General features: G+C 37.7%; 1 long non-coding RNA gene across 2 annotated transcripts; it reads left to right on the top strand.

Moving 5' to 3' along the window:
- The first annotated feature begins 35,076 nt into the window (after positions 1 to 35,076).
- On the top strand, positions 35,077 to 98,122 carry LOC129048312 (uncharacterized). 2 transcript variants are annotated; one of them, XR_008510544.2, is made up of 4 exons: positions 35,077 to 35,259; positions 36,637 to 36,737; positions 51,964 to 52,048; positions 97,766 to 98,122. It is a non-coding gene; the product is annotated as an uncharacterized LOC129048312 (long non-coding RNA). The 2 variants fall into 2 exon arrangements; XR_010141594.1 differs by lacking the exon at positions 36,637 to 36,737 and having other exon boundaries at positions 35,082 to 35,259.
- The last annotated feature ends 46,057 nt before the right edge of the window (positions 98,123 to 144,179 follow it).

Raw genomic sequence — 144,179 nt, 5'->3', positions numbered from 1 at the left:
ACAAAGGTACCAGAACACACAGCAGGGAATGACCATCTCTTCCACAACTGGGTATCTTCATGCAGAAGAATGAAATTAGACCCTTTTCTCACACCATATACAAAAACTGACTCAAGATGGATTAAGAACTTAACTGTAGGACCTGAAATTGTAAAACTTCTAAAAGAAAACACAGGGGAAAAGCTCCATGATGTTATTCTGGGCAATTATTTTTTGGCTATGAACTCCAAAGCACAGGCAACAAAATTGAAAATAGACAAGGAAATTACATCAAACTACAAAGAAACAATCAACAGACTGGGGAGGCAACCTACAGAATGGGAGAAGATATTTGCAAATTATACATCTGATAAGGGGTTGATATTCAAAATATATAAGAAACTCAGTCAACTCAATGGTAAGAAAACAAATAACCTGATTTAAAGATGGGTGAAAGGATCTGAATAGACATTTCTCAAAAGAAGACAAACAAGTGGCCAACCGGTATATGAAAAAATGTTCAACATCACTATTGATTAAAGGAATGCAAACTAAAACCTAAAAGATATTGATACACGAGCTAAAAAGAAATTATTTAGACAAATAGTGAGGGTAAGAAAGTCCTCAGTAAGGTTTCCCTTTTAATAAAAAGCAGCCCCCAAATCATTTGTTTTCTAACGAAGAGGAGCTTGATTTTTCTTTCCTAACAAAGAGCAGCCTGAAAAATCAAGCTGGAGACATAGAAAAGCAAGGTAGAAGCTTGCACAGGTAAATGCTGGCAGCTGTGCCAATAGGAAAAGGCTACCTGGGAGCCAGGTATGTTCAACATGGAGGCCCCATCGTCCTTTTTCTTTGTCAACCACATGCAGTAAAGGAAGAGGCAACATGGTGCCGGCCAGGTAGAGAACCCATCTGCATAATGGAAGATTAGGGTGGGGCAGCTAGCTTCTTTGCACGTTATGTAAATGGTACACCTTTTGGGCCTGGTGTAAATCAGGCACTGCCTCCTCAAGCTTGTCTATGAAACTCTGTGCATTGGCCAGGTGTGGTGGCTCACACCTGTAATCCCACCACTTTGGGAGGCCCAGGCAGGCACAGAGGTCAGGAGATAGAGACCATCCTGGCTAACATGGTGAAACCCCATCTCTACCAAAAATACAAGAAAAAATTAGCTGGGCATGGTGGCGGGTGCCTGTAGTTCCAGCTACTCCTGAGGCCGAGGCAGGAGAATGGCATGAACCTGGGAGGTGGAGCTTGCAGTGAGCCGAGATCATGCCACTGCACCCCAGCCCAGGTGACAGAGCGAGACTCCGTCTCAAAAAAAAAAACCAAAAAAAACCCCCCATAAAACAAAAAAAACTCTGTGCATTTCACCACAGAACTGGAAGACCCACTTGAGAGCTCCCCTCTCTCTGCAGGAGAGAGCTTTTCTCTTTCTTTCACATATTAAACCTCCACTCTTAGCCTCACTGTTTATGTGTCTGCATCCTTCATTTCCTTGGCTTGAGGCAACAAACCTTGGGTATTACCCCAGATGACTGATGCCGCTTCAATATCACCTCACATCTGTTAGAGAGGCTATTATCAAAAGACAAAAGAAAGTGTTGGTGAGGAAGTGGAGAAAGGGAGCCCTTGCATGCTGTTGGTGGAAATGTAAATTAGTACAGCCATTGTAGAAAGCCAAGATATGGAATCAACCTAAGTGTCCATCAACTGGTGAATTCTTAAAGAAAATGTATATATACACAATGGGATACTATTCTGCTTTAAATAAGAAGGAAATCTTATTTGTGACAACATGGATGAACCTGGAGGAAATTATGTTGAGTGAAGTAGACCAGCCACAGAAAGACAAATACTACATAATCTCACTTATTTGTGGACTCTAAAATAGCCAAACTAATAGAAACAGAGTACTATGGTGTGCCAGTGGCTCGGGGGTGGATGTTGGGGAGATGTTAGTTAAAGCATAAAACCTTCTGGTGTAAGATGAGTAAGTTCTGGGGACCTCCTGTACAGCATGGTGACTGTAGTTAATAATGTATTTTGTACTCAAAATTTGTTAAGAGAGTAGATCTAGAGTGATTTCACCATACACACACACACACACACACACACACACACACACAATGCTAACTATGTGAGGTAGTAGATATGTCAGTTGGGTTAATTGTGGTAATCATTTCACAACGTGTATGTATACAAAAACATCACACTGTATACCTTAAATTTATAGAATTTTGTTTGTCAATAATGCTTCCAAAAAGCTGGAAAAAAATACATAAAATTTAATGTAATTTTCACAGATTAAATGAATGACATGTCCTTCATGGATATCTTGACAACATTTTCTAAACATCTTTAAAATACTGTTTGGCTAGCAAAATCAGTAATTTTTCCAGAAGTCTCTCCTAAGGAAATAATAAGGGGTATACAAAAATTTATGTAAAGTTGTAATTACAATTATGTATACTAAAAAATCCCAACTTAAAAACAGGAACTAAATAATTTGTGGTATATTAACATATAGAATATATGACTGACAAAAATCCCATTTTAGGAAGCTAATACCACAGGAAATTGTTCACAGTGTATCTTTAATTGAAAAAATCAAGGTTTAAAACACATGGAGCATGATCCTTGTTTTGTGAAAACTAAAACTAAAACCCAAAAAAACTCTAATAGAAAAATATTTAAAATATGCATAATATTAATAATGTGGTTCTTTCTATGTAAAAGATTAAAGGATTACCAGTGGATTTTATTTTATTTTCTTCCTGGTGCTTTTCTGTTAATTTGCAATTTTTATAGTGAATAATGTATTTAATTTGTCACAACATGAAAGATAAAAAGACCTTAACATTCCTATTTGCAAATTTGTATCCAATCTTCTTTTTATATACCTTAAATAGCTAACCAGTCTTCTAAAGCGCTCCTAGTTATATTTGGCAATTTATGTAGAGATATTTCAAAGTGCATGTATCTTGTAGAACCAGGTATTTATTTATCTTTTTGGGTGAAGAAATTTGGTCCTTTAGGTTTTGTTTCTGCAATAATTGCATATTTCTCCCCCTTTAAATGATCTGCACTGAAATTCACTGAAAGAAAACATTTTCTAGGAGTCAATTGCAGGGAGTCCACAATAAACCTTTATGGATGTGAAACTTTAAATATAACAGAAGTCTTGATTTGCTTTCTTTTATAAAACCTACCATCAATGGGATGTTAGCAAGCACTGTGAATGGCTCAATAGGATCTATGGATAGATTTCTCTATTCATGAGATGGGAGGAATATAAAAGATGATTTCATGATGACTGATTAATTAAAGGAGTATAAAAGAGTAGCAGAATGGTGTTATGCAGGTGGGAAACCAGAAACATTTCGTTTTTATACTAACAGGCTTAGGGAAAAAAGACAGAAAATAAATACAGGCAGAGCAAACCCACTTTGTTACTCAGGAAAATGTGTTACAAAGTCAGTCTTCAATGCACAGGAATGATTCCAGAGGCCCAAGACATTTCGCTGTTTAATTCAACACTTAGTGTCGCCCATTACTGATTCATTTTTTATGTTTAGCTCTTATATTTGGGTACAGAGTGGCTTATTGATGTTAATGAGCCCACTTCTGTACACCAAAAGTTGACAGAAAAATATATTATTTACTTTGCAGAGGAACAAAGCAGTCAGAGGAAATTGTGGAGGACTAGTAACTCAAGAACAGATGTAGATTTAAACAAGTGACAAGTGCAGCAAAACTCTTTATTAGGATTTTAATAATCTTAATTTTGCAATGATCTGTCATAATTTCAACAAGAAAGCTTAAAGTCAAAAGAAGATAAATTATTAAAAATAGGCTTCTAGTAACTACTGTAAGAAAACAACAGCAATATGAAGAGATAATTATGTGCAATATAGCTGAAAAGTTGGAAGACTGTGTGTCTAGCAATAGGGCATTGGTTATATGATACATTATAATAATATAGTAGTCACTTACTGTAATATGATATAAATACTAACATGATGGTTATGAATACTGTACAATAGCATGTTAATATTTATGCTCTAATGTTACTTAAAAACCAGAATATTAGGCTGGGTGTGGTGGCTCATGCCTGTAATCCCAGCACTTTGAGAGGCTGAGGCAGGTGGATTGTCTCAGGTCAGGAGTTTGAGACGAGCCTGGCCAAAATGGTGAAACCCTGTCTCTTCTAAAAATACAAAAATTAGCCAGGTGTGGTGGCAGGTGCCTGTAATCACAGCTACTCAGGAGGCTGAGGCAGGAAAATTGCTTGAACCTGGGAGGTGGAGGTTGCAATGAGATGAGATTGAGCCACTGCACTGCAGCCTGGGCAACAGAGTGAGACTCCGTCTCAAAAAAAAATCAGAATATTAAATTACATGTATTGAAATATATGTAATCACAGCACATATAGGAAAATTAATGGAAGGAAAGACTCCATTATATATTCCATTGCACTATTTTTTTCCTGTGCATACTAATAGCATCAATTAATTAGTACAGTGGTTTTTCCCAAAATTTCCAGATAGTGATTATATGAAAAATTCAAAAAATTTACTCGTATTCATCCTCAAACTTAAAAAATTGCTCTGTCAAACACTTTCAAGTATCCTTCTCAGATGATCTCATTAATTTTCCTATTTTATAAAATATAAGCAAAGTATACAATTAATTTTTTTTACATTGGTGTGGGACTTATTGTTTCTCAAAGAGCCTAATTTTTCAAAAAGAAAATCAAGGATGTTTCTTCTACTTGGGATTAGATAAGGTAATACATTTGGAAATTATTTTAAAAATAAAAGCTTATAAAAATGCAAGCAAATTGTCATCAACATGTCTATTTTCTATGGTATAAAGTTGCACATACAATAGACATGTGCTCAACAGGTGTTTATTAAATGAATGAATAAACTCATAAAGACTAATGGTACATTAGTCAAATGATGATTTTTCATGATTGTTTAAAACCTGGGAGACCTTGGCTGGACGTAGTGGCTCACGCCTGTAATCCCAACACTTTGGGAGGCTGAGGCAGGCAGATTGCTTGAGCCCAGTAGTTTGAGACCATCCTGGGAAATATGGTGAAACCTCGTCTCTACAAAAAATACAAAAATTAACCAGGCATGGTGGTGTGTGCCTGTAGTCCTAGTTACTCCAGGGGCTGAGGTGGGAGAATCACTCGAGCCCGAGAGGTCGAGGCTGCAATGAACCATGATTACACCACTGCACTCCAGCCTGGGGGATAGAGCAAGACCCAGTCTCAGAAAAAAATCTGGGGAGACCTAAATGAAAATCAAATTACAAAATTGTCTGTAGAGAGGATTGCTTGAGCCTGGAAGTTCAAGGCTGCAATGAGCTATAATCACTCCACTGAACTCTAGCCTGGGCAGCAGAAAAAAGACTCTGTCAAAAAAAAAAAAAGGCTCATATGAACCTCAGTTCTTTATTTTTATTTAGCAACACCTGGAAAAGCAATGTCCTCCCCTACAGGCTGTATCCATGTGGAAATGTGAGGGCCTGGGCAATAGAGCAAGACCCATCACTGGAGACTTTCCCTGCTTGCTGGCAAAGGTTGCAACCAAGACTGATCTCCAAGCCCTCAGTCTGATAGAAGGAGACTTGAGGTAACCACCTGGATAAGCTGGATTTTCATTTATTGTTGTTTAGGATAAAAACTCTTTCTGCCTTGATAGGACTGACTGGACTACATAAAAACCATGTCTGTTGGGTAAGGCCTAGATAGAAGCTGGCCTGTTTGAAGCACTTAAATAATTTAATGAGTAAAAAGATACCTCATTTTATGAAACAAAAGTAGAGTTTCCAAATCTGAGTGTTACAAAAAGATATGAAACCAACCTATGTGCCCATTGATCAATGAGTGGATAAAGAAAATGGGGTATATATACATCATGGACTACTACTCAGTCATAAAAAGGAATGAAATAATGTCTTTTGCAGCAACTTGGATGGACTTGGAAACCATTATTCTAAGTGAAGTTACTCAGGAATGGAAAACCAAATATCGTGTGTTCTCACTTATAAGTGGGAGCTAAGCTAAGAGGATGCATAGGCATAAGAGTGATATAATGGACTTTGGGGAGACAGGGTAGGGGAAAGATTGGGAGGGGGTTGAGGGATAAAAGACTACATACTGGGTACAGTGTACACTGCTCAGGTGACAGATGCACTCAAATCTCAGAAATAACCACTAAAGAATTTATCCATGTAACCAAAAACCATTTGTACCTCAAAACTTTTGAAATAAAAACATAAATAAGAAGCTGGCCTGTTTGAAAAACTTAAATAGTTTAATGAGTAAAAGGATACCTCACTTTTAGCAACAAAAGTAGAAATTACAAGAATTGAGCATTTGTTACAAGAAATGATTATTCTTCAGCAGATGTGAGGTCACACTTCCCCTCAGTACCTAATTTTGTCTGCCTGTAGGAATTCCAGTGTATCCCAGCTTTCCCCACTTCAGCATTTCTGGGACCCCCAGGTAAAGGTTCACATGTTAGAGAAATTGGGAGTGGGGGGTGTTATCAGTTTAGTTATCTGGCTGCCGTCTGTGCTCTGTTTCCCCTCTCTCTTCACCCTGCAGCTGCATGCGTCTCGACCACTTTCCCCAAGATGGGCAAGCCACTTCCCTTAAACCCCCCATAATTGCTTGTTAGATAGTCCAAGGCTTTGTGAAGGCTTAGGGGTTTCAGAAGTGAATCACAACAAAGAGAATGCAAAAAGGATTCCAGACATGGCAATTTTCAAAGCTCCTCTGTGAGGCTATCTACTGGGTGTTCCTCTTTTACAACTCTCAAAACCACCTACAAACTACTCAACCACTCACCGTGGAGTGCCCTTGAGCACATCTCTCTTACCTGGAGTCTAGGCCCACAGACCCTAAAGGCCTCCAAATATCCACATTTCCTCACTCCCCTTCCTGGATGACTGGGAACAGTCATTCTCTTTTCCCTGAAAGGAAAAGGCCACAGAAATAAGGGTTTCCCTGAAGGCTTCAGAATAAATCAGAACAATATACATTTTCCCAATTCAGCCCATTCAATATTTAATAACACAAAATGTGGAATGAAGAGCTCAGGTTCAGGATGGGCTGCCTTCTCCAGGCCTGTTTTTTCTTTTCCTTTTATTTCTTTTTGTTTTCTACAGTCTCTCTTGTAGTGTAGGCTGAAGACAGAATCAGGATTCCGTCCCGGCCTCTCTCTTGCACTGGCTTCTTCACCCTGTCTCTGCAACTCCTGGGCACAAATTCCGCCAGGGCAGGAAAACGTATTTCTCTGTCACATGAATTTATATATAAGAATAGGATATTATAAATCCATGCTTAGGGAAGAAACATTTCTCTATTGACTATATAAGTAGAAACATAGTTCTGCTAAAAGATTTGCCCAATTTATATTTCTAAACAGAACATTTGGCTTCAGTTGGAACAGAATGCATCTGAGTTTGCATTGAGGTCTTCCCCAGAGCTATAGGTAAGTGTTACATAACCAGAGGACCTATTCAAATGGCTTTTCACAAAGCTCCAGCATAGTCATCCTTCAAAGCAAATGCAAACTTCCACCTTTGAAGAGAGAGTCTGCTTCTAACTTTTCCAGCTTGAAAATAAAATATACTAAAGAAGAGTTATGAGGAAAGACTAACCCTAGCAGATACTGAAATGTATAAAAAGTTACAGAATTAAATCAGTTTATAACTGAGGTAAAAATTAAAAAATCAATGAAACATATTACAGAGTCTAGAAAAAGACCTGCATATGTTTTGGCATTTGACAATTGAAATAAGTGGCGAAGTCTACGGCCGTACCACCCTGAATGCGCCCGATTTCGTCTGAAATCAGCGAGGCAAAATTAGATTAGTAATAAATTAGGTTTGGACAACTGAAAATTTTGGGAAAATATACAGGTAGATTCTTACTTCACGTCTTACACAAAAGTCATTCCAAATAATTAAAACATTTATACTTACAAAATTAAAACATGAACATACTAGAAGAAAACACCAGTGATTTTAAAAAATAATTTTGGAGTTGGTAAGCCCTTGGGGCCTGACATAAAACCCAGAAGTTATGAAGCACAAGATTGATGAATTGGGCTACTTAAAAAAGCGTAAAAACTTCAGTATTAAAACAGTACTATAAACAAAGTAAAAGCCCTCTGGTAAAAATACAGTAATTTCATATTATATATCCTTACAAATTAAGAAGAATGAATGAACAATACAAAGGAAAATGAGTAAAGGATATGAATAGGTCCTTCCTGGGAGAAATGTTTCTGTGTATATTTATGTGTCTGTAAATAGGGCATTATAAATCCATACTTAGGATTTGTAATGAGTGGGTATATACCCAGTTTTGTTCATAATTAAAGAAATGTAAATGAAAATAATAAAATACAATTTTTACCTATTAGTGAATATTGGGTATTGGCAAGGACATTGGAAAGCAAAAACTTGTAAGCAGTATTGTTGGGAGCAATCTGACGTTATCCACTAAAATTTACAATGTATATACTTCTTAAGCCTAGGATTCCAGTCTTCTAAGATATACTCTCACAGGTACACAAAGATAGATGTACAAATAACTTAACTACAACATGGCTTGTAATGCAAAGTAAGTGGAAGTTATCTAATGGTCACTTATGAGAAGACTCTCCAGTATGGTCTGCCGAAACACTATGCAGTCCTTAAAAACAGTGAATTTGGTCTGGTGTATGATCATGGAAAAATGTTCAAATACACTGAGTTAAAAAAGCAAGTGACAGAACAGTATGCTTTGCATGATTCTCATTTGAATATTTTTTACAAAAGCATTATATATAGGTGTAGTTGCATATATGAATAATTTCTCTAGGGACATAAAATAAATTGTTAAGTGTGAGTTTCTGTGGCAAGGGCACATGAGGGGAAGTCAGGTGACAGGCAAAGGAATTTTACCTTTCATCATATGCCATTTTGCATAATTGAAGATTTTACTCTGAATATGTAATATTTTTACAATAAATAATTTTGGGGTCCATTCCTGGCTTGGGCAGCATATTATATGGAGGAGGTTTAGCCATTTGCATTTGCATGGAGGTTGAGGGAGCCGAATGAGGTAAAGAGCTTGTGTGGTTATTCCAGAATGTAGGGCCCTTCCCCTCTTCCCTCATGCCACCCCAAGAAATGCAGTATCATCAAGCACCTTCCTTGTTATTTCCTACCTCCGCCTAAGGAGGGAAGGTAACCAGATTTTGCCAGAATATGTCCTCTAACTTCCTCTTTTTCCATCTTTGGTCAGCCCTGGCCTTCCCTCCTTTTTCTTCCCCCTACCTTCCCTTATCATAATTCTCCCCTGCTGTTGTGCAGTACAAAGGGAAGCGCTTCGTACAGTTCTCACTTTCTGGGACTCTATGGGGAGCCAGCTCTGCCTTGGGTTTGGTCCCAGCTTGTCATTGTACCCAGGACTCTTCTTGAAAAAAAAAAAAGGTACAAGTAACTAGCCCTTGTAAACTGAGAAGACTCAGCCAAAGCTTCCTCTACTAGGCTTCAATATTGAGGTTCTAAAATGGTAAGCAGCATCTCATGCCTAATTACTAAAATGCTCTTGTGCATTAGAAAACATGAGCTGCTTATGGCAACAGCTTGAGAATTGCTCAGGGAGTGTTAGGAAAAACTAAAAATCTTTGACATAGCCTGCATTTGTTATCACTATGGAAAGAAAGTACTGACTGAACGAATGCCAGAAGGTTACAGCTCTTGAAAACTTTTTTCTCTCCTTTCTCTTTGCCGCCCTGGGAAGCCAGACATGACCCTTTAAGTTGAGCTTTCATAAATGCCTAAGGAGGTGGCTCCTGAATATTCTTTAAGCTTTATTTCCTTTACTTCCATACCAAAAGCAGCATTTAGGCTCCAGTCAATGGTGTGGAAATGATAGGATTCTCATGAGAGGATGGGAGGCTAAGGACCTGGAAAGTTTCACTATTGATAAGTCACTGCCCTAAAGGAAAAGCAGAAGGGAGCTCTGTTCAGCTTTGCTGCTGGTGAAGAGGACTCTCCAAGCTCCACTAGGCATAGAGGGCAGCTGTCTCTTGCCTGCAGATTTTCTCATTTCAGGGATATGTCCTTGATAATTCACTCTCCACTGTTACAGTAACTTTTATTTGAGGTGCACAGTTCCCAGAGTGTGGTAAAATATAAGCTAGGTGCTGTGTGTGTGTGTGTGTGTGTGTGTGTGTCTCTGTGTGTGTGTCTGTGTGTCTGTGTGTGTGTGTGTGTGTGTGTGTGTGTGTGTGTGTGTGTGTGTGGTGTATGTGGGCTGTCAACAAGAAAAACGGACACCAATTTTATTATTTCTTTTTTGGGTCATCAAGGGAGACGCCTCGGTTCAGATGGCTTGGCTGGGAAGGAGCAGACTCTCAGTCTCTCTTAATGTGATGCTGTGATACACCTACTTGTTCACAGTATAGTGTGTGTTTGTAGGAAGAGAAACAGACAGTGAAGGAAAGAAATAGAGTTAGAGATACTCTGAGAAAGAGAGGGGTTTGGATTCTATGCAAACTAATTCAGACAAGTGAATTTTTGGTATATATTATATTTGTCAGGTAAGCTCTACATTAATCAAGTCATAAACCAATTTCTGATAAAATTGTTATTTATAGTTGTTTTTTAAAATCAAAGGAGATTCTCTAAACCAACCTATTGGTATGGTATTGTTGGTGACAGTAGGGTGTTAGAGCCAAGGGATTCAGAACATCTTCTTCCCACCCAGGCCCAGCCTCCTATCCTCCTTGGAAGGTCCTCTGGGAAGATACATGCATGTGGAACACACAGAGGGGAAATGCACAAAGCTACATGCTTGACAGTTGGGTTTGAGCTTGAGGTCTTAGTCTATAGAACTCTAGTGAAACTGATTGGACTGTATGAGGATTTTTTTTTCCTGTCAGATAGTTATATCCAATCTATCATATCTTCCAGCTGCATGGGAGTGGAACTACACAGATAGAGACAGGAGAGTGTAAGACTGTAAGAAAGAATGTAATTGTTTCCAATCCAGTTTCTAAAATGGCTAGCCTTTGAATAGTCATGGGCTCAGGCTGGCTGTTCATGGAGAGGAAGAGAGCGCAGAGCAGCATGGAAAGAAAGCTTGGGGGTCCAACTCCCAACTCCAGCTGCACGGGGGACAGTGAGCCACCCCCAAGTGCATTCCACTGCACAGCGACCCTGTCCAGTAGTATCCTGCAATCTGGAAATCAGACCAATCCCAGAAGCACCCTGCTTCCAGTGGTGTTAAGCAATGGGAAGGGGAAGAAGTGAAGGTGTGTGTATATGGGGTGGAGGAGTAGAAGGAGGCTCTAGAGATTTCCCTCTTCCCTTTAGGCTTCTCGGGGACCGTAGAAATTATCTAGCTCAATCCACATATTTTAGCGATAAGAAAATATGTTTAAATGAGGTGAATTCTACCAACTGAGACAGGATTAGAGCCAAGGTCTTTGGCCTGGAAACTATTCCAGTTTTGCTAAACCACTTCTATATGTGAAAGCCGCAAAGGTCATTATAAATCCCAAGACATAGAAGAGTTCTGCATGGGTCCACCTCCCAGTCTGGAACACATTTTAGGAACTCATTATAAAAACAAATATCCCACAAACTGACAAAATATCACATAGTTTAATAGTCATGACATTGCTTGTAGGATGCAAATCTGTATGTTTATAAGGACTTTTTTTTTTTCTGAACTCATCACAGCATCCTGAACATTGTGGAGGAAAGTTAATAAATTATAGCTACAGATGGATATCTTTTCCAAAGTCAAAGTGGTTTAAACTTTGGGATTTGAGGTCATGTCCATAGAAATGTGTAAGAAACCAAACCGGACTTTATTAAATGTGGTGGTTTTAAAATCTTACAACTGCCTTTTCAACAAACTGCTGTTCTCATTTAGCAAACCCATGGAGATGGATAAAGTAGAATCTTGCCAACATAATGACTGTTCTTCAGAATAATTTCATAAAAACAGACCTAGCACAGACCAATTATTTTCAGTCTTGTCTGAAAAGCAAGTGAAGGGTCTGAAGCATGCCTTCAGAAACTAGTCCCAGTGAGTTGAATTGGCATGAATGTGATTCTCTTTTTATTTCTGATTATGAAACCTATTTATGACAATACACAGGAAAGGTTTTGGAGAAAGAGTCATGGGCTGGGAGAAGTTGGTGAGTGAATAAAGAAAACTTATCATGTGTAACCTGTGGATCTGAAATTGGATAGTAATACAAACACAACAAAATCATGATAAGTGAAAACTCCGTAATTGCAGAGTTCAGTTAGAACCAGTTGATCTGCAGAGAGATTGAGATCTACTTTATTCCTCATTTGAGAGAGGATCCGAAGTGCATCTTCAAAACTTTGGTTCTTGAAGAGCCTGTGAAATAGTCCTCCTATATGACATTGTCTTTTGCTGTATATTAATCATAAAATTAGATCCTGTACCCCTAATCATTCCAATTATGGGGGTCAAGATTTTATCATCCTCTTAAGTCAACAGGGAACATGAAATGGTAGCATAAGAAATCTTAGACTTGGGATCCAGATTTTTGGGGTGTAAGTTCTGAACTCACCACTTCTTAAAGGATCTTGGGAAGTTACCCTTTTGTGCTACAGTTTTCTCACTTGGGATAGATTTTACACACCTCAAATAATAGGTGAGTATTAAATAAGAGCATGGGAATAAAATTACTAAGCACAGAGCTTGGCACATATTAAGCTCAGTAAATGCTGGTGGTTAAATATCCTAGCTTCTGGTACATTATATAAATTTTAAAACATTAGCTTCATTTCCCTTCCTTTCTACCTTGAATCCAACAGTCTGCTTCTCTTAGGATTCATTGCTAGTGATAACACTAATTATTGTAAGCTAATTAAATGATTTTATGCCTAATATGCATCTTTTATATTTTTTGGTTTATATCACCAAATAAACACAATTTTTTTCTGCGACTAAAAATGTCATATTTCCCCAGTACGAGCAACAGAATTCCTGACTGGGACAAGAGAGTCTAAGAGGCTCTTCCACATGTTAATATTTAAAATAATACATTATATTGAAATCTTCAGGGTATGGGACAGTCAAAGGCTCTTTTCATTAGAATTACTTGGAAATACAGCTTGACATTAATTTAAATGAGGACCCCTGGCCCTAGAAACAAGCTAGAATCTATATAATTCTTTCATTTAGTGAAACATTTTCTCATTATGAGTATGAGATTTCTCAGTGCCATGGTGATGAGATCCACTCTTGCCAAGCTCACTTAGCAAATTACTAGAAGTTATCACAATTCTTCTCTGAGACTTTCAGTGACCTACAGGAGCACAAATAGAATTTTTGAAAGAAAAATTGTGTTTTTAGTGATAAAAAGTGAAGATTTAAAAAATTACATAGAGAATGAGCCTTAGAATGAAAGAGGGTTCAGCATGTTCCCACTCCACTCTTTCCATCCACTTATTAGGTATTTCCTGTATGCCAGGCACTGTGCTAACCCTTTTGATATATTATCTAATTTAATGCTTACCATAACTCTTGTGTGCATTCTTACTGGATTTTAGAGTTGAGAAAGCTGAAGTTACAAGAGGTTCAAAATGCAGTTCGTAAGTGATGGAGTTTGAATTTAAGCTTAGGTCTGATTCGAGAGACCAAGGCCTTAACCACTATACTAGTACTTCTCACGTGAGTTTGGGGTATGTGTTTTGGGTGGGTGGAGGCCTTTATCTTCAAGCTGTTGCCAAATGCTCGTAGTATAATTGACAAGTCCTGGGACAACTGAAATAGTCTTAGATGTACAAATTTGAACAAAGATTTCTCTTGCCTACTATGTTTCAGTTTGTGAATCCTGCAGGAGTTATATAATAAATTTGAATTAAAAAGTCTTACCCGGTTACCTTAAATGAAATTAATGAAACCAGACTCAAAGATAACTCTTTTGTTCTAATTGGTCCATTCACCAATGTGTACTCAGTGCCTACTATCTGCCAGGCACACTTCTAGGCACCTGGGACACATTACTGACACATTAATGGGTAAGATAAACAAGACTTGGGCTCTTCTTATACTCTGACTTGTAATCTAGACTCTGAAATAGAGAATCATCCTGAATTCCCACAGAGGAATGAAGTTTGCTGGTTTGAAACTGCAATGGAGATGGTCCAATGACTTGATTGCTTTTGTAGCCTACAGTGAAATTTCCTCTTCATTCCTTGAGTTTAAATAAATGTCAGGAACACTGAAAAGGTTGAAACTGACATATTTCTATTAACAAATTCATAGTGGTTGGATGTAGTGAGATAAAATGGGCTCAGAAATCACCCACTCTCCAGGTATGCTGCTCTGCTTGTATCATTTGTGACCTATGTTGGTGCTTTTTGTACTCATTGGATTCTTAAAGTGTCACAGATGTAAGTACAAATGGGATGCATTAACTACTCTTCTTTTTTTTTTTTTTTTTTTTTGAGACGGAGTCTCGCTCTGTCTGCCCAGGCTGGAGTGCTGTGGTGCTATCTTGGCTCACTGCAAGGGATGGTGTCGATCTCCTGACTGCGTGATCTGCCCGCCTTGGCCTCCCAAAGTGCTGGGATTACAGGAGTGAGCCACTGCGCCCGGCCCATTAACTACATTTAATTATCCAGAGGTTCTCTGCTAGAAAAATATGAGAGTTATAAGGGGTCTTTTTATTCAGTAAATGTTTATGAGAAAGTTTCAAACCATCCCACCCTCCAAAAAAAATACAACAGGAGATTTCTGAAATTTGTCTTTTCCATAAATCTGAGTAAGGAGCTGATAAAATACTTCTTCATCTCTGAAGCCAGGAAGAGAAGGACAGTCAGCATAAAACTACTCTGAGAGGCAGCTGGAATATAATGATTAAGCTCAGGGATTCTGGAGCTGTAACGCCTGGGTTCAAATGTTTGGCTCTGCCTCCAACTAGCAGTACGATCTTAACAAGTTATTTAACTTCTCTGTGCTTCAATTTTCTCATCTGTAAAAAGTGGATGAAAAGAACAGCGCCTATGTCATAGCTTCCCTATGAAGACAAAATGAGTTAAAATGTGTAAAGCATTTAGAACTATGCATTGTACACAGTGAGTGTTCAGTTAAAGTTGGCTATTATTGATTATGGATTTGTTGTATTGTGGGTCTGCTGATCATCCTGACTTTTATCCTTAATGCATCCTCACAGACAAATAACTGTGGAATTCTACAATGAACCATGTATTTAACATTAGTTTGAGGATTCTATGACCTGCCCTAGTCCACAAGTTGCCAGGACATTGTGACGTGCTCCCACCTCTCAAGCCAAGGAGCAGATGAGGAGTAGGAGGACGGGAAACAAATGGTGTGTGTTGTTTTCTATTTGCATCACTCAATGGGCCACTGCTTTAAAAGCTTGGGAGTCTATAATTCTTAATTAAAATAGCCTCATTATTTGGGAGGCAAACTAGGTGCTGAAACACAAGCTAAGGAACTATAAATCTTCCTCGTTGTACATAGTGGAATCTGAGGCTGTTTGTTACCATGAATTTGTCTAGGATTTAAAATGCAGCAAATTTTATTTGGGGTACCCATGTTTGTATAGTTGGTTTAAGTAAAAGGCTCACTTAGGATTTACATGACATCTGTACTACTGAGGGAAGCAGCATATAACTGCATTTAAAAGCTGCTTCTCTTTCTAAATTGTGCTTTTAAATGTTCCAGGGGCCAGGCAGGCCCCAGTAAGGAATCCTCTTTGCTATGCACAGGATAACTAGAGATGGTAATGCGCTGTAGCAAGGAACTCTGTGGGGAAGGGGAGGATGGCTATTTGAAAGAACCAGTCACTTGGTTCCTTAATAAGTTTTTGAATTGGGAGACAATAATCACTAGAATGACTGCTTTGGGTGAAACTCTTGAGGATTTCAGACATCATCTTGGTTTTTCTATTTCTCATGCAGAAAGAGAAAGAGTATGGAATCACCGCAGACAACACAATCTGTATAAACAGATAGCCATTTTCTCTATGCACATGAGACCATTTAGTGAGAACTGGTATCAAACTTTGCCACCAGGAAGATGCACCATGTTTTATAACGAGGAAACTGCAAATCGCTAGGAGGGAAGTCCTCACCTAAGCCAAGGTTTTTTTTTTTTTTTTTTTTTTTCTTTTTTTGAGAAAATAAAAATTTTCATGAGCCAAGGTTTAATTAAGTGGTGATGAAAACAAAATTTAGCGACAAAGAATACTAGTTTTACCTAATAATATTGCCTTTGAATATTTTATCAATATACTTATTTTCACTGTGTGACCTTAGACTTCATCTCTTTGTGCCTAAGTTTCCTAATATGTAAGATGAGATTAATAATAACATATATTGGCCGGGTGCAGTGGCTCATGCCTGTAATCCCAGCACTTTGGGAGGCCGAGGCGGGTGGATTACCTGAGGTCAGAATTTGAGACCAGCCTGGCCAACATGTTGAAACCCTGTCTCTACTAAAAACACAAAAGTTTAGCTGGGCATGGTGGTAGATCACCTGAGGTCAGGAGTTCGAGACCAGCCTGACCAAAATGGTGAAACCCTGTCTCTACTAAAAACACAAAAAATTAGCCAGGCATGGTGGCAGGCACCTGTAATTCCAGCGACTTGGGAGGCTGAGGCAGGAGAATCACTTGAACCCAGGAGGTGGAGGTTGTAGTGAGCCGAGATCGTGCCATTGCACTCCAGCCTGGGCAACAAGAGTGAAACTTCGTCTCAAATAATAATAATAATAATAATAATAATAATAATAATAATAATAACATGTTGCATGGGGCTTTTGTAAGAATTACATTAATTAATACATGTAAAAAGCTTAGAATAGTACCTGCTCACTCACAGTAAATAACCCAGAAGTATTTGCTTTTATTGCTATTATATATTTATATTTACATATTTAGATGATCAAATACATTGTTATTCTAGTAGTTCAGTTGAAGAGAAAAATAATCAAGAAGTAAGGAAGTACACTTTATCTCATTTTCCTCAGTTACCTGCATCAAGTGGGGATCTATTTTGTCTGGTCCACACCCCCACAACAGACTGAGGCTTTTGAAAAAAGGAGCAGTCTAAGTAGGGTTTATCTTTAATTTTTTAAGTGATCAAACAATGGCAAATATCTCTCACATACAAAATAAACTCTAACTGAATGATTTGTTTTATTTATCAGTATCATTTAGCCCCATCGGATATTTTAGAAAATATCTCCAGGCTGCTATATATACTGTTCGGGATTTTAGATGTAGACCTTAACTCTAGAAATTCAGTAGCGCAATAAGGATCTATGAAAAGTGTGCTTCTCCTGTGTTTATAATAACACTCTACTTATTGTCCTGGAGAGACACACAGTTTGCACTGTTTTTTATCACATCTATTTTGAAAGAATGGTTGGCAGATTAAAGTGGTAAAATAGCCAAAAAATAGCCAGGGTGTATTCTGATTAAGCAAACTGCTGAGCCCTATTTTATTTAATGGAAACAGAAGGGAGAAGGCTATATTTTCCTTATAGTAAAAATTTGTATAAAGTGACCAAACATCCTTGTTTTCATCTTCTTGTCTCACCTGCTTTGAGATTTGAGCTCCTACCAAGAACAGCATAATACAAGAGGAGTAAGTCCTGTTTTTATCAGGAGAATGATGAATAAAAAAATAAGATGTTGAGTTATCCAGTCAATAGGCATCCATGGTATTGGAAACACCCAGTATTCCTCAATCTCTTCTTCACCTGATATTCTGGCTGTCCCTAGATTAGGTTCTATGCCGCCAGATAACAGACTTTATATAGGGCTTCTAGGTCCCTTTCCCTTCCACCTAATCTTCTAAATTCCTTGACATTGACTGTCCTCATGGCCAACTGAGAAAAATTTAAAAGCAGAATTGCTGCTTTAAGAAGGTACCAGAAGTAAGAAACTACTGCTGTGCAGAGCTCCATAATGATGTAGTAGAAAGGCTGACAGAGAGGCTTTTGACTTAAGGAAGGAAGAACTATTATCTACTAGTGGTGCATTAAACTAAGAAAGTTACAGTATAGATTCCTGCCACCAATACGAATTAAACTGGTCAAGGTTAAACAAAATAGAGGGAAGTGAAAGAAATCAGCCAAGAGTGCAATAATCTACAGTTACTCAGTACAAATGCATTTATAGAGTATGGAAGGTTTGCCAAATAGCCATAGGGGATACTCAGCCTTTCTCGAGTCACTTCCTTTTCTGAATCATAGAACACAGAAACTGATTTGGGTGACTATTTTATCAATTTTTCTATGGATGATACAGAACATTCTATATGCATATGAAAGTTAATTTATAACATACAATAGATGGCTTAGGGAATTAGAGGTTAATTCTTCCAGGTTAGGAGAAGGTTCTCACTGTGTTTGTACTGCATGTTTCAGTGATGGGGGTAGTGATATAGCTCACAGTTGGCAATGCTTGTCTGGTAAGGGAATAGGGTATGTTCTCCTCACCCTTCTGACTTCCTACGCAGGGCAGTTTTTGATCTTCATATAAACTGTAAATTAGTATCAGTTCACTCTAAACATATCTGTTAATCTCTTGTGCTATTCTAGGCACTGTGCCAAGAGCAGGACATAAAATGGTGAATAAGAAACAAATAAAAACAAATAAGTGATGATCAGTGATGATCAGGGCATAGCACTCTATGTTGAGGAAAAAATCTAGAACACCAGAAGAGAAAAAAAATAATGAGTTTGGGAGTATGGATGGGGAGAGTGTTCAGAAATAGGCAACTTCCCAAAAAGGGAAGTTACTAAGAGGAATGTTCTTACAGCGGTGTTACCAAGCACGTACAAACATTGCCTCGGCTTGGCTGATGCACTGATCTGGCATGTAGTGATACCCATTCAGGCAACATTATGCATTTATGCAAGGAAAAAATGTCATCTCTCTGCCTCACAGTTGTTCTATAAACACAACCAATTCCTTCTGGGGGTTACTGCCTCGATGCTGGGAATCACTGCGTTGCCAGTACACAGGAGAGAGCTACTAGAGACATTGCTGGCATGCAGTCATGTTGAATAACAACATTAATGAACAAATGAAAGAAACTTTTAGAATAATGGGATGTTAAATATGTGGTAGTCATTAAATAAGGTCCACATTTTCTCTATTTATTGTTGAATTTTGGGGAATAATTAAATACTTTCATTTTTTCTGACCTTATTTACTGAAACCAAAGCAATGTCAGACAATGTAAACTTCTGAAAAAGTTGCATTTCTTTTTCCTATAAAAGGAAGAAAAAAAATAAGAAATAAACACTGCACTCTGGCAAAGCATGTATTGTTATGTGTGTTGAGCTTAGCTGTGTTACTTCAATTCCAGTCACATGCTTTTTTGGTGATATAATCCTGGACATCTGACCTTAGAATGCTTTCAAATTCTGATTTACTCCTACATTGATACAGAATGCCCTCACAATATTTTATAGCTTTTCTTTTATCTTTAAACAAAGCTAAAACTTATCTGTGACATAATCTCCACATTTATTTCTAAATGGTCTATGCTATGTGTTTAAAGCAACCATCTTGAAATTTCTAGAATTTATTTTGGAACAAGAAAAATTATATATTTATAAGTCTGGTAGAATGATATGTAAATGGACTTTAGCAACTTGGGGAGAAGGGTTGGGGGTTGGGGAGGTAAAGAACAAAAAATGACACATTTGGTACAATGGACACTGCTTGGGTGATGGGTGCATCAAAGTCTCAGAAATCACCACTAAATAATTTAACCATGTAGCCAAACACTAACTGTACCCCCAAAACTATTGAAATAAAAATAAATAAAACAATGAAAAAAGAATTAATTTCTGGAAGCTCAATGATTTGGGACATTAACAGGACTATGTGATGTTTAAATTTCATGCATTAATTTGGCTAGGCTGTGGTGCACAGTTGTCTGGTCAAATACTAGTCTAGATGTTGCTGTGAAGCCATTTTGTAGATATGACTAACATTTGCAGTTATAGCCGACTTTAAGTAAAAGAGATGATAATATGTGTGAGCTTTATCCAGTCAGCTGAAGGTCTTAAGAACAGAAACTGAGGTTTCTGAGAAAACAAGAAATTCTACCTCAAGCCCATAACATAGACATCCTACCCGAGTTTCCAGCCTGCTGGCCTGCCCAACAGATTTTGGATTCAAGACCGAAACATCAATTCTTGCTCAAGTTTCTAGCCTGTTGGTTTGCCTTAGGAATTTTGGGCTTGCCTGCCCCCAACAATCTCAAGAGTTAATTTCTTATACAAATCTCTTTATATATGCAAAATAAGACAGGCCATTCTATTAGGGCACACAGACACACACACACAGCCCCCCACCCCCCCCCACACACACAGCCTGTTATAGATGTGTACAGTTGATCCTTGAACAACATGGGCTTGAACTGCATGGGTCTACTTATATGCGGGTTTTCTTCTCCCTCTGGCACCCCTGAGACAGCAAGACCAACACTTCCTCCTCTGCTCCTCCTCAGCCTTCTTGTTATGAAGATCATGAGAATGAAGACCTTTACTATTCATTACGTGGATCTACTTCCACTTAATGAATAGTAAATATATTTTTCTCTTATGATTTTCTCAATAACATTGTATTTTTTGTAGCTTCTTTTATTGTAAGAATATAGTGTGTAACACATAAAACATACAAAATAGAGTAAGGCTTCCAGTCAAAGTAGGCTATCAGTAGTTAAGTTTTTGGGAAGTCAAAAGTCATACCTTGATTTTCAATGGTGCAAGGGTATTGGCATCCCTAACTCCCACGTGGTTCAAGGGCCAAGTGTATATTCAATTTCTATATATTCATATATATGTAGTTTTGCTTCTCTGAAAATTCTGATGATACAGACCATTTAGTTCTTCTCTCCTGCAGTTGTGGCTTCATATGGACCAGGGGAATAGTGGCAACAGTTTCTAGATTTCTACTGCTCTGATGGGATACCAGATATTTGAAAGGAAGCTAAGACAGTGTCCTACGCATGAAACTCTCTCCCCTGACCCCCCAAAAGAAAAAGAGCTTGAAGTTGGGGAGAGGAACACCAAGCATACCAATTCATTTGGGTCATTGGTTCTATATTTGGCAAAGTAGAAAAATATGGGTAAGATTTTGAAACTACATAAACTCCCCTAGATTCCTTCTGTTAATACCAAATATTATTTTATACTGAAGCATATTCTCATATTTATGAAAATCAGATTATGCTTTTAACATTAGTTAGGACACTATACAAGAAGCTATTTAGAGAAGTGGATCTCAGGGCAGTATTTTTTTTTAAACAATACTTAACCTTATGCCAGAGGTGGATGGAAACTGAATTATCTCCAGAAGAGTAGGAAAGATAGTGAATCTCAACTCATTCCCTAACAAATGACATTCATGGGAGACAAAGTTCATACATTTGATGCCCAGTTTCACAGAAAGTTTTACAAGTGATACCATTGTCTCATACTACACTACATAACAAGAATGCTTGCAATGAGGTTCAGGTAGGTGAAATGAACAGTCCAGGACTAACTTACCCCATTATTGTGGAACCACTGAAATGAAACCTACAATTATGGGTTTGAGAAGACCATCTCTCTACGAAACGAAGTGCTTTATGTTAGTAATTAGAACTCATAATAGTTTTGGTCATGGATGTTTTGGGATTTTTTAAAAAAAAATATAGATGTACATAAAAGTTATTTTCTTTTATTCAAATATTCCATTAAAGTACAATAAATAATATTTCTGTGTCTTATGGAGAGTATTCATTATAAACATATTAACCTGGTAAAATTCTTGCCTGTTAAAATACTAATCAAGGGTGTATTCTTACCATTTCTACACAGCACAGTAAAATGGTGGGGGCGTGTGATTGTTGATTGGGTTTGGGCTCTGAAGATTATCAATCCAAATAAATGCCCAATCCCTCCTACAACGTATTTGTAATAAGTCCCTACTCCATAGCTTCAATTATAAAAATGTATGGTACCATCAAACGAAAGCTTGTGTAACTTGGACAGATCATAACACAAATTATAAACAGACCCACAAGTGCCATAGACATCACGCTTTTTTTTTTTTTTTTTGAGATGGAGTTTTGCTCGCGTTATCCAGGCTGGAGTGCAATGGCTCAATCTCAGCTCACTGCAACCTCCACCTCCTGGGTTCAAGCAATTCTCCTGCCTCAGCCTGCCGAGTAGCTGGGACTAGAGGCGCCTGCCACCATGCCCGGATAATTTTTGTGTTTTCAGTAGAGACAGAGTTTTAACATGTTGGCCAAGCTGATTTCAAACTCCTGAGCTCAGGTGATCCACCCACCTCGGCCTCCCAAGGTGGTGGGATTACAGGTGGACATCACACTTTTAATAGTAAAATATAGTAGGTTTTGAATAGATTATTGTGGTCATTCCTTCTTTCACCCTCTGCCTAAACTTTATTCAGATATAATTTACAAAAGTGTTTTTGACTGAATTTAGCTTTTGCTTCAGTCTTCAAATTAATTTACTCATATGCAGTGCATAGTCCTAGGAAATGCAAGGAACTTTGACACTGTGGAGGAATGCTGTGTTGCAGGTTGCAGGTTTCATATTTAGCTTCTTTTGGGAGCCATCAAAAGTTGATTCTCTTTCAAGTCTTTTTAAAGGGGAATTTGTCATCACTCCTGTCCACATTAAAATCTTCTAAGCAGGTCCTTTGATTGTCATCCGGTCTGGTGGGTATCCTGTGAACATGTCCTGGAGGGGGTGTTAGTGCTTCACAAGGTCTCTCTGCTAGTCCTTCTCTCCAAGATGAGCTCAAGGAACATTGCCACTGCCAACATCCCTCTCATGACACTATTTTTTGTTGTCTCCAATAAATGAAGTGAAAGAATGTAAAGGGGAAAACCTAGAAAAGATACAACAGATACAGCTCTAGAGTCATAGATTCAAATGTTTTGTAGCCAAGATTCACTTTTGAGATTTTTCTTGACATTGGGATTACTCTTGTTGGTATTGGATTATTGGTACCTGAGGTGACACACTTCATTCTGTTGCTTCAGCCCATATCTATAACAGAATCAGATGAACTTCCCAAGATTTCAAAGGTTAATAACCAGTGTGTTGGATTTCATTGTGGTGGATATCACTTGTTGCCACTGCCCACCACTCCACTCACTAGTGGGGACACAATGGCTCATAAATAGCTAGAAACAAGATGTGGAAGCAGGTTTGCTCCCACTCCTGGCTCCTCCATCCTGCAGCAGCATTCTTTCCTTCCTTTCCTTTCCCATGTTCTGCCAGCGTGGACAGGCAGGGTTAGATCTAAGCTCTTCTTTTCTTAGGATCTCCTTTCTATTCCCCTTTGCCCAAGACCAAGTTTATTTCCACATTTCTAACATACATCTTACCTACATCTCATGTAATTTCTTAAAAAATTATGCAAGATCTAAAGGGATCATTGCAATCTTGACCACTAAAGGGTTTTGGGGTAGGATACTATAACTCAGATCATGGGTTTTGATTCCAATTTTAGAGAAGATAAATGAGGTTTACTGCCTTTTTCTAGGACGCACAATTTCTGCTGCTTAAATGTGTACGTAGTCACTACTCTCTTCCTTGATCATTGACATCAGCACAAAGAGTGACTACATTTTATTATTCTGGTGTGTGGAAGATTGTTTGATTTGTCTCTCCTAAATCCTTGGGAGTAAGCTGATTTGTAGATGAAATAAATAATAAAACTGAAATGGATCTCAAGATATTTAATTTCCCTGAATGCATTCAGGTAGTTTCTAGACCAGCGATGGCAAAAAAGTTTTATCTCACATAAACACTCTAATTGCAGGTGACTGTTGGAATGCGTATGTTAATAAAAATTCTATATATCATATCTGGGCTGCAGATTTGCCATAATGAATTAGTGATATCTGCCATATAAGAGAGATAGAAAAGTGCTGACAGTCATGACATATAGTCCATTCTTGGATAAAAGCAACAGAGATAGGTAATTATTTTGTCAGTTTAAAATGATTTCAAATACTGGGAAAAGTTCCAGGTAAGAACTGGTAGAAGAAAAGAAAATTCATCTTGCTATACAGAGGCAAGAGGATGTTGACAAATAGGCATATTTTTGAGTACAATAACTTTTTGAAAATGTGCTAAAATACAATGGTATTCTTGAGATAATTATGCAGACCATAGTAGAAACTTTAAAAGCTAACAAAGTGTCATTGCTTATTTTCTTAGCTCAAAAGAATAAAATACTGAGAGTGAAAAGTGTAAAGTGGATGAAAATTGGCTTCTTTACAACTGAATGAAGATGCTCTTTCCATAGCAGAAAACATTTCTGAATTGGACTTTCAGTGCCGTACACTTAAACATAAGTTTTAAAAAGATATTATTTTGCTTAACTCTGTGAAACAAGGCATTTGCCATTTAATGGAAAACCCATTTCCTCATAACAGAACTTGATGTTCTTGGTTCAGATATCTTCAGAAAAATTTTTGTTGTTGTCATTTTGCTTTAAAAATGTGGGTACCATATATTTAGTTTAGAAATAAAACAGAAACCACAATAAGTTTCTTTCGGAGGTATTAACTTGGAAATAAGATCATATGTAGCTAGGATGCATGAAAATGTCTGATAGGCTAATGCAGTCTTTGCAAATGCAAGCAAATGGCTTATAACTGTCCATAAAATGTGAGTAGTGACATCAGTGAAATCATTAATAATACGACAATTTATTGTCTAGTGAGTGACTGTTCATTAATATATGCCTGTTTGCTTCCTGATTTCCTTCTTTTCCCTTCCCTCCTCTTTTTATTTCCACAAATATTGACTTCCTACTATGTTCCAAGAACTACACAAGGCTCATGATACAATGGGATTGGTGATCCAGATAGACAAGCATTCTGACTTCACAGAGTTTATAATCTAGTGGGGGAAAGCCACATGTTTATCAAGTTATTAATAATGGGTTGTATCAGGATGGACGAAATGTCTAGCAGTGTCCTTTTTTGGTGGACAAAGGACAAATTTGGGGACAAGAAAAAAGTGATTTCAATGATGCAACTATTTACTGCTTGTTAATATGAGGAAGGGAGACAACAAATATATTTTATCATAAAATGTCCTACATATTATTTTGTAAAGAATTGGGCCAAATTAGTATTAACAGGATATGTTAAACTTTGTTTTTTGAGACAGAATCTCGCTCTGTCACCCAGGCTGGAGTGCAGTGGCACGATATAGTCTCACTGCAATCTTCAACTCCTAGGTTCAAGCAATTCTCCTGCCTTAGCCTCCCGAGGGTTGGGATGTAGCTGGGACTACAGGCATGCACCACCATGCCCAGCTAGTTTTTGTATTTTTAGTAGAAAAGGGGTTTTGCACGTTGGCTAGGCTGGTCTTGAACTCCTGGCCTCAAGCGATCCACCCGCTTTGGCCTCCCAAAGTGCTGGTATTACAGGTGTGAACCACTGCACCTGGTCGATAAATTAAACTTTTTAGTACAGACTGGATATATGATCTTTAGAAAGAAATTCAGCTTTATAGTGACAAATTGTGTCCTGTCACCTGGGTTTGATTCTGCAGTACCATGGTAGTTGCCAACAAACGGTTCCAGGCCCACTCAGCTTCTCTCTAAACTTTACATATATATCTGTCTTGACCTCAGGAGGGTGTTGAATGCTACTGCACTATTGAATGTTAATTATTAAATATTTTAATTAAGCAAATTAGTTTCTCATGAATCTAGCTATGGCTTAAATGGTTTTAATCAAAAAAGCTATTTTCCTGGTTTTCAAAGCTATAGCTAGTAAAAAACTTCACAAAGAATGATTATTACAAAATTGAAGATGAACAATCAATTTAGTTTCTTTAAAAAGGAAAAGGTTGTTATCCACAATCAAATAATAATTTTTGTTTAATCCAATTTAAGAATATAAAAATATCTCAAGATGTAAAATCTATATGCTTCTAGCTTTTGCCCCCATGGACTTGTGAGAACTAGGATTTGAAAAATAATGTCATAGTGAAAACAAAATATAAGAATAATCTTGGTACTGCACCAGAATCAGAAATATACTTAATAGTCAGAGGATATGTGATAAATAATAAAATTCACTTCTTATATTGAAATATTTTATAACCCAAATTTAAAACAAAAATATAAGATTAAATATATCATTTTGATCTTATTAAGATTATTTAAATTCTCTAACAGTTTCTGTTATTTTATAAGGGAAATATGCTGAGCATTTCTAGCATCATTTGAAACACCTGAGTGATTTACTTTTTTTCTGACTACATTAATTCAACCAAAGATTGTAGCTCATGAGTACTTAACCACACGTGTTCAATGAGCTTTCCTTTTTATGAATACCATGGTCAAATGAATGGGGCTGGAGGGATGCTGCTTTAGAATGACACTTACTCCTAGTTTCATAACTATGCCAGGATGGGATTAGAATCAGCTTACAGAAAGTAAACAATTAGATATTGGAATAATGCGGTGATTTGCCTGAGCAACAACTTAATGGAGTGAAACCAGCTCTCTGATGGGGCTCAGTGGTGGAGAGATGTAATTAATCAAGCAGCGCACACCTGTATTTGGTCTGCTAATTCTCTCCTGTGACTAATAAATCACCAGGAAGTTGGAGTGCACTCCGTATAGAGAGTTACAGAGAAAGACTGTGCAGATAAGTAGGCCAGGGACACTAGAGTCAGTGCCCTGGAAAAAGGTAGTGTTGGAGCTCATGCTTCTCATGCTCTCAACCTGCCTCTCTCCATCTGGAGCCGGAGTCAGCAAGGACAACCTATTAATTATTTCATTCTATATCTTCCTTTGGAGCAACACAAGTCCATGAAAATAAACCTTTAAAAACAATTTTATTAATAAGATTAAAATTATTTCAAAATTTCCTTACCTATATGTTTTTATATATGCATATATACATAATCTTACAAAAATGTGTGTGGGTGTGATTTTTTGCATTTGAATTTTGCCTGGCTTCTCCTTCCTGTTGTTCTCCCTTGACTCGGTTCTCTGCCACATGGTAATCTAAAATGATGCCTTGGATATATCTTTCCATGCTTAAGTATCTATCTGTCTATCTATCTTACATATTTTTTTTGTTTTTGGAAAATGAGATATTATATCCACTTTAGTGAATTTTGACTTTTGTCCTTCAGTGATTTCTATTAGCATATGTCAGGAATAACATGGTACTTTGTTTTTTTCTTTTTCAATGTTTATATTAATTATTTTATTTGTTTGTGATCTAACAGAACTGCTAGAGCCTCCATGGTAATAAAAAATGTTGGTACTACATATTATTATATCTGTAATATTGATTTGGTTAGGTTTTGCGTTCCCACCCAAATCTCATCTTGAAATGTAATCCCCATAATCCCCAGGTGTTAAGGGAGGAACCAGGTGGAGGTAATTGAATCATGGGGGTGGTTTCCCTCATGCTGATAGTGAGTGAGTTGTCACGAGATCTGATGGTTTTATAAGCATCTGGCATTTCCCCTGCCGGCAGTCTCTCTCCTGCTGCCTTGTGAAAAAGGTGCCTGCTTTTGCTTCGCCTTCTGCTATGATTGTAAGTTCCCTGAGGCCTCCCCAGCCATGCAGAACTGTGAGTCAATTGAACCTCTTTTCTTTATAAATTACCCAGTCTCGGGTATTTATTAGCAGCATGAGAACAGACTAATTCAACTATCTATTTTTAATTAAATTACTATATGACAGGAGATCGAGCGTCTTTTTAGCATCAGTTGACATGATATAAATATTTTGATGTGTTGTCAGATTCTATTTGCTAAAATTTGTTTTTAGTTTTGGCATCTATATTTATGAGGAGAACTGACCTATTACTAATTCAAAAGATGTTTGTTGAGTACTTGCTTTATGTCATGTACTAACGTGGGCACTAAGGATATGGTATTGAATCATAAACATTCCTGTTCTTATGATGCTTAAATCTAGGAAAAGGATTTCTTTTTCTTTCTATAGGAAGATTTTTTTTGTAATACTAAAATCATTTTTATCAAGTGTGTATTAGAATGATTTTATCTTTCAAAAGTTAACTGAAGGCATTTTCCACTTCTTCCTCGGAAAGAAATAGATTAAATTAATCTTCTGTTCTTTGAAAGATGGGTCAAACATGGTGATGACCCTATTTGGTCGTGGTGCCTTTTTGAATGGTGGACTTTTAGTTGCCTTTCCAAATTTTATGGTGATTTGTGTATTTGAATTTTCCATTTCTTTTAGGTTAGTTTAAAAAATTTGTGTTTTGCAGGGAAGGCATTAATTTTTACAGCATTTCAAATGTGTTTCCTTACATTTTCATGCAGCATTCTCTTGTAATTATTTTAATTGCTCCTGCATCTGTGCTTCTATTTCTCTCAACTCTAATATTGCTCTATTTTTGCTCTGTTGTTTTGTCTTGTTCATGATCCTGCTGAAAAAGTTTACCTATTTTTTCTCTAAAGAACCAGATTGCATAGTTATTTATCTTTCTTTTTCCTTTCTATTCGTTGTTTTCTATTAGTTTCAGCTATTATTGTAATTAGTTTCTTCTTCATTGATACTTATTTCATCTTGTGGTTCTTTAATTGGTTATTTTTTTCCTTTTATTTTTAGTTGATATGTAATAATTGTACATGTTCAAGGGATACAAAGTGATATTTCAATACATGTATATAATGTGTAATTATCAAATCAGGGTAACTAGCATGTCAATCATCTTGCATATTTATTATTCTTTAATGTTGCAAACATTCAAAATCCTCTCTTCTAGCTCTTTGGAAGTGTACAGTAAATTACTATTAACTATATTCATTCTACAGTGCTACAGAACACAAGAACTAATTTCATCTAGGTGTAACTTGGTATCCATTAACTAAACTCTCTCTCTCCTGGCTACACTCCCTACCCTCTCATAATTATGATTCTACTTTCTACTTCTATGAACTCATTTTTTTTTTTTTTTAGTTTCCACAGGAGTGAGAACATGCAGTATTTATCTTTCTGTGCCTGAATTATTTCACATAACATAACATCCCCCAGGCTCATCCATGTTGCCATAAATGACAGGATTTCATTTTTAAATGGATGAATAGTATTCCATTGTTTATATATACACCACATTTTTTATCCATTCGTTTGTTGATGGACATTTATGTTGAGTTCATATCTTAGCTATTGTAAACACAGCTGCAAGAAACATGAGTGTGTGAGTGTCTCTTCAATATACTAATTTTCTTTCCTTTGGATACATACCCAGTAATAGTATTACTGAATCTTATGGTGGGTAGTTCTATTTTTAGTCACTTGAGAAACCTCCATACTGTTTTTTATAATAATTATACTAATTTACATTCTCATCAACAGTGTATAAGAGTTTCCTTTTCTCTGCATCCTATGCATAAGTTGTTGTTTTTTTGGTCTCGTTGATGATAGCCACTCTAACTGGCATAAAGTAATAGCTCCTTTTGGTTTTGATTTGCATGTTTCTCATGATTAGTGACATTGTGTGTGATGTGCATTTTTCCATGTATTTGTTGTGCATTTGTATGTCTTTTGAGAAATGTTTATTCAGATCTTTTTGTCATTTTTAAATTATTATTTTTTTGCTATTGAGTTGTTTAAGCTCCTTATATATTCTAATTATTAATCTCTTGTGAGATGAATAGTTTGCAAATATTTCCTTCCATTCTATGGGCTGTCTCTTTACTTTTTTGCTTGTTTTCGTTGCTGTGCAGAAGATTTTTAACTTGATTTAATCCCATGTGTTTATTTTTGCTTTGATTGCCTGTATTTTAGAACTCTTACCCAAAAAGTATTTGCCCAGACCAATTTTCTAGAGCTTTTCTCTAATGTTTTACTGTAGGAGTTTCATAGTTTCAGGTCTCACATCTGAGTCTTTAATCCATTTTGATTTGATTTTTGCATATGGTTGGAGATAGAGGTCTAATTTCATTCTTCTGCATATGGTTGTCTGGTTTTACCAGCACCATATGTTGAAGAGACTTTCATTTCTCACTTGGTGCCTTTGTCAAAAATGAGTTGGCTGGAAATGTGTGGATTTATATTTGTATTCTCTAGTCTGTCCCGTTGGTCTACGTCTCTGTTTTTATGCCAGTACCATGCTGATTTGATTACTACAGCTTTGTAGTATATTTGAAGTTAGGTAGTGTGATACCTTCAGTTTCGTTCTTTTGTTCAGGCTTGCTTTAGCTATTCAGGGCCTTTTGTGGTTTTATATAAATTCTGGGATTTTTTGGTCTATTTTTTAGAAGAATGTGATTGGTATTTTAATAGGGATTGCATTGAATCTGTAAATTGTTTCAGAGAGTATTGTTATTTTAACAGTATTAATTCTTCCAATCCGTAAGTATGGAATATGTTTTCATTATTTTGTGTCCTCTTTAATTTCTTTTAACAGTGTTTTATAGTTATTTACCTTTTTGGCTAAATTGATTCCTAGATACTTTATAGACTTTGTAACTATTGCAGATGGGATTAATTTCTTGATTTTTTTCCAGATTGTTCACTGTTGTCATATATAAATGCTACTGACTTTTTCATGTTGATTTGAGATCTTATAACCTTACCGAATTAATGTATAATTATAAGTTTTGGTGGAGTCTTTAGCTTTTTCTAAGTATAAGATTATGTTATCTGCAAACAAGGCTAATTTGATTTCTTCCTTTCCAGTTTGGATGCCCTTTATTTTTTGTCTTGTCTAATTTCTCTGGATAGGACTTCCAGTGTTACGTTGATTAAAGTGGTGAAAATGGGTATCATTGTCTTGTTCTAGATCTCCTGGGTTCTCTATTCTGTTCCATTGGTCTATATATCTGCTTTTATGCCAGAACCATGGTGTTTTGGTTACTATACCTCTGTAGTGTAATTTGAAGTCAGGTAATGTAATTACTCCAGTTTTGGTCTTTTTGCTTAGTATTCCTTTGGCTATTATGGGTCTTTTGTGGTTCCATATAAATTTTAGGATAGTTTTTTCTATTTCTGTGAAGAATGTCACTTTATAGGGATTGCATCGAATCTATGGTTTGCTTTGAGTAGTACAAACATTTTTAACACTATTGATTCTTCCAATCCATAAACATGGAATATTTTTCCATTTTTTGGTATCTTCTTCATTTTCCTCCATCAGTGTGTTATATTTATCATTACAGAGATCTTTCACTTCTTTGGTTAAGTTAATTCCTAGGCATTTAATTTTATGTGCGGCTGTCGTAAGTGAGATTACTTTTTGATTTCCTTTTCTGATTATTCACTTTTGACATATAGAAATGCTACTGATTTTTGTTGTTGACTTTTTATCCTGCAACTTTACTGAATTTGTTGATCAGTTCTAATAGTTTTCCTGTGTAGTCTTTAGGTTTTTCCAAATATAAGATCATATTATCCACACACAAGGATGATTTGACTCTTTCTTTCCAATGTGGATGTTCTTTATATCTTTCTCTTGTCTTACTGCTCTAGCTAGGGCTTCCAGTACTACGTGAAATAACAGTGTTGACAGTGGGCATCATTGTCGTGTTCCAGGTCTTAGAGGAAAGGCTTTTAGTTTTTCACCATTCAGCATGATACTAGCTAAGTGTATGTGGCATATGGCTTTTATTATGTTGAGGTAAGTTCCTTCTATCCCCAGTTTTTTAAGGATTTTTATCGTGAAGATGTTAAATTTTATCAAATGCTTTTTCAGTATCAATTAAATGATCATACGGCTTTTAGCTTTCATTCCATTGATATGATGTATCATATTGATTGATTTGTATATGTTGAACCATTCTTATATTCTAGGGATAAATCCCACTTGGTCATGATGAATGATATATTTATTGTATTGTTGAATTCGGTTTGCTAGCATTTTGTTGAGGATTTTTTGCATCAACATTCATCAGAGATATCAGCCTACAGTTTTCTTTCTTTTTTTTTTTTAATGTGTCTTTGTCTGTTTTTGGCATCAGGACAATACCAGCCGTGTAGAATGCATTTGGAAGTATTCCCTCCTCTTCTATTTTCAGGAACAGTTTGAGTAGAATTGGTACTCAATCAATTTAATGTTTGGTAAAATTCAACAGTGAGCCATTGGTTCCTGGGATTTTCTTTACCAGGAGACTTTTTATTATGGCATTGATCTTGTTACTTGTTATTGGTCTGTTCAGGCTTTGGACTTCTTTCTGGTTCAGTCTTGTTAGGTGTATGTGATATGTTTTAGATTTGTGTCCCCACCCAAATCTCATGTCGAATTGTAATTTCCAATGTTGGGGGAGAGTCCTGATGGGACATGATTGGATCATGGGGGTGGATTTCTCCCTTGCTGTTCTAGCGATAGTGAGAGAGTTCTCATGCAAGTTGTTTAAAAGTGTGTAGCACCTTCCCATTCTCTCTTTTCTTTCTGCTTCATCCAGGTAAGATGTGCTTACTTTTTCTTCTGCCATGATTGAAAGTTTCCTTAGGCCTCCCTAGACATGCTTCTTGTACAGCCTGTGGAGCCATGAGCCAATTAAATCTCATTTCTTTATAAATTACCCAGTCTCAGATATTTCTTTATAGCAGTGTGAGAATGGACTAGTACATATATGTCTAGGAATTTGTCTATTTCTTCTCTTTTTTCCAGTTTATTGGCAAATAGTTGGTTACAGAAGCCACTAACAATCCTTTGAATTTCTGTAGTATCAGTTGTAATGTCTCCTTTTTCATTTCTGATTTTATATGTCTCTTCTCTTTTTTTTTTAATCTGGCTAAAGCTTTGTCAGTTTTAACTTTTCAAGAAACCCACTTTTTGTTTCATTGATCTTTTGTATTTTTTTCATTTCAATTTCATTTATTTCTGCTCTGATCTTTAGTACTTATTTTCTTTTAATTTTGGGTTTGGTTTGTTCTTGCTGTCTTGGTTTTTTAAGTTGAATCATTAGATTGTTTATTTGAAGTCTTTTTTCCCTTTTTTGATGTTGGCATTTATAGCTATATTCTTCCCTCTTAGTACTACTTTTGCTGTATTCCATAGGTTTTGTTATGCAGTGTTCCCATTATCATTTGTTTCAATAAATTTTTCAATTTCCTTCTTAATTTCTTCATTGGCCTATTGGCCATTCAGGAGTATGTTGTTTAATTTTCATGTATTTGTAGTTTCCAAAATTCCTCTTTTATTAATTTCTAGTTTTATTCCATTGTAGTCAGAGAACATGCTTGACATTATTTCAATTTTTTGAAAGTTTTAAGACTTCTTTTGTGACCTAATATATAGTCTATCTTTGAGAATAATCCACGGGCTGAGGAAAAGAATGTGTATTCCGCAGCTGCTGGATGAAGTGTTCTGTAAATAAGTATTATATCCATTTGGTCTAACAAATTATTTTAAAGATATGACAACTTAGATCATAAAGAAAACAATAAAAACAAAGTGTAGAGTTTTTCTTTTGTTTTTAAACTTCATTCCCTCCACATCTTGACTTTATGTTGTTTCAATTTACATATTTTTATATTGCTTATTTCTTAACAAGTTGCAGTAGCTATTGTTGTTTTTGATAAATTTGTCTTTTTTGGCTTCATAGAGTTATTAGTGGATTAAACATCACAATTATGGTATTAGAATACCTTGGGCTTTTCATGTACTTAATTTTACTGGTGGGTTTTATAGCTTCAAATGTTTTCCTTGTACATGGTAGTGACTGTTACTTTTAGACTGAAGAACTGTCTTTATCATTTCTTGTAAGATAGATCTGGTGGTGGTAAATTCTCTCAGCTTTTGTTTGTCTGGGAAGGATTTTATTCTTTCTTCATAGGTGAAAAATAATTTGCTGGATACAGTATTCCTGAATGGCAGTTTTTTTCTTTCAGTAATTTGAAAATGTCATTCTATTTTCTCTAGGCCTGTATCATTTCCATTGAGCAGTCTGTTGCCAGAAAAATTGGAGCTCCTTTACATGCTACTTGGTTCTTTTCTTTTCTTTTTGCTTTTAGAATCTTCTCTTTGTCCTTGACCTTTGAGAATTTAATTATTAGATGCCTTGGGATAGCCTTATTTGGGTTGAATCTGTTTGGTGTTCTCACCTTTCTGTACCTGGATATTTATCTCTTTCTCAAGTTTTGAAAAGTTTTCTATTGTTATTTCTTTGAATAATCTTTCTACCCTTGCTCTTGCTCGATTCCCTCTTGAATACCAATAATTAAATTTCTTTTTTTGAGGTAATTTTCTATATCTCATAGGTGATCTTCATTTCTTTTCATTCTATTTTCTGTTTTTCTCCTCTATGTGTTTTTAAATAGCTTGTCTTTGAGCTCACTGAGTCTTTCCTCTGTTTGACCCATTCTGCTACTGGTATACCTATAATGACTTCTGTAGTTTAGCAAATGTATTTCTCAGTTATGAGATTTCTGTTTCATTTAAAAAATTATTTCAATCTCTGTTAAATTTCTCTGACAATAAATTTCTGAATTGCTTTTCTGCCTTACCTTTGAGATCACTAAATTTCCATAAAATTGCTATTTTGAATTATTGGTCCAAGAGTTCACATATTCCATCTCATTAGGGTCCGTCACTGGTTCCTTGCTTTGTTTGTTTGGTCAATGGCTCCCTTTTTGCTGTTGTTCCCTGTGGATGTACATGTATAACATTGCATGGAAGGATTAACTATTTATTTCAGTCTTCTCTGTCTGGCTCTTTTTGGTTTTTACTGGATGTGTTTGCTTAGAGATTCTTTGTAATTTAGCTGTTGATTTTTTTCCCCTTCTAGGTCACTGCCCCCTTTTTAGCACTAAATGATGCCTTAAACCCTGGTTTGCCTCGGTTCTAGTAAGCAATCAGAGTGGTGCCCATCCTGAATGGGGAATATCCCACAGGGGATATCCTGGTAGTGAGGGAACGCTGGCTTAAGGGTTTGGGCCCAGGGGGCTTGTGGAGCGAACCACCCACTGGTGGTGCTCCTGAGCAGCCACTGTGATATGGCATCTCCTTTGGCTGTTACAGAGCAGAGATTCCAGAACTGGGAATTGTTGTTTCAGATTCCAGAACTGGGAATGGGAATTTCACCTCCACCCTTTGTCTTTGGCTGTCCTCAGAGATATTTCTCCCTTCAGGCGCTCCTGATTCGTCTTGCAGTTTGAGACAGAGACACATATCCTGCCAGGGATCCCAAGATGGTGGGCAAGCCTAGTTGTCCTCCTTGATCTCACCTTTTCCAGTGTAGAAAATGTGAGTCAGAGAGAAATTTTCTGGGCATTTGGTGCTAGGCAGATTGGGGAGAGGGGCATTGCAGATATGAAAGGCTCATTCTCTTACAGTCTGCTCAGAATTTTTTTCAATTCACTGTGGTCTGATACCTGTCTCTGGCTCATATTTGAGTTCTGAAATGTCACTGGTGATAATCGTAGTATATTTGTTTTTTGTCCTCTGGGGTAGGGGAGAGAGGCCAGTTTGTATCTACACCACAATTTTGGAACCACCTATCAAATGCCTTTTACTCCATCCCTGTTTAGAAGGCTTGCTAGAAGCAGTTTTCTTTCAGCTAGCAGGGCCAGTAATATACCTTCACTGTCCTACTTCAGGAGTATATTAACTCTCCAGCACTATGTCATAGTTTGTAGGGACCTTGATCACCATTCCCTTTTACAACATATCACACTGGTCCATTACATTGACAATATTATGCTAATTTGGCTTGGTGAGTGAGAAATAACAACAACTTTAGATTTATTGGGAAGATATTTGCATGTCAGGCCATGAAAAATCTGACTAAAATTCAGGGGCCTGTTCTCTCCGTAAAATTTCTAGGGGTCCAGTGGTGTGGATCATGTCAAAATGTCCCTTTTAAGGTGAAGGGCAGTTGTTGCATCTGGTCCCTTTTACAACCAAGAAAGAGACACAACACCTAGTGAACCAATTTGGATTTGAGAGGCAACACATTGCTCATTTGGGTGCACTACTCTGGCCCACTTACCAATTGACCTAAAAAGCTGCTAATTTTGAGTGGGGCCCAGAACAAGGGGAGGCTCTGCAGCAGGTTTAGGTTACTGTGGCTTCTCTGCCACTTGAACCATATGATTCGTGAGATCCAGTGGTGCTTGACGTGTCAGAGGCAGATACGGATGCAGTTTAAAGCCTTTCACAGGCCCCCATAGGTGGATAACACTGTGGGTCTTTAGGATTTTGAAGCAATGTCCTGCCTTTATCCATAGATAACTATTTTCCTTTTGAGAGATAGCTCTTGGTCTGCTACTGTGCCTTAGTAGAAACTGAACACTTGACCACGGGCCACCAAGTTACCCTATGACTTGAGCTGCCCATCATGAACTTGGTGTTCTGTGACTCATCAAGTCATAAATTTGGACATGCACAGCAGCACCATCGTCAAATGGAAGTAGTATGTACATGATCCAGCCTGAACAGGTCATGAAGTTACAAGTAAGTTAAATAAGGAAGTGGCCCAAATGCTGATGGCTTGTTCTCCTGCTACAAGACCTTCTTTCTCCTAGCCTACACCTGTGGCCTCATGGAGAGTACCTTATGATAAGTTGAGAGAGGAAGAGAAGAATAGGGCCTAGTTTACAGATGATTCTGCATGATATGCAGGTACAATCCAAAAGCGGACAGCTGCAGCACTATCCCCTCCTTTCTGGGACATCCCTGAAGGACAGTGGTGAAGGGAAATCTTCCCAGTGGGCAGATCTTTGGTAAGTGCACCAGCTTTTGCACTTTGTTGGAAGGAAAAATGGCCAGATACGTTATTATATTCTCATTTATGGACTGTAGCCAATGGTTTGGCATGATAGTCAGAGATTTGGAAGGAACGTAATTGGAAAATCGGTGACAAAGAAATATGTGAAAGATGTATGTGGATATACCTCTCTGAATAGGCAAAGCATATGAAGATATTTCTGTCTTGTGTGAATGCTCCCCAAAGGGTGGCTTCAGAAGAGGAGGACTTTAATAATCCAGTAGATAGAATGACCCATTTTGTCAATACCAGTCAGCCTCCTTCCCCATCTACCCCCCATTATTGCCCAGTGAGCTCATGAACAAAATGGCCATGGTGGCAGAGATTGAAGCTTTTAATGAGCTCAGCAATGTGGACTTTCACCACAAAGGCTGGCTTGGCTCTAGCGACTTCTGAGTACCAAATCTGCCAGCAGCTGAGATCAACATTGAGCCCCCAGTATGAAACCATTCCCCAGGGTGATAACATGGTTACCTGGTTGCAGGTTGATTACATTGAACTACCTCCATCATAGAAAGGGCAGTGTTTTTTCATTATTAGAATAGACACTCTGGATACTCCTTCCATGCATGCAGTGCTTCTACAAAAACTACCATTCATGAACTTACAAAATACCATTCATGAACTTACAGAACTATCATTAATGAACTTAAACATACCTTGTTCACCATCATGGTACTCCACAGAGCAGCATCACTTCTGACCTGGAAACTCACTTCACAGGCAAAGAAGCATGGCAATGAGCTCATGCTCATGGAATTCCCTGGTCTTAGCAAGTTTTCCATTATCCTAAAGTAGCTGGTTTAATAAGATAATGGGATGGTTTTTTGAAGACAGTTACAGTGCCAGCTTGATGATAATACTTTGCTGGGCTGGGGTAGTGTTGTTCAGAGGCTGTAAATACTCTGAATCAGTGTCTTATATATGGTACTATTTCTCCTATAGCCAGGATTCATGGGTCCAGGAATCATGGGGTGGAAATGGGAGTGGCACCACTCACCATTACCCCTAGTGATCCCCTAGCAACATTTTTGATTCCTGTTTCAGTAAGTATGCTCTGCTGGACTAGAGGTCTTAATTCTAGAGGAAGTAAAACTTCCACCAGAAGACACAATGATTCCATTGAATTGGCAGTTAAGATTGCCACCTGGCTACGTTGGGCTTCTGATGCCTCTGAATCAACAGGATATGGAGGGGAGTTATGGTGTTGGCTGGGGTAATAGATCTGGAATACCAAGAGGTAATTGGACTACTACTCCATAATAGAGGTAAGGAAGAGTATGTCTGCAATACAAGAGATCCCTTAGGGTTTCTCTTAGTATTACCATGCCCTGTGACTACGGTCAATGAAACCACAATAGCCCAATCCAAATGGTCTATGAATGACCCACACCCTTCAGGAATGAAAGTTTGGGTAACTCTGTCATATAAAAAGCACCAGCTGAGGTGCTTGCTGAAGGCAAAGGGAATATAGAATCAGTAGTAGAAGGTTGTTATAAATACCAGTAGTGACCACATGAGCAATTAAAAAAACAGGCTGTAATTGCCATGAGTATTTCCTCCCTATTCTGTTAAAATACGTTTGTGCCTATATGTACATATATCAAGCAAATATCTTTGATTTTGTTCCTCTCTTATTCTTTTATCATGTAACATAAGATGTATTGAGTTCATATCAGTATTCAAGTATTATTAATTTTGCATCACAGTACTTAAGTTATGGGATATTAGGAGAAGAGTAAACATCACTCAGGGACTTTACTTCCTCTTCTGCAGAAGGGATTAGTGCATTTTTGGTAGTATACAGGTTAGTTGTATCTTGTTAGATTGAACTATGACCTTGTTATTATCTTTATTTGGAGATTCAATATGGTTTAAGAAGATGCAAATGGGTGTCAAGTTGACTGGGTTTGGCATTGTGGTGGTTAATTTTAAATGTCAATTTTACTGGATTAAGAGAGACCCAGATATCTGGTAAAGCATTATTTCTGGGTGTGTCTGTGAGTGTGTTTCTGGAAGAGGCTGACATTTGAATCAATGGACTGAGTAAGGAAAAGCCACCTCACTCAATATGGGTGGGTACCATCTAATCAGCCAGGGTTCCACATAGAACAAAAAGGCAGTGGAAAGGTGAGTTTGCACTCTCTTTTTCTTCTGGAACTGAGACACCTTTCTTTTGCCATCCTGGGACATCAGAACTCCAGGTTCTTTGGCCTTTGGACTCTGGGACTTATACCAGTGGCTCCCAGGTTCTTGGGCCTTGAGCCTCAGACTGAGGGTTACACCATGGGCTTCCCTGGTTCTTATGCCTTTGGACTTGATGGGGCCATATTACTAGTTTCCCTGGTTCTCTAGCTTGCAGATGGTCTATCATGGGACTTCTCAGCCTCCATAATTTTGAGAGCCAATTCCCCTAATAAATCACCTCTCCTATATCTACCTTCTATATATTCTATTGGTTCTGTTTCTAGAGAACCCTAATACACTAATATAAAATTAAAGTTTGTGAGGAAAACTGTAAGGCTTTTTGTCCTAGCTTTAATCATGTTTTATGTATTTTTTGTGGCTTTTATAGAAAAAGTTTTTAAACTTTGGTAATAAATCATAATGCCTTACATTTATATAATACTTGACAGTTTATCTGCAGCATTGTGATTGAAAACAGGTATTAGCATAACAATGCTGCTGCTGATTTAAATGATTATCTGAAGTTTTCTTGGCTAATAAGTGGTATAGACCGAAATCAAATTCTCTCATCTGAATATCATTTCTGTTTTTTTTTTTGTTTTTATTGAGATGGAGTCTCACTCTGTCACCCAGGCTGGAGTGCAGTGGTGCGATCTCAGCTCATAGAAATCTCTGCCTCCCAGCTTCAAGTGATTCTCTGCCTTAGCCTCCCGAGTGGTTGGGACTACAGGCGTCCACCACCAGGCCCGACTAATTTTTGTATGTTTAGTAGAGATGAGGTTTCACCATGTTGGCCAGGCTGGTCTCAAACTCCTTACCTCAGGTGATCCGCCTCCCTTGGCCTCCCAAAGTGTTGGGATTATAGGAGTGAGCCACTGTGCCTGGCCTGAAATAACTTATTTTATTGAGAATTACACAACAAACATCAATACCTGCATTTTAAAAATATAATCTCCAAATGATTTCTGGGTAAATTATATTCGTTATGTTTTCAATGAATATTATATATGTAAGTGTGTTTATATATGTGTGTGTATATATGTATATATGTGTGTATATATGTATGTATATATGTGTATATGTGTATATATGCACATACATACATATATGTCACCTTATTATGTGCCATGCATTGTTCTGAGTGCCACCCTTAAAATGGCAAACAAAAATACAGTTTCTGCTCTCATTCAGTTTATAATGTAGGGAGAAAGCTATCCATTAGTAAAAAAAAATCACATATACACATGTAATGTAAAAACCGAGAAGTACCTATGATAAGAGGATTTTACATTGTTAGCAAGATTAGAAAAGTCTCCCCAAGGAAATGGTGATAAGGTGAGATCAGAAGAAAGAGTTTCTGTTAGCCAAGCAAAGGAGAATTAAGTTGGGAGAGGAGCCTTTAAAACAGAGAAACTAGCATATGGCAAGCCCCTGTGTCAGAAGGAAGTCTTTCAGATTAACAGACTGAAATCAGATTAGTGTTGCCGGAGCTCCGAAAATAAGGGAGAGTGTGTGAGGGGAAGCCGCAAGGCAAGTGGGTACCCGATGACACAGGACTCTGAGAGACACTTAAAGATTTTGGTCTTTACCTTAGAGTTACAGGAAGCCAACTAAGAGTGTTAAGAGGGGTGTGTGTGTGTGTGTGTGTGTTGATGGCATTGTGCTCACTTAACAAACATCTCTCTGGCTGAGGTGGAAAGAATGGGTTGGAAGAAGGCCAGAGTGGATGTAGGTAAACCAGTTGAAGAGACAATGGTGGTTGAATTAGGTTGGTGGCAGCAGAGAGAGAGAGAAGGAGCATATTTGTGAGGTATTTAGAAGGCTGAAGTAATAGGACATGATTAATTATATAGACAGGCTGAGGGAGAGGTACTTTTAAGGATGAACTTTAAATTTCTAGTTTGAATAGCTGGGTGTATGGTAGATTCACTTATTGATTTAAGGAACACCAGAAGAAACACAGTTTAGGGGGATTAAGATTATAAATTTAGCAGAATATACTCAATTTGGGGTGTCTTTTAGATACCGTAAAGGAAATGTGAAGTAGTATTTGGCTGCATTTGCTCAAGGAATCACCTGGACTGGAGATAAAACATGGTGAGTCATCTACCTACGGATAGTCATTAACATCATGGGTGTAGTTTTCTGATCATCATGGCTGAAGATAGTCTCTCTTGTGCTTTCCTGGGCATTTATTTCCTGAACTCTTTTGACCACTATATCTAGAAGATTTAGGAGCAAACACCAACATTAGCTGGATCTCTGCAGACACCAGTAGAGGGTGCCTAAGAGCTTGCCTGTACCAACTGCACTTGCATTCTAGAAATGTGAGGTAAGAAAAACAGGTAGACCGGATGGTCTAGCCCTACTAAGGCAAGGATGTGTGGTTAATTTCTCCTCTATTCAGTACTATCCTGTAAATAAGAAGGGAATGTAGAGAATTTTGAAAGTGGGGAAAAGGGGCAAAACTTCTCTGAGGAGTTAGAACTTTGAATTGACTATTCAAAATATTTTGTTACGTTGAAAGAGTCTTTTTATTTATTTAGGTTTTAGACAGCAACTTATGTTGAAATGGTAGTGTACAGCAGTAGCAGTGGTACTGCTCCTTTTGGAGCAGGGCTACCATACAGGCAGTGTGTCCAGAGTGGCAGCTCAGAAGCAGTTCTGCCAACATATTTATACCCACTTTTAATTATATGCAAATTAAAGGGCGGTTCATGCAGAAATTTCTAGGATGCAAGTGGAAACTTCCAGGCCATGGGATAGCTGCCACGGAAAGGGATGGTAACTTCTTGGTGTTGCTATGGCAATGGTGAACCAACACAGCACACCGGTGGGCGTGTCTAATGTAGAACTGCTTCTACCCTGGTCCTGTATTAGCTAGTCCTCAATCTGATCCAGTATTCGAATTCCCACCTCTGGAGTCAAGTCCCACCTTCTACCTCACTGTCTTCACTGACTGACACACTGAGCCATTTCTCGCCCACTAGGCCCATGCATCCTTACATCTGTCTTAGCAAAATGCTACAGTCTTCTCACGTCCCTTAAATCATGATCTTCTTTCTTTTCTGTGGATAGACCACTCTTATTCATGGGGGTGTCACAATCATCTCTTTGTCTGAAGGAAGCTTTTAAAAATCTGAGACTTACTTACCTTAAATTGTCATATTTAAGTATTTTTCCCACCACTGGTAGAAATGGGAGCCTCATAAAGATGAAATCAGACCTGGGAAAAGTAGATCTGATTTGTTTGTTGTTATTGCAAATCTCAGTTGTATGGCAGCATTGTGCAAATCAATGCCCTGCTACACCATAATTTAAAAATCTAGGTTTTTCTGATCCTTTAGCTTATTATAAACCTTACTGTGTCTTACAGAGTCCATAGAGTTAATTGGTAGCAGAACTGAAGAACCAAGTTCTTGCTACCATGTTTTAAGAACTATCATAAGATAAAACTTGTGCTCTTTCTAAACTTGTTTTCCTAGATATTTTATATTCATTTTATGTTAATCATGTAATAAAGAATATTTGGTTTGATATACAAATAGTTAACTTTTGTGTACTTTTGTATATAAACAACTAGTAGTTGTGCATATATAAATTAAATACAGTCATGTGCTGCATAATGACATTTTGGTCAGTGACAAACTGCATATTATGGTGATCCTGTAAGATTACAATGGAGCTGAAAAATTCCTATTGATTAGCATATACTATGCTATACTTATCATTATTATAGTTAACTGTAAAATAGCCTCAAGTAGTTCCTTCAACAGGTATTCCAGAACAAGGCATTGCTATCATGATTGTGCGACTACACTCCAGCCTGAGTGTCACAGCAAAACCCTGTCTCAAAAAAAATTAAATAATTAAAAATTAGAAGGCTTTCCAGCATGATAACACAGGAGATGACAGCTCCATTTCTATTACTGTCCCTGGAGACCTTCCAGTAGGACAAGATGCAGAAGTAGAAGACAGTGATACTAATAATCTTGACTCTGTGTAGGCCTTACCATGAATGGAGCGTGCAGGACTGGAAATTGCTCTGGGTGAGTGAATGAGTGAGTGGTGAGTGAATGTGAAGGCCTAGCACGTTACTGTACACTACTGTAGACTTTATAAACACTGTACACTTAGATACACTAAAATTGTATAAAGTATTTTTCTTTCTTCAATAATAAATTAACCTTAGCTTACTGTAACTTTTTTTACTTTATAAACTTTTAATTTTTAAAAAACCTTTTGACTTCTTATAATAGCACAGCTTAAAACAAAAACGTATTGTACAGCTGTGCAAAAATATTTTCTTTCTTTTTATGCTTATTCTTTAAGCTTATCCTACTTTTTTTCTTTTTTTTACTTTTTAAACTTTTTTTGTGAAAAACTAACACACAAACAGTAGCTTAGCATCATTATTTGCAATAGCTAAAATATAGAAGCAACCCAATTGTCCATCAATGGATGAATAGAAAAGCAAAATGTTGTATATAATACAATGGATTATCATTTTGTCTTATAAATATAGGAAGAAAATTCTGACATATGCTACAACATGGATGAACTGTTAGGATTTTATGCTAAGTGAAATAAGCCAGTCACAAAAAGATAAATATGATATGATACTACCCATATGAGGTATGTAGAGAACTCAAAATTATAGAGACAGAAAGTAGAATGGTAGTTGCCATGGGCTGGGAGGAGAGTAGAAAGAGAAGCTATCATTTAATTAGTATAAAGTTTCAATTTTGCAAGATAAAAAGAGATCTAAAGGTGGATAGTGGTAACGGTTGCCCAACAATATGAATGTGCTTAATGCCACTGAACTGTGTACTTAAAAATGGTTAAGATATAATCTGGTACCAGCCACTGCAAAAACATGCCAAATTGTAAAGACCATCGATGCTATGAAGAAACTGTATCAATTAATGGGCAAAATAACCAGCTAACATCATAATGACAGGATCCAATTTGCACATAACAATATTAACCTTAAATGTAAATGGGCTAAATGGCCCAATTAAAAGTCACAGACTGGCAAATTGGATAAGAGTCAAGACCCATCAGTGTGCTGTATTCAGGAGACCCATCTCACATGCAGAGACACACATAGGCTCAAAATAAAGGGATGGAGGAAGATCTACCAAGCAAATAGAAAGCAAAAAAAAAGCAGGGGTTACAATCTTAGTCTCTGATAAAACAGACTTTAAACCAACAAAGATCAAAAGAGACAAAGAAAGTCATTACATAATGGTAAAGGGATAAATTCAACAAGAAGAACTAACTATTCTAAATATACATGCACCCAATACAGAAACATCCAGATTCATAAAGCAAGTCCTTGGAGATCTACAAAGAGACTTAGACTCCTACACAATAATAATGGGAGACTTTAACACCCCACTGTCAATATTAGATCAATGAGACAGAAGGTTAACAAGGATATCCAGGACTTGAATTCAGCTCTGCACCAAGCAGACCTAATATACATCTACAGAACTTTCCACCCCAAACTGACAGAACATACATTCTTCTCAGCACCACATTGCACTTATTCTAAAATTGACCACATAATTGGAAGTAAAGCACACCTCAGCAAATGTAAAAGAACAGAAATCACAACAAACTGTCTCTCATACCACAGTACAATCAAATTAGAACTCAGTATTAAGAAAATTGCTCAAAACTGCACAACTACATGGAAACTGAACAACCTGCTCCTGAATGGCTACTGGGTAAATAATGAAATGAAGGCAGAAATGCAGATGTTATTTTGAAACCAATGAGAACAAAGACACAACATACCAGAATCTCTGGGACATATTTAAACCAGTGTGTAGAGGGAAATTTGTAGCACTAAATGCCCACAAGAGAAAGCAGGAAAGGTCTAAAATCGACACCCTAACATCAAAATTAAAAGAACTAGAGAAGCAAGAGCAAACACATTCAAAAGCTAGCAGAAGGCAAGAAATAACTAAGATCAAAGCAGAAATTAAAGAGATAGAGACACAAAAAACGCTTCAAAGAATCAATGAATTCAGGAGCTGTTTTTTTGAAAAGATCAACAAAATTGATAGACAACTAGTAAGACTAATAAAGAAGAAAAGAGACAAGAATCAAATAGTCAATAAAAAATGATAAAGAGGATATCACCACGAATCCCACAGAAATAAAAACTACCATCAGAGAATACTACGAACACCTCTATGCAAATAAACTAGAAAATCTAGAAGAAATGAATAAATTCCTGGACACATACCCCCTCCCAAGACTAAACCAGGAAGAAGCTGAATCTCTGAATAGACCAATAACAGGCTCTGAAATTGAGGCAATAATTAGTAGCCTACCAACCAAAAAAAGTCCAGGACCAGAAGGATTCACAGGCAAATTTTACCAGAGGTACAAAGAGGAGCTGGTACCATTCCTTCCAAAACTATTCCAATCAATAGAAAAAGAGGGAATTCTCCCTAACTCATTTTATGAGGCCAGCATCATCCTGATACCAAAGCCTGGCAGAGACACAACAAAAAAGGAGAATTTTAGGCCAATATCCTTGATGAACATTGATGCAAAAATCCTTAATAAAATACTGGCAGACTGAGAATGATGATTTCCCCTGCACATTGTGCACATGTACCCTAAAACTTAAAGTATAAAAAAAAAAAAAACACTGGCAGACTGAATCCAGCAGCACATCAGAAAGCTTATCCACCATGATCAAGTCAGCTTCATCTCTGGGATGCAAGGCTGGTTCAACATATGCAAATCAATAAACGTAATCCATCATATAAACAGGACCAATGACAAAAACCACATGATTATCTCAATAGATGCAGAAAAGGCCTTCAACAAAATTCAACAGTACTTCATGCTAAAAAGTCTCAATAAATTAGGTATTGATGGAATGTATCTCAAAATAATAAGAGCTATTTATGACAAACCCACAGCCAATATCATACTTAATGGGCAAAAACTGGAAGCATTCCCTTTGAAAACCAGCACAAGACAAGAATGCCCTCTCTCACCACTCCTATTCAACATAGTGTTGGAAGTTCTGGCCAGGGCAATCAGGCAAGAGAAAGAAATAAAGGGTGTTAAATTAGGAAAAGAGGAAGTTAAATTGTCCTTGTTTGCAGATGACATGATTGTATATTTAGAAAACCCCATCATCTCAGCCCCAAATCTCCTTAAGCTGATAAGCAACTTCAGCAGAGTCTCAGCATACAAAATCAATGTGCAAAAATCACAAGCATTCCTATACACCAATAACAGACAAACAGAGAGCCAAATCATGAGTGAACTCCCATTCACAATTGCTTCAAAGAGAATAAAATACCTAGGAATCCAACTTACAAATGATGTGAAGGACCTTTTCAAGGAGTACTACACACCACTGCTCAATGAAATAAAAGAGGATACAAACAAATGGAAGAAAATTCCATGCTCATGAGTAGGAAGAATCAACATTGTGAATATGGCCATACTGCCCAAGGTAATTTATAGATTCAATGCCATCCCCATCAAGCTACCAATGACTTTCTTCACAGAATTGGAAAAAACTACTTTAAAGTTCATATGGAACCAAAAGAGAGCCCGCATTGCCAAGACAATCCTAAGCCAAAAGAACAAAGCTGGAGGCATCATGCTACCTGACTTCAAACTATACTACAAGGCTACAGTAACCAAAACAGCATGGGACTGGGACCAAAACAGAGATATAGACCAATGGAACAGAACAGAGGCCTCAGAAATAACACCATACATCTGCAACCATCTAATCTTTGACAAACTTGACAAAAACAAGAAATGGGGAAAGGATTCCCTATTTAATAAACGGTGCTGGGAAAACTGGCTAGCCATATGTAGAAAGCTGAAACTGGATCCCTTCTTTACAACTTATACAAAAATTAATTCAAGATGGATTAAAGACTTAAATGTTAGACCTAAAACCATAAAAACCCTAGAAGAAAACCTAGGCAATACCATTCAGGACATAGGCATGGGCAAGGACTTCATGACTAAAACACCAAAAGCAATGGCAACAAAAGCCAAAATTGACAAATGGGATCCAGTTAAACTAAAGAGCTCCTGCACAGCAAAAGAAACTATCATCAGAGTGAAAAGGCAACCTACAGAATAGGAGAAAATTTTTGCAATCTACTCATCTGACAAAGGGCTAATATCCAGAATCTAAACAGAACTCAACAAATTTACAAGAAAAAAAAAACAACTCCATCAAAAAGTGGGCAAAGGATATGAACAGACACTTCTCAAAAGAAGACATCTATGCAGCCAACAGACACATGAAAAAATGCTCATCACCACTGATCATCAGAGAAATGCAAATCAAAACCACAATGAGTTACCATCTCATGCCAGTTAGAATGGCGATCATTAAAATGTCGGGAAACAACACATGCTGGAGAGGATGTGGAGAAACAGGAATGCTTTTACACTGTTGGTGGAAGTGTAAATTAGTTCAATCATTGTGGAAGACAGTGTGGCAATTCCTCAAGGATCTAGAACTAGAAATACCATTTGACCCAGCAATTCCATTACTGGGTATATACCCAAAGGATTATAAATCATGCTACTATAAAGACACATGCACACGTATGTTTATTGCGGCACTATTCACAATAGCAAAGACTTGGAACCAACCCAAATGTCCATCAATGATAGACTGAATTAAGAAAGTGTGGCACATATCCACCATGGAATACTATGCAGCCATAAAAATGGATGAGTTCATGTCCTTTGCAGGGACGTGGATGAAGCTGGAAACCATCATTTTCAGCAAACTATCACAAAGACAGAAAACCAAATACCACATGCTCTCACTCATAGGTGGGAATTGAACAATGAGAACACTTGGACACAGGGCGGAGAACATCACACACTGGGGCCTGTCATTGGGTGAGGGGCTGGGGGAGGGATAGCATTAGGAGAAATACCTAATGTAAATGACGAGTTGATGGGTGCAGCAAACCAACATGGCACAAGTACACCTATGTATCAAACCTGCACACTGTGCACATGTACCCTAGAACTTAAAGTATAATAAAAAATGGTTAATATAGTAAATTTTTATGTTATGTGTATTTTATTACAATAAAAAATTAGGGGGGAAAAAGGCATATGGAATGCAAAACAATTGTTTGTTGGATAGGACTGTCCCAGGCATTGTGGGACATCTAACAACCCTGTCTGTCCCCATCATTCTGATAACTAAAAGTTATCAGATTGGACAAATTCTGATCTGCATTTATTTTATTAACTGGTATTTCAATCTGCACAATCAAATCCTTGACCCACCCTGCTGTTCTTAGTGTGATAGTATGCTTGTATTTCTGCGTGATGGACGAGAATTGTATTCTTAACAGCCTTTCTTGTTTGTGTTCAGTTTGGAGCCCAATTCCCAGGGCATGTCCGTCAATTCTAGCTGATTGTAAAAGTGCATTTACACCCCTTTCCCCTAGCCGAACGTCCGCCACTTCTTCACCCTCACTGACTTGGTGCTGATTCACGTGGACTGCACAGTCATGTGAATGGCACACATGGTCATCCAGGCCAAGTCTAAAGGACTGGGTCCTTTTGATATTTGTTCTGTCCATTCCGGGAGATTCCTTCTGACTAATGTTAAGTTTTTTTCTCCAGTTATAAATCTTTCCCTAGCAAGAGCCTATTAGCCAGCAAGAGATTGAGCCCAATGGCATTAGCAGACATACGGAATCAAAAGTAGGTCAGATCCAGTATGTTCCAGCTGTCATTTCTGGCAGTGAGGAATGACAGGCATTTTAATTTAAAGTGAATGAGATTCCTGTTAGCAGCATTTCCTGCTGCTTAGCTCTTCCAGATCTCCGTTTGAAAATAGCTTTGAAAGGCTCACCTTCCTTCTGGCTAAGAGGGGTCCAGTCCTTGGTTTAGCTACAGGTCAGGTCCTTTCTGATCTGATTCATCACTCCTCTTTAGTCTCCTATGTTGCCATTTCATTCCCTAACACGTAGTGCCCTGACAACACCAAACAGTTCAATAATTTCCAAGTCTTTAGCTAGGTATCTCTTCAGTTTGGGAGGCTTGCCTTCCCTTCCTCTTGATTCATTCCTAAAAACTGCAGCTCAGGCAATGCCTCTGTCATAAAGCCTTGTTTTACCACCCCCAACAATAGTGTTAAGCCCTCTGTGTTCTTGCCTTCCCTTCCTCCTGATTCATTCCTAAAAACTGCAGCTCAGGCAATGCCTCTCTCATAAAGCCTTGTTTTACCACCCACAACAATAGTGTTAATCCCTCTGTGTTCTTTGTAGGCTCTGTACATTTTACATGCTTCCACTGTTACATACACTGCACTGCATTACAATTTATAATTTAATTATTTGTTCATCTTCCACATTACATTGGGAGTTCCTTGTGAGCCAAGCTCTTCTCTTTTTTTTTCTTTCTAAAATAAACTTTACTTTTTGGAGCTATTTTGGATGTACAGAAAAATTACAAAGATACCATAAGTGAGTTCCCATATATCCTGCACCCAGTTCATCTTATTATTAATATCTTACATTAGTATGGTACATTTGCTACAATCAATGAACCAATATTGATATATTATTATTAACTAAAATCCATATTTTTTTCAGGTTTCTTTAGTTTTTACCATATGTCTTTTTTTTGTGTGTGGTGGTTGTAACAGAATCTACCACATAGCATTTAGTTGTCATATCTTCTTAGGCTTCTCTTTGCTGTGACAATTTCTCAGACTTTTTTTGGTTTTGATGCCTTGACAGTTTCAAGGATTGGGGATTTGTCTGTTTTCCTCGTGAGTTGACTGGGGTTTGGGTTTATACAGTTAACATGATTTCATACTGTCGATGGTGACCTCGGTCAGCTGGCTAAGTTACTCTTTGTCAGGTTTCTTCATTGTAGTTACTTGCTCTCCACCCACTTCCATACTGTATTCTTTGGAAGGAAATCACTTTATACAGTTTATATTCAAGGAGTAAGGAGATGTGTTCCACCTCCTTGAAGGCAAAGTATCTACCTAAATTATTTGGAATTATTCTGCATGGGGGATTTATCTCTTGTGCCCATTTTACATATGTTTTTATGTCCTTGAATACTGAGTACTTAGCATAGTATGGATAAATTGTAGGCACTTAATGTGTTTTAGTAGTTATTTTCCAAACATCCATTGTCTATTTCTCTCAATGTGGACATAATATTAATAACAGCCTCAATAACAAGAATATATAAATAGAAAATGCTATTTTAGAAGCAGTATTGTTAGTATTTTAGTTCATTTAATCCTCAGTAATCCTATGAAGATGACATTATTTTTAACACCAAAGAGGATTATGACTTATCTAAGATCATACAGCTAATAAGTTGTAGAGATAATACTCAAACCCATGCTGTCTGACTCCAGAGTCCACACTGTTAAGGCTATAGAGGCTGGAGTGCCTCTTTGGTCTACTTCAATTACCTTGCCTCGTTCCCTTGAACTTATTCTCTATGCAAACAGGTTTCAATATGGAGAGTCCCCAGCTGAGTCTTCAAGGAGAGTCTTTTGGTTTCCATGAATTCTACTTTAAATCTATGAGGCGTCCAAAGAACACTAGGGAAGAAGTTTGTAAGAAATCTTAAGAGGCCTCTCTTCTGAGGCTTTCTTTGGAACACCTCTTTGGAACACCCATCAAGTTCTTCAAGTTATAGAATCCAGACTGAAACTTTGAGCTCTGAGAATGAGCAGAACATACTCAGAAGTTAGAAACAAGAGGAGCTTGCTAGTCTCACGGTCTTGTTATTTTTCACTCCTTAAATGAGGGCACAAGGCTCATCTTATAAAATAACTTAATAATATAACAAGAATGCTCAGCTATCAGAGTTTCTAGAATAACTTGACGTTTGAGCTAAGAATAGGCCAGACATTTTAACATTGGAACTGTGATAGGAAATCTGAGATATATTGCCAATATACTAATTAGGTATGAGTTGGGGAAAGGTGTAACAATCCCAAACATTTTCTCTACTTTCTATGATGCATAAAATTTGACCTTCACAGGAAAATTCCTTTGGGTCTTGAATATCTTGCTGCAAGGTTTGAATAAAATGGATAGATTAATTCATAGTTTTTATAGTCTGTCCCATGTCTGGATTCCAGAGTGAAATCAGCCATTATAGATAAGGAAAAGAGAAACTAAAGATAGGGAGGAAACTGAAATTTTTGCAGCAACCAGCTGCTATTCTTGAGTAGCAAGGAATTATGAAATCTTGCACAGTTTATCTTGGTACAGCTTGTTTATATACTGAGTAATAATATCCCAAAATAGAATATACTCTAAGCCCAGAGTTTAAGAGAGATCTTAACAGTTTATTTTAAACTCCATTTAAAAACACAGCAAACAATATCTCCTAAAGCATGATCTTGTATTTTGATTTACAGCTACAGGAACCTAAGAATAAACTCCTTTAGTCACGGAGTTCCTTTTAACCAAAAGTTGCGAAGATTACAAATCACGCACTGAGCCTTTCAGATTCCCTTATTTCCCAGGCCAATCTGTTTGTCATCAAAGAAATGTGCCAAGCTCCCACATGGGCATGCAGCTAGAATTGGCTCAGATGCAAAAAAATTATTTATGCAAAATTACTTGTGAATTTTCAGTCATCCTTAAGAGATGATTTATTGGGAAGGGAATGCTTAGCAGGCTACAGATGGTGATAACACATAACCCAGAGCTCTATTATAACACTCTTGGTAGCTAACGTTCCTACATAATGAGAGAGGTAGGGATTTTTCCTCTTTTCTTCAGCATTTTGCATTGAGATTCATAATCATTTTCTTATCTGCATGTTTTCAGGATGAAGTTAGGCCACCTGAAGGGGATTTCACTTAGTCTTTCTTTTTGGCTTAATGGCAGGGACTCTTCTGAGTATTTTAGGTGGATTAACTCATTTTATCCTTATACCACCCCGGTGAAGTAGATACTATTATTTCTTCCTTTTTACAGATGAAGAAACTGAAACATGAAGAGGTTAAGCAACATGCTCAAGACTGTACAGCTCATAAAGAATAGAGCTGGAATTTGAACCCAGGTGATTGAATTTCAAAGCTCATATTCTTAACCAATATACTATGCCATCCTGGAGAGTTTGTGGTGATGTATGAAGTCATGAACAATTAGGACACCTTTACATGACATACCACAAAAACTTCCACTGTCTATTTTGTGTGCCGGCAAAACAAATTTGGTGAAAACTCCAACTATTTTAGTTATTAAGTTCTGTGTCGAAACAACCTCTTGTAAAAGTCTGTGACGTTTATTCTGCCTAGGAAAAAAGAGTGGGGCTGCATATAAACATCAAAACATATTTCAGAGGGCTTGTCTATTGTAAAAATCATCAGAAATATGGAGTAAGCCTAACGTAAAAGAAGGTTTGTCACAGTGTAATTTAAAAGGGCAAAAAAGAGGAACAGTTAAATGTTTTCTTGTCTCTAGTTAAGAAATCAATTTAATCATTTTATTTAATTGGAGAATATAGATATAATATTTACCATGTGATAGGCACTGTTGTAAATATTAACATATTAAAATCTCATCAAACTCTGTGCAGTGAATATTGTTATGTCCAATTTACATATAAAGTAACCGAGGCATAGGGAGGTTAGGCAACTTGCCCAGTGTGTTGAAGCCAGGAATTTAACACAGGCATACTGGCTCCAGAGTATGGGTTTTAGCCACCGTGTGCCTATAACTGTGTTTTTTGAGAAATTTTTGTTTTCTGTTTGTTCTTTTTCATTTTTTGGTGGTTTTTTTTTTTTTGCCTTCCTGTGTGTTCCATTCATTTTTGGTTTACCTATAGTGTTCTTGAGCACATCTTTTTTATAGTTGTTTCAGCTATTGCTCTAGCTATTGCATATATTGTGTACATATATATACACACAATGTGTGTATATATACATTGTGTGTATACATATACACATTTGTGTATATGTACACATTTATATAGTGTGTGTATATATATATACACACCTATATATATATATATACATGCACATATATATATATATATGCATACACACCTATCAGTCCACTGGTGTCAACACTTGTCAGTTAGAGGGAAGTATAGAAATCTTACTCCCCTTTACATCCCTTTATTCTCCCTGACTAAAAAATTGTCTCATTTATCTCCTCTGCGTAACCACATCAGGAATTGTTACAATTTTTACTTCAATCATCAAACATAATTTAGAAAACTTAAGAGGAGAAGCTTTACTGTATTTATTCATATTTTTTATCTTTCTGTGCTCTTTCTTCCTTCATGATGTTTCAAGATTCCTTCTTTTATCATTTCTTTCTGTTTACAGAATTTCCTTTTGCCATTCTTTTACAGTAGGTCTGCTGGTGAGAAGTTCTTTTAGTTGCTTTTCATCTGAGAATATCTTAATTTTCCTTTCATTCCTGAGGTATACCTTTTCTGGTTATAGAATTCTGGATTGACACTTCATGCCTTTCAGCACTTGAAAAATGCTGTACCACTTTTTTTCTTGCCATCGTGGATTTTGATGAGAAATCTGCCTCATTCAAAATGTTTTCCCACTGTAGGTAAATAGGGAAAACATCATTTCTCTCTGGCTGATTTCAAAAGGTTTTTTTTCTTTTTCTTTTTCTTTTTTTTTTTTTTTTGTTGTTGTTGTTGTTTTGTTTTGTCTTTTGTTTTCAGAAGTTTAACCATGGTATGTCTTGATGAAGGTTTCTTTTTATCCTGTTTGGCTTCCTCTCAGTTTCTTGTCTCTATAGATTAATGTCTTTTGATAGTTTGGGGAAATTTTACATCATAATTTCTTTTACTATTTTTTCAGCCTTACTATCTTTTTCCTTTCTTCCTAAGCTTCAATGACACAAATGTTAGATCCTTTGTTACAGTCCCACATGTAGCTGAGGCTTTTTTTTCTACAGTCTGTTCTCTCTCTCTTTTCAGATTGGGTAATTTTCGTGGTTTAATTGTTGACTTCATTGATTCCTTCCTTTGCCCTCTTCATTCTGCTATGGAGCCCATTCACTGCATTTCAAAATTTTGTTTATTTCATATTTTAGTTCTAAAATTTCCGTTTGGTTCTTCTTTATATATTCTGTTTTTTTCCTGTGACTTTCAATATTTTCATTTGGTTCAAGCATGGTCATAATTGCTCATTGAAGCATTTATATGAGGGCTGCTTTAAAATATTTAAAATAAAATATTAAAGATATTTCCAACTTTTTTTTGTTGTCTTTGTGTTTGTGCCTGTTAATTTTCTTTTCTCATTTGATTTGAGATATTTTCTGTTCTCGATATGAGTGATTTTCAATAGAAATCTGTAATGGGAGATACCCCATGCTTTCAATATAAACCTTCAGAAAAACCTTGCCCTAATATCAGGAGAAATTCAGCCAGATATTGGGCGAAATTCACCCCTGATATTTCACGTAGATTCTTTTCTATTTTCCCTACATGTCGGCTGGTCTGAGAAATAAAGGAAAAGAGTACACAAGAGAGAAATTTTAAAACTGGGTGTCCAGGGGAGACATCACATGTTGGCAGGTTCCATGATGCCCTCTGAGCCGTAAAACCAGCAAGTTTTTATTAGTGATTTTCAAAAGGGGAGGGAGTGTACGAATAGGGTGTGGGTCACAGAGGTCACGTGCTTCACAAGGTAATAGAATATCACAAGGCAAATGGAGGCAGGGCGAGATCACAGGACCACAGGACTGGGGCAAAATTAAAATTGCTAATGAAGTTTCAGGCACGCATTGTCATTGATAACATCTTATCAGGAGACAGGGTTTGAGAGCAGACAACCGGTCTGACCAAAATTTATTAGGTGGGAATTTCCTCATCCTAATAAGCCTGGGAGCGCTATGGGAGACTGGGGCTTATTTCATCCCTACAGCTGTGACCATAAAAGATAGCTGCCCCTGAAGCGGCCATTTCAGAGGGCTGCCCTCAGGGATGCATTCTCTTTCTCAGGGATGTTCCTTACTGAGAAAAAGAATTCAGCAATATTTCTCCCATTTGCTTTTGAAAGAAGAGAAATATGGCTCTGTTCTGCCCAGCTCACCAGTGGTCAGAGTTTAAGGTTATCTCTCCTGTTCCCTGAACATTGCTGTCATCCTGTTCTTTTTTCAAGGTGCCCAAATTTCATATTGTTCAAACACACATGCTCTACAAACAATTTGTGCAGTTAACACAATTATCACAGGGTCCTGAGGTGACATACATTCTCCTCAGTTTACGAAGATGATGGGATTAAGAGATTAGAGTAAAGACAGGCATAGGAAATTATAAAAGTATTAATTTGGGGAACTAATAAATGTCCATGAAATCTTCACAATTTATTTTCTTCTGCCATGGCTTCAGCCAGTCCCTCTGTTTGGGGTACCTGACTTCCCGCAACAAACCTGGACTTGTGGGGTGTTATAATACTCTAGATTTTACTTAAATCTCTTATTTTTAACAGGCTTAAAAAAAAAAAAACCCATGGAGACTGAGGGTTTTAAGCAGACAAAAACAAAGGTTCCAAGTCCTCTCAAAGCCTAGCATCATTGTACGTGTTGCTTCTGCCACATTCTTTTGGCAAAGAAGACTGCAGTGTCAGATCAGACAGTCAACTCCACCTCTGGGTGTGGAGAGTGACCATTGCAAAGGAGGCATGCAGGATGGGAGCGATGGCTGTGGCTATCTTTGGAAACAATCTTCCTACAATAATAATTATTTTACCCTATGGAATTATGGATTACTCTTATAAACTATTTTTTTTAGATTCTTCTAGTTTTCTATATTAAAGCTATGTTCCTTTTAAGAGGAGAAAAATATATGTCAATGAATCAAAAAAATCAGAAAAAAGGCCACATTTCACTATGTCAGGTGCTTTGCAAATAGAATTCAACAACAGTGACCTTTGCTCTTTAAAAAATTTAAAATGTTTAAAGGTAATGCCTGGAATGGTTTCAAACACTTAGAAATGATGTTCCGTGTATGTTTCTTTTGTCTGATCTAGTTTAGAGCATGGAAAGGTATTCACTGCTACCTGCCATCCCTTTCTTTACACAGATTTAGGCAAGGGAGAATCCTTACAGCCTTCTCACCTGAAGCAGTTGTTGGGAGTTGCAACATGCCAGGTTTTGCTGACAACCCCTCCCTTCTCATTCCTCTATATATCTTACCAGCACAACTGAGACATAAACCTGGATCTCTGTTGCCATGTAACTACAGAGTCTATGAAAATAGCAGCAACTCGATTTTCCTGGATATGCTGTTAGGAAGAACAAGGAAATTTAAAGATAGATTCTCTAGCCTCTCCTTAGGAGTAAGTTGGGGCCCTGTATGGAGAGTAGAAGCTTCATAAGTGGGTAATGGTTGATTACACATAAAGTGGGTATTAGAACATGCATATTGTATTGGATTTTAGGTACTATGATGAAACTGCACAATTTCAACATGTGGAGGAAAGACTTGGGAAACATTGTTTTCCTTATCTTGAGTAATTATATAACTTTATTCTAATGTAGTACTGTAGAGTTTTCAGAGCATTTTCATCTCACTTTTACTTCTCATCTGACCTTCAGTATCTTAATTATAAGATGGGAGTAATAATATCTACATGTCAGAATGTTGTGAGTTAGGTAATAATACCTATACTTTACATAGATAATAATGGCTTTTTTGAGAATTAAATGTGATAACAAAGGTAAAAAAAAATTTACAATTTTATGAGAATACTCAAATGTTAACTGTTGCTATTTTTATTCTTATTCCTTTTAGGCACAGCATGTACCATTTCCAAAAACACTGGACATGAGGAAATCTAGATTCATAGAGGTTAAATCATTTGCCAACTAGTTAAATGGTTGCATTTGGCCCCAATCTACATCTTTTGTTTCCTAGTTCACTGATCTTCACAGTTTTATTATTATTCCAAACTATTTATGGCTTTGAAACATTTTCCAAACTCTCCTAGTAATGATAAACTCCTGAAGGACTTACATCTGTCTGTGAAATGGGAGGGAGGATAAGGTTATACATTTCTAATCACAAAGACCATCACTTATATCAGGGGTCAGACAACTACAGCTTATGTCCCCACTACTGTTTTTGTAATAGAATGCAATCACACTCATTCATGTATGTATTTTATGTCTGCTTTCATACTACAGTAGCATTGTCGAATACTTGCAACAGAGACTAGGTCAGCCTAGCCTAAAACATTTCTCTTCTGATACTTTACAGAAAAAGTTTGCTGATCCTTGACTTTTATCATCATCCCAAATGCTACATAACCAGTGCTCTCAAAGAATGATGCTCCACAGTTCATGAGTAGCATCAGCAGGTGTCCTTTTCAGCTCCTCACCCTCAGCTGAATCAAGGTGGGCAAATGGAGCCCTTTAATTTTCCCGTATTTCTCCTCAGGAGAAACTTGTGTTACCTGAACACTGGAAGCATTTATTCCTAGAAGTCCCTCTGACCCTAACTTCATTGAACCTCAAAACAGGAAGAAACAGTCTTTAGAAAACGTGCTGTTCGGCATCTTCACTCAAGGGATGAGAAAACTGAGACCCACAGAAGAAAAGCAATTCCCCTCAAGTTAGGCAGTGGTTGGCAGTTAGATCAGAATCCAAGAATCCCTACTTCTAGTGATTATGTTACACCGAAAACTGAATTAGACTGAATTATATTTTTCTACTTGTGGAATGCGGGTGTGACTTTCCATCCAGCTGTTTTGTACTGGGTAGAAAAAGGCCACAGAGAGATTAAATGAATCAAAAGACATTGTCCAGAAAGTTCACATTAGTATATGAGATCTTGAGCCTAAATAAACAGACCCAGCATCCAAGCATCCCCTTGTTTTGCTAAGAAACATTACAAATGGAAGTCCAGACTTCTCTGTTCATCTTAGTCTGTTTGGCCCTGATTCCCTTCCTTTTCTATTTCACTCATAGCTAAATATGAGTTATTGTCTAACGTGATGTTATGGAGGTCTCAGAAGACCAGGCCAAGCCTCTGTCAGCTGTTCAAATAGCATGAGTGAGCACACCAAGGCAGGGAGTGCACAGAGGGAGAGGCTAGCTTACAGCCTTGCTTCCTGAGTTTCTTTGTGTTGTCTCTGGGTGAAGATCTCCCTTTTTGCATTTATTGATTCATCAATTGTGTAGAAATTGTATGGTTCTGTAAGTGAGAAAAGCTAAAATCCTTGTGTTTGGGGTACCTAGGCTTACCCACTGAATAGATGATATTTTGTGCCCCAGTTCACCTGCATAAAGAGCCTGGGCCACTAAGGTAATTAAGCTTGACAGGGCTCCCAGTGGTGAAGCGGGGCTGGAATCACAAAAGGCCCAACAGGCAGGCAGGTGGGTGGGTAGAAAAGGTCTGGGCAAGAATATGAGTGAGGGGGTAGTGCCATTGGATAGAACTTTTAAAAAATGACTTTCTAGAAGGATTGATGACAACTTGCAGAACTTGCAGGACTGGGCATGGAATCTTTTTTTCTGCCAAGCATCCCCTCTCTTGTTCTAGCAATTGTGCCTCTTTCCTTTGGGGAGATCCATCCTTCTTAGTCTGTGTGGCTTCAATGAGGTTTTTAATCAGCGGGCGTTTCCCCTCTGATTATAGATATAGTCATGTGGTCCAAGGTAGGCCATTGGATTATCCTGCTCAGTAATTTATTTCCTGAACACAGAAGGTAAATGGGGCAGGGAGCCCTGGTAGGAATGCTTATCTACTGTGGGGAGGCCCAAAGCACCCCTGAGCCCAGTCATCCCAGAGCGTGCTTACTTGCTCTTCAGTTTTTTGCACTCATCCAGTATTACTCCAATTTATAAATCTTTTTTTTTTTTTTTTTTTTTTTGAGATGGAGTCTCGCTCTGTCGCTCAGGCTGAAGTGCAGTGGCGCGATCTCAGCTCACCACAACCTCTGCCTCCCGGATTCAAGCAATTCCTGCCTCAGCCTCCTGGGTAGCTGGGAATACAGGTGCACGCCACCATGCCCGGCTAATTTTTTGTATTTTTTTTTTAGTAGAGACGGAGTTTCACCGTGTTAGCCAGGATGGTCTCCATCTCCGGACCTCGTGATCCACCCGCCTAAGCCTCCCAGAGTGCTGGGATTACAGGCGTGAGCCACCCCTGCCACTCCCCGCCAAACTTTTTCTTAAGTTAGTAGTTTCTGTTTCTGTTGCCTACAAAATATTTAAATGATACCGAGGGGCATGGAATGTCTGGATCTGACACGTTATATACTTAACAGAAACACCATGAGTTACATATTATTAGTTCTGTTGTACACAGGAGGAAACTGAAATTAAAGAAAGCCTAGAAAGTTGTCAAAGTTTTTGCCAGTAACAAGGGAAAGAGCTAGGATTGGAGTTTAGGATTGTTATATTCCGGATCTATGAGAGCAGGGTGGAGCTGAGGGCAGGTGCCAGAAGTGTGGGTCTAAGGAAACACCCAAGAGAGTGCCAAGAAACCAGTTGCTCTCTAAGGAACAAGAGCCTTGCATCAATCCAGCCTCCCCCTGACTCTTTTTGTTGCCTGGAAGCAGTATCTCTTCATATAGAAAGGTTAAGGGACATTTTTTAGAGTCAAAAAACATTTTTCAGGTGAGAGTACTGAGCTCCAGAGATGTCAAATGTATTTGAAACATAGCAAAGTCAGAACTCTAAGTTTCATAGCAAGTTAGTGCCAAATCAGGGATCAGGATCAAGGGTTCCCAACACCCAGTCTGGCATCCTTTCTAGTATCCCATGTAGCTCTTACAGCCTTGATTTCTTCTGGAAATGATGGCTTGTTACTTATTTGGCACTATGGAACAGTGTAGTATATTTGTGCCAGATACACATTTAACTTTTGTAAATGTCAGTGTTTAAATAGTTGGCAATGACAGGAGGCATGGCAGAGAAAGAGAATTTTAATGTTGCAAGTGATTCTATCAGTCTGGCTTATGGGTCGAAGGGAAAATGAGACAGGAAAGGTGAGTATGATCAGTCAGTTGGTTTCAGCCCTCATATATCTCTTATAATGTGATCATCTATCTAGCTAACCATATATCTCTTACAGTGTGGGCATCATATATATATACACACACACACACACACACACACATATATACACACATATATATATCTCATCTCATCTATATGAGATATATATGATATATATGCTCTCATACATGTATACATCTCACATATGTATATCTCTTATATAGATGAGATGAGATATATGATATCTCATATCATATATATCTTATGTATTTGAGATCTCATATGTATCTCTTAAAGTATGAACATCTATCCATGCTAGCCAGCCATATATTTTATACATAATTAACAAGGACCCCAAAACACAGTCTGCCTATTTCCACTGATGTTTCTCCCTTCCCAGTTCTAGCTGTCTGTTCAACATTTGGAAGAAAAACCTGACACTGGTGGTATTCTGGCAGCTGGTGTTATAAATTATGGACAAATACATTTTCAAGGATAGTTTGAGCTGCTGTTGTTATTTTCTCTGTTTACTGACTTCAGAATTTCAGCCCCATGAAACTTGCAGCTCCATACCTTATCTCAGTGGGAGGTAATAGAATATAGTGTTAGAAGGACTCACATTCATATATTAGTCCCATGTGTGATTCTGGGCAATTCTTAATTTCCTCAGATTATAGGCAGACACTGATGTAGAAATGTTTAGCATAATTCACTGTCTATATATAGTGTGCAAATGCTAGCTTATTAATATAACTTTAGAATTGTTCAAAAATTTTTTCATGTGATAGTAGCCAAATCTAGTACTGAAAAGAGCTAGTACTTCTGACTCTGACTCTTAGTTCACATTTTATCTTTACCTATATTCATAAAATGAGGAAGTAGGATCAAATATTCTTCCCAAAAATCTAGATTTCTGATGATGGCAATATGCACACACTCATGTATTTCTGTTTCAATTATCTTTGCCTGTTTGCATAACAAACCATCCAAAACCTTAATGGCTTAAAATGCACATATATTAAGCTCACAAGTCTTAATATATGTCATTTTGGCAGCACTGGTCTCCTGTGGGCTCATTCTATGTCTATAATCAGTGCTAATCTTGACTGGACCCTCTTCCATAGATGTGAATCAACTGGTTATAGCCTGGTCTAGGACAGTCTTGGCTGGTGCAGCTAAACTTCCTCCATCAGGCTGCTTGAGTTTGTTCATATGGTGGTGGCAGGGTTCTGAGAAAGACAGGGGAAGCACACAATACCTCTTGAGGTTCAGAACTGGGACAATATCACTTTCTCTATATGCTATTAGCCAAAGCAAGTCACAAGGCTGGTCTAGATTCAAGAAGTGTAAACAATACTCGTCATTTTGATGAGATAAGCTGCAAAGTTATATTTCCAAGGAAAGTGGACCCAATGAGGAACATAATTGAAACCATATTTTCATAATTTAATTAATTTCATAATTCTTATCTCATCTATATGAGATATATATGATATATATGCTCTCATCTCATACGTGTGTACATCTCATATATGTATATCTCATATAGATGAGATGAGATAGATATATGATATATATATCTTATATATTTGAGGTCTCATATATATCTCTTAAAGATATCTGGTATCTTTCAGTAGGGTCTGATATGTTCTGCAGACAAATGTTTGTCTTCCTTTGGAGAAACTTCAGGTTCACCAGCAGTTTAATGGTGACAGACACATGCAGGACACGAGGTTTGTCCTTATTCTATTTTCCCACAACAGGATTCCTGGAATTGAGTTAAGGTTTTTAACAGAGAGGATTCTTGCCCTGTCAGAACTCAACCCAGAGAGGAAAACATTTGTTTCAGATTTGGAATAAAATACTCTGCCTATTTGTTTATAGAATTGTGCCCATCTGGACATGGCCTGAACTTGCAAGTGTATTTGTCAATTAGAATTACTGAAAAATGCAATTGCTGCCCCAAAGAATGGCAGCATAATCTTCTCCTTCATGATGACCAGAAGAGAGGAACATAGACAAACATATGGCAAAGAATACTACTTTAGGTAGTAGCTACAATATAATTTTGGTTCTTTTCCTTAGCAATGGTAGAGGTGGTGCTTGTGGTGGTGGGGTGAGTGTGTGTGAATAAAGTTAGAGTGTCCAGCAAATGTTCTCTGAACAGAATTGTGACACCTTATTATTTCAATGGCAGCCAAGAGGTCTATAGTGTTCTTGTGCTGCTGGTGCTACTGGTTCTTGTTTCTACTGGTGGTGGTACAGGTGCTAGTGTTAGTCACTGATGAGGATGAAGGATCTACTGGTTCTGGAATTCAAGAATAGAGAGTGTGATTCTCTAATGCTATGTTACAGAGTTCCTGAGGGCACTACAAATAGAAATAGAAATAATTATATTATTAATTGCTCATGGGAATAGAAAATGAATAGTTTGTAGCCAGCCATGTTCTTTTGTATTATGTATATGTTCCAAAATTTTTATTGTATTGTAATATTGTGATGATTAATATTGAGTGACAATTTGACTGGATTGAAGGATGCAAAGTATTGTCCCTGGCTTTCTGTGAAAGTGTTGCCAAAGGAAAGTAACATTCGAGTAAGTGGACTGGGAGAGGCAGACCAACCCTCAGTCTGGGTGAACACCATAGATGGTGTCAGCTGCCAATGTGGCTAGGATAAAAGCAGGCAGAGGAACGTGGAAGGACTAGACTGGCTGAGTCTCCCAGCGGTCATCTTTCTCCTGTGCTAGATGCTCCCTGCCCTCGAACATTGGACTCCAAGTTCTTTAGCTTTTGGACTCTTGAACTTACACCAACGGGTTGCCAGGGGCTCTCAGGCCTTTGGCCACAGACTGAAGGCTGCACTGTTGGCTCTCCTACTTTTGATGCTTTGGGACTTGGACTGGCTTCCTGCTCCTCAGCTTACTACAGACAGCCTATTTTGGGACTTCACCTTGTGATTGTGTAAGTCAGTACTCCTTAATAAACTCCCCTTCGTATATACATCTATCCTATTAGTTCTGTCCCTCTAGAGAACCCTGACTAATACAAATATTTATATAGACATGTGTATAGATCATTAATATTCAGCTTGATTTTTTTTTGGTATGAATGTAACTATGTGACCAGCACCTACATTAATAAGTACAAAACATTATCAGGTCCACAGAAGCCCCTCTCATGCCCTTCCCAGTCACTACCGCTCCTCAAACATAACCACTGTATTGTTTCCTAGCATCTTAGTTTTGCTAATCTTTCTACTTTAATTAGATGGAATTAGAGTGTATTCATTCTCTCCTTTCTCACTCTCACTCTCTTTTGGCTTGGCTTATTTCATGCAACATAATGATTTTGAGATTCAAACAAATTGTTTCATCTATCAGTAGTTCTTTTCTTGTCATTGCTTACTAGTATTCCTTTTTATTGATAATTTATGATTTGTTTTCCCATTCATCTGTTGATTCACTTTCGAGTTGTTTCCATTTTTGTCTATTACAATTAAGCTACTATGAACATTTTGGGTACAAATCTGTGTGAGAACATATATACATTTTTTTGTGGATTAATCCTTATAAAAATGGCTGGGATTTTGGTTAGTATAGATGTAACATTTTGAGAAATGACAGAACTGTTTTTTAAAGTGATTATGCTGTTTTATGTTCCTAAAAAGCATGTGTGAGAATTCTAGTTGCTCCACATCCTTGACAGTATTTAGTATGGTCAGTCATTCTAATTTTAGCCATTTTTATAGGTATGTATTACATGTATGTTAAATTACACTTTTTTTTTCTGATGGTTAACGGTGTTGAGTGCCGTATGTGCTTATTGGCCATTTGTGTATCTTTATTTTTGGTAAAGTGTTTAAATACATTATTAAATTAAAAAATATGTTTGAGTCCCTAGTTAACACTCATAAGTGAAATTAATGGGTGATATGTGATTCTATTTTTTTCACATTGTTAATTTTTTATTAGGTTGTTTGTCTTTTATTGTTGAGCTGTAATAATTCTCCATATTTTCTGGATATAAGTCTTTTGATATTTGTGTTTTCTTTCAGTTAATGGCTTGTTCTTATTTTCTTACTAGTGACTTTTAAAGAGAAAAAATTTTTCATTTCCATTAATTCCAATTCATCAATTTATAATTTTAATATTTCATGCTTTGTGTTTTCTTTTTCTTTTCTTTTCTTTCTTTTTTTTTTTTTTTTTTTGAGACAGCATCTCACTCTGTCACCCAGGCTGGAGTGCAGTGGCACCATCTCGGCTCTCTGCAACCTCTGCCTCCCAGTTTCAAGCGATTCTCCTGCTTCAGCCTCCTGAATAGCTGGAATTACAGACATGTGCCACCACGTCTGGCTAATTTTTGTATTTGAAGTAGAGATGGGGTTTCACCATGTTGGCCAGGCTGGTCTCAAACTCCTGACCTTGAGTGATCCACTTGCCTTGGCCTCCCAAAGTGTTGGGATTGCAGGTGTGAACCACCACACCTGGCCTTGTGTTTTCTATTTAAGAAACATTTTGTCTACTTCAAGGTCACAAAGATATTTTCTCTTTTTCCTACAGTATTAGAGTTTTAGATTTTACATTTAGGTCTATGATCCATTTTGAGTAAATTTTTGTTTATGGTGTGAGATAAGGACCAATTTTCATTTTTTTTCCCCATGTGGATATCCACTTTACTAGTAACACTTGTTGAAAAGACTTTCTCTTTTGAATTAACATAGAAATTTGTCAAAAATCAATTGAACAAATACTTATAGGTCTGCTTCTAGACCCTCTGTTGTATTCCATTAGTCGCATGTCTATCTTTCCACCAATACCAAACTATTTTGATTTCTATAGCTTTAAAATAAGTTCTGAGATCAGAACAAGTTCTCCAGTTTTGCTCTTTCCTTTTAAAATTATTTTGATTCTCTGGAAACTTTTAAATTCCAAACATATTTTAGAGTCAGCCTGTCAATTTCTACAAAAATCTGACTGCAATTTTAGTTGGGATTGAGTTAAATCTGCAGATCAATTTGATGAGAATTGTTGACTTCACAGTATGAGTCTTCCAATCTACAAACATGGTATATGTTTCCATGTTTTTAGATCTTCCTTAATTTCTTTTACAATGTTTTATAGTTTTAAGTGTCAAGATCTTGGGTGTCTTTTGTTATATTTATTCTTAGATATTTTATATTCTTTTAACATGACTATAAGTGGAATTTTAACAATTTCACTTTCCAATGTTTTGCTGCTCAGATATGAGAATATAATATACTTAAAATAGTAAACTTGTGTCCTGCATTCTTGATAAATATTTTTATTGGTGCTAGTAGTTGTTTTGTAGATTTGTTTGGATTTTCTATGTGAAAAATCAAATCATCTGCAGAGAGTGACAGTTTTCTTTTTCCTTCCTAATTTTTATACCTTTTGCTCTTTTTCTTACCTTACTTACAATGGCTAGGATTGCCAGAACAATATGGAGTAGAAGTGGTGAAAATGGGCATCATTTATTTTTTCCTGATCTCTGGATAAAATAATTCATATATTCACCATTAAAGATGATGTGAATTGTAGATTTTTCATAGATGCCCTTTATTATTTTGAAGTTGTTTGCTATGATTTCTAGTTCATTCAGAGCTTTTATCATGAATAGTGCTAAATATTTTTAAATGTTTTTTACTGCATAGATTGAAATGATCATACTCTTTTTCTGCTTTATTTTTTAATATAGTGAATTACATTGATTGATATTTGAATATCACTAGCATTGTATTTCTGGTATAAATCTGATTTGGTCATGATCCATTATCTTTTTAAATATATCTTTTCATTTTATTTGCTAATATTTCCTTAAGAATTCTGCATCTATCTACATGAGAAATATTCATTGATAATTTTCTTTATTGGTAATGCCATTCTCAGATCTTGTTATCAGGTTGTGATAGCCTCACAATATGAGTTCAGCTGTAATTCCTGCTTCTCTGTTTTTGAAAATTTTGGGTAATATTTGTATAATTGATTTCGGAGTATTTGATTTGATTCAATATCATAGATAGACCTGGGCTTGGAATTTTCTTTTGGGGAATGCTTTAGATATAAAATTTAGTTTTTTATGTATATATTTAGTTATTCATGTTTGCTGTTTCTTCTTGTGTCAATTTGGTAAATTGTGCTTTTCAAGATGTTCTTCATTTAATCTAAGTTGTTAAATTGTTAGCATAAATTTGTCTCTAATATTCTATTATTATCCTTTTAATGTATGCAGTGATAACCTCCTTTTCATTTATTGTATTGGTTGTTCATGTTCTCTCTTTTATTTCTTGATTAGTCTAGCTAAAAGTTTTTCAATTTTATTGATATTCTAAAAAATGGTTTTTGGCTTCTAAATTTTCTCTGTTGTCTGTCCATTTGCTATTTCATTGAATTCTACTTTTTTCTAACTTACTATTGTGGTGGAACACTATAATATTTTAGATATTTCTTATTTTTAATATAGGTGTTTAAAGTTATAATTCTCCTCTAATAACTACTTTAGTATATTATCTCCCGAATTTTGATATGTTGTACGTGATGGTAAATTTTATGCATCAACTTGGCTAGGCTATGGTGCCCAGTTGTTTGGCTAAACACTAGTCTAGGTGTTGCTGTAAAGGTATTTGTGGATATAATTAACACTTACAATCGGTAGACTTTAAACAAAACATATTGCCCTCCATAATGTGGGTGGGCTTCATCCAACCAGTTGAAAAGCCTTAGGAACAAAAACTGAGATTTCCTAAAATCTCACACACAGACACACACACACACACAAACACACACGTACACGTGTATATAACTATTTAGTTTTCTTAATTTTATTTTCAGATCTTCTATACCATTTTTCCAACATTTATTGCAAGAGCTGTGTTAAAGTCTCAAATTGTAATTGTAAATTTGTCAACTCATTATGTTTCTGTTGCATTTTGCTTTATATATGAATCTATATTAACAGGTGGATATATATTGAATTAACCCCTTTATAATTATGGGATGTCCCTTTTTATTAATACATCCTGCCTAACAGTCTTACTTGATGTTAATATAAATATCACGGTTTTCATTAGGTTAAAGCCTGTATGTTATGTCTTTTAGAGTTTAAGCTAGGAATTACAATATACACCTTTGACTTAATATAATACAATATATGTCATTACTTTAAACACTCCCACAATACCAGTGAAACCTTATATTCTTTTAGCTCTATTTATCTTCTATTACCTTTTGTATTATTGTTGCCTTGCCCTTTAATCTACCTGTATTTTAGAATGAATGAAGTAGTCAGAATGTGATACCATGTGTTCTACATTGGCTACTTACAAGTCTGTAGTAGAATGCATTACATTCCAAAATACTTGGCTCCCCTTTCCATAAAAGATGATTATATATTCATGTCCTTTGAAAAGTGAATTGCAATTCCTTTGTTGGTGAAGTATATTTTCTTCATATTGATGTTGGGCTTGGCCATGTGTCCTGCTTTAGCCAATGGGCTGTAAGCAGATATCATTTATGCCATGTTCAAGCAGAATTACGTGATATGACTGATGACTCTGTGTCTTTTACTTTGCCTCAAGAACCACATGTTCCAGATAAAGTCTATTCCTTTAGCTTAGAACCCGGAAGGAAAAGAGAAAAAACAGGGCCTGGTTGGCCTACAGCTGCGGTTTGTGTTTATTGTTGTAAGCCACTGAGTTTTACAGTTATTAAGTAATGCAGGGCATCTTGTGGAAAGGTATCGTTTGCGGACTTGGTGATTCCCCTTATCAGTGTCTAGATTTTAATTCCTGCAGGCTTCAGAAACCTGACTATAAGGGCACCCTGAAAGTAGATCCATTACTGAAGGGCAGACTTCCAAGTCCATAAGCCTGATATATAAGACCAGACTGTCACTTTATGAATTATTTGAATAAATATAATCTGTAGGAATTGAAAAACTTAAGCCATCATTGGTAGCTCCTTATGTCTCTATAGTAAAGCTACAGGGGAAACCAAGACTTCATTAGAAGGTTGCTTAGTAAGTATGGTGTGGTAGGCTAAATAATGCCTGCAAAACATGTCCAGATCCTCATTCCTAAACCTGTGTTATCTTATATATCAAAATGGACTTTTCAAATGTGATGAAGTTAACATCTTGATATTGGGGAGAGGGGTTATGTAATTGTCCAGGTGGGCCTGGTGTAATCACAAAGGTCCTTGTAAGAAGGGGCAGGAGATCAGAGTAGAAGAAAGGAATGTGACAACAGAAGCAAAGATTGGAGTGGTATGGCCGGCAGACAAAGAATGCTGGCAGACAACAGAAGCTGGAGGAGGCAAAGAACAGATTTTCTTATGAAAGGAAAGAAACCAGCCCTGCTGCTAACATCTTGATTTTAGTTTCATTTCAAACTTATTATCTCCAGAACTGTAAAATAATACATTTGTTTGAAATTACTCCGTTTGTCAAAATTTGTTACAACGACAATGGAGAACTAATACACATGGAGTCAAGAAGAAATCAAAGGGGTAAATATTTAACGAGATTAGCCTAAGAGAGTTTCATTCATCTACATAATGATAAGGATGAATAATTAGTCCCTTGGATAGAACTTCATAAGGCATGGATGTGCCATGCTTTCGTGCGGCTGTGAAGTCCTTTTAAATGTTATTGGCTGGCCTATTCATTTATCATTGTTACCATCTTACTTTGGATATCTATTATATTCATCTAGGTCTCAGGTAAGTTGTGCTTTTATGAGACCAATTTTATCTTGTAGGTTTGATTTTTGCATAATTTTCCTTTGATCCATTCTCTCTTGATTTAAAATTTCACTCTCAAAGGTCACAATAATTCCCATTATTTCCAAGTGATTCAATAGACCTCCTTCTGGACTCCAAACACTAAGGCTACTTATCAAGAAAAATGTTTATATTCAAACAAAGAATCATTTCTTGAATTGTAAAGTTTCTTCTTCACCATGTAAGATAGATATCTTGGTACCTAATAGCTGTCTAGGTAAGGTTTATATAGATAAGGCAGCAGTAAATGCTTATTTGGATAAATCTATAGATTCCCTCCCTTCTTACTTTTTACTGTTATATGAGGTAATACATTTTACAATAAAGAAAAAACTAAAATTTCTTAATATTCCTTAGTTTTGCCTTTAAAATCAATTAATTACTGGAGATATCTTTTTGTTTTGATTTTTAAATTTTGTGACAATTTAATAAATATCGTATATATTTAAGGTGTACAACTTGATATTTTGATATGCATTGTGAAATGATTACCACAGTCCAGCTAATTAACATATCTATTACCTCTACATAGTTACCATTTTATACCTGTACATGGAGAGAAATTAGAGCAAAAATCTTTAATATATAGTGTCATGTATTTCAATTCACTAGTAATTACTCAATTCTATAACCCTCCATTGTTGCACAATAGAGTACAAAAAATTAAGAAACACAAATTTCCAAGAAAATTTATAAGAATAGCTGACAAAATAATCAATGCCAAAGCTCTATAATGTATATTCATATATGAGTGTGCATTAACAATAAAAATCAGACTCTATTAATTTTAATGTTAAAATTCTTATATTTTATTGTACATTTTCTGAGGTATAATTGTGTTCTATTCAAAAGAGCATTTTAAAAACTTCTTTTCAAAAAGGGTAAAAATGAAAGTCCCTTTAAGCAGAGGGCTCCTAAGACTGGTAAAACTTCGAGAATAAGAAGTATAATACATTTCTTGGTATGTCAAAGAGTATTCATGGGAAAGGAAGGTAAAATATTAATTGATTTACTGGAGATTCTTTTAAGTAATGACTTTTGATTAAAGGAAGAAGCAGTCTCAAAGTTGGGAGACTGGCATAGAAGTCTTGAAAAACAGAAGCTTGGCCTCATAAAGGAAAGTTACAATTGGATGAAGAATTTTAAAGAAGTTCAGTTAGGGAGCATGCCAAGACAGGATGAGGAATAGAGGCAGGTGGAAGCCTGAAATCAGATTCTGAGGCCAGTACCATGGAGAGCACCTCGGAGTGGTTGAGGAGAAGCTCTGAGCCAGACGCTGTGGGCTGTTTTCAGGGATAACTGCTGGAGCTAGATCAGAGGAATTAAAACAGTACCAAAACAATATTTAAAAGTAGTATGTTTCCATCACTGAAAAGGATGGTATTTGCAAGACATAATAACTGAACCATGGATTCTTAGCCAGAGGTTCATGAACCTGTCAGAAATCCATGGATAGATTAGAAAACATGCAATTTCCTGAAACTGTTTACAGAACGCATACACGTGCATTTGTAAATTTTCCTGGGGGTAGATGTTTCACAGCTTATATGAAATTTTCACAGGGATCTTAGCCTCTAAAATGTTAACTGCCAACTCCAGGGTCAGAGGTAGCTTGTGTACTATAAAAAGGCAGCAATAGTTTGTTAAAAGGCATGTAATTAAAGCTAGTTTGATGCTTGGTCAAAGTTCAAGTAGCCTAGCACCTTTTAAAAAATAAATCCAATTCAAGCATTTACATAACCATATGTCTGAAGCAGGCATTTGAGTTGTAACCACTGTGCCAACTCAGTTCATTGAGTCAGTGTAAGGCAGGTAGCATAGAAATAACTTGAAAGGTGCTTGTTAAAATTATAGATTTGTGGGAAGGTCTGCGGTGGTACCTGGGGTTCTGTAATTTTATAAATTTCCCTATGACATGCTACTCCATGGGGAAAAATAGTGACATTGACATCACTTAAGAGTTTATAGGAAATACAGAATCTATGAGCCACCTCCATTCCCACCCCCAGAACTATTGAATCAAAATCTGTGTGTTATTAATAACGTGATTCACAGGTACGTTGTGCATTAAAGTCTCTGTGTGTGTGTGTGTGTGTGTGCATGCACATTAAAGTTTGAGAGGTACTATTGCAAGTTTAGAACTACTAGCCTTGTGATTGATTCTCTGTCTCTGTGTCTCTCTTCTCACTAATATAAAGCAATTTGAATTAAGAATATTTTATTAGGTATTACTAGTTGTTTCAAAGCATATTATACATATTTTCATGTTTGAGTGTATTTTTAAATAAACAATATTATAGCATAAAATAAATGAAGATTATGTATTAGTTAATGCCTTTCTAGGAGATGAATATATACATTGACATGTTATTAGAAGCACGTCTGAAAAAAGAGAAACATTTAGATAAGCATGAGTTTCCTAGTATTAGAACTGTGTTAATCTCTTTTCAAAAGTACTTTGAATGTCACTTGATTTTCTTTCTTAGAAGAAGCAACTTGAACCTTCAAAACACGTAGCTCTATCTGTGTAGCAACCGTTGTAGAGTTCTTTTATTATCAGGTTGAGACACCAGAAGACTGTACACCTCTCTCCCAGGGCATTAAGTGAGTGGATGTTCTCCAGTTATAAATTCAAGGAGAAAAAACAAAAGAAAATAGTTTTTTGCATGTGCTTGCCCCATTAAGATTTTGCAGAAAGTTTTTTGTTTTTTGGGGGAATTTTTGTTATCCAACCCCATTCAAAAAGCCTCTTGGCAGTTTGATTCTCTTTTATTTTTCATGGCCAGAACAGAAAACCCACAGGAGTATGAAGCACATGTTTCTTCCTATATACTTTTCTAATCAGAGTATGATTAACAGGTTTAATTATCATTCAAGAAGTTGCAGTTTTTTTCTCTCTCCTCCTCACTCATTTTTAGTGAACAGCTAATATTAAATGGATTGATTGAACCACCCTCTACATCTTATAATCTCTACCTTCTTTCTGCCACAAATTCAAGGCTGCTGCTTGCTAGAGACCCAGCCCTTTTATTTTTTGAACATTTGAAATAAACAGTTTTTAAATATAGCCTACCACAGTGGTTCCTGCACAGATGCTCATCCAAGCTGCTCTGTAACCCAGAGCAATGCCAGTCACTACACCCACATGCTACAGAAAGTTTCTAACCAGAAGAGAAAAAATAATTTCTTTCCCTTAAAGTAAGTCCTGAAATACCACAAATTAATTGGAAATTGGACACAGGTGAGTACAATAGAGACTGGATTATTTTCTAATTAATTTTTTCCTTTTAACTTGAAAAATGTGTTGGTAATTGTAGTACATAAAATAATGCCTCTCCAAAGATGTCCAGGTCCTCACCCCCAAAACTTGTGAATAAAGAACACTGCATGGCAAAAGGGACTTTACTGATATGATTAAGAATGTTGAGATAGGGGAGATTACCCTGGGTTATCCAGGTGGGAAAAATATAAACCCAAGGATCCTTATAAGAGCAGGGCAGGAGGACCCAAATAGTAGGAGCTGTTATGATGGAAACAAGAGGTTGGATTGATGTGAGGAGGGAGACACTAGCCAAGGAATACAGGTGACCTTTACAGGCTGAAAAGGCAGAGAAACTATTTTCCCTCAGAGCCTCCACAAGCAACTAACCCTGTTAACACCTTCAACTTCAGCTCAGTAGATTAATTTTGAGCTATGACTTCCAGAACTGTAAGAGAATCAGTTGTGTTGTTTTAAGCCATTACCTTTGTGGTAATATTTTACAGCAGCAACAAAAAATGATTGCTGTTATAGAGGTGTTTTATTAGTTATTTATTCTATAACTTTAAATAATTATATTTTTATTTAAAATGCCTGTACTGTGGATATCTGTCAAAGCTATCAGTTTTTCTTCCCTAAAAATTAACTTTTGGTCTTTTATATCCTAAGTGGCACCATCCTCTGCCTGGTGAGTGTTTAGAAGGAAATCACCAGTCTCTAAGGGATATGAATGGATTATGAAGTGACTGTGCCTCACTTCTGCATCTGGATTGGAACATTATATTTGCCTAGCAATTTCTCAGTAGCCTTCATGGCTAACCACTTGCATTTGGCAATCAAAAATACATATATGCAAATCCTGGTTCTGCCACTTCTTAATTTGTAACTTTAGATGTGACAACGTTTTTAAGCCTTGAATTTCTTTTCTTTTGCAAATTTCAGCTGAAGTTTTCTCAAATAGCTTAAAACAGAGCTACCATTTGATCCAGCAATCGAATGTACCCACAGGAATATAGATTGTTACACCAAAAAGACACATGGACTTACATGTTCATTGCCATGCAATAACGAAGACGTGGAATCGACTTAGGTGCCCATCAGTGGTGGATTGTGTAAATCTTTGAATTTCTTATCTGTTAAATAGGTATCACAGGGGTATTATGACAGTTACATGAACTAATGCATGCAAGGGTCATAGCATAATTTCTACCACACAGCAACTACTACCCACTCAATAGATGGTATCCATGATTAGTTGGTTAAGATTGCAGTAGACTTGGACATGGTACAGGATGTTTGTTTATTACAATTACATGTGGACCACATCTGACATACTGCCATAGATAAACCTTGATAATTTAGGTAATAAGAAATCTCTGGTAATCAGCTAGCTGAAAAGAATAATCATAAGGGTAGAGAGAAAGGTATCTTAAGAGCACTTATTATCATTTGAAAACCTAGTATTCTCCTATGAATAAAACATGTATCCAACTCTGTTCTACATGTGACAAAACCACTGCACAATGTGCTGAGGTGTGCTTAGTGTGTGGGAGGCAGGTAATTCTGTGAAAGTTGTCAGAATCAAAATGGATTCACTTACATTTTTTACAAAACTGAAAAATAGAGCTGTGGAAGGCTATGAAGAGAGCCTTGTATGCCTGATAACAAAACTATCACAAAAAGACTTGTGAAAAAATCACAGCCATGTACAAAGACTCTGAGAAAACCAAACATTGCATAAATGCCGTTGCAACCTCACACAAAAAACACTTCTGCAAGGACATCTGCCACACAATGGCCTGTCCAACCTTGAACTGGTATCACTCTTGTTATTGATCCTTGCAGCCAAGGATGATTATCTCAAGACAATTATATAATCCCTCCTGCATTTTTCCTTTAAAAACCTTTGCATTCTCTTACCTTTCTGAATAAGCACATGGTTTATTATGGCACACATATTCCCATTGCAATGCTCTATTCACCAATAAATATCATTTTCTTGTAGAGAGCCCCTCTCTGCTACCGGCTGATATTGTGAAGTGCAAGATTCTTGTGTTGCAAATAAAGAATTGGATGTGATACACACAAATAGCAATGCAGCAAAGGTTTATTAAGCACAGTTAAGATCCAGAATGGATTGGGCTGACCCGTGAGTGGTATCAGCACTGGTTTGTTAGATTTTATGGTTTTTGTTTCTCACTTGCTCTCATAAGCAAATTGTTCATCCTTGCCTTTCCCTTATTGCACCTTACTCTTATTTTATCTCTCGTAAGCTGATTGCTTATCCTGATCTTTCCCTTATTGCACTAAATTAACTGTTTACTCTTTAAAAATCTCTATGTTCTGCTTTTTTTAAATCTTGCACGTTATGCTTAAGCTAGCTTACATCCAATGGGTCCCCTTCCCTCCCGACTTCCTCTGCTCAGTTGTTCCAACTTACTGCTTACTTTTTTATTTACATACTGCTTACTCCCTTATCTCATATGTTCTGCTTCTGCTATCTTGCATGCTTTGCTTTTGCTATTGCTCAAGCTAGCCTACATCTAATGGGTCCCCTTCACCCCCAACTTCCTCTGCTATTCTCCTGCCTCATCTCTGTTATTTTGGTTGACAATTTTTTCTTATGATACATTAATCTCTTAGCAAAAATAGCATTCTGCCTGAGTTCTTCTTAGAAAACTGAATGTATATGTCAATGCAAAAAAAAAAAAGTATTGTGTAATGTTAGATACAATTGTGCTGTGCCAACTGAGGATCACTGCATAATTTCAAAGGCATCTTTTAGCTGGGCATGGTGGCTCATACCTGTAATGCTAGCGCTTTGGGAGGCTGAGGTAGGAGGATTGCTTGAGGCCAGGAGTTTAAAACCAACTGGGGCAACAAAGCAGGACTCCAACTCTACAATAAATAAATAAATAAATTAGCTTGGAATAGTGGTGCATGTCTATAGTGCTAGCTACTCGGGAGGCTGAGGTGGGTGGATTGCTTGAGCCCAGGAGTTCAAGCTGCAGTGAGCCATGATTGTGCCAGTTTACTTCAGACTGGGTGGTAGAGAAAGACCCAGTCTCAAAACAAAACTGTCTTTTATATTTTATCTCATATGTGAAATATAGAGGCAAAACATTCACTAGCCCATAAAAAAATCACCTATTGGTTTTTCTATTTCTGAAATGTTGGCATATATGTTCACATATAACCTGGAGAGAATATTTACAGAAAAGCAGGAAGGTACTTTTAAAATGTTGCACTATAGGAGTCTCTCAATTTATGAAGTAGATGTAGTTCTGACCAGGAGGTTTCAGCATGCTAAATCCCGTTATGTTACATTTTAATATTATAGTTAAAATGTAATAATTATGCAAATGTAAAAATGTATAATTAAAACATTTTAGTGTTACAATAGTGGAATTATAAAACAGCATTGAGTCAGGATGATTAGGCCTGGGTTTTACTCTGTTTCACCATCACATGCTTCATGTCATATAATATGACAGCTTTAACAGATGAGTATGATCATTATCTCCTCTCTTCATTGTGAGGAAAACAAATCACAGAAGTTAAATAACTTGCCCAAAGTTGCACAAAGTAGCAGGTGGCAATATTGGGATTCAAGCTCAAGTTGTTTTGCCTCTGTGGCCTGTGTTCTTAAACCATTCAGCTGTGTTACAAGTCCCAAGACTCCCAGAATTGACCTTATTGTTTGGGAGAGGAAGGCTTTAGCTGTGGCTGCCTCCCACTGTAAAATGTCACTTTCTGGCCCCAGCTGCAGTGGATATGCTGGTGTCCATTTCCATAGGGGCCAGAAAGTGTTTTGTCCCCCCACCCTTCATTTTTTGGTAGTTTATTTGGAGTAAGTCAGATTGCTTCCTCTTTTGTACCTGCTGTCTTGAGCATATGCAGAGAATCTATTTCTTCCCACCATGAAGAGTCTGCAGTGCTATCACAGTAAAATAATCAAGCTTCCAATGTTACCCATTACTTTGAAAAATTGTTGACAAACTCAGGGAAGAGAACCAAGCACTTGGAGCGGACAATGGTTTCGGTGTCATTGAGAAGTAACAGCAGCACTAAGACCAAAGAAAAACAGACCAAGAGGGAATAGCTCTAGTAAGAGGCCCACACAAATGCACAAGCCATTGAATATCAAACCAAAGCTAGTTGTCAATATTTCCATTGGGCTAATTTTCCCACTAACCAACTGGACTTACTTTTTTTTTCTTTTTTTGAGACGGAGTCTCTCTCTGTAGCCCAGGCTGGAAGTGCAGTGGTGCTATCTCAGCTCTCTGAGATCGCAGGTCCTGGTTCAGGAAATTCTCCTGCCTCAGCCTCCTGAGTAGCTGGGATTACAGGCATGCGCCACCATACTCAGCTAATTTTTGTATTTTTAGTAGAGATGGGGTTTCACCATGTTAGCCAGGCTGGTCTTGAACTCCTGACCTCATGATCCACCTCCCTTGTCCTCCCAAAGTGCTGGGATTACAGGCATGAGCCACCATGCCCAGCACCAGCTGGACATCTTAATAGAACCAGGTGTTTACCGTGAGAACTGGTTTTCATCCTTGCCATATTTCTTTCCCAGCAACAAAGCATAGTAGTGTATATATTAGTGCAGACAGGTGAGCAGCTGAGTAATTGTAACCACAAGCCTAACCTGCATATGAAGAGCAGGATTGTGTAAATCAGTAATTCTCAATCCTGGCTACACTTTAGAATCACTTTGGGAGCTTTTAAAAACTATAAGTGCCTTGGTTCCACCCCAAGATGTTTGGATTTAATTGGGGCCCAGGCATAAGTAGGTTTTTAAAGCTCCCCAGATGATTTAAAAAGTACAGCTAAGTTTGAGAACCTTTGTATGAATCATTCCAAGCTGTGTTTTTGTTTGATTTCTCCAGGGGAAAGAGTCTTTCCCTGGCAGCATTGCCTGGAAATAAAAATCTGATTGGGGAGTCCTGCTTGCTGGTTGGGCTGGGGCATTTTTATTCTGGTCTTTTCCAGATTGTGCCTGTGCAGCCCCAACTCGCTCCTCCCTTCTACCACACGGGCACCACCACCTTGGCAGGGAGCATGGAGAGCCCCTGTGAGAGAAAAGAGATGAAGGCAACAGAATCCCATAGTTCCTGGTACATAGTTGGTCTTATTACATGTATGTAGATGGATCCCATAGTCTATTTACTTTGGACTTTCATGCCTATGAAAAAACAAAAACTCGTCTTATTGTTTTCATATCAGTGCTAACTTCTGTAATTACTAGTGGCTATTGCATTTTCCTTAACCTTTTCTAAAATGAACCTCATGATGAAAATATATTCAATCCAACAAATGTTTATTGAGGACCTACCATGTATCAGACAAAATAGTAGATGAATATGACAGTATCTATGCTCCCTTTCCAAAGGCTCATTGTCTTATACATGAAAACAAATAATATTCATAAAGAAGTACCACAGGTTATGAGTATTTTAATAGAAATATATGCACATTACAATTGGGGTAAAAGGAGGAGAGGAATACTTCATTATGAGCGACATGAGGGAGCCGTCATTGTGCAAGGTGAAACCTCAGTGTCAAGTTCTATCTTTTCTTCATCCTTCCTTTTGTGACTCAAGGGAGCAGCTACTTCAGAAGCAGCCATATCACTGAGTGGAGTATTTGAGGCTATAATGCTAGATACATGTCTGTTCTTGGAAAAAAGACTGTAAGGACTCACATTGATGTTTTCTCAGCAAGCACCAAAAACTATACTTTTCCTCCAGCTTAGAGAGGGCTGGAAAGATGATGGATATTGGGCAATTTGGTGACCTTTCAGTCTACAGGGCAGCTGACAGTAGAGCTGAGGAAAGAGGAGCTTCTAATATAAGAAGTTAGAATCTGAAGGCCACTTAGTTAAGCAACTGAATTTGAAAATCCAAGCTTCTCTGGGAGTAAGCAGTGTGATAGTCTCCATCCCTGTAGTCCTCTCTACCAAACAGAGTCACCAGATGATAAGTGACATTCATTTGGTTGATAAGTGTTGATATATAGGTAGGAGCTGTTTAATTGCTTATAATTGTCTGATCTGATTTGCTACAAGTACCAAGATGCTTAGAAAGCTCAGATGCTTTTGAGGTACCAGATAGTTCCAGGTAGCGAGTGTATACAAGGATAATATGGAAGAAAGGAAACATATTAGTAGGAGGCTGACTTCTTCCACCTCTCTTAGCAGTGCCTCCTCCACCTCCTGTCATGTGAAAAGGGGTTAATAACTTGGAAAGGGGCATAATTGTGAGGGAATAAGTAGCAAAATCTTGTTCTAGGAGGAGTTTTCTCCTTGCATTTCCTTTGTGTCAGCTTGAGAACATCCGCTTTTGTCCGAAGCTGGAGATGCTCATGACTATGCTTTCATCATGTCTTGTCAGAAATCATAAAGTCCAGAAATTTCCTAACATTCTGTCATCCAAAAGGTTTCTGTCCCCTCTTGGTAATTGAGGCTCTAACATCTCTAATGGCTTATTACTGAGCACATAGGCACTTAGTAAAAGTCAATTCCTTTTTCCTTGACTTACTTGTCTATGTACCCAAGCAAAAATCTTAGGGCTCCTAGTATCTTCTCTTCACTGCTTCCTGGTCTCTGTCATCATCATCAGCAGTAGCAGCATTATTTTCACCATTACAACAATAGCTAACACTTATATAGCTTACTATATGCCAGATACATTCTAAATAATTTATATATTTATATTAATTCATTTATTTACCCAGAAACTTGAAGAAGAGCTATTATTTTTATCTTACACTGATGATCCTAAATGGCAAAGAGGTTTAATAACCCGTCAAAGACAAAAGACCACACAGCTTGTAAGTGGCAGACTTCAAATTTGAAATCAGGTAGTCTCACCTGAAAAGATAAGCACTTAACCATTATCCTATTTTGACTTTATTCACATTAGAAAGAGTATGTCAAGTTTAGTCACATTGATGTTTGTGACTTAATTTCTTATCTTTGCCAGTGGTCTTTTTCATTCTAATAGAAACATTAGCATAACTTGATACAATAAATTTCTAATGGTGGAACTTGAGGCTGGAGATTTTACACATACATGCACGTGCACACACACACACGCTTGTTTTCTGAGAGGAACCACTTAGCTTGTGTCTCACTTTGTGTAAAACAAGCTGTGAGCTCTGATCATTCAAATCATTTTATTCTAAGAATAAAGTGGTCATAATTTCATGTAGGGCTGTCTGCTTTCACAGTTACAGCAAGAAGTTGCCTTGGTAACAGGAATTGGAAAGGATAAAGGACCCAGGAACTTTTGTCAAGACCCATTAAAGTATGCGGAGAGGCTCTGCTTCAGCTGTGCCTCTGCACCTGCTGCTATTGCTTCTTCTGTGGCCATCTCAGAGGCTGAGCTGGGCAGAGGGTGGTGAATTGGAGCCATGGTTGAGCCAGTTTTGGAGAATATGCAAATTAGAAGGGATCTTAGGGGACAATTGCTTCAAGGAAGCTCTCCTGTGAGATTCTAAAGAGGTGGAAGCTTACTGGTGAACAGGAAGTGTCTTACATTTTGGTTGGGTCTGATGATTAGGATCCTTTCGTGAACTGCAGAAGGCATTCTTACTATGAGATGACAGTTCTATGAGATCAGCTTCCTTTGAGACTTCTCCTCCCTAATCTTTGCTTTAGATTTTAGAGTAACACAGTGCGTTCCTGGTCTCTCTTTTATAATAATACAGACTTTTGGGGACAAGAGACATCCTTCTGAGGCATCTCTTTTCCTTCCCTAGTTCCCCCCTTATTCATTATAATTTGCATAGTTTAAAGGCCACTCAGTACCTTCATTGGTACTATTTAGTAGCTCAGTACCTTCAGCTCCCCTCTGGATTTTTTGTTTTTCTACGTCTGTCTTAAAATATGATTTCCAGGACATATTACACATGTGGTCTGACCAGTGCAGGATATACTACAATCATCACTTACCTCAATTTAGATATTATTATCCTAAATGTTGCTCAAGAATTAATCAACTTTTTCATAGGCACATTGCATAGCTCTACCAGAATAGTGGAATAGATTGAACTATTTCATTCTTTTATGATCAGAGAGTCATATTTTCTGCATCATTGGAAAGAGATGGGCAGATTATTTTGTATGAAATATAAGTTAAAATGACATTGATGCTTCTATTATCAGTGTACATTGTATGGAATACTTCAATATACATACTAAAAGGTAGGTATGATTGTTAATACTGGGTGTCAACTTGATTTGATTGAAGGATACAAAGCATTGATCCTGGGTGTGTCTGTGAGGGTGTTGCCAAAAGAGATTTACATTTGAGTCAGTGAGCTGGGGAAGGCAGACCCACCCTTAATCTGGTGGGCACCATATAATCAGCCACCAGAAAATACAAAGCAGGCAGAAAAATGTGAAAAGGTTAGACTGGCTTAGCCTCCCAGCCTCCATCTTTCTCCTGTGCTAGATGCTTCCTGCCCTCAAACATCAGACTCCAAGTTCTTCAGTTTTGGGACTCGGACTGGCTCTCCTAGCTCCTCAGCTTGCAGATAGCCTATTGTGGGACCTTGTGATCATGTAAGCTAATACTTAATAAACTCCCCTTCATATATATTTTATTAGTTCTGTCCCTCTAGAGAATGCTGACTATTACAGATTTTGATGCCAGGAGTGGTTCTAGAAAAATAGAATATTAAGGATGGAGTTTTTTCATTGGTTTTGGGGTTTCTGGAGTTGGCTGCTTAATATGATTAGACCCCAAAATGCTAAGGACTCTACTTTTAATAGTATGGAGAACACTGATAGTTCTTGGCATGAACTGTTTAGAGAGTTATGTAAAATAAATGTGTTTGACACTCCTGATTCACTGCTTGTGAGAGGCAAGGAGTTTAGTGACTCTATACATAATACCTTTGACCATATGTGGACAACCAAGGAACATAATGAAGCTCGTTGGTTGCTCCTAAGTTAACTGGACAAAGTGATGAAATAAAATGATGAATTCAGGGATTCTGTCTCCTGGCTTCAGAAGCAGATACTGAGCCTCAGATCTGCTAAGATTGCCCTGAGTGAGAGTCTTATCTCCTGTAGAGAAAGAGCTGAAATTATGGAGAAATAGACACAAGCTCTTATCATGCGAGTGTCTGACCTGCAATGAAAGGTGCATGCATGGCCTTGCCAGGTGTCTGCTGTTAAAGTGAGGGCATTGATTGGAGAAGAATGGGACCCTGCAACATGGAATGGGGACTTGTAGGAGGACCCTGATGAAGCTGGGGACACTGAGTTTGTAAACTCTGGTGAATCTTTTTTGCCAGAATAAACAGCTTCCCCATCCCCAGTAGTGGCAACATCCCCTCCCTGACCCATGCTGCCATTAGCCTTTCCATCTTTGTCTGGGGAGATAAACCCTGTGCTGCCTGAGGTGACAGTGATGGCCTCCCCTGAGGCAGTTGCCAAGCAAAATAATGTTGATTCTTCTCAGGAGCCACCCTCAACACCCCTGTTTGTTCCTAGACCAATAACTGAAGCCTTGGGGGGCCCCTAGAGGTGAGGTTGAGAGTGTGACCCATGACGAGGTGCACTACACTTGAAAAGAACTACACTGAGTTCTCTAATTTATATAAACATAAATCTGGAGAACAGGCATGGGAATGGATATTAAGGGTTTGAGATAATGGTGAAAGGAGCATAGATTTGCATCAGGCCAATTTATTGATTTGAGCCCACTAAGTAGAGACTCTGCTTCTAATGTTGCAGCTCGAGGAGTTAAAAAAGTTCTAATAGTTTATTTGCTTGGTTAGCAGAAATATGGATTAAAAGATGGCCCACTGTGAGTGAGCTAGAAATGTCTAATCTCCCTTGGTTTAACGTAGAGGAAGGGATCCAAAGGTTTAGGGAGAGTGGGATGGTGGAGTGGATTAGTCAACTTAGATCTACTCATCCCAGGTAGGGGGGTCCAGAAGATATACCCTCGACCAATGCCTTGTGAAATAGATTTGTGATGGCAGCACCTGCAACTTTGAGAAGCCATATAATACCTCTTCTCTATATGTCAGATCTAACAGTGGGAACCTCAGTCACTCAAGTAAAAATGTAAATACAATGGGAATAATTAGATCCCGAGGTGCCACATGGAGGCACTTAACCATCGAAGGCAAGGTGGGTGTAGCTACTGTAATGGACAGCAGAGACAAAGCAGCAACCAGAATAGTGTGACTGGTGTAGAGCTCTGGCTTTGACTAATTAATCATAGTGTTCCTAGAAGTGAAATTGATTGGAAGCCTACTGCATTTCTACTTAATTTATATAAGCAGAAAATTTCTAGGTTGAAAGGAAAAAAGACTAATTTGAATTATAAAAACAGAGAATCAAGGCTCCTCAATCAATATCCAGACTTGAGCCAGTTTATAGACCCAGAACCCTTTGAAGGAAGCGGAGGCAGGTCACCTTAAGGAAGGACCCCACTATATTACCGACAATTCACGCAGTGAATCTTTCTCCTGTCCTTCTCCAAGGAGACCTCCTGACTTTTACCAGGGTAACTGTGCACTGGGGAAAGGGAAATGATTAGACATTTTGGAGACTACTGGACACTGGGTCTGAACTGACATTGATTCCAGGAAACCCAAAACATCATATTGGTCCTCCAGTTAAAGTAGGGGTTTATGGAGATCCAGTGATTTATGGGGTTTTAGCTCAGGTCTGACTTACAGTGGGTCCAGTGGGTCCCTGGACTCATCCTGTGGTCATTTTCCCAGTGCCAGAGTGTGTAATTGGCATAGATACACTTGGCAGCTGGCAGAACCCCCACATTGGCTCCCTGACTAATAGGGTGAGGCCTATTATGGAGGGAAAGGCCAAATGGAAGCCATTACAGCTTTCTCTACCTAGGAAAATAGTAAATCAAGAACCTGTCACATCCCTAGAGGGATTGTGGAAATTAGTGCCATCATGAAGGACTTGAAAGGTGCAGGAGTGGTGATTCCCACCACATCCCTCTTCAACTCTCCCATTTGGCTTGTGCAGAAGATGGATGGATCTTGGAGAATGACAGTGGATTATCGTAAGTGTAACCAAGTGGTGACTCCACTTACAGCTGCTGCACCAGATGTGGTTTCATTACTTGAGCAAAGTGACACATCTCCTGGTACCTGGTATGCAGCCATTGATTTGGCAAATGCTTTTACTCCATTCCTGTCCACAAGGCCCACCAGAAGCAATTTGTCTTCAGCTGGCAAGGCCAGCAATATACCTTTACTGTCCTACCTCAGGGGTGTATAAACTCTCTGGCTTTGTGTCATAGTCTTCTTCAGAGAGACCTTGATTGCCTTTCGCTTCTGCAAGATATCACACTGGTCCATTACATTGATGACATTATGCTGATTGGATCCAGTGAGGAAGAAGTAGCAAACACACTGGACTTATTGGTGAGACATTTGTATGCCAGAGGATGGTAAATAAATCTGACTAAAATTCAGGGACCTTCTACCTCAGTAAAATTTCTAGGGGTCTTGTTGTGTGGGGCCTGTAGAGATATTCTTTCTAAGGTGAAGGACAAGTTGCTGCATTTGGCGCCTCCTACAACCAAGAAAGAGGCAGAACACCTAGTGGGCCTATTTGGATTTTGGAGGCAACACATTCCTCATTTGGTTATGTTACTCTGGCACATTTATTGAGTGACCCGAAAGGCTGCCAGTTTTGAGTGTGGTTAAGAACAGGAGAAGGCTCTGCAACAGGTCCAAGCCGCTATGCAAGCTGCTCTGCCACTGGGCCATATGACCCAGCAGATCCAATGGTGCTTGAGGCATTAGTGGCAGATAGGGATGCTGTTTGGAGACTTTGGCAGGCCCCCATAGGTGAATCATAGTGGAGGCCTCTAGGGTTTTCGAGCAAGGCCCTGCCATCTTCTGCAGATAACTACTCTCCTTTTGAGAGACAGCTCTTGGCCTGTTACTGGGCTTTGGTGGAAACTGAACATTTAACTATGGGTCATCAAGTCACCATGTGACCCGAACTGCCTATCATAGACTGGGTGCTTTCTGTCCCATCTAGCCATAAAGTGGGTTGTGCACAGCAGCATTCCATCATGAAATGGAAGTGGTATATACGTGATCAGGTTTGAGCAGGTCTTGAAGGCATAGGTAAGTTACATGAGGAAGTGGCCCAAATGCCTATGGTCTTCACTCCTGCCACCCTGCCTTCTCTCCAGCCTGCACCAAATGGCCTCATGGGGAGTTCCCTATGATCTGTTGACAGAGGAAGAGAGGACTAGGCCCTGGTTCACAGATGGTTCTGCATGATATGCAGGCACCACCCAAAAGTGGACAGTTGTAGCACTACAGTCCCTTTCTAGGACATCTCTGAAGGAGAGCAGTGAAGGGGAATCTTTCCAGTGGGCAGAACTTCAAGCAGTGCAACTTGTTGTGCACTTTGCATGGAAGGAGAAATGGGCAGATGTGCGATTATATACTGATTCATGGTCTGTAGCCAATGGTTTGGCTGGATGATCAGGGACTTGGAAGAAGCATGATTGGAAAATTGGTGATAAAGAAATTTGGGGAAGAGGTATGGTCTCAGAGTATGGACTTCTCCGAGTAGTCAAAAGCTGTGAAGATATTTGAGCATGTGAGTTCTCACCAACAGGTGACCGCACCCGAGGAGGATTTTAATAATTAAGTGGATAGGATGATCCATTCTGTGGACACCACTCAGCCTCTTTCCCCAGCCACCTCTGTTGTTGCCCAATGGGCCCATGAACAAAGTGGCCATGGTGGCAGGGATGGAGGTTATGCATGGGCACAGCAACATGGACTTCCACTCACCAAAGCATACCTGGGTACAGCCACTGCTGAGTGCCCATTTGCCAGCAGCAGAAACCAACAATGAGCCCTCAATATGGCACCATTCCTGAGGGTGATCAGCCAGCTATCTGGTGGCAGGTTGATTATATTGAACCTCTTCCATGATGGAAAGGGCAGAGGTTTGTCCTCCCTGGAATATACACTTACTCCTGATATTGGTTTGCCTATCCTGCATGTGATGCTTCTGCCATGACTACTATTCGTGGACTCACGGAATGCCTCCTCCACCATCATGGTATTCCACACAGCATTGCCTCTGACCAAGGCACTCACTTAATCGCTAAAGAAATGCAGCAGTGGGCCCATGCTCATGGAATTTGCTGTTCTTACCATGTTCCCCATCATCCTGAAGCAGCTGGATAGAATGGTGGAATGGCCTTTTGAAGTCACCATTACAAAGCCAAATAGGTGGCAATACTTTGCAGGGCTGGGGCAAAATTCTCCAGCGAGCCATGTATGCTCTGAATCAGCATTCAATATATGGTACTCTTTCTCTCATAGCCAGGATTTACGGGTCCAGGAATCAAGGGGTGGAAGTGGAAGTGGCACCACTCACCATCACTCCTAGTGATCCACTAGCAAAATTTTTGCCTCCTGTTCCTGTGGCATTATGTTCTGCTGGCCTAGGGGTCTTAGTTATAGAGGGATGAATGCTGCCCCCAGGAGACACACAATTCTATTAAACTGGAAGTTAAGGTTGCCACCTGGACACTTTGGGCTCCTCCTACCTTTAAGTCAACAGGCTAAGAAGGGAGTTACAGTGTTGGCTGGGGTGATTGACCTGGACTAGTAAGATGAAATCAGTCTACTACTCCACAACGGAGGTAAGGAAGAGTAAGCATGGAATACAAGAGATCCATTAGGGCATCTCTTAGTATCACCATGCCCTGTGATTAAGGTCAATGGGAAACTACAACAGCCCAATCCAGGCAAGACTACAAATTACCCAGACCCTTCAGGAATGAAGGTTTGGGACATTCTACCAGGAAAAAAACACAACCTGCTGAGGTGCTTGCTGAAGACAAAGGGAATACAGAATGGGTAGTAGAAGAAGGTAGTCATCAATACCAGCTATGGCCATGTGACCAGCTGCAGAAACGAGGACTGTAATTGTCATGAGTATTTCCTCCTCCATTTGTTAAAAACATGTTTGTGCATGTATACACTTCTACTAAGAAAATATCTTCATTTTGTTTCATTTCTGCTATATCATGTGACATAAGATTTATTTTATTTATTTTATTTTATTTTATTTTATTTTATTTTTCTTTTATTATTATTATTATTATCATTATTATACTTTAGGTTTTATGGTACATGTGCGCAATGTGCAGGTAAGTTACATATGTATACATGTGCCATGCTGGTGCGCTGTACCCACCAACTTGTCATCTAGCATTAGGTATATCTCCCAATGCTATCCCTCCCCCCTCCCCCCACCCCACAACAGTCCCCGAAGTGTGATGTTCCCCTTCCTGTGTCCATGTGTTCTCATTGTTCAATTCCCACCTATGAGTGAGAATATGCGGTGTTTGGTTTTTTGTTCTTGCGATAGTTTACTGAGAGTGATGGTTTCCAGTTTCATCCATGTCCCTACAAAGGACGTGAACTCATCATTTTTTATGGCTGCATAGTATTCCATGGTGTATATGTGCCACATTTTCTTAATCCAGTCTATCATTGTTGGACATTTGGGTTGGTTCCAAGTCTTTGCTATTGTGAATAATGCCGCAATAAACATACGTGTGCATGTGTCTTTATAGCAGCATGATTTATAGTCCTTTGGGTATATACCCAGTAATGGGATGGCTGGGTCGAATGGAATTTCTAGTTCTAGATCCCTGAGGAATCGCCACACTGACTTCCACAAGGGTTGAACTAGTTTACAGTCCCACCAACAGTGTAAAAGTGTTCCTATTTCTCCACATCCTCTCCAGCACCTGTTGTTTCCTGACTTTTTAATGATTGCCATTCTAACTGGTGTGAGATGGTATCTCATTGTGGTTTTGATTTGCATTTCTCTGATGGCCAGTGATGGTGAGCATTTTTTCATGTGTTTTTTGGCTGCATAAATGTCTTCTTTTGAGAAGTGTCTGTTCATGTCCTTCGCCCACTTTTTGATGGGGTTGTTTGTTTTTTTCTTGTAAATTTGTTGGAGTTCATTGTAGATTCTGGATATTAGCCCTTTGTCAGATGAGTAGGTTGCGAAAATGTTCTCCCATTTTGTAGGTTGCCTGTTCACTCTGATGGTAGTTTCCTTTGCTGTGCAGAAGCTCTTTAGTTTAATTAGATCCCATTTGTCAATTTTGGCTTTTGTTGCCATTGCTTTTGGTGTTTTAGACATGAAGTCCTTGCCCATGCCTATGTCCTGAATGGTAATGCCTAGGTTTTCTTCTAAGGTTTTTATGGTTTTAGGTCTAACATTTAAGTCTTTAATCCATCTTGAATTGATTTTTGTATAAGGTGTAAGGAAGGGATCCAGTTTCAGCTTTCTACATATGGCTAGCCAGTTTTCCCAACACCATTTATTAAATAGGGAATCCTTTCCCCATTTCTTGTTTTTGTCAGGTTTGTCAAAGATCAGATACTTGTAGATATGTGGCATTATTTCTGACGGCTCTGTTCTGTTCCATTGATCTATATCTCTGTTTTGGTACCAGTACCATGCTGTTTTGGTTACTGTAGCCTTGTAGTATAGTTTGAAGTCAGGTAGTGTGATGCCTCCAGCTTTGTTCTTTTGGCTTAGGATTGACTTGGCGATGCGGGCTCTTTTTTGGTTCCATATGAACTTTAAAGTAGTTTTTTCCAATTCTGTGAAGAAAGTCATTGGTAGCTTGATGGGGATGGCATTGAATCTGTAAATTACCTTGGGAAGGATGGCCATTTTCATGATATTGATTCTTCCTACCCATGAGCATGGAATGTTCTTCCATTTGTTTGTATCCTCTTTTATTTCCTTGAGCAGTGGTTTGTAGTTCTCCTTGAAGAGGTCTTTCACATCCCTTGTAAGTTGGATTCCTAGGTATTTTATTCTCTTTGAAGCAATTGTGAATGGGAGTTCACTCATGATTTGGCTCTCTGTTTGTCTGTTATTGATGTATAAGAATGCTTGTGATTTTTGCACATTGATTTTGTATCCTGAGACTTTGCTGAAGTTGCTTATCAGCTTAAGGAGATTTTGGGCTGAGACAATGGGGTTTTCTAGATATACTATCATGTCATCTGCAAACAAGGACAATTTGACTTCCTCTTTTCCTAACTGAATACCCTTGATTTCCTTCTCCTGCCTAATTGCCCTGGCTAGAACTTCCAACACTATGTTGAATAGAAGTGGCGAGAGAGGGCATCCCTGTCTTGTGCCAGTTTTCAAAGGGAATGCTTCCAGTTTTTGCCCATTCAGTATGATATTGGCTGTGGGTTTGTCATAAATAGCTCTTATTATTTTGAGATACGTCCCATCAATACCTAATTTATTGAGAGTTTTTAGCATGAAGGGTTGTTGAATTTTGTCAAAGGCCTTTTCTGCATCTATTGAGATAATCATGTGGTTTTTGTCTTTGGTTCTGTTTATATGCTGGATTACATTTATTGATTTGCGTATATTGAACCAGCCTTGCATCCCAGGGATGAAGCCCACTTGATCATGGTGGATAAGCTTTTTGATGTGCTGCTGGATTCTGTTTGCCAGTATCTTATTGAGGATTTTTGCATCAATGTTCATCAAGGATATTGGTCTAAAATTCTCTTTTTTTGTTGTGTCTCTGCCAGGCTTTGGTATCAGGATGATGCTGGCCTCATAAAATGAGTTAGGGAGGATTCCCTCTTTTTCTATTGATTGGAATAGTTTCAGAAGGAATGGTACCAGCTCCTCCTTGTACCTCTGGTAGAATTCGGCTGTGAACCCATCTGGTCCTGGACTTTTTTTGGTTGGTAAGCTATTGATTATTGCCACAATTTCAGCTCCTGTTATTGGTCTATTCAGAGATTCAACTTCTTCCTGGTTTAGTCTTGGGAGGGTGTATGTGTTGAGGAATTTATCCATTTCTTCTAGATTTTCTAGTTTATTTGCATAGAGGTGTTTGTAATATTCTCTGATGGTAGTTTGTATTTCTGTGGGATCGGTGGTGATATCCCCTTTATCATTTTTTATTGCATCTATTTGATTCTTCTCTCTTTTTTTCTTTATTAATCTTGCTAGCGGTCTATCAATTTTGTTGATCCTTTCAAAAAACCAGCTCCTGGATTCATTTATTTTTTGAAGGGTTTTTTGTGTCTCTATTTCCTTCAGTTCTGCTCTGATTTTAGTTATTTCTTGCCTTCTGCTAGCTTTTGAATGTGTTTGCTCTTGCTTTTCTAGTTCTTTTAATTGTGATGTTAGGGTGTCAATTTTGGATCTTTCCTGCTTTCTCTTGTGGGCATTTAGTGCTATAAATTTCCCTCTACACACTGCTTTGAATGCATCCCAGAGATTCTGGTATGTTGTGTCTTGGTTCTCGTTGGTTTCAAAGAACATCTTTATTTCTGCCTTCATTTCGTTATGTACCCAGTAGTCATTCAGGAGCAGGTTGTTCAGTTTCCACGTAGTTGAGCGGTTTTGAGTGAGATTCTTAATCCTGAGTTCTAGCTTGATTGCACTGTGATCTGAGAGACAGTTTGTTACAATTTCTGTTCTTTTACATTTATTGAGGAGAGCTTTACTTCCAAGTATATGATCAATTTTGGAATAGGTGTGGTGTGGTGCTGAAAAAAATGTATATTCTGTTGATTTGGGGTGGAGAGTTCTGTAGATGTCTATTAGGTCCGCTTGGTGCAGAGCTGAGTTCAATTCCTGGGTATCCTTGTTGACTTTCTGTCTCGTTGATCTGTCTAATGTTGACAGTGGGGTGTTAAAGTCTCCCATTATTAATGTGTGGGAGTCTAAGTCTCTTTGTAGGTCACTCAGGACTTGCTTTATGAATCTCGGTGCTCCTGTATTGGGTGCATATATATTTAGGATAGTTAGCTCTTCTTGTTGAATTAATCCCTTTACCATTATGTAATGGCCTTCTTTGTCTCTTTTGATCTTTGTTGGTTTAAAGTCTGTTTTATCAGAGACTAGGATTGCAACCCCTGCCTTTTTTTGTTTTCCATTTGCTTGGTAGATCTTCCTCCATCCTTTTATTTTGAGCCTATGTGTGTCTCTGCACGTGAGATGGGTTTCCTGAATACAGCACACTGATGGGTCTTGAGTCTTTATCCAATTTGCCAGTCTGTGTCTTTTAATTGGAGCATTTAGTCCATTTACATTTAAAGTTAATATTGTTATGTGTGAATCTGATCCTGTCATTATGATGTTAGCTGGATATTTTTCTCATTAGTTGATGCAGTCTCTTCCTAGTCTCGATGGTCTTTACATTTCGGTATGATTTTGCAGTGGCTGGTACCGGTTATGCCTTTCCATGTTTAGCGCTTCCTTCAGGAGCTCTTTTAGGGCAGGCCTGGTGGTGACAAAATCTCTCAGCATTTGCTTGTCTGTAAAGTATTTTATTTCTCCTTCACTTATGAAGCTTAGTTTGGCAGGATATGAAATTCTGGGTTGAAAATTCTTTTCTTTAAGAATGTTGAATATTGGCCCCCACTCTCTTCTGGCTTGTAGGGTTTCTGCCGAGAGATCCGCTGTTAGTCTGATGGGCTTCCCTTTGATGGTAACCCGACCTTTCTCTCTGGCTGCCCTTAACATTTTTTCCTTCATTTCAACTTTGGTGAATCTGACAATTATGTGTCTTGGAGTTGCTCTTCTTGAGGAGTATCTTTGTGGCGTTCTCTGTATTTCCTGAATCTGAATGTTGGCCTGCCTTGCTAGATTGGGGAAGTTCTCCTGGATAATATCCTGCAGAGTGTTTTCCAACTTGTTTCCATTCTCCCCGTCACTTTCAGGTACACCAATCAGACGTAGATTTGGTCTTTTCACATAGTCCCACATTTCTTGGAGGCTTTGCTCATTTCTTTTTATTCTTTTTTCTCTAAACTTCCCTTCTCACTTCATTTCATTCATTTCATCTTCCAGGGCTGATACCCTTTCTTCCATTTGATTGCATCGGCTCCTGAGGCTTCTGCATTCTTCACGTAGTTCTCGAGCCTTGGTTTTCAGCTCCATCAGCTCCTTTAAGCACTTCTCTGTATTGGTTATTCTAGTTATACATTCTTCTAAATTTTTTTCAAAGTTTTCAACTTCTTTGCCTTTGGTTTGAATATCCTCCCGTAGCTCGGAGTAATTTGATCGTCTGAAGCCTTCTTCTCTCAGCTCGTCAAAGTCATTCTCCGTCCAGCTTTGTTCCGTTGCTGGTGAGGAACTGCGTTCCTTTGGAGGAGGAGAGGTACTCTGGTTTTTAGAGTTTCCAGTTTTTCTGCTCTGTTTTTTCCCCATCTTTGTGGTTTTATCTACTTTTGGTCTTTGATGATGGTGATGTACAGATGGGTTTTTGGTGTGGATGTCCTTTCTGTTAGTTTTCCTTCTAACAGACAGAACCCTCAGCTGCAGGTCTGTTGGAGTACCTGGCCGGCCGTGTGAGGTGTCAGTCTGCCCCTGCTGGGGGGTGCCTCCCAGTTAGGCTGCTCGGGGGTCAGGGGTCAGGGACCCACTTGAGGAGGCAGTCAGCCGGTTCTCAGATCTCCAGCTGCGTGCTGGGAGAACCACTGCTCTCCTCACAGCTGTCAGACAGGGACATTTAAGTCTGCAAAGGTTACTGCTGTCTTTTTGTTTGTCTGTGCCCTGCCCCCAGAGGTGGAGCCTACAGAGGCAGGCAGGCCTCCTTGAGCTGTGGTGGGCTCCACCCAGTTCAAGCTTCCAGGCTGCTTTGTTTACCTAAGGAAGCCTGGGCAATGGCGGGCGCCCCTCCCCCAGCCTCGCGGCCGACTTGCTGTTTGATCTCAGACTGCTGTGCTAGCAATCAGCGAGACTCCGTGGGCGTAGGACCCTCTGAGCCAGGTGCGGGCTATACTCTCCTGGGGCACTGGTTCCTAAGCCCGTCGGAAAAGCACAGTATTCGGGTGGGAGTGGCCCGATTTTCCAGGTGCCGTCTGTCACCCCTGGAAAGGGAGCTCCCTGACCCCTTGCGCTTCCCGAGTGAGGCAATGCCTCGCCCCTGCTTCGGCTGGCACACAGTGCGCTCACCCACTGACCTGCGCCCACTGTCTGGCACTCCCTAGTGAGATGAACACGGTACCTCAGATGGAAATGCAGAAATCACCCGTCTTCTGCGTCGCTCGCGCTGGGAGCTGTAGACCGGAGCTGTTCCTATTCGGCCATCTTGGCTCCTCCCCCCGACATAAGATTTATTGACTTCACATCAGCATTTAAGTATTGTTAACTTTATGTAATAGTATTTGGGTTGGGGATTGGTTCATTTCCAGTTGTATGAAAAATAGTTAATTTATGTTAGGCATAATTATGACTTTATTATTGTCTTTATTTGAAGATTATGTATGATCTCAGGAGCTGTGTATGAATTCAAGTTGACAAGGGGTGGGCTTGTGATGGTTAATACTGAGTGTCAATTTGATTAGATTGAAGGATACAAAGTATTGATCCTGGGTGTGTCTCTGAGGGTGCCAAAGGAGATTAACATTTGAGTCAGTGGGCTGGGGAAGGCAGATTCACTCTTAATCTGGTGGGCACCACCTAATCAGCTCCCAGGCCTCCCAGCCTACATCTTTCTCCCATGCTGGATGCTTCCTGCCCTCAAACATTGGACTCCAAGTTCTTCAGTTAGGAGAAGAGTTAATAGTTAAACTCAGGAGTTAAACTGAGTTAAACTTGAGACTATGACTGGCCCTCCTAGCTCCTCAAGCTTGCAGACAGCCTATTTTGGGACCCTGTGATCATGTATGTTAATACTTAATAAACTTCTCTATCTATCTCTCTGTCTGTCTGTCTATCTATCTGTCTGTCTGTCTATCTATCTATCTATCTATCTATCTATCTATCTCCTATTATTTCTGTCTCTCTAGAGAACCCTGACTAATATAGTAGGCTTGATGGTTAAAACATCTTACTTAGCTTTGTTCCTCTGATTAAAAATAGGTATTCCATTGTTGACCGCAGGAATCTGTCTGTGACTTATTAACAGCATGCCATTAAACTGTCACTGAGAGGAATGGGATGAGAGAAAATGCAGAGCAGTATTTGACTTCTAATTTCAGGCTCAGTAGGGGTGTCTTCCTTAGTGTACTCAGAAAGAAATGAAGGAAGAGAAACTGGAAGAGAGATAAGGTGTGATTTTCTCTCCACATCTAAGGTGGAGAGAAGGATAAATAAACTGAGCTACTCTTTTATTTGGGTCATGCCTTCATAATATGAAAGGTAGCATAATATGGAAAAGTGAAGTTCAAGAATTAGACACACCTGAGTCTGAATTCTGGCTCTGGCACATATGATGTTAGATGTCTTGAGTAGGAATACAACTGGCTTTTAAAATTTCCAATGAACTTATAATACACTGGGAAGATGATAAATTTTATTTAAAAAAAGGTACCAGAAATATACCAATGTATAGGAAGGAGATACTATGAGTAGTTTCCATGAGAGGGTATTCTTGATGGAAGTTTTATCTAAGTTAATCCTTGAAGAGCCATAGGAGTTTGACTAGCAGAAATGACAGGGGAGACAGAATTCTAGGGAGAAGAAGAGGCAGGAGCATAAATGGAGTAGTGGTGATGGGATATTGGGGAACTAATGTTTGCTGAGCCTTTTGTACCTGTCAGACATATGTGTCCAGCAGTTATACATGTTGTGTTATTGAATCCTCACAACAACTAGTTTTCTGAGCACTTCCTAGGTGCCAGTCACATAGGAGTACCTCAATAATATTCAAACCAGATGCCTTTACTTTTTCATCTCATTTTTTTTTTCTGTTTTTGATTAAGCCAATCTTGGTGAATTGAAGTCAAAGACTCTTTACTCACTATTATTCTATGAAGTCTATTTTCTTCTCTGCCACTGTCAAATAAATTCTGAGAACATTCGAAGCTGAGAAATTTGGGAGCACAATTCCAGGAATAAGGAAGAAATTTGCCACAGAAACTCACCCCGTATTGTATAGGCCTTGTCTTTCAGCCCTATGCAATTATGCGTGAATCGGCTTCCTAGGAAGTAGAGAACATTTGAACAATGCTAGCTTGGCACTTTATGGATGGGGCTCTGAGCCAGAGCCTTATCTTTTAAGATTTCATCCAGCTGTAAGTGCTAATTTTATGACATCCTAGCCTCACTTTGTAAATAACAATTATTTGGGGGAAATAATGGAATGGGGGTATTTTTTTCTAGGGTGGAAGATATATTTTGAAGTTATTAGTAGTAAAATATGTCATTGGAAATGCTGTTGCTTAGGGTCATTCATATTGCTTTATCTCTTGCACATTTGATTTTTTGCCCCCAAACAAGGATATGTCCTTAGATGAGATGAGGATGCCTCAGAATAGAATGTTAACATTAGTCTTTGGAATTAGTGACTGAGGCAACATTTTCTTTTGGAGGCAATTGACCACAGTCATCTACCCAGAGCACTAAAAAGAGTTAGCAGGAGACTGGAAAAGAAGTGAAATTCTCCTTTTCATTGCCTGTGGTAGATAAATGCCATATTGTCATCAGAAATAAATCAGAGTATTGCAAAGCAACAGATCTGTCTTTAACTCCAGGTGTCAGTTCTGTCAGATTGGAATATATGGATAGTGGCTGAGGGAGGATATCTCTGCCATCTGTTTCTCAGGAGACTTTAAGTAATAAATAGATTCCAATTGGAACTGGTGTGAGATGGTTTAAATTTGACCTTCACTGAGATCCATGCAAGTCTGATGAATAGACCACTTCCTATTTTGTAAGAACCGGGCTTTTGGCCAGGAACATTCTTGTGGATGTTCTAAATTGTGACATGAGTCTGTCCAGTCATGGTCCTCCATTGTCATGGCCATGGTGATGTGCCCAGAGATAGCCATACAACTAATTCAGCCCGTTTGCTGTGCTTAGGGAAATAGAGTTCTGTGGTTGGCAGTCCATGTCAAGAATGCATGATTTACATGACAGAAGAATGTTATCTGAGGAAAATGATGGTGCTAGACAGACACAAAGGGTGGATACCCACTATAGGGAGAAGTGTGAAAACAAAGTGTGAACCAGGAAAGGGGAAGGGAAAGCAAGAGTCAAAAAGTAAAGGGTGCTAGTATGCAAGTTAAGAATTAGTTTACCCAGCTGTTAGCAGTGCTTATCTTGTGGGGTGAAGGGTAATTTTTAGGAAATTATCAATTTTAAGCCATATAATCCTATGGTATTTTCTACATTTATATATTACTTTTGCATTCAGAAAAACATCAATTTAGGACATATTTATTATCAACTTATATATGTCTAATATTAGAAATATAAGATATACCCCCCAGGAAACTTACTGCAGAAGACTATATTAAAGGAAACTTTTATGGTGAGAACCCAGAGAGTTTTATGCTCCTCCATAGAATATCTAAAGTGTGTGCAGTTTGGATTTAGGAGTTAAACTGTATAACTAACATATCTAGTAGAGTGTGCATATGTCCAAAAGAAGTTACACAATAAATGTTAGCTTCCTTTCCTTTTCCTTATTTTTTCAAAATTATCTGGACATTGGTCATTCCTGAATTTAAAAACAAGCAATGAACTACTAGGAAAATAATCTTTTGGAGTATCAATGACATTGCTCCTGTTCCTTAAGATATAATCAAATTCATTAAACACTCAAATGATTTATGTGCAAGTGGAGGGTATTTTCTTCCTCAAAAGCTCAAGGACTTACAAGATAACTTGAGAGGTTAAGGTTATCCTATATCCAGGTGAGAGAAAGAACCTGACACTGGAGGAAGCTGAATGTGGAATTTTTGTTGCGCATTACTAATTTGGCAGCTTGTATGTAGACTGTATTAGTCTGTTTTCATACTGCTGATAAAGACATACCTGAGACTGGGCAATTTACAAAAGAAAGAGGTCTAATGGACTTACTGTTCCACGTGGCTGGAGAGGCCTCACAATCATGGTGGAAGGTGAAAGGCATGCCTCACATGGTGGCAGACAAGAGAAGATAGCTTGTGCAGGGGAATTCTCCTTTTTAAAACCATCAGAGCTTATGAGACTTACTCACTGTCACAAGGACAGCATGGGAAAGACCTGTCCCCATGATTCAATTACCTCCCACCAGGTCCCTCCCACAATATGTGGGAATTCAAGATAAGATTTTGGTGGGGAGACAGCCAAACCATATCATTCTGCCCTGGCCCCTCCCAAATCTCATGCCCTCACATTTCAAAACCAATCATGCCTTCCCAACAATCCCCCAGAGCCTTTACTCATTTCAGCATTAACTCAAAGTCCACAGTCTGAAGTCTCATCTGAGACAAGGCAAGCCGCTTCCACCTGTGAGCCTGTAAAATCAAAAGCAAGTTGGTTACTTCCTAGATACAATGGGGGTACAGGTATGGGTAAATACAGCCATTCCAAATGGGAGAAATTGGCCAAAACAAAGGGGCTACAGGCCCCATGCAAGTCCAAAATCCAATGGGGCAGTCAAATCTTAAAGCTCCAGAATGATCTCCTTTGACCCCATGTCTCACATCCAGGTCATGTGAGATGCAAGAGGTGGGCTCCCATGGACTTGGGCAGCTTCACCCCTATGGCTTTGCAGGCTACAGCCACTATCCAGGCTGCTTTCACAGGCTGGTGTTGAGTGTGGTTTTTCCAGGTGCATGGTGCAAGCTGTTGATGGAGCTATCATTCTGGGATCTGGAGGACGGTGGCCTTCTTCTCACAGCTCCACTAGACAGTGCCCCAGTAGGGACTCTGTGTGGGGGCTCCGACCCCACATTTCCCTTCTGCACTGCCCTAGCAGAGGTTCTCCATGAGGGTCCTTCCCTGCAGCAAACTTCTGCCTGGGCATCCGGGCGTTTCCGTACATCCTCTGAAATCTAGGTGGAGGTTCCCAAACCTCACTTCTTGACTTCTGTGCCCTGGCAAGCTCAACAACAAGTGGAAGCTGCCAAAGCTTGGGCAATTTATAAAAGAAGGAGGTTTATGGACTTACAGTTCCACGTGGCTGGAGAGGCCTCACAATCATGGTAGAAAGTGAAAGGCACATCTCACATGGCAGCAGACAAGAGAAGAGAGCTTGTGCAGGGAAACTCCCCTTTTTAAAACCATCAGATCTCATGAGATTTATTCACTATCATGAGAATAGCATGGGAAACACCTGCCTCCATGATTCAATTACCTTCCACTGGGTCCCTCCCACAACATGTGGGAATTCAAAATGAGATTTGGGTGGGTGGGGACAAAGACAAACTATATCATAGATCATACCAAATTTCTCTATGTTAATAAAGTTGCTTTTGCACTGAAAATTACTATTGAAGGTGATTTCCAAAGAACTCATGCCTGAACAATATCAAAGGATACAATTCTTCACAATCATGTCTCACTTGCACCTCTGGGCAAACTGATTAGAAAGACGCGGTCACTATTCATGAGAAGCACTAGGGCCAAACTCAACCAGGGCTAAACTTGACCAATGTGAGGCAGGTGCAGAACTATGGTGGAAATCACCACATGAGGCCAATCCAAGGTTAAAGAGAGGATAGAGATGAGAGTCAAGAGCATTCTGAGGTCTGTCTAGGAGTATGGCCAAGGCAGCTAGTGAAGTTCTAGGGGACATCATGGGCACCAGAAGATGCTTGGGGTATGCTTTGAGAAGAGCATTCTCCAGGGGTTCAAAGCTGCACTAATTCAACATCTGGGAATGAAGAAGGCATTGAAAATGGCCTTCTTTTTCAATTTGATAGACAAATTTTATAGATAAACTTAGCAAGATAATTTTTAAGAACCTGTATTTTTGTTTCAGAGCAAAAGTCCTGGATGCAGTGTAGAAAATAGATTGGACTAGAGCAAGATCAAAAGTTTTTAAAGAAGTGGACCTCTTTCTTCATACTCCTTATATGGAAGAAAATACAACCAGTTTTTCTCTGCCTTCCAGACTTGAGGACCACAAGACTTTCCCTTTAAGAGAGTTCCAATTATTTCATCATAAAATTTCTTTCAGTTGCCAGATTTTGGGATTCTTGTTTGAAGAATGCTGGGAAGAAGTGTGTTTGTTTTGTGAATCATGTATTCCCAAGTCCAGTCCAAGGACATGCCTAAACATTCCTGTATTTATTTCTAAAACAATGATTCTGTAATGGAAACATGTTTTGGCACCCAATTTATCATGCCACTATGACAAATGTACTGGAAAAAACCATGACTTTTTATAACCACTTTCTCTCAGAGATACTCTCTCATACCTCTAACTCTGCTTTGTGACAAGTATATATGCTCATGAAGATTAAATCGTATACAGAATGAAGTATTTCACCTAGATCCTGACACGTAGTAGATCAATGACTGCTAGTTATTAATGGTTATAATCACCAGCATCCACAGCATTATCATCACCATTCTGGTTGCAAGTTTGGTATGCAAGTACCATGGCAGTGGGAGGGATATTTCTTGAACCCATCCTTTCTAAATGCTAGAAAATATATGGAGGAGGGAGTACTCCCACTATAGGAGACTGCTTTATGAAAGTATGCTCATGGACTAGCAAGCTGAAAAACAGTGATAGCTCTGCTTTCAACTCTAGTCTTGGGATTCTTATGAAAGGTAGACTCTCTTTCATGCCAGAGACTAAACCAGAATGGTTTGTGGACTTTGAATAGTGGCTAGCTGTGGTTAGTACTTTTACAGTCTCATCTCAAACCACATTCTCCCTGCTCTACCCTGCTTCAGCCACACTGGCCTCCCTCGAGCTCTTTTAGTCCATAAGCCTCTTATTTTCTAGGGATATCACCTGGGCTATGCCCTGTGTCTAAACTGTCCTTCTCTCAGTTCTTCACATGCCTTGGAGGCCCTTTACATCCATCAGGTAACAGTTTGTCTTTCCCTCATTAACCAATCATTCCTTGAAAATCTCATCCAAATTAAGCTCTACAAACCCCATGATACTTTTCTCTGTTCCAGGAAAGGAGCCCTTCCCATTATTGCTTTCTCTTTTTAGAGAGCAGCTTCCTCAATGTGGAGATAATAAGATTATTTAGCTAGCAGGCAGTCTGGATTTGAGTGTCAGCTGTTTAAAGGAGTTATGTGGAAAAGCCAGGTGATCAGTTCCTGAGGCACTTGAGGCCCCTGGGAAGTAAGAGCATCCTCTGTGGGAAAGGAAGCCCCTCATTCCAAAAGAGATAAGTTCAGATACAACACCATCTGCTGGGGAAGCAAAATATCTTGTTTCAGTTGGTTCCCCAGGTCACTGTTGGACAATTCTGCTCGTTGCATCAATGTAACATATGGTGGTGACTGGGATATAGTAGATGTTCATATATTTTTCTAATACATGCAAGAATGAATATATGAAACAATACAGAAGGCTGGAGAGTCTCTGGAAATTAGGATTTGGAATTATTCAGATTTCAAGAAGGTATTCTTCTGGGCTATCTACTAATAACTAAAAGATCTGAATTTATATCTCTGGAGGGATTAATTTATGGCACATAGCTTGAAAATCCATGACATTTCATGGTTTTCTAGGAACTCATGGTGATCAGCTCTTTTCCCTGGGAAACTAAAGGCATCCTGGAAACCATGTCACAATATAGAAAACTTTCAGAGAGGTAGGGCCTTGAGAATCTGGCCAACCCCCGCCTCCCACAAAACACAAAAAAACCCCAGCACTTCCCAGAACACATAAAATGAAAAGGATGTATAGAAAGCATAATTTAGTCTCTGTCTGTTGCCTTTTAGAAACTTACAATCCCTATGGCTTGCAGATCCTCTCAGGGATTGCAGAATTGGTAGGTAAAACATATTTTTGCCTAAGGGTACTTGAAAATTGTTTTTATTCTTCAGCTCAACTCACCAATAACTAAGATGCCTCAGAGTTCACTGGCAACTTGGAGATGAATAGATTCTTCTACCCTCAGCTTAGTCTCTTCATAATAATAAAATACCAGAGCTTTCCAGAGCCAACGGCAGGACACTGCCAAGCCAGCATTTTTAGGGAATAGAAGGTGGGGAACCAGGGAACTAGAAAGATATGGGAGATAAAAGCATCCATAGTGAGGGAAGAGATTAGAGAGGAGAGAAAAGTGGACTGCATTTAGTCGAGGGTAGTGATTTCAAGGAGGAAATGATTCTAGCCAACCTGAACAAAGAGATGACTTAGATATAAAGATATACAGCCGTTTTATGGACAACAATGGACAGGAAATAGGAATTAGCAATTCAGTTGGTACTCTCTCCATCTCTGTTTCTCTGCACATACATTTTTCATTTTCTTTTTCTGCCCTTCAGCTTTCTCTACCTCTTACTTTACATGGAGATGTATGATTGTCTCTCGATGACTTCATTTTTGTTTTTAATGTAATACCTAAGCCACAGCAGAGACTACGTAGCTCTGTTTAATTTGCACTTCTCAATTATTTTGGGAGGATATATGACTTGTCCAGCTTGGGTCAGGGGTCTAACTCCAGACCAATCACAAAGGTTGTAGATCTGGTTTAAGTAGTAAACAAGTCCTAAAGGTCCATGCCTATGGATGGGAAGTTAGGGGGACAGGGCCTTGAGTCTCATCAAGGACTGGGCATTTACCTCCAGAGGTGTCATGTCAGGTGGTAGAAGGAGAGTCTTCTGCAGAGGAAGAAGCAAGGAAGGAGGGGAATTAGAGAGAACTTGATAGATGAGCTCTTCAAGATAGAGTGCTCCCCAAGCTCTAGCTGCCTTTATTTATCACCTGTTTTTATAAGAGATAACCTTTGAATGAGACTTTCCTAGAGATCTGCAGGAAGGCAGCAATTGGAAATGGCTGGCTAGGGTAACACATCTGGAGTGTATATCTGACAATAGGTCTGGTTAGTCACTGCTTTAGGAGCAGACATGGTCTTAAACTCTCTGTGCGCCTTCTTTCATCCTTCTCTATGCTCTATGACCAAAGCAACACATTTTAGGGAAGTTTGGGTGGAATTAGAGGTATCTTCCCAGAGATAGCAATTTTTTCTTTAAGGGCTTGAATGTGATCTTCTGCCTGGCCTCATTAGAAACAGGATCAGCCATCCACATTCCATGAGCCCTGGAGTTACCTGGGGCTCTCTTTAATCTCCCATACCTAGGACTTTTCTACATAAAGCTTTTTTATCCTTTATTCTGTGACATTTGCTTTGGCTATTATTTCCAGAAGTTAAACTATGTCGAAAGGTTTTTGAAAAATATGAGTGTATTGCCCTGACTCATTGTCATGCGAATAAAAAGACAACTTAAAAGGCTACAGCAGGTATTAAGAACAGTGTTTCTTTACTGAATCCAGGCTGGTGAGTCTTAATCAAAATTTTCTTTCTCATAACCTCCATGTTTCTGAAGTGCCTTTCAAACAATTTATTTTAGAATCTGTGTTTCATTTAGGTCCCTCTGGACATCACATATTAAATTCAGAGAGGCACTATTTATGCCCTCCCCAGGGCAATCTCCATTCCTCTCCCCATACTCAAATTTCCCCAAAACAATTTTATCCATTCTCTTATTTAGTGTTGGTTTCCACTGGGGTTTTCCCTTAGGACCTAAGAAAATGAGGAAATAGATGGCTGTTACGGTTTTTTTTGGCAGTTTATGAGGGTACAGAGTTTCCTCGTAGGTTTCTTCCCCCAAAATAAATATCCACATGTCCATTTAATGCCTTCCTCTCAAACTATCTGGACGGTCTTCCCTAAAATAAACAGGGCATATTATTAGAACAGAGAAAGACATAAAATGAAATGAGGAAATAGGTGGCTGTTATGGTTTTTTTGGCTGTTTATATGGGTACAGATTTTCCTCTTAGGTTTCTTCCCCAAAAATAAAGATCCACATGTCCATTTAATGCCTTCCTCTTAAACTATCTGGACTGGGCCTCCCTAAAATAAAAGGGACATATTATTAGAACAGAGAAAGACATAATAAAAAAGAAATAGGACATAGGTACACTGTAATCAAGGTGATATTTTAATTCATCTGATGTTTGTCCAGGCCCTCTCTGGAGGCTCGTTCCTGCCATGTAGTCTTGCTCTTCCCACAGTCAGGAAAAGAGAGGATCAGAAGCTAAATCCCTGCTGGGCAAAGTGAATATGTCAGTTTGCCAACCATGGATCTTGCCCGAGAAATTTGTGGAGCAGTGTTTTATGGTTTCTTTGAGTTACAAAGTTTTTGAAGCTCATTATTGGCTATAAAGTTTGGACCATGTGTGTCGGAAAAGGAAAATAGATTGTAGTTGCAACACAGTTTGGCATCACAAGCAGGGAAGACATAACAGAGGCATGTGGATGTTAGAAGAAGCATAGTCTCATTTGGGCAGGACACAGTACAGGGGAGGAAGAGATAGGAGAGGCCCCAGGAGGAAAGATTAAAAATCAGGTCAGCCTAAGGAAGGGTCTCAAGATGCATGGAGAATCCTTCTCAGATTCTTGATTACTCTCTCTCATTGACATTGAGAGCTAGTTTTCCTGATTTGATCTGGGGCAAAGGGAGCTATAACATGCCTGTTCTAGGGTGAGCTGCAAAACAGAAAACTCTCTTCCCAAAACTATCACTTGGTAATGCCTTTGACACCTTCCATATCCTTCTCCTTTTATACCTCCTCCCCAAGTTCATGGAGGTCTGTGCTTTCTCCCATCCTTATCAAAACCTACTCCCAAGAAAGGAAATTATAAGCTTGATTATATAGGAATGAAAAGTCCTACTTCCAACTTCTGCCCATGACATTTGCCATTTAGTAGAGGGAAAGATTTGAACCAGAGAACCACACATTAGAGTTTCCATATTTCAAGTTTTCTCTGGCTACTTGCCTGTTTTGGTTTTCCGTGTGCCAATATCTGCTGTCTAAAGTTTAGCTTCCTTTTCCCCATAGCAATTATCTTCTGTTAGTTTACCTTTTTTTTATCCCATTTTATCCCATTAGGCTGCAACTGAGGTTTAATTAAGACAAACTATACAAAGTCAGAGTTTGGTATGTTGCTACAGAAGCTGTTTTTAGATATAAGCAATTCCTCAACACAGGTGTCATCCCGAAGGTTATGAGCTCCCTTTTACCTGCCAGACTCCCTTTCAGTGCCACCATGTCTACCTGGTCAGCCTGTGGAGGAGGAGACTCTACCTGCTCTCCTGAAGCTGGAGGGTCAAGACCATTTCCCAGCTCCAACCCTGTCTCATAGTGGCCTCAATGCACTCAGAATTTCTAAGCAGGAGAATGTCAATAGGGCAGTGCTATTTATAGGTAAATATTGAGTGGAGCAATTAGCTTGTTCTATGTTGTAAAGGTTCTAATACTAAAAAGGAGATAAGTATCCAAGATGGAAGAAGACTGACTGACTGCCAGTGAAAGAGAAGGGGAGTAGCTACATATTAATGGATTTTAAAGCCGTGATAGAATTCTCAAGTAGCTTAGTGATATGGTTTGGCTGTATCCCCACCCAAATCTCATCTTGAATTGTAACTCCCATAATTCCCACATGTTGTGGGAGGGTGGTGGGAGGTAATTGAATAATGGGGGTGGTTTTTTCCCGTGCTGTTCTTGTGATAGTGAATAAGTCTTATGAGATCTGATGGTTTTATAAAGTCAGTTCCCCTGCACACGCTCTCTTGCCTGCTGCCATGTCAGACGTGCCTTTATTCCTCCTTCACCTTCTGCCATGAATGTGAGGCCTCCCCAGCTGTGTGGAACTGTGAGTCCATTAAACCTCATTTTCTTTATCAATTACCCAGTCTTGGGTATTTCTTTATCGCAGTATGAAAATGGACTAATACACTTAGTAAGTAAAATAGAAACCAGTGGTTCTCATTTCTGGCTGTATTACAGAACCACCTGGCACTTCTTAAAGTACTGATGCTTGGGCCCCATGCACAGAAGTTCTGATTTAATTAGTCTGATTAAAGCCCTGAGCATCAGTGTCATTACAAAGCTCCCCCAGTGAATCCAGTCTGAAGCTGATGTTGAGAAGTGCTCAACTCAGACCAAAAGTGTCCAGGTTTTTCAGTGTTTGCAGTACACAGGTAGAAATGGCTCCTTAGGCCAAGGGGAAATAAGATTCTATCTTGTACTGTACAAATCTGGGCTCTGTATGTGAGTGGAAGGAGCTTCTGGAATCTGATTTTTTTTTTTTTTTTTGAGACAGAGTCTCGCTCTGTCACCCAGGTTGGAGTGCAGTGGCATGATTTCGCCTCACTAAAACTTCCATCTCCCGGGTTCAAGTGATTCCCCTGCCTCAGCCTCCCATATGGCTGGGTCTATAGGCATCTGCCACCATGCCTGGCTAATTTTTGTATTTTTAGTAGAGGCGAGGTTTCGCCATGTTGTCCAGGCTGGTCTCGAACTCCTGACCGCAAATGATCCACCCACCTTGGCCTCCCAAAGTGCTGGTATTACAGGTGTGAGCCACCACGCCCGGCCTAGAATCTGCTATAAGCCTGCCAGGTGATGCTGATTCAGATGGTTCCATGAACTTTACAAAGTACTCTAAAATAGAGAAAAAAGCATCTCCTTTTTATTCATCTATTGTTTAAGTTCCCAAAAAAATCCTAAGAGGAAAGGGACATTATTTCAGGTTACAGTTAAGTAACTCTAGCAAATTGTCAATAAATACAAATCTAGTAAAAGCAAAGCCTGACATCACACAGGAGTATTTAGTTGAAGGGCTAAGGATAAGGAAAGCGTTAACCACAGACTCTTTTCCCTAAGCTTTTCTAGCCTTCTTGTTGGTACACTAGCTGGCCCCCAGGGGTCATGAGCGACTAGCTCAGAGGAGGTGGGTGGGAGGCGCTGGCTGAGAAGGGAGAAACGCAGCTGTGGACATAGGCTGGCCTGGGCAAGGAAAGCTTCTGAGATGGTGCTGCAGTCAGAAGACTCTCTCGGTGCTGCAAATTCTGAACAATTGCAAACTCTGGCAGCCTTGCTTGTAAGAAAAAGCCAATAATTTTAGAGTGAATTAGAAAGCCTCGCTGCTTTAATTCTTGTTTTTCCTGCTGTCTGTCAAATGTCAATCTTTGTTGTCTTGATAAGGAACTACGTTCCCTACCAGTAAAGAGAATCTGAAAGCTTCATAAACACCCATTTGTGCCTATAAATACATTTGGGAGAAGGGTGACATCATCAGAGCAGTGACAGTTTTTGAATGGAGAAGGTGGGGGGGAACTAAAAGTAGTGATCTTGTCTTGAATGTGTCTGACTTTTGAGCAGGAGAGAAGCCCATTTCCTGCTAGTCATTTCTTCTCTGTCCCTCATTAGAGAGAACATTTTCCCTGAGTTCTACAGATTTCAGCCAAAAACAAATATAGCTCACTTTGGTTCAAAGTTCTACGTATTTTGGGCCAGTCTATTCCACTGCTGGCTTGATACATTCACTTGGATGCTTCACAGTCAACTAAACATGTTCATTGTCTACTACATTCTTGTTGCCAGAGACAAAGTCCATTTTCTCCTCAGTTGCTCAAAGCAGAAACAGAGGAGCTGGCCTTGACATCTCCCTCTCCTACCTCGCAGTGTACCCAGCATCAAGTTCTGCGCTGTCTCCTCCTGAGTATTTCTTAAATCAGACCACTTCTCTCTAATGCCCTTGTCTTGGTGCTTGCTGGAACTGCCCTTGTCACTGCCTGGACCAGTACAGTAGCCCATGCTCTCACTGCTTTTCCTGCATCCATGCTTGCCCCTCCCATTGTGTTACCCAGTGATCTTTTCAAACTGCTAATTTTTATTTTAAACTTGTGGATTTTAAAAATTGCCTTTAGAATAGAGGTCAATACCTCTGACTTGGTCTGTTAGACCTGACCCTTGCCTACCTTTCCAGCTTTAACTCTGAGCTCTCCCCACCCTCCATTCTAAATCCCATTCATATGGGTCTTCTTTAGTCCTTTGAATGCTTCATATTTGTTCTTCCTTCAGAGCCTCTGTACTAGTTTTTCCCACTGCTGAAACTCCCTCCCCTTTGCGTCTTTAATGCTTCCTCCTCCTTCAGCTTTCATCTCAAACGTCATTTTCATCAATCTCCTTTCCTGCCCCTCCCAGATAAGCTTCAGTCCTCCAGCCGTGCACTCTGGCTTCCTACATGCAACTTCCAACTGCTTACCTAAGTATGCAACAGACAGGGCCTCAGACTGCGTTGTCAACTATATGACCCCATTGTAACTCAAGTGCCTAGCACATACTGGGTACTCAACATCTGTGAGTGAAAATAAAAAGGTGTAAGTGAAGGATATTAAAACACAGCCCATTCTCACGTAAACACATGCACATTTCATCCAGCTAAGAGCTAAGGATGATTTCAGCCTGACACTCCTTGAAATCTTTAGTTGCTCAACTAATATTTTAATATGAGACCTGGTTAGAATTAGAAAAGACTGTGATTAAAGAACGGTGATGTGCTGTTTACAAAACACTGTGTACTATTTTATCACATTTGATCCTTCTAAGGACTTTGTAAAGCAGGTAGGGCTGCTGTTATTGTGTCTGTCTACAGAAGATGAAACTGGAGCTTGATGAAGATAAGTGATTTGCACAAGGTCAAAGAGAAGAGGCATAACAGGGAAAACAGCCCTCATTATATGAATTCTATCTAGTGCAAATGATAATATTAGTAACAACAATAGCTAACTTAGTGTTTGAAATAATTTTAGATGTTATACTTAGGACTTTATATAAATTGTCTTGCATGTACCAAAACCACTGTGAAATTATACAATTACTATCTTACAGAGAGAGGAAATTAACCTTAGAGAGGTTAACTAACCTTCTGTAAGTGGTAGATACAGAGAGAAAATCCAGGCACTCTTGCACCAGATCTCTATTCTTAACAACTTACATTTTGGTCTCATCTATGTTTACAGGATCTCCTGGTTTTCTGGACATTTCTATCATGTGTCTAAAGCATATCTTCAATTAAAAGAATATATTTCTCTTTTTTTTGCTGTTCGTTCATTTTCCTTTTGAGTTCTTTTTTTCCTTTCTTACCAGAATCCTCCCTGTTTTTCCTGAGTTCTTTATTATGGGATACAGTAAGTTGATTGCAATAGCAGCAACAAAACAAAACTCAAAGAGCAAGTATGAAGCCTATGTTCACATATTTTTGTTGTCGAGAATGTATGCCTTCTGCAGAAAATGTTCAGTTTGTTTCTATCCCAATGTTTAGTGAGCTATACTGTCAACAATGATATTAATTGCTCTAAGTTGGAGCCAGCTTAGCTGTTCAGGTAGGCTTATTGGTGGAGCTGAACACGTTCTCAACTGAAATTTTAAAAACTTGGCTTTTAGCCCAGTTTTGTCATTTAGCTGAGTGACATGTAGCAAGTCACTTAACCTCTCTGAACCCAAGTCTCTTCATCTATGAGACAATAGCTCTGCCTTGTGAACAGTCATCTTAAATTGTGAAATATATTTTTATCATAAGGGAATTATGTTGTACTTTCTTTTAGGAGAAGGAAAGAACAAAAAATAGAACATTTTCATTAATATTTTTCACGGAGAATGCTACAGACAGACACTTCTATTTAATTAGCCAGCTGGTGGCACTGAATACTTGGAGTCAGTTTCCAAATAGCCAAAGAATGATGGAGCTTAGGACAGGTCAGAGTCGAGGGGAGAGGGATGGGGAATCGAAAAGGGAAAAAGTGAATAATTTATCTTCTTTAGGCTTTGGGTTGAGCACACTGGCATGGTCAGAGTGAGGAGCTCATGCGAAGTTTGTTGTTCTTCCTTCTCAGCAATCCTTTGGGATAGGAAACGGATTTTTTTTCTCATGCTTCAACTCAAATTCATTGTCAGTGCCTGCCAGGAACACTTTGTCGAGGTCATATCAGGGCTCACTGGAAACAGGCCATGTGAATCTGTAGTGTCTTCCACAGGCTTAGGAGGGCATGGCAGCCTCACTTCTCATGCATTTGCCATCCTTTCTCTAGACCTTTGTTATCATAATGGCAAAGACACCTGGAGTAAAAGAGGCTTAGAAATTCTGGTTTGGTGACTCCCATTGCCTTCTTGTGTTTTCATAAGACAAAGCATCAGGGTTTAAAGCTGACTTTTTAATGGTTAGAGACAAAAGTTACAACCAATTAGCTCACAAACACACTCACCAGCTTATGTTAGTTATAGTAACTTATAAAACAAGGTCCTGTTCTTTACAGTTAGTTCTATACCTGCTTTTCAGGATCTCATTGACTTTGGAACTAAGAAGTGCCAAGAGCCTTTGGAGATGACTTTTGAACTAGCAGAGGGCATTCAATGCCTGGATCCCTTGAATGGTCACCTTAGAGACATCCCTGCCTGTGAACAGGTGAGACCACATTCACATTAATCTAACATTTACTGAACTTCAATAATGTTCTGGGCCATTTCATATATATTAGCTCATTAAATTTGTTTCGCACAGTCCTGAAAGGTACCTATTATCATTATCCTCATTTTTTACAGATCAGGAAATCAAGGCTGAGAGGGGTTAGCTAACTTGCCTAAGTTGTACAACTAGTGACTGGCTGATCGGGGCTTATGCCCAAGTGTTCCCAGGTTAATTCCTGTGCTCGTTCCTTAAGCCACAATTGTCCAGTGGAATACGATGCTAAGCTTGGTGTAAGGTTGTCCTATGCAATTTGACTGTGGAGCAGAAGATTGGGGCTCATAGACATTTACCTGAATTCCTCTTGTGAGCTTGTTCACTGACTTTTTGACTTCAAAGTGCACTTGAAATTCTGGAGCCTGTGATCTTTTGGCCCATTTAACATGCTATTCTTTTTTATTGAGACAAAGTCTCCTTCTATTACTGGCTAGAGTGCAGTGGTGCAATCTTGGCTCACTGCAACCTCCACCTCCTAGGTTCAAGTGATTCTCCTGCCTCAGACTCCTGAGTACCTGGGACTACAGGCATGTGCAACCACACCTGTTTAATTTTTGTATTTTTTGTAGATACAGGGTTTCACCATGTTGGCCAGGCTGGTCTTGAACTTCTGACCTCAGGTGATCCACCTGCCTTGGCCTCCCAAAGTGCTGGAATTACAGGCATGAGCTACCATGCCCGGCCTAACATACTATTCTTAAGACAAATTATTTAACAAAAATCTATTGCATAGTGACTTAGTTTCAGGCCTTGAGGATAGAGCAATGAACAAAGACAATGTCCTGCTCTCATGGATCTTATTCTAGTATAGGAGATAGGAAATTATCAAAGAAAGAAATAAATAACATCATTTAGATAGTGTAATCCCTCTGAGGATAAACAAAGCAGGATATGAGGCTGATGAATAATAAGGTTACTATTTTAGATGGCGAGCATAGGAGAGACCTCTCAGAACAGGTAGCATTTGAGCCTAAAGTTGAATAATATGTGCAGTGAGTCTTATAGTTATCTGGAGTGAAAATGTCAGAAGAAACAGGCAGTGCAAAGGCCCTGAGGTAGAAACATACAAAACGTGCTCAAGGGATAGCAGGAAGGCCATTCTGACAGGCTGGTGTTAGGGAAGGGAAGAGTAGGAGGATATGAAATAGGAATGGTGTCTGGGAGAAGTTAGCATCATCATATAAGACTTTTTAGATGATGGTAAAGGCTTTGGATTTTATTTTAAGTGTGATGGAAATTCAGTGGAGAGTTTTCAACTGGGACGTGATGTCCTCTGTTTTTACAAGATTCTCTCTGGCAGCTGTATTAATGACAAACTGAGGGTGGGAGGCAGTGGAGGTAGACAGATGCATTAGGAGGTTACCATAGACCAGGTTCGACATGATGGTAGACTGAGGTGGTAAGAAGTGGTTAGGTTCAAAACGTGTTCTGAAGGTAGACCAGATAGGATTTGCATGTAAATTAGGTGTGGTGTTATCAAAGTTATTTCACTCTCATCTGCGCACTGGCAATTGGCAGTCGTGACCCTGGGAACTGACTCAAGAGGTAAATTTCAGGAACTGACTCAAGAAGTGCACTCCTCAATCTCACATCTTCATTTTGGGCTACATGGTCCTTTCATTTTTGAGGGGTGTCCCCTCCAGGTGGGTGCAACTCTGAGGCCCTGTCTTCTGTTATGCATTGCTGCCTCCCATGTGTGGGAAGCTGTGGTTGTTAAGATATATATCACACATTCACTGCCCTCATGGAGGTCTTAATCCTACAAGAGAGGCAATATTACAATGTGGCATGAAATGCTGTAATAGAGGTGAATATTTCTCTGAAGGAATCAAAATGTGAGTGACATCTTCTAACTTAATTCTAACTTGGGTCAGAAGACTAAAAATCAGAGTTTGCTAGGGGAAGTTGCAGGGGACCTGAGCTTTAAAAGAGACCCTCCAATTTCATGTCTATGCCGGTTCATGGTCAGTTTTCTAAATTCTTGCCCTTGCCCTTTCTTTCTCTGTGGCTATCAGCTCCCTTTATTTATTGTTCCATAAATGAGTAATCCTTCTTTTTCAGTCTAGAGGCTGGGGTAGAGGAAGCATGCATTTATCTCAGTGACTCAGACTGCGTATCAATTTAGGGTAGAGACTCAAGGCTGTTCTTTTGTCCTGTGGCCAAAATCATCAGATCTCAGAGTAAACCTTTATTGCCTACTGACCCATCAAAGCCAACAAAGTGAGGAAGCCAAAGTGTAAAGCCAACAGGACTTTACAATATGATCCTTGTAAAATCCCTTAACCCAGGAATCTTAGGTCTTGGGGCTTACCAAGGGCTCTGTTAACCTTGCTCTATGGGTTTCCTGCTAGGGAAGAACATTTGCAGTCATTACTCATCTCAGGCTGAGGCAGGTTCTGTGAGTGTTTGTTTATGTCCTGCAGGTTGTCTTCACCTGGCTCGTTGTTTTCTCAGGCTTGACTGAGCATTCCTTCATAATACAGGTGAAAACACTGTCTTGACCAAAGGCCTAAGGTTCTAGATGCTGTCAAGGCTCAGATAGATTCTCATGCAGCATTGTTATAGATCTGTTGACAATATCCATGCCTCATGCACAGTATGAATGCGTTGGTACATTACTGAGTGTCATTAGCTGCTGTCAATATGAAGGATTCATATTTTGAAAAGGAGCAGTGCTTATGGACCTTCTTTGGAGCACTTGTCGATTAATTTTGTTGCGGGTTGTATACACGCACATCTCTTACTGGGCTCCATGCTCCTTGAGGACAGAAAACATCCTTTTTTTTTTTTTTCCAGGTTTAGAATGATGGTGAGATAATGGAGTTAGACCATGCTTTATATTGCCTGCTGGTGAAGTTGCTTACAAACTCTGTGCCTCAGTTCCTTCCATGTGAGATGGAAAACATACATGTTACAACATTGGTGGGAACCTTAAACAACATGATACATTTATAAAAGCACTTAATGCTGTGCCTGAATTCACAGTGAACACTCAATAAACAGGACCTGTTAATATGGTAGGGTGAGTGCCCAATAACTTCATATTGAATGAACAGAAGCTCTTGGAGACAAGAGATCTATTACAGGAAATGGGATTCTATGACTGGCTCAGGGGAGAAGACAAGTACTAGCTGCCCCCATTCCAGTTGGCTCATTTCCTAAAGGAGAGGGGTGGGAATGTGGTTGGAAAAAGATGTCAGAATTTGTTTTGATGTGCCTTAGTAGACCATGTCACTAGCCTATTAGAGACAGTTGCCAAAGGTTGAGGAATTTTTTCCTAATAGCATGAGAAATGTCAAAGGCTGAACTGGGCTAATCCTTGAGCTCTTTTCCTGGGGGGGCCCTGTCCCATCTGCCCAAGTCACAAAATGGAGTAGAATAGATTGACACTCTATCCCAATCTATTCCTATCTCATTTACTTACCCACCCCCCTTTTTTTTAATGTATTGGTTGCTAAGCAATATCTGTCTAATGACGTGGTACAACCTGTCATGACCATGATGGGCAGAATGCATCTCCTCCGGTGTGAAGGTTGGGTCTTCTTTAGGGCCAATGTCTAGTGCCTGTGAGAGGTGGGAGTGGGGAATTCTGGATCGAAATGAACCAACGACTGTGGTTGCCTCTTTAGGGTATCCAGGTACCATACATAATTCAGGTATGTGTGGGTGTCTGCCTTTCATGACAGCACCAAAACCCCCAAGTTCTTAGAAAGCTCCTAGTATCAGCTTTCCTTGATGGCATAGCAGCTTTAAATGATGGCACAATTTAATTGGAGATAAAAATGACTCCCAGTTGTAGAGTATCTACTACATACCTTAGCCTGTTTAATCCTCACCACAAGCCTGAAAGTACTATTATCTTTTTTTATCCACATGAAAGAACAGAGGCTCAAGTAACTTTCCCAAGGTGTTAGGACAGGAAGGATTTAAACTCAGTCTTTTAAGCTCCAGCTGTACCACTCACCTCCCTGTAGGCCTCTTGTTTATTAAAAAATGAGCTTGCAGTGTTACATGAAAGTAATTTTAGTTTATTATTAGACTATAGAATCCATTGCAGTCCTTTGACCATTCTCTTGTCACAAATTTAATATTGTTAATTAAAGAAATAAAATATTAATTTCAGAACAGCAATTTTCTGGGACTCCTATGATAAACTGATAGTACTTTTGTCTTTTGTACCATGGAACACTAGTTGATACAGTTACATGTAGAAATACTTTAAAGATTGATGTCTTTTACCCTTTTTGAGCTATGATATGATTTATAATTTATTTTGTTCAGGCCTTGTGTTGCTCAAGGAATTTATGTATATGAATATGTATTGTCCTTCAAAGAATTCACTGTGGTAGGTCAAATATTTATTTCAACTCATATCCTCATTGGTCCCTCCCATTGGGAATTATTTACAGACCTAGTTAACAATCTGTGAAAAAATATCTATCCAATTTAAAAAATACTTCTATTAGTGAGATTTAAAATATATGTTTGACATTTATTAAATTAAAGATCTGCTGCCTAGCTCATGTATACCCAAGGTTACATGCTTTAGAGATGATGTGGGAAATTGAGGCCATTTGACTAAGATTTCTCCAATTACTACATATGGTATAGCTGATTAAAAATTGGAAATATTTTTATGCGTTAAAACTCACCCACATGCTTCCACTTGGATGACGTTGTCAACTATTTTGCCTTCAGACAAGTCTAAATATAGTTTAATTTCCATCCATTGTGGAAATCTACAATCTAATACTGCTGATGAGCTGCCCTCCAAATCCAATTTTTAAATTTTTGTAAACATTATTGATATTAGTTAGATTAATTTCAGATTTGCAAAAAGGTACACACATGGTTTTTCTAACCATTTCAGATTTTGACTTATTGAGAGAAAAATGTTTTTTTCATTTTCTTTTCTTTTTTTAAAATAAAGGTGAGTCAAAGACAACCGTCCAGAATGTTATGCAGAAAAGCATTCTGTGGTGTTGAAGAACGTGGGCTTTGAAGTCAGATCACCTGACTCTGCAACATACTGGCTACCTGTCTTTAAGGACCATGTGTGACTTTTCTGTGCCTCAGTTTCTTCATCTCTTTTCTGGTCTCCATCTTGCTATTGAAAACTTTGGTATAACTTTAATTACTCCTTTGCAGGGTAATCTATCTTTTTCTCTTTCTTCTCCTTTTATGTTTTTATTTCCAATGTCTTTGATATTCTGCTATTTTTCTATGATAAATATACATGTAGGTTTTTTTTTTTTTATTTTGCTCAGGACTTGTGCTTATGCAATCTTATGTTACATGTATTTTATTAACTTGGGAAATTTCACAGACCTTACCTTTTTGAATATTGCTCTCCCACATCTTCCTTTCCTCATACTCGTAATAGACACATGTTGGACCTTCTCCTTTTGTTCTGCAAATCTTTTAACCTATTTTACATTTCTATCACTTTACGACTCAGTGCTACATCTTGGGTTATTTCCTCAGCTCTATCTTGTTACTTGATTCTCCCACTGACTATGTAGAATTTGTTGTTTTTTCCATTCTACTGGATTTAAAATCTCAATAAATATTTATTTCATTTCTATAAGTTCTTTTGTTTCTTAGACTTTCTATTTTTTGTTGTTTCTTATTCTTTGATTTTCATTTTTTCTTTTATCTCTTTAGCCATTTAAATTATTTTATAAGCTTGTTCAGATTATTATTTGTCCTTCTAGGTTCTCTACTAATCTGATTTCTTCTGTCTGATAACTATTTTCTAGCACATTTTGTAATTTTTGATTAAGAATTTCGTGTATGTCATTTTTTTCTCTTATAGGAATTTCATATGACATTGGTTCAGAGCAGTTTTTCATTTTCCTCTGCTACATACTTCAGTGAAGTCAGCTTGGATTCTCATCACTCATGAACACTGTAAATTGGACTCTAAATCTCAGATTATTTAAGCTTAAGGTTTTGATTTCTCATGGTATTTTTTTTTTTTTTTAACTCACCCAGAACCCAAAATAAAGAAAATATTATTGCTGGCATCCTAAGACATGTAGGCACATTTTACCTAGCTCCTCATTTTCTGAGGGTGTAGCACTTTAAGGGTTCTGTCTTTATACTGGGATTTACATCCCCATTCCTGACTTCACATAGGTTTAATTTCTCTGCATAGATATTAATGTCCAACACCGTAGCAATTAGAGATCTCCTGAGTTCTATACTCTCCTGCACACCACTCATGCCATCCTGGCCATTGAAGCATCAACTTGTGTGCTTACCACTCTTTTAGTTCCTGATGTCTGGGGATTTTACTCTTTTCTAGCTACCTTAGTAATGTATTTTAAAAGATTCTTTTTCACTTTATTCAGAATTTGTAATCATTTGCAGCAGGAGTAGTTTATTCATTTGTTTAGTCTATCACATTGATGAAACCAAAATTGTAGTGTCATCTTGAGGATTAAATGAGATTTTGCATGTACAAAGTTCAGCATATTGCCTGACCTAAGTTTGATCATATTTTTGATATTAGCCATTATTATAGAACAATTTGTGCAGATTCAAAATGAACCTCAAGCTACTGCTGAGAGGAGGAAGAAGCAGTTTTAGTACCTATGTTTTTGGTTATTTCCACACAAAGTTCTATGATTAGTCATAGGCTTAGGTACTGACCAGCATACATAGTTTGCAGCACTGTTCCTGGAAGTTCTCAACTTTTAAAATTATACCCTCCAATGTTGGATGTTGCCAGTGGATTCTTGTTTTTGTCCAATTCTTGTCATAACAATTTCACTGTGTTGTTTTTCACAAAGGTTTTATGAAAGACACTCAAATTCTTCGCCTACAAAACGATACATGGTGTCCAGAATACCTTTTACTAACCTATCAATAAAATTAACATAATTTGCAAAGATGACAGGAGATTTTCTCCAATAAAATGAAATCCTAGACCATCTAGGGCAATGAACAAAAAAAGTATTAACAGTAGCTCCTGCTTAACTATGTCATCTAGTACAATTAGTGTCATAAGTCATTGATGCTAAGCAGATGGTAATATTTTCTTTGGCAATTAATGAAAACATAGTACAGTGCTATGAAAAAAATAATGGTATAATATGACTCCATAAAAGAATGAAGAACACTGATTAAGAGATATATTCTAGATTCTTTAGTAGAAAATGAATCCTTAGTTTTATGAAATTTTCATAAAAATTTGAAATAAATACATACATATTATATCAAGAAAAAGTATTCTTTTTTATTATACTTTAAGTTCTAGGGTACATGTGCACAAAGTGCAGGTTTGTTACATATGTATACATGTGCCATGTTGGTGTGCTGCCCCCATTAACTCATCATTTACATTAGGTATATCTCCTAATGCTATCCCTCGCCCCTCCCCCCAAGTATTTTTAAATAAAACAATATACAGAGTTATTTATAATTAGCAAAGATGGAACTAACCTATAACCTATTAGCAAAGATGAAACTAACCTATAAACTAAACTATAATGAGAATGGTTAAGCATGCTTATAGTCTTTTTTAACCATAGAATATTTTGGTGTCATTAAAATAATGTTTATGCAAAGAAGAATAACCCAGTATCACTATCTTATACTCAGAGCAAAATGATTAGCTGCAAATTGTTTTATTATTAACAAGAACAAATAAAAAATAAAGCATGTATTCTATTCAAGAATCTAGAAAAATTAAAAATTAAGCTAAGGAAAATAGAAATAGAAATAAACAATGATAAAAGCAGAAGAATAAATGAAGCCATAAATGAGCATTTTGAAAAGTCTAGTAAATAGCTGAAATCCTGGCAGTGCAAGTGAGGAAGAGAAGTCATACATATGTAATATTTGAAATGAGAATGAGGATATAACCAGAAACATTAAATCAATTTAAAAACAAAATACTAATAATATGGAGAATCCAAGTGGAATATTTTGAAAATATTAACAAATTAAAAAATCTTAAAAAGAAGTAGAAAGTGTATATAATATAATGGCCATACTGAATTTTATATTTTATCATGAATTCACCATTGATTTCATTTCAGCCTGGACCATTTTACAGGTGAATTCTTTCAGACCATTCTTAAGGTATTGAATCTATTCCAGATTTTTGGTTAGAAATCTTAAATTAAGGCATATTTATTACTCTCCTTTAAAAAAAAATGAAACCTGTCAGAAACAGCAAGGAAAAAAAAGAAAGGGAGTAATCCACCATCTACAATGACCCAAGAAATAATGTCTACTACAGCTTCAAACTGTGAAGTACTCTGGCCAAAGATATCTCTACAGAGGAGAAAGCTTGTTGATAGTCAAGTGGTATTTGCGTTCTGCCAGGTATGGGTTTCTCTGAAAGTAAGCACTGTACTCCTTAAATGAGAAGGCACTGACTGACTGCAAGCTAGAGGAATGAGGCAGTCATGAGAAATGCAGGCATGTCCCTGTAACGACTTAGTTAAAAAACACAGAAAGTCAAAAACTGCAACTGAAGAATACATCTTATGTCATTTCTATGGTCTCTAACCAATCCTCCTAATTGAGGCGGATGCTTAGAATAAGGTAGAGTGATTCAAGGAAAAAGACAAAGCAGTTGCATATTGTAACAGAAAGCTCACGAGGCAAAAATAATGTTAACCCTTGTCAAACTATTATATGTGGCAGAAACTGTTCTAGATTAAATAGTGACTCATTTAATTTTTATAACAAGCTATAAAGGGACTATGCAGATAAAAAAGCAGAGATACAGAGAATTTAAAGTACTATTTCAAGACCAAAGAGCTAGCAGGGAGCAGCATTGGAATTTGAATCCTGTGGGTGACTTCAGAGCAAACAAAGGTTTTGAACTACTGTCTTCTGTACTCCCCTTTCTCCCTACCCTGAACTCTACTATGCTTTTCCCTCGGACACTAAAAGATTTAGTCAGAGAATAAAGGAGAGAACAGACAAAAGAGAGGCTAGAGATTGCCAGTTCACACTCCTGTCTCCATTTTCTCTACAGAATAGTCTTGTATTCCTCTCTAATTTGTCCTGAGCGCTCTCTCTGTGGAGATTGGCTATAAACTCCAGCCTTGCCCTGATGCAGATCCAGGGGATTTGATCCAGGATGTTTACAATATGCCTTTCATGGGATACAGATGCTTTTTTTTTTTTTTTTTTTTTTGTAATTCTGGCAGATGGCTTATTGCCTACGTGTACAACGTATGACTTGGTGTCCCTCTCACAGTAAATTTGTCTGTGTTGGCAGATACCCCTATGGCTCTTGTCTGACTTGTGTCCAGTTTATAACACCAAGATAGCCACTCTCCAAGAGAGCTTTGACTAGAAGGAAAGTTAGATGTGGGTGTGTCAATTAGGTAAGACAGAGGAGGCAACACAGCACAAACACAAGAAATGTCAGAAGCAGTTTATTACGTACAGATCCCAAAGAGAAGAGGGGTGTCAATGAGGGCTGACAGGAAGTCTGGAGCCAACAGAGTGCCCAACCTGTAGGTGGAGTGTGGAGGAAGATCTATGAGCCAAGGACTTTATTAGGGTGCAGGGCATTACCCAAGCAGCCTTCCCACAGGAAATCCTAACTGGCATGTTTAGAACAAGCTAGCATGAATCTCAAAGGGTCATGTTGTGACTGAGAGTGGTTACTGTGGCATATATGTACAGTCTATGTAGGTGTGAGGTCAGTGGGGTGAGTCAGCTAGGTTGTATCTGTATGTCCCATAGGGAGGTAGCCACCAGGAGGCAGACATTTGGATTGACCACATTGAGGAACTGGGAAGAGGCAGAGAACTGGATATGTGTCAAAGGTAACTAAGCCTTGCTTCTGGTATGAGAAAGTTAAACCCAGATTCAAAATAGATGCTAAAGCAACATAAAGTTTTAACAATTTACTACATACAGTTCCTTATCTGGAATCTGGCAGATGAATCATTCAGAGATGAGTAAAAATCTTAAACAAAAGGAAATAAATATACATTATTAAATGAGTTGCCCAAAGAATGAAGGGTTCAGTTCAGTAGAATTTCATGTTCTTAAAAAAATTACAGACAATTTGATATTTCTAAAAATAAAAAATGCTTAGGAAGAGGATTGTGTGATAACAGGAGAATCTAACAGCAAGTTGGAAAAACTCAGGAAAAACATGGCAATAAAACAAACATTTCCGAATGAAAGCAATAAGAAGTAGAAAAAGAAAGTAATACCAATTTTGGCAAAGATAGGGTGGATGGCTTGGGAAAATCAGAAAATGAATCAAACTAAAATAATAAAATATTTTAATAATAACAGAAAAGATAAAGAAAGGGGGCCCAATGTGTGCATAATTGGTATTTTTGAAAATGAAGATGTTTGGAACAGATTCAAACATTCAATACCAAGGAGAGTGTATTTCCAGAATGTAAAGAAGTTCAATATTAGAAAAAGCATTACATGTAATTTATATTTTCAATAAATTCAAAAGAGAAAAAATATATTTGCCTAATATATGACAAAAAGGCATTTGACAAAATCTGAAACATCTGATCTTAAAAATGTGTTTAGCAAAATAGGATTAGAATAGAAATTGACACAATAAATAATCTCAAACTAACATACATCCTTAACGGCTAGGAGACCAGATTTATTCTCATTAAGAGCACAATAAAAACAAAGGTTCTGTTTTCAATTATCATATAGCTTTACTTTGAAATATTAGAAAAGTTAATTGTACAAGAAAAATAAATACCTATGAACATTTGGAAACAGATGACAAAGGAGCAATAATGTGACTATTTAAAAATAATGCAAATTAATAGCAAAAGTATAAGGATGACAATAGAAAAGGCTAGAAATATATAGAAGTAGTAATTCTATGAAAAATCCTATAGCCTTTATAGTAATCAAAGCATAAAAAGACAATAAGCACTGATTTGTTTTGTTTTTTTCCTGTTGGACTGAAATACTAAGATTAGTAATGTTATTCAGAATTGGTAAGGGTTTGTGAAGCAGACATCCTTTACTTTTGGGAAAATTGCCAGTTTGTATACCCTTCTAGTTAGTCTTAGAAATGGATGAATAGCCTTTAAAATGTTATTACAGTATGACTCAGTAGTTTACCTCTAGACATTTTTCCTAAGGAAGTAATTGGACAACATGCTCATTATACACAAAGATATACTTTAAAACATCTTTTATTCCAGTTCTCTAGCAGCAAAAATTAGAAGTACCTAGGTTGTTTATGATCTATTGTTAAATAAAAACTATTCAGAAGGTTTTGTTTGATTACTCTCTTAAAAAGTTGAGAAGAATGCATATCAAGAATGTTTATATCTAGATGGCAGGATGATTGATATTTAAAAATTTGTGTTTTCCAATTTCTTCTATGATCATGTATTACATGTATACTGAGTTATGCTCATAAGAAACTTTTGTATATATCATGTTTGTACAGAAAGCAATGTAAACATTCTTATACAGTTTGATCCCAAGTGACAACCAAAATCCTTTAAAAAAATCTTGAATTAAACTAAAATATTGCTAGTTGCCTTTGGGAGATAAAATTATAATAATCTTTATGCCTTCTTGTATGTACTTTCTCTGCTTTCTGTAATTTCTAAATTTTTTTTGTGATTAAAAAAAAAACAGAAACCCAAAAGCAGAGGGAGAAACATGAAGAAAAGTAACTTTTATCCTATTAATTAAATTAAAATTGGTTTCTCCTGTGCCATAGTTTGTTCATCTGTGACTTCATGTGTGACCAAAGTTGGGGGCTCAGTTGGATGACATCATTTTTCTATCTGTATTTTATATTCCCTTCAGGAGGCTTATTTTGTGGAAATACACAAAGACTATAAATTAAGAAATGGAAGTAAAAAGAGCCCTAGCTCATAGGAGCATACTTTTAATTATTTCAATTTTCAAATGTTTTCTTGTATCAGGACAAGATTACTTCTGTCTATGGGTTTCACCTTTTCACCTTGAGGCTGAAGTGATTAAATGGGAATAAAGAGATAAACTGCTTGTAATGAAATAAGGTTTGAAGGAGCTCTGTATTCCTTCTCCTTTATTTTCTTGTGAAGTTTTAATAGTATTCATCTATCTTACTGTTTTATAAAAATGATATATGCTTATTATATAAATGCAAGCAATAAAGAAAAGTAGGTGGGAAGTAAAAAACATATTAAATTGCTGCACAGAAGAATCTATCATTAACAACTAGTGAACATCACTTAAGATCTCTCTCTCCCTTGGGATATATTCAGAGAGCAAGGGAGGTGACTAGATCAGTAACAAGAAGTAACTTCAGAAAAATGGCATCAATCTAAATGTACTATTTTCTTAAGTACTGAATTTACTTTAACTTAAACCAAAGAAAAAAGTAAAATGAAAATAATTTTTTTCTTTTTTGAGACGGAGTCTCACTCTGTCGCCCAGGCTGGAGTGCAATGGCACAATCTCGGCTTACTGCAGTCTCCGCCTCCCAGTTTCAAGTGATTCTCCTGCCTCAGCCTCCCGAGTACCTGGGTTAACAGGCGCCCACCATCACACCCGGCTGACTTTTGTATTTTTAGTAGAGATGGGGTTTCACCATGTTGGTCAGGCTGGTCTCGAACTCCTGACCTCAGGTGATCAGCCCGCCTCGGCCTCCCAAAGTGCTGGGATTATAGGCATGAGCCACCATGCCTGGCCGAAAATAATTTCTGAACTTCAAATTAACATTTTATCAGCAGAAGACATCATAGATCCTTAAAAATTAAGAACAGACATTATAAGAAACTTTGAAAGATTAAAGTCACATATATATACACATCCTGTTTATTTTGTTTTCTATTTTAAAATGCACACTTTAAAAATATGTTTTAAAAACTTTTCCCTCAGATTACACTTTTAGAGTTTGGAGTTGAATTAAAGACATTCACTACAGTATTAACCACTGGAGGCTGACAGATTGATTTATATCGGTAATGAAAAGGATTCAAGCCAGGAAAGACGTGCACATCAGCATGGACCACCACTGCTGGATTCCAATATCCCTGCTTCTGCAATTTACAGGGACACGAGTCAGCAACTCATAGTGTTCACACCACCTGTGACAGGTGACAGGGCTAACCTTACAACATCAGAGGTGGCTTAAATATATTTTTATATAAAATCCTAGGAAAAAGAAAATTAAGACGTAAGAAACCTGTGCATTTCTCTAATCCTCTTACATGGTCTCAAGATGTGCTAGATAGCCAAACAGATACAGGTTCCCACAACACCACTACAGTCATACATCACATTCCATGCACACCTAGATTCTCAAGTCATCTATATCCAGAACTACAGTTTGCAGATGAAATCTGGTAGGCTGGTGGAGGAATAATGGGAGTCTGCATTTATTGAGTCTTTGGAAAGGGGAGAACTGAAGAATTGCCTAGATAATAGTTTCTAATGTTAACATTTAAAATGATGTTGCTGCATGTGGAAGTTTGAAATGTATACTGAGATTTGTTACTCTTCTCATCAGGACTGGCATGTTTATTCCCCGGTGCTGGAAATACTGGCATCCAGTGGTTCATAGTTACACTCTTCATTGAAATTGCCCTCAGCCTCAGGGAACTGCTTCATCTAAAATTATACCTGCTCTAGGAGAAATTCTACGGCCAATGACTGATTGAGGCAGGACACAAAGTCCCATCCCCATGCCTCAGTTTGAGATAACTCTGAAGTGTCATGCTTGGTCCAAAGCTCCCTGTAAGGCTAAATGAAGTTCAGGTGCAGCAGCAATGCAGGTCAGCTTCACCCTTTGCCCCATCTTGTCCTCCTCGCTTTACCACAGCTGTATCCCTTGAGAGCATTCTCCTAAATACCTCTGCAAAAAATGTAAGCCAACCTTCTTCCTAATGAGGGAGAGAAGGTGGAAAATAAGTATAATATACATAGTAAGTTTTTCACAAAACCATCTTTTATTTAATTAAAAATTAGCTTTTTTTTTGGTGTGTGTTTAAATGTCCATTTAAAAAAACATTCATGATGATGTTAGATGGTAATTATAATGTATGACCTCAGCTCTAGAATTTCTTCCCAAGCAGTAAGGCCAATGGCAGATAAGGAATGCAACATAAATTTCTGGCTACATTTATCTCAATTATGACCATGCCAGAGGGAGTAATAATAGGCAGCTATGTGTCCAAAATGATCTCAGCACATGATCTCAGAGTTTCCCTTTGTCCAGATAATCTCATCCCCTATGATTTTATTCTTTATTCTCTTTCCTCTATTCAGATGCCCCCCCAAGAAAAGCTTATTAAAATATCATCAGCATGAAGGGGAAGTACCAAGTAAGGGGCAGTGTGCTGTGGACGTCAGCTCCACATGGCCAGATTCCAGCTGGGGTGGTTGCCTGGGTGACTCCTATGGCAAAATCCAGAGCATACCTTTCAGCCTTATGTTTTCTGGGGCTTCATATATCATAGTCACCCTGTAGTGCTCTGTTAAGACACATACTTTGTACATTGCAGTATGATTAAATGTAGCATGCAATATATTTTTGAGCACATAAAATAACTAAACATTTATAACCTTGATGATTATATTTTATGCATATACTAATACATTTTTTTTCCCAGATGGCTGCCAAATCTGCTCCTCTCCATGAGGCCATCATCTTTATTGTCCTACTAATCTCTTTCAAACTTACCCATCTCTTCCAGCCCAGGTTATGCTTACTTAGGGCAGTCTATGTCTTCCACTATCTTTCAAATCTGTTGTTATGTGCAGCCTCTTTCAGAGTTTTTACTTTGATTCTCAAAAGCTTTTCCTCCTTTCAACGAAGTCTATCTCTTGCAATTAAAAACCTTTGGATTTCAGAACTATTGCTCCTGTTAATAGTTTTAAAAGCTTATTTAAGAGTAAAAAAACCATTTTAGAGGTATAAAACCAAACATTTACCATTTCTCTTGATAAGAAATATGATTCTTCTAAAGAAAATGTGGATGCTTCAGACCCACTGGAATAGGGACCATCATATACAAGGAAATACAGAAAATAATCATTTTAAGATATTATATTGGGCCACATGAATAAACCAAGCATTCATGAGGCTTTATTGCAACCCCTGTTCTGATTGTGTGTTTTCTGATTGGAGAGACTGCTTCAAGGTATTCAGTTACTTACTGTGATACATATGCCATTATTCACCTCCCCTGTATCTAATTTATCAAAACTTTTCTATGTATTCTTTCCTGCTGAACTCTGACATGTCTTCTCAAAACCCCATTCAGTTTAGTCACTACTGTTTGATCAAAGTTGAGGATAGTGGATTAAATCTATTATGTATCACTTTGGTCTTTTGGGTGTCATCTTTAAATAGGGCTTAGGAAAGGAAGCATAAATACAAATTCAGGAATTCTATCATATTTCTGTCTAATATTTCCTAATGGTTATTTATGGAGCCCATAGGTTTTGCAGAATGTATTCAGAATCACTTCCTTAATTCAGCATATAGAGGATTTAAAAAAATCTTTAACAAAGATGCAGATGAAGCTTTGTAACTTGACATACAAAGCCATGTTTTAAACAAGCTGCTTTCTATTTTAATTAAATCCTAATTAGAAGTCATAATTTAACTGAGCTGCACAAATACTCCCTATGAGCTATGAAAAGCTTACTGTGGCTGTTCAAAACCCATGGGTGTTAAGATAATAACAAAGCTGTTTCACCTGGATGTGATGAGACAAATATAGAATAATTTCTTAGATGCAAGAGTAACTTCCTGACATATTTCATAAAATGGGCTTTCTGTAGGCTATTGAGTCTGTCCTATATTTAATCCATTTTTGACTCTGCTCACAGTTATTTAAAAACGTGGCCCTGCAGGTCTAGCTGCTTTCCTTAGGATCTGGTGGATTTTCCTTCAGCAGATATGCTCCAAAGCCCACTGAGCAGCCCCACACCCACCCCTCTGTCAGGAGAAACAGTCTGGGGAACATGCCCCTAAGCCAGCTGAGCAGCCGCAAAACCTCTTCCTTTGGCCAGAGAACCAGCCCTCAAGATCTGCTTCCAGTGGACAAGCCCCTGGTCCAGCCAAGTAGCCATATGTCCATGCCCTCAGCTGGAGAAACAATTCCGTAGGCCAACCTCCAGAAGACCTACTCCCAAGCCAGCCAACCAGCCAGAGAACCAGCCTGGTTGACTTGCCTCAGATGGATCCTTCCTTGAACCAACCAAGCCACTGTGGCATGTACCCCTTGCTGATGAAACAGCCCAGAGGCCCTGATCCTGGCAAACCAGTTCCCCAAAGGCCAACCCATCCCACGCTCCCATGCCCCTGGCCTATGAAAAAGCCCAATGGCCCTAACTCTGCCAAACCAGGTCCCAAACTTGTCAACCCCCTGCATGCATGTGTAAACTCCAGGCCTGAGAGATAGTTTGGCAAACTCACCCCTGGCAAATCCACATCACCACTGCCAAACTCCCATAGCGTAGGCCACCAAGGCACTCACAGACATTGCTAACATGGATTACAGCTGAAGAAACTTCATGGAAACCTGTGTCCACCTACAGCCAAAGCCAACATAACCCAACCAAATGACATCATAGAACTCATCTATGGGAATAAGTCTTTCTCTGTGAAAGCTACTCCATAAAATTGAGATAGATGACTGTTCTACCAGCTGTACAGATATCAATATAGGTGCAAAAGAAACATGAAAAACCAAGGAAACATGACAACTTCAAAGGAACATAATAATTCTTCAGTAACAGATCCCAGAGAGAAGGAAATATGCAAAATAACAGAAAAAAATTCAAAATAATTTTCTTAAGCAAACTCAGTAAGATACAAAGAATACAGGTAAGCAATACAACAAAATCAGGAAAACTATTCATGATCTGAAAGAAATTAAACAAAGAGATAAATATTGTAAAAAAAAACCACATAAATCTTGATGCTGAAGAATTCAATGAATGAAATAAAAATACAATCGAGTTCAACAACAGACAAGAACAAGCAGAAGAAAAAAATTTATGAACTTAAAGACATATCTTTTGCATTAATCCAAGTGAAAAGAAAGAATGAAGAAAGCCTACAAGACTCATGGGGCACCATACGAGATTTCAAGAAGAGAACACGGAGATGGGAAAAAGTGTAAAAAAACCTATTTAATTAAATAATAGTTGCTAACTTCCCAAGTCTTGCAATAGTATGGTTACCCAGTTCCAAAAAGTATAGAGATTCTCAAATAGGTTCAACGCAAAAGGGTCCTCTCTAAGGCATATTATAGTCAAATTGTCAAAAGTCAAAGACAGAGAATCCTAAAACCCACAAGAGAAAAATGTCACTCAGTATGTAGTAGCCATTCTTTATCCAGTTGCCACCAGGGGTCTCAGAGAAAGAAAAGCTTTCATGTGTTAAAAGAACAAACCTTGGACAAATAAAATTTAACAGAGCTTAATTGAGCAAAGAAAGATTTATGAATTGGGCAGCCTCCCAAGCCAGAGTAGGCTCAGAGAGGCTCAAGCACAGCCATGTGGTGGACGATTTATAAACAGAAAAAGAAAAGTGACATACAGAAAAGGGAAGTGAGATGGCAGATTAGAGGCTTTTAGTGTGCCTCAGTCACTGGGAAATAACAAGATACTGCATTAAGATGAACTCTGTGAGCAAACGGGAATCTGTGAGGTCCGTAAAGATCAACTCTGTGAGAAACACGGAATAGGCAACCACCTAACAACTTCACAATAGGATGAAAACCTCACATATCAATATTAACCTTGAATGTAAATAGTCTAAACACCCCACTTAAATTAGACAGTGTCAGGTTGGATAAAATAACAAGCGTTATCCATCTGCTGTCTTCAAGAAACCCATCTCACATGTGATAATGCCCATATGCTCAAAGTAAATGGTTGGAAAAAGATCTGCCACACAAATGGAAAAATGAAAAAACAGCAGGGGTCACTATTATTATATCAGATAAAACAGAGTTTAAACTAACAACATTAAAAAAGGACAAAGAAGGGCATTACATAATGATAAAGGGTTCAATTCAGAAAGAAGAGTTAACATTCCTAAATATATATGCACACAACACTGGCACACCCAGATTCATAAACAAGTACTTCTGGACGTATGAGACACTTAGCAACACAATAATAGTGGGAGACTTCAGCACCCCATGGACAGCATTAGACCAATCATGGAGGCAGAAAGCTAACAAAGAAATTCTGGACATAAATTCAACGCTTAGCCAATTGGATCTAATAGATACCTACAGAATACTTGACCCATTGACCACAGAATATACATTTTTATCATCTGCACACAGAACATACTCTAAGATTGACCACATGCTCAACTATGAAGCTCAAAAAATTAAAAAAAGTAAAATTTTACCAATTATGAATTCAGACCCAATGGAATAAAAAATAGAAATCAATACCAAAAGGATATCTAAAACACACAGAATTACATGGAAATTAAACTACTTGCTCTTGAATGACTTTTGGGTAAACAGTACAATTAAAGCATAAATAAAAATGTTCTTTGAAATAAATAAAAACTGAGACACAACATACCAAAATCTCTGAGATGCAGCAAAAGCAATGTTGAGAGGAAAGTTTATCATCCTGAACACCAGCCTCAAAGAGTTAGAAAAATCTCAAATCAATGATCTAACAACACACACCAAGAGGAGCTAAGAATACAAGAACAAACAAATCCCCAAAGTACAAAAAGAAAAGACATAAATGAAATCAAAGCATAACTGAATGAAATTGAGACCCAAAAATACATACAAAAAATAAAAAACTCCCAAAAGTTGTTTATTTGAAAGGATAAATATGATGGAACTCTAGCTAGATTAACAAAGAAAAAACCAGAGAAGATCCAAATAAGCACAATCAGAAATGACAAAGGTGTCATTACAACTGATCCCATAGAAATACAAAACATCCTCAGAGATATTATGAAAACCTTTTCGTACACAAACTAGAAAATCTAGAGGAAACGGATAAATTCCTGGAAACATAAGACTTCCCAAAACTGAATCAAAAGGAAATTGAAACCCTGAACACACAAATATCAAGTTCTGAAATTGAGCCAGTAACCAAAAAACTACCAATGGGGGGTGGGGTAGGGGTGGGGGTGGGGGTGGGGGAAGACCTGGACCAGATGAATTCATAGTTGAAGACTACCAGATTTACAGAGAAGAGCTGGTACGAATTCTACTGAGACTTTCAAACAATCAAAGAGAAGGGACTCTTCCTTAACTCATTTTTTCAAAGCCAGTATCACCCTAATACCAAAACCTGGAGAAGAAAACATGAAAAAAACGAAACCAAACACACACTACAGGACAATATCCCTGATGAACATAGATGCAAAAATTCTCAACAAAATACTAGCAAATTGAATAAAACAGCACATCAAAAATTTAATTCGCCATGATCAGGTAGGCTTCCTTTCTGAAGTGCAAGGTTGATTTAACATATGCAAATCAACAAATGTGATTCATCACATAAACGAATTAAAAACAAAATGAAATGATTATTTCAACAGACACAGAAAAAAAATTTAGTAAAATCCAGTATCTCTTCATGATAAAAACCCTCAACAAACTAGATATTGAAGGAACATACTTCCAAATAATAAAAACCACCTATCACAAACTCACCGTCAATGTCACACTGAATAAGCAAAACCTGGAATCTTTCCTTTTAAGAACTGGAAGAAGACAAGGATGACCACTCTCACCATTCCTATTCATCATAGTACTGGAAGTGCTAGCCAGAGCAACCAGGCAAGAGAAAAAGTTAAAGGCATCCTAATAGGAAAAGAGGAGGTCAAATTTTTCTCTTAGCTGATGATATGATTCTACGCCTAGAAAACACTAAAGACTCTACCAAAATGCCGCTCCAAGAACTGACAAACAAGTTGAGTAAAACTTCAGGATACAAAATCAACATACAAAAAACAGTAACTATTCTATATACAAATAACATTCAAGCTGAGAGCAAAATCAAGAATGCAATCCCATTAACGATAGTCATGAGAAAATAAAATATCTAGGAATACTTCTAACCAAGGAGGTGAAAGATCTCTACAAGAAGAACTACAAAACTGCTGAAAGAAATCATAAATGACACAAACAAATGAAAAAATATTCCACATTCATGTACTGGAAGAATCAATATCATTTAAATGGCCATGCTGCCGAAAGCAATTTACAGATTCAATGCTATTCCTATCAAACTACGAACATTATACAGATTTAGAAAAAATCTATTCTAAAAATATATATGGAACTAAAAAAGAGCCCAATGGCTCAAACAAGCCTAAGCAGAAAGAACAAAGCTGGGGTCATCACATTACCCAACTTCAAACTATTACAAAGCTACAGTAACAAAAAGAGCATGGTACTGGTACAAAAACAGACACATAGACCAATGAAACAGAATAGAGAATTTAGAAATAAAGCTTCACACCTACAGCCATGTGATCCTTGACAAAGTCAACAAAAATAAACAATGAGGAAGGGACTCCCTATTCAATAAATGGTGGTGGGATACCTGGCTAGCCATAGGCAGAAGAATGAAACAGGACCCCTACCTTTCACTATATACAAAAATTAACTCAGCATGGATAAATATTTAAATATAACACCTAAAACTATAATAATTCTAAAAGAAAATGTAAGAAAAACCATTCTGGACACCAGTCTTGGGAAACAATTTATGACTAAGTCCTCAAAAGTAATTGCAACAGAAACAAAAATTGGCATGTGGGATGTAATTAAACTAAGGAGCTTCTGCACAGCAAAAGAAACTATCAACAGAATATATAGGCAACCTAGTGGATGAGAGAAAATGTTCAGAAACTATGCATCTAACAATAGTCTAATATCCAACAAGAAAAATACAAAAACCCCATTAAAATAGGCAAAAGACATCAACAGACACTTCTCAAAGGAAAACATATAAGTGGCCAAGAAACATATAAAAATTACTCCACATCATCAATCATCAGATAAATGCAATTCAACACAACAATGAGATACCATCTCATGCCAGTCAGCATGGCTATTATTAGAAAGTAAAAAAACTATAGATGCTGGTGAGGCTGTGAAGAGAAAGGAGTGTTTATATACTGTGGGTGGGAATCTAAATTAATTAAGCCACTGTGGAAAGCAGTATGGAGATTTCTCGAAGAACTAAAAACAGAACTACCATTTGACCCAGCAGTCCCATTCCTGGGTACATATCCAAAGGAAAATAAATTGTTCCACCACAAAGACATGCACTCATATTTTTGTCACAGCATTATTCACATAGCAAAAATATATAATCAACCTGGATGCCCATTAAGGTGTATTGGAAAAAAAATATGATACATATACACAATGAATACTACACAGCTATAAAAAGGAATAAAATCAATTCCTTTGCAGCAAGATGGTTGCAGCTGGAGGCCGTTATCCTAAGCAAATTAATGCAGAAATAGAAAACCGAATACTTGTATGTTCTCACTTATAAGTGGGAGCTAAACACTGGGCAAACAGGGACACAAAGAAGGAAACGATAGACACTGGGGACTACAAGACTGGGAAGGAAAGGGCAAAGGGTTGAAAAACTACCTCTTGGGTACTCTATTCAGTACCTGTGTTACAAGTTCAACCATACCCTAAACCTCAGCAAGTTACAATATACCCTTGTGACAAACCTGCACATGCACCACTTGAATCTAAAATGAAAGTTGAAAAAAGAGAAAAGTGTCAACTCACATATAAGATAGTCCCTCTAGACTAAAAGTGATTTCTCAGAACAAATGTAACAGTTCATGAGAGAATAGGACGTCACATTCAAATGCTGAAAGAAGAAAAGAATGCCAGCTTTTTACTCACAAAACTGTCCTTGAGAAATTAAGCAGAAATAAAGTCTTTCTCAGATTAGCAAAAAATAAGGGGTTCATCAGTTACTAGATGAACCTTAAAAGAAATGGTTAAGGAAGTACTACATCTGAAAGAGAAAAGGTGGTAACTATTAACATGAAACACACAAACATATAAAATTCATTGGTACAGCAGTTACACAAAGGAGAAAGAAAAATGAATAAAATGTTATTACTACAGAAGACCACTAAACGACAGTGATAAACAAGAGAGGAAGAAAGGAACAAAGAATACACAAAACAGCTAAAAAATTAATAAAATGGCAGGAGTAAGTCCTCACCTACCAATAGTAAATATTAATGTAAATCAATTAAATTTTCTGTAAAAAGCACAGACTGATGGAATGGATTAAAAAGCAAAACAACAGCAACAAAAACAAGACCCAACTAAATGGTGCTTACAAGAAACTCACTTTATTTGTAAAGAAACAGTTTTCATAGACTGAAAGTGAAGGGAAGGACAAAGATATTCCATGCAAATAGATACCACAAACAAGTAGGAGTAGCTATACTTAGCTAAAATAGACTTTAAGTTTAAAAAAAACTCTGAAAAGAAACAAAGAAGGACATTATATAGTAATAAATGGGTCAAATCAGCAAGAGGATATTAGAATTATATTCATATATGTACCCAAAGCCAGAGCACTCAGGCATGTAAGACAAATGTTGTAAGATATAAAGGGAGAGACAACCTCCAACACAATAATAAGTGAGGGCATCACCCCACTCTTACCATTGGACAGCTCATCTAGACAGAAAATAAAATTTAAAAAAATTGGCTCAAAACTGCCCCATAGACCAAATGGACCTAACAGACATTTAAGGAACATCTCACTCAACAGCTCAGAATGCACATTCTTTTCATCATCACATGGAACATTCTCCAAGACTGACCATATGGTAGGATACAAAATAAGTTTCAAAATTTTTTAAAAATTGAAATTATATCAAGTATCTTTTCTGACCACAATGGAATAAAACCAGAAATCAACAAGAAGAGTTAAAACCATACATGGATATTAAACAACATGCTCCCGAATTATCAATGGGTCAATGAAAAAATTAAAATGAAAATTTAAAAGTCTTGAAGGAAATGAAAATAGAAGCACAACATATCAAAACCTATGGAATACATCAAAAACAGTATCAAGACACAAGTTTATGGCAATAAATGCCTACATCAAAAAAGTAAAAAGATTTCAAATAAACAATCTAACAATTTAGCTTAAGGAACTACAAAGGAACACATCAGACTCAATATTAGTAGAAGAAATGAAATAAGAAAGATCACAACAGAAATAAAATTAGTCTAAAAGACAATATAAAAGATTAATGAAACAAAAAAGTTGGTTTTTTGAAAAGATAAACAAAATTGACAAATCATTAGCTAGACTAATAATGAAAAAAGAGAGAAGACTCAAATAAATAAAATGAGAAGGAAAAAGAGACATCATAATTGGTACCTCAGAAAGACCAAGGATCATAGAGACTACTATGAACAACTATTTTCCAACAAATTTGAAAGCCTAACTAAAATGGATACATCCCTGAATACATAGCCTACCATAATTGAGCCAAATAAAAATAGAAAGCCATAATCAGTAATGAGTAACAAGCTTGAATCAGTAATAAAAAGTCTCTGAACAAAGAAAATTCCAGGACTACATGGCTTTACTGTTGAATTCTATCAATCTTTTAAGGAACACCTAATTCTCAAAATATTCCAAAATATTGAGAGAAAAAAACTTATTCTAAACTCATTTTACACGGCCTGCATAATCCTGATACCAAAACCAGATAATACACAATAAAAAAGAAAACTTCAGGCCAATATCCAATGAACATAGATTAAAATATCCTCCACAAAATTCTAGCAAATTGAATCAAATAGCACATCAAAAATATTATACATTATAGTCAAGTGTAATTTATCCTAGAGTTGCAAGGATGGTTTAACATATGTAAATCAATAAACATGATACATCACATCATCAGAATGAAGGACAAAACCCATATAATCCTCTCGTAGATGCAGAAAAAGCATCTGATAAAATTCAACTACACTTTGTGGTAAAAACTCTTGTCAAATTAGGTATAGCAGGAATATACCTTATTACGATGAAGGCCATATATGAAAACCCCACAGCTAACATTTTATGGACTGGAGCAAAGCTGGAAACTTTTCCTTCATGATCTGAAACACAACAACACTTCTGTTTGATGTAGAACTGAAAGATCTAGCCCAGAGCAATTAGGCAAGAAAAGAAATAAAGTGTATCCAAAGTGAAATGGAGAAGGTTAAATTGTCCCTATGTGTAGACGACATGATCTTATACATAAAAAACTAAAGACTCCACCAAAAAAGTCCTAAAACTGATTTTAAAAATGCAATAAAGTTGTAGAATACAAAATCAAAACACGTACATTAGCAGCAATTCTATACACCAACAATGAAGTAACTGGAAAAAATCAGGAAAGCAATTTTGTTTACAATAGATATGAAAAATAAAATATGTAGGGATAACTTTAACCAAGGAGATGACAAATCTCTACAAGAAAAAGTGTAAAACACTGATGAAAGAAATTAAAAAGGACACACAAAGAGATAGATATCCCCTGTTCAAGAACTGAAAGAAGTTATATTTTTTAAATGACCATACTAGTGGAAGAGATCTACAGAGTCAATGCAATCCTTGTCAAAATACCAATGATATTCTTCACAGAAATAGAAAAGACAATCCTAAAATGTGTATAGAACCACAAAAAAGCCAAATAGCCACAGAAATCCTCAGCAAAAAACAAAGCCGGAGGCATCACACTACCTGACTTCACAAAATACTGCAAAGCTATCGTTACTGGAACAGTGTGGTATTGGCAAAAAAATAGACACATATGCCATTGGAACAGAATAGAGAGCTTAGAAATAAATGCACATATTTATAACCAAGTGATTTTTGACAAAGTTTCCAAGAATATTTATTTGGTAAAGGACAGTCTCTTCAGTAAGTGGTGCTGGGAAAAACTGTATATCAGAAGATTGAAACTAGGACCCTATCTCTCATCTTATAAAAAAGTTAACTGAAAATAGATTAAATGCTTATCTGTAAGATCCAAAATAATAAAACTACTACAAAAAAACATAGGAAAAAAACTTCAGAACACTGGTCTGGGAAAGGATTTTATGGCTAAGACTTCAATAGTAAAGGGAAAACAAGCAAAAATAGACAAATGGAATTATTTCAAACTAAAAAGCTTCTGCACAGCAAAGGAAACAATTAAAAGAGTGAAAAGACAATCTATGCAATGGGAGAAGTTATTTGAAAATTATCTGAAAAGGGATTAATATCCAGAACATTCAGAGAACTCAAACAAGTCAATAGCAAATAAAACAAAAAATCTGATTAAAAAATGGGAAAACGATCTGTGTAGACATATCCCAAAAGAAGACATAGAAATGGCCAAGAAATATATGACAAAATGCTCAAGATTACAATTATCAGGGAAATGCAAATCAAAACCACAATGAACTATTATCTCTACTCAGTTAGAATGGCTATTTTCAAAAAGACAAAAATTAATAAATGCTGGTAAGGATGCAGAGACGAGGAAATTCCTATACACTGTTGGTTGGAATGTAAATGAATATAGTTATTATGGAAAAGAGTATGGAAGTTCCTCAAAAAACTACAAGTAGAACCATATGATACAGCAGTCCTACTGCTGGGTATATATCCAAAGGAAAGGAAATCAGTATATTGTTGAGACCTCTGCACCCCTATGTTTGTAGCAGCACCGTTCATAATAGCCAAGATATGGAACCAATCAAAGTGTCCATCAGCAAATGAATGGATAAATAAAAAGTGGTGTATATACATAATGGAATACTATTCAGCTATAAAAATGAAACCCTGTCATTTGTGGCAACACTGATGAGCCTGGAGAACATTATTTTAATTTAAACAAGACAGAACAGACAAACACCACATGTTTTCACTTGTATGTGGAAGTAAACATAAAGTTGATTGAATAGAAGTAGTGAATTGAATAGTGGTTGCAAGAGGCAGGGAAAGTAGTGGAGACAGGGTGTGGAAGGAGATTGGTTGAAGGATACAAAATTACAGCCAGATAGAAGAGGAATGAGCTCTAGTTTTCTACAGCACTATAGGGTGACTATAGTTAATAATTTATTATATACTTTCAAAAGGTGGAAGAGAGTATTTTGAATGTTCTCAACACACAGAAATGATAAATGTTTAAGGTGATGAATATGCTAATTACTCTGGTTTGACCATTACACATTGTATGTATCAAAATATCACTATGTACTCTGTGAATATTTACAATTATCATGTGTCAATTTAAAAAATAGAATAAAAACATAGTTTTGATTATCATATACTCTTGCCTCTAGCCATAGCTTAAAATCTCTGTTGGTTACAAAATATGGTTTGAATTCATTATCACCTAACACATGTGACCCAGCCAAACCTTCCTATACTATTCTTGCATATACTGTTACTCTCAATATCTGCCTCCACCAATCTTACTTTTAGGCTGTACTCCAACACTTGCCATGCTGTAAACCTAAAGATAATGTCTCTTCTCTGTGGTTTTACACATACTGTTTTCTATCTGTACTGTCCTTTCTCTCTTCTTCTGCATCACAATTACCTTAAAATGTCATAGTGATGAAGTGTGGATGGCTTAGACAGTGTTGGGTCTGAATGCCAATTTGCATGCTACTTCCCAGCTGAGTGAGTTTGTTGTACAAGTTACATCATTCTCCCCATCCCACCCAAAACTTGTTTTTGTATTCTGCTCAGATGAAAAATAAAAGCAAATGAAACAGTAATATATTTATGGTCATGATCAAAGAGAAGAAAATTTAGTGAAACTGAAAATTTTTACTTACAGTTGTAATGTGGGCCAGCATTCTATATTCCAGGTTCATATAAACTTTTTCATATCACAAAGTGGTAGCCATGCAACTATTTTAAGGACTTGAGAAGTGCAATTCCACTAACAGGTCTGCTGTAATTGGCTTCCTTTGTAGATAGGCATAGTGAGTGTCAATATCCTCCAGCCAAACACCACCAAGAACATACTTGTCGTTTAGTAATTTGGGTTTCTTACTCACTTATGCTTTATTCATAGAGAGGGAGAGCATACATCATAAGAAACCGTGGGGTGTTTCTCAGTAAGAGACTCTTAGAAAAAAACTGATATGAGATTTGGGCTTTGGTTGGGTGATTGTAGGAAAAGCTAAGGAAGTAGAAGTTTGCTCTATGTTGGGTGCTGTCAAAAAGTAGAAACATTGGGTATCTCAATCTTATAAAAAAGCAGAGCAATTCTATGATTGAATATCTCAATCTTATCTATCAGACTTAAACAAGAATAAAGCTGTATTTGGTAAAGAAGCATCAGTCGCTTATATTAGCCAGGAGGGGTCATATTTAGTATATTGTGGGATGCACGGTAACCTTGTGCTTATCTGTGCTTCGACAAAGCTATGAAGTTTTGTTTCAGTTTATCATGGACTGAGAGTGAGCATATCTGATATTGGCATTCCGTGCGATTATATACAACAGGAGAATACAATGGTTTAGCTGTGAGTTACAGGCCAGCTTCAAACATCACTGAGGCCTAGTTGAAAGTGTCAGGCCATTTTCCAGATATCAGGGCATTTTTTTTCCCTTTTTCATGAGACAGAAAAGTGAGAGATTATATAAAAAGTATTTCTGTGGTTTGTGGCTTTTTTGAATTATCTATATAGGAATCACAGAAAAAGTTGTTCACTTTTCTGGAATCTTCTGGGCGAGACTTTCACTTAATGATTATGGGGGCCAGGGAGGGGCTGAAATTTGGCATGAGTTTACTCTCCAGACTCAGAGAACTGACTTTGTTACAAGTGTTGCCAGAGGATGTTCGCCTAGGAGGGAATCCATAGTAAGAATCCAAGCAAGCAGCCATTTCCTTCACTTCATCTCTTGACTTTCAGTCTCCCCTCCACCTATGAGTGTCTTGGTAGCCTTCTATGTCTGCATCTCTGTGAATGCCTGTAAGCCCCTAGGTATGTGTGCGCTTCTGTTCCTGGAGTGTCATTTTTAGTGCTAACCTTTCTTCCTCTGTGTCAAGTATTGCTTATGTCATTCAAGCTCTCAAACTTATTATTTAATTTTTAAGACACACAAGTCTAAAGAAAAATGTGGCAAATATTCACATACCTACTTCTCAGTTTAAAAAAATACATAATTGGCAACCCAGATTTCTCTTCTGTATTTCTTCCTGATCACCTTGCCTCTCTTCTACCCAGAGGTAACCATTATCCTGAATTTGGTGCCAGTTTCATATATTTATTTATACTTTATACATATGTATATGTATCACAGAGAAATGTATTGTACAGCTTTGGGTGGTTTTAAATTTTATATAAAGAGCTTTATATATATTCTATAGCTCATATCTTTTGTTCAACATATTTGTGAGATTCACCAGTGTTGATACACAGTTATTGTTTATTCATTTTCTTTCTTATGTATCAATTATTTTTATGCATATGCTCTGATTTATTACGTTTATCTTATGTTGAACATTAGGATTATTGGGGTTTTTTTCTAGTTGTTGCAAAAAAATATTGCTATGAATAGTGTCATACATATTTCCTGCAGTAAAGGTGGGTGAAATTCTCTAGGATTTATATGTAGGAGTTAAATCTCTGAGTCATAGAATATGTGTCTGCAACTTTAATTCTCTAAACTGATCACAGCAATTTACCCACCCACCAGCAGAACAGGAAAGTTCCCCAGTCTCCACATTCTGCCAATGTTTGTTATTCTTGGACTTTAAAATTTTGTGATACGATGAGGTAAAATGGTATCATTTTTATTTTCATTTACATTTCCCTATATGCTGTATTTTATTTATATGTTCATTTATATTTTCCTATTTCCTGTGAAATTAGGCAACTTTTAATGTGGTATCTGTCATTCCTGTGGTATTGGTCACCTGAGTTAGCTGCTCATATCATTTGCCTATTTTTCTATTTGTTTATTTGTCTTTCTGTTGATTGGAGAAGTTGTTTGCATGAACTGCATATGGTCTGGCTGCAAGTATCATCATGTAATCTGTGGGATATGTTTCTATTCTTTGTGGTATTTTTGATAAACGAAGTTTTTCAGTTTTCACAGAACCAAGTTGTTCTGGTTTCTAGGGCTGTGTAAGGAGCACCCCAAAACTCCGTGGCTTAAAACAGTAACAGTTACTTTATCTCCCATGGTTTCTGTGGGTTAGGAATTAGGGAAGGGCTCTGCTGAGTGTTTCGGGTACAGGGTCTTTTATGTGGTTGCAGTGGGATGGTAGCTGGGACTGGAACAGTGGGAAGCTGGCTGGGCATTTCTCTCTTTTTACTTAGTCCCAGAATTTTTCTCTACTATGTCTCTGCAGTGGCTTGCTTGAGTTTCATCACAGCATGACAGTGCTGAGGTGTGCTGATTACTTGGCAAGTAAAAGCTGTAGTGCGAGTATTTCACAAGTAAGGTGGAAGCTGTATTATCTTTCACCCAGCCTTAAAATTTTAAAATGTTCGTTCTGCTGTTTCTTTAGTCAGAAGTCATTGAAGCCAACCCATTTTCCAAAAGAGAGAACATAGACTTGATCTCTTAATGGGAGGAGTGATGAGATTACATTACAAAAAGAGTATGTGGAATAAAGAATATTGTTGTGGCCATCTTTGGAAAATATAATCTGCTGCATAGATTTATCAATATTTCTCTTTGCAGTTTTGAAAAAATCTTGATTTATAAGTCCCTTTCTAACTCAAGGACATAAAAATATTCTCCTTTACATGTCTTTATCAATTTTTAAGTTTACACATTATGTCTTTAATCACAAATTGATTTCTGTGAATTATAGTGATGAAGTTACCTAATTTAATTCCTATTATCCTAGCATGCATTATTTATTTTTCTTAGTGATTTGTTCTTATAGACAGAAATGCAAGTGATTTTGTAAATTGGTCATATATTCAAAATCTTTGCTGAACTCAATTTATAATAAATATAAAATGACTGTATATTCTCTTGGAGGCCCTAGTGAAAAATAAAAGTTTTCTTTCCTGCTATTCAATCCTTGTATTTTTATTTATTTTTCTTGTCTTATCTTGGTGATGAAGATCTCTAGTGTGATACTGAGAAAAGGAGGTATAGATGGGCATCCTTGTCTTGTTTTTGATCAGTGGTGATGCTAGATTTATTATAAATTAAATTTTCATCAACGGAGATGGTGAAGTAATGACTCAAAAGTATATTCCTCCATAAAAACACTGGGGAAAAAAACTGACAAAAAATGTCAGAAACAACTTTTGTTGGAACTCTGGAAACTAACTAAAAGTTTGCAGCAACCAGGGGAACACTCAATGAAGAGAAACTGGCGAATCTTCTTAAGAACAGATAGCTTTGTGGTGTTTTACCTTATCCTGGTCCCATCCCCCTGCTTCCTAGATCAGCAACGGCTTTTAAGATAACAGCCCACATTTCTCATACAGGAACTGCTACCAGAGGGAGAAAAAAAGAACCTAATTACAAAGAATTTTGGTTTTTGATTGTGTCTTTTAAAAAATGTATCAATTTCATATAAACTGTAATTTATTGACTTTATTTCATAACGTTCCCTAATGGCCCCTTATTATTTATAGTGATGACTCCTCACCCAAAGCTGACATTTTTATTTTATGTCTTCTCTTTTCATTAGTTTGCCTAGAGGTTTATCAACTTTGTTGATCTGTGCAATGGAGTAGCATTTGGTTTCACTGATTTTTTTCTATTATTTTTCTGTTTTCTATTTGACTGATTTCTGCTCTGATTTTTATTATTCTTGAATTTTTATGTCTTTGGATTTAACTTGCTCTCCTTTTTCTCACTTATTTAGGTGAATATGAGATTATTGCTTTGAGACCGTTCTTTTCTAATCATGGGTATTTAGTGTTATAAATTTTCCTCAATGCACTACTTTAGCTGCACCTCACAGATACTGATGTTTTGTATTTTCATTTTCATTCAGGTCAAAATATTTCCTGAGTCTCTTTTTGGTTTATTTTTTCACCCATGAGTTATAATAATAATATAATAATACTTTGATTTGAATCTTCTAAAATTTGTTCAGACTTTCCAATGATCTATCTTGGTAGATGTGCCATGTGCTGTATATACCCGAAAAGAATATGTATTTTGCTGTTTTAAGGTGGAGTGTTCTATAAATGTCAATTGAGTCAAGTTGTTTGATGATGTTGCTCAAACCTTCTATGTCCTTACTGGCTTTCTCTCTACTCTTCATATAAACTATTGAGAAAATAGTGTTGAAATGTATAACTCTATTTGCATTTTTCTGTAACTCTCTGTGGTTTTATAAATTTTGCTTCATATATTTTAATACTTTTATTAGAGAAATAACATTTATAATTATCCCCTTGGTTTTGTGAACTATGGTTTTCATGCATTTTAATTTTGCATTTTACTTCTATTTTAAACCACACAAGACATTATGTAGAGGCCATATTCATTTGTTTATGAACACATTTATTATTTCAATTGATTTTTACAGTTTTCTATATTTTCATGTTTCCCTCTGGGGTATTTTTCATCTCCCCGTACAACTCTGGTATTTGTTTTAGAGTGATTCTGCTAAAGATGAATTACTTCAGATTTGGTTTTCTGAATGTAAATATTTGAAGGATATTTTGTTCAGTATAGAATTTCTGATTAGTAATTATTTTCTTTCAGAAATTTAAAGATGCCACTTCATTATTTTCTAACTCCTATTGTTTCTGTTGAATATTTTGCTGTAAGTCTTATTGCAACTCCTATAAGCGTAGTGTGTCATTTTTATTCAGGTTTCCTTTACAATCGTATGTATTTGGTTTTTAGCAGTTTTGCTAGGATGTACCTAGGTGTGGTGATTCTTCATATTTATTTTGCTTGGATTTTCAGAGCTCCTTTTATCTGTAGGTTGATCTAGTGTCTCTTTCACCAAGCTCAGCAAAAAACTGTAGTACATACATAGAATGGAATATTAGTCTGCCTTTAAAAAGAAGGAAATCCTGACATATGCCACAACATGGATGAATCTGAAAGATATTATGCTATGTTAAATAATCCAGTCACAGTAAGAACAAATACTGCATAATTACATTTATATAAGGTATCCAAAATAGGTCAAATTCATAGAAACAGAGAGTAGAGCAATAATTTTCAGGGGCTAGGGGAGAGGGAAATGAGAAATTGCTGTTTAGTGAATATAAAGCTTCAATTATGTACAATAAATAAGTTCTAGAGATCTACTGTGTGGCATTGTGCTTATAGCTAACAATACTGTATTGTTCATTTAAAATTTTTGTTAGGGAAGTACATTAAGTGTTGTTACCACAAAAATCAAGCAATAAATAAAGCCAGAAAGAGGCATGAGGAAATTTTTGGAGGAGCTGAATATATTTGTTACCTTGATTATGATGATGGTTTCACAGCTATACATATATGTCCGACTTCATTAAATTGTATATATTAAATATGTGTGCTTTTCTCTATATCAATTATACCTCAATAAAGCTGTATAAAAAAGCCAAGAGGGGCTGGGCATGGTGGCTCATGCCTGTAACCCCAGCAATTTGAGAGGCCGAGGTGGGTGGATCACCTGAGGCCAGGAGTTCGAGACCGGCCTGGCCAACATGGTGAAACCCTGCCTCTACTAAAAATACAAAAATTAGCTGGGCATGGTGGCCAGTGCCTGTAATCCCAACTACTCGGAAGGCTGAGGCAGGAGAATTGCTTGAACTTGGGAGGCAGAGGTTGCAGTGAGCCAAGATCGCGCCATTGCACTCCAGCCTGGGTGACAAGAGCGAGACTCCATCTCACAAAAGAAAAAAGTAAATAAATAAAAAAGCCGAGAGGACAGAAGAGAAGATGCCTCACAGCTGACTGAAGATGGAGAAAGGGGTCATGAGTGGTGTCTGAAAGCTGAAACAGGCAAGATACAGATTATCTCCTGGAGACTCTGGAAGGAATATAGTCCTAATCTTAGCTTTGGTTTCAGCCTCATAAGACTCATTGTGGACTTCTGACTTCCAGAACTCTGAGAATAAATTAGTGTTGTTTTAAGCCACATATTTTGAGGCAATTAGTATGATAGTAATTAACTGATACAGTTAGCCTGTGATTACAAATTTTTTGGGAGATTCCTATTTTTTATTTTCAAACTAAGCAGAGGCCTGGGATAGATACAACTTTTTGCCATTTCTCCTTCTATGGTCTTGGGTACCTGCAGAAGTTTCAGTTAAACTCCTGACCTTCTGGGGATCCAAGTTTTTGTCTCCCGTTCTTGTGCTGCTGTTAAAGTTAAATAGTTGTTTTCATGTCATCCAGTGCTTCTAGCAGCCTGGCAATCTTATCTCTCCTGTTTTTAGTTGCGTCTTATCCAGTATTTCTCAATAGTGGTAGCAGAAAAGAGTCTGATTGTAATATAATTGCTTAGAATGCAATTTATTTTAAAATCTGTAGCGTGAACATAATAATAGCACCGAAAAATAGGATTGTAAACATTCAATAAACATCGCAATGATGATAAAGATGATGATTCTGATGACGATTGAGGTAACTTACGGTTTCTCCAACATGCCTAAATTAATATTCTGTCCTTCGCTTCCATACCAAATGTATAAGTATGTAGCTCTATTTAGTGGTGATATATGACACACTCTTAAAAGAATTGCATTAAAGGCCATATTTTGTATGGAATGTTTTAAAATTAATCTGGCTTCTTTGGGAACTACAAATTTAATTGAAACTATTATCTTAGATGTGTGTTTGAGATCTCCATCATTAAGAATATCTGAAGTAATTTTTTCCTTAATTTGAGACTTTAAGAACACAAAAATGAAAGATTGACTTAGAACGATGGAAATTGCATTTTAGAATTAAAATTTTGTGGGAATTGATTTGTGATCTTCACCTTCAGACCAAACTCTGTATGAAAAGGGCATTAAATCAGAGTCATGGTGTGGACTGGGGGAAAATGGGCTTTCTAGAACACTGGAAATCTAAAGGCAGAGACATTAACCAATGACATTTGGAGAATGACTCTAATTTCTGTGTTCAGAGGGGGGCATGGCTTGATGATGCTAAATTTTAAGAAGAAGGAGAGCCTACTATAATTCTCCGAAACCAAAAGGCATAGACATTTGGTGTTAGTCCGTTCAGAAAAGTGAAGTGAGCCCAGAGTATAAGATGGAATTGGGATAGCAAAAATGGAATTTCTTATCTTTTGGGAAATCCTAGTTGTAATGACAATGCAGCTAGCAACTGGATGCCTTAGGAGGGCTTAGGCCACACATAATTATAAATCCTGCATATGTCTCCTCCCTGTGTTGCCACCTATATTTGATATGTTTTTGCATTATTAGCTAAATGAATTGGTGATTTAATCTAATCTTATAGTAATATTTAATTTATGAGAACGGCTGCAGAGCTTTATCCAGCATTCTATACAGTTACATTATGTATATAATATATAGTATATAATTACATAAACTATAAGATCTAACTACTATAAATAAAATACAGTGTAGTTATATATTTTATATAGTACAATGAGATTTACTTCAAGTGCCTCCTATAAATAATTTCTGTGTGGGCAAATGAATTCTTCTTTTCTGATGTGGTTGGTATTTTTTCCCTGTTGTTCAAACTCTGCTGTGTAATTCTGGGCTACTATTTGCACCTCACACTATATCATTTGAGTTTAAAATAAAATAAATGAACCTCAGACTATATCAGTTTCATAAAGCTGTTTGCTGTTTTAGCTAAGGTAGCTGGAAAGTCATAGCTGGATCTGGGTGTTCAAGTGTTGCCCAGCACTCCCCTCTGCTTCCTCTCATCTCTACCCTTTCTTTTCCCCTTCCTCATTCATATGTTGACTCTCTTTTCCTCAGTATCAACTTCATTTTCTTGGCCTTTTTTTCCTCTGTGGCAGGAATTATAGTGACCAGAAACTCAAGATTGAGATGATATTTGTAGCTTTTAACTCCATAACAAGAGTGATGCTTTCTCTTTATCCACATGTCAAGCCATAGAGATGATCTGACTGGGTCTCAGTTATATAATCACTATGGTCAGATGTAAGAAGTGCTTTTATTGGCCAGCCCAAGACTAATGACCATCAATGTGGGAAGCAACGTCAATTCCATCCAAAAAACAAGAAAGGTGTTTCTCACAGCCACGTGAGGATCTTTTATAAAAAGAAGGTACAAAGTCATGCTAGATCAAAAATAAGTAATAGCAAAAATAACCTACATAAATCTCTCTGCCCCATATTCTTATTAATAATTAATAATAATTCACTTAGTCTTATTACTTGTTTATTAATAATAGTAATTCACTTAGTCTTAATACTGTCCTCATTACTTTTAATAATGTTAGCTCAAAAATCAGGATTCCTCCAATATGTGTTGCAATATGTGTTGACTGCATAGAAGTTAAGTAGGGCATTTCTACTCGAATGTACTTTGCAGAAATATCTGCTGCTAATTACTATGAATGATATCTCTCTTTCCAGTTGTGGGTGTTTCAGTTTGCTGTGTGCTTCTTTATTTCAAGTATTTTCTGAGGATTGATTTAAGGCAGATACAGCTTGAGGACTAATGGAGTCTTTGCTAACAACTGACCTGACGCAAGTTGCAATCTTTCCACGTCTGTTTCCTGAGTATGACTTTTTGCATAATCTGATTCAAATTTTATGCCCTTGTCATGTCTCCATTTACAGACATTTTTCATTAGTATTAGTCATGGTAATTAATGGAAATCCACTTTTTCAGTTGATTTCTATTGCTTATAAAGTGCTTCATTAAGTACCACTACAGTTTAGTTTCTCAGTTCTGAGATATGACATAAACAAGTATCCGTGTGTGAACAGTACATAATGAGGACATTGTCAATTTCTGATTG

Source organism: Pongo abelii, chromosome 8, assembly GCF_028885655.2.
Source record: "Pongo abelii isolate AG06213 chromosome 8, NHGRI_mPonAbe1-v2.0_pri, whole genome shotgun sequence".
Taxonomy (NCBI): Eukaryota; Metazoa; Chordata; class Mammalia; order Primates; family Hominidae; genus Pongo; species Pongo abelii.
The sequence above is the reverse complement of the archived record's forward strand: the minus strand, read 5'-3'. Positions and strand labels throughout refer to the sequence as shown.